We start from the raw sequence: 139,752 nt of genomic DNA on the forward strand, positions 1-139,752 counted from the left end.
TGAACCCGACATGCGGTTTTGTGCCTCTTGGAAGCCCCCAAGTGGCTGTGAAGGGGTCCCCCTCTTTCTTCTCCCCCGACCCCCTCCTCCTCTTCTTCTTTTTCTTCCTCTCCCTCTCCCTCCTCCCGGCCCCTCTCTCTCCTTCTCCCTTTCTTTCGCTCCCTTTCCCTCCCCACTCTCTCCGGAAGAGGAGTGGACATGCGCTCAGGTTTGGAAACTGAAAAGTGAAGATGAATTCAGTTAGCGGACTGGGAACCGCTGGATCCCAGCAGACTGGTGGGAAAGTGAAATCCCCGTCCGGCCCAGACTCCTCCCGGAGCCACCGGCCAGGTGATGTCACCGGTTGCTGGGCGTGGCCTGAAGAAGGGGACTATGTCAAGGAGACCTGGCTATAAGCAAAAAGTTTGGGTCCCGGCCCTCTACCCCAAATCTGTGCAGGTGGATAATTACTTCTGCCACAGGCAGGAGGCTTGGCCTTGGAAATGGTAAAACCCAGGACCAGATACAGATGTTGTGGAAAAGAACAACATGAAAAACATTTTTAAAAGTTTTCATTTTAGAAATTAAAAAAATTCAATAGAATTAGAGGATCGTGGTTAGAGAACCTCTCCTAGAATGTAGAGGAAATAGAAAAGATAAGACATTAGAGAATTTTGGGGGGTCGGGGGTGGGGGAGAGTGGCTCAGATGATGGAATGCTTGCCACCGTGTGTGTGTGTGTGTGTGTGTGTGTGTGTGTGTGTGTGTTTGTGCATATGTGTGGTCAATCTCCAGTACAGGGGAAGTTGGAGGGGTGAGGGAGGAGAGTTAGGAGGGAAAAAGTCCGAAGGAGGAGAATTTAGAGGAACATTCCAGGCAGAGAAGAGGAATGAAGGAATAAAGATTTTTTTTCAGCAAGAGGAAGTCCTAAACACACTCAAGCTGAGCCTTGAGAGTGTAGCTCCGTGACAGAGAGCCATAGCGAAGCACGAGGTCCCTGCTTCTATTCTCAGCGTGGAAAAGAAGGGGAGAAGAAGAAGAGAAAAAGCTCTAGGCCCGAAGGACATGAGTCTCCATCATGACAAGTATTCGAAGGGCTACACAAGCAGCCCACACCAAGTCCCACATTGCCACGGTCCAGCCCCCCCCCGCCCCCCGCCAGAGAGCAGAGAAGATTCCACAAGATTCCAGGAAAAGAAGGGAGAAAAAGCCACCATTTACAAAGGAACAAGCATTAAACTGGCATCTTTAAGACCCTGCTCTATAAACAACAATATAGTCAGAATGGAGGAGTGTGCGTGCGTGTGTGTGTGTGTGTGTGTGTGTGTGTGTGCGAGAGAGAGAGAGAGAGAGAGAGAGAAACAGGAGGGGAAGGATAAACAGCAAAAGAGTGCAAAGCTAATAGATCATGCCAAGAAATGGGGAAACAGGAAGCTGCAGAGTAAGCACATTTTAAAGGTGTGTGAGCTCGCTTGTGGATGGAGGAATGTGAGCGTGTGCAGGGATGCGCGGTGTGGTGTGCACATGTGTGCAAGCGTGCTTGTGTTGGACCTTGCGTGTCGGTGGAGGTGTGGGATGCGTCTGTGATCACGGATCCTGTGTGAGAGGGCAGGTGGATGTAACCGTGTCCACACGGCGCGTGGGGGGCGTGGTTTGGTTTGGTTTCTGGGGCGGGTGGATCTGACGTGTGTGTGCGGCAGTGCTCCGGTGTGATTGCAGGTGCAGGCCTGCGTGAGGGCAGGGAGGCGCGGGCCCCCAGGTCCCCAGGCCCTGTTCGGGTTGGTTCTGACACCGTGGCTTAGGGAGAGGCAAGACGCTTTGTCTGCCTGTCACCGCCTCCGCCTCCGGAGCAGTGACAAGAAAATGTGCTTGTTTACACCCAAATACTAAAAACCACCATTGCCCCAGTGTGTGGGGGTGTGGGGGCATCCAGAGGGGAGAACCCTCAGGGAGGAAGTCAGGGTGTGACCCCTGGGGGGCTGGAGGGACCCCAGGGCCGGAGACCCCAGACCCCGGAGACCCCAGACCCCCCGAGACCCCAGACCCCGGAGACCCTAGACCCCGGAGACCCCAGACCCCGGAGACCCCAGACCCCGGAGACCCCAGACCCCGGAGACCCCAGACCCTGGAGACACCAGACCCCGGAGACCCCAGACCCCGGAGACACCAGACCCCGGAGACCCTAGACCCCGGAGACCCCAGACCCCGGAGACCCCAGGCCCCGGAGACCCCAGACCCCCCGAGACCCCAGACCCCGGAGACCCTAGACCCCGGAGACCCCAGACCCCGGAGACACCAGACCCCGGAGACCCCAGACCCCCGAGACCTCAGACCCCGGAGACCCCAGACCCCGGAGACCCCAGACCCCGGAGACCCCAGGCCCTTTCTTCTTCCACCCTTCGCTTGCCCATTAGCAGTCTTGGAATAACATTAATTTACCTAATGCGTGCACGCCATAAGTTACTTTTTTAAAATTATTATGATCAAAATATTACTTGGAATTGACGCCAGCTGCATGTGTTTCTGCCGGGGATCATAATTGCAGTTGTAAATTGGGGAACAGCTCAGCGCGCGGGCCTCCCCGAAGATCCACCCTGCGTGGTTCTGGAGGGGTGGATAAAAATAAACCCGAGCAGAGCGGAGCAGAAACTCGCAGGGCCCCGCTGAAGGGTAATTAGCCGACTGGGGGGGGGCCCTTGCAGCCAGCCGGGCTCCTGGGGAGGGGGCAGCTGGGAGGGGGGGCCGGGGAGAGGGTGGTGAAAGCAGGGGAGGAGGGTGCAGGAGAAACCCTTGCTTCACAGCTAAGGAGTTGCTGTAATGGGGTCAGGGAGATTGGGTGTAGACGGTGTTCGCAGGCGGCTGCAGGTCCAGGACTTGGGCTTTTTGCTTCCTTCCTGGTCTAGGCTCCGTCAGGCGGCGGGGGGTGCAGAGAGCAGGTGGTGGAGACCCTGCCCTGAGTCTGACCGCTAAGCCCCGGGCTGAGTCCGGTGGGCCGATAGAAGAGCGGGCTGGAGAGCAGTTAGCCGCACCTGCGTTGGTTGTAGGACAGGGCCGTGCCTGGTCCCAAGCTTGCTGCCCAGCCCTGCCATGCTGGTCACGGAGTGAGGCTAGCCGGTTCTTAGAGGGCATCTGCATGGTGCCAGGCAGCGCCTGCCAGTTAGAGGGTCTGTGGGACCGTCCGAGGGTATGCTCACGAAGTTGGCACACGGGGCACAGACTATCACTCCCACGTGCCCGGCCTGCTCACTACCTGTGTCTGGTGATGGTGCGGGGCACGTGATTCCTTGTTTGAAAGGACCTGGGGTCTGAACTCATGGCCCGGAGCTTGCTCGGTAGGCACTCTACTGCTGAGCCATGCCTCGAACTCTGCCACCTCTGGTGGTTGCTGTTTATTTTTTTACGACGCTCCTGCCCTGGTGCCGAGGACAGAACAAAAAGAGAGAGCTGGGCGCGGCGGCTCCCGTGTGTAATGCTAGTGAGTCAGGAGGCCGAGACCTGAGGATCATGGTTTGAAGCCAGCCCAGGCAGGAAAGCCCTTGAGACTCTAATCTCCAAGGAACCACCAAAACACCTGGAAGTGGAGCTGTGGCTCAAGTGATAGAACACCAGCCTTGTGCAAAAAACAAAAAAATAATAAAAATGCTCAGACAGTGCCCGGGCCCTGAGTTCAAGGGGTGGGGGGAGTGGGGAGAGAAGCCTGGCTGGACGAGGTCAGGGCTGGCCAGTGGGTGCCTGGTCCCGAGTGGACGGTGACATGGACAGACACTGAGCCTTCGGAGCCCCCTCGGAGCCTCAGCTGAGTCCAAGGCCCGCATGGAGGGTGCGGAACAGCTGTGAGGAGCCCGCTTTGCGCAGAGTCTCCTGCACTGCCATCCGTGCCCAAGGCTCTGGGTGGCTTTGGGTGCTGCGGCAGCGTGCGAAGCTGATGGACAGAGGCTTCCCTGTGGAGAGAGGCCAGGAGAGGAGCCCAGCCCTGTGTTCCCTGACCCTGTGCTCCCATCGCTGTGCTCCCCAACCCTGTGATCCTCAGCCCTGTGCTCCCCAGCCCTGTGCTCCCCAGCCCTGTGATCCTCAGCTCTATGCTCCCCAGCCCTGTGATCCTCAGCTCTATGCTCCCCAGCCCTGTGATCCTCAGCTCTATGCTCCCCAGCCCTGTGATCCTCAGCCCTGTGATCCCCAGCCCTGTGCTCCCCAACCCTGTGATCCTAAGCCCTGTGCTCCCCAGCTCTGTGCTCCTCAGCCCTGTGCTCCCCAGCCCTGTGCTCCCCAGCCCTGTGCTCCTCAGCCCTGTGCTCCCCAGCCCTGTGCTCCTCAGCCCTGTGCTCCCCGCACCTGTGTTCCAAGCTCTGTGATCCTCAGCCCTGTGCTCCCCAGCCCTGTGCTCCCCAGCCCTGTGCTCCCCAGACCTGTGATCCTCAGCCCTGTGAACCTCAGCCCTGTTATCCTCAGCCCTGTGCTCCCCAGCCCTGTGCTCCCCAGCCCTGTGCTCCCCAGCCCTGTGATCCCCAGCCCTGTGCTCCCCAGCCCTGTGATCCCCAGCCCTGTGCTCCCCAACCCTGTGCTCCCCAGCAATGTGCTCCTCAGCCCTGTGCTCCCAGCCTGTGCTCCAGCCGAAGCAGCCACCAGGCTCCCCGCTCCTGTCTCCTAGTCCCTCAGGGTGACACCCTAATGACTATAATCAGGCGTGGGCTGACAGACCAGGGGAGCACAGCCAGTGGAGAGCGGTTCCTCAGCCACCCTGCCCCCTGGGGGGACAGTGGCTGTCACGGCTGCCCGGTGCTCCATGGGCCTGGATGGCTGTAGAGGACCAGAGTACGCAGGAGGCCTGTCCCCCTCCCCCGCGCCCTGCTCCCTGGGCCTCCTACTTGCCAGCCCTGCTCTAATTATAAATGGCTTGACAACGTTTGGCCAGGGCCTGTAATTAAAAATAAAATGGAAGGCATTCCGCATTGTCTTCTCACATGCCTTTAATTGGTGGAGTTCATCTTAACGGGGCCTGGCTGGTGGGTGGAGGATGGGGTTCCGGAGCCGGGTTCTTGCTGGCGTCCCCAGGACGGCCTCCCCGGCCCAGGACCCCCCCAGACCGCGGCGGTGCCTATGCGTCTCCCCAGTGCGGGCGCCCAAAACGCCCCCGCACCTCGCGGGGTGCGAGGGTCACGCGCAGCAGCACCTCTGACCCCCAGAGAGCACCCCTTCCCCTCGCTCAGTCAGAGCTCTTGGACCGGAGCTTCGCCTCACCCCCGTCTCCATCTCCCCGGCCCTGCCCCCACGGCTCGACCAGGGGCCGAGGCCTGCACCCCGGCGGCTCCCCAGCACGGGGCGACGCCAGCTGGGTTTCGGAATGGAGTTTTTCACTCGCGGCAGCCACAGATACAAGGAGCCAAGGGACTGATCTGCAAGAGCGGAGCTTAAGGGAGAAACAGTTTAGCTTTAAATTCCGAGAAGGCTTAGTTTAAACTCAAGGACTGATGGCTGCATCTTTAAAACTTAACCCTGGGGTGCCTAGGGGCAGGGACGTCTAAGCGTTCATTGGATTAACCTTTCCTCTGATGTGTAAAAATCTTTCCCTCCTCCTCCTCCTCCTCCTCCTCCTCCTCCTCCTCCTCCTCCTCCTCCTCCTCCTCCTCCTCCTCCTCCTCCTCTTCTCTTCTTTTCCTCGTGTAATGCTTCTAATACATGATTTTTCTTGTGTGTGTGCTAGTACTGGGACTTGAACTCAGAGCCAGGGCATTCTCACTGAGCCTTTTTTGCTCAAGCCCAGTGCTCTACCACTTGAGCAACAGCTCCACTTCTGGCTTTTTGGTGGTTAATGAGTGATAAGAACCTCCCAGGCTTTCCTGACTAGGCTGGCTTTGAACTGTGATCCTCAGATCTCAGCCTCCTGGGAATTCAATGAGTCACTGTGCGTGAGGCTTGCGATGCGTGGGGCACCGTGCCATGGATGTGCCATCTCCCACTTAACACTCCCATCTTGGGGCTGGGGATATAGCCTAGTGGCACGAGTGCCTGCCTCGGATACACGAGGCCCTAGGTTCGATTCCCCAGCACCACATATACAGAAAACGGCCAGAAGTGGCGCTGTGGCTCAAGTGGCAGAGTGCTAGCCTTGAGCGGGAAGAAGCCAGGGACAGTGCTCAGTCCCTGAGTCCAAGGCCCAGGACTGGCCAAAAAAAAAAAAAAAAAAAAAAACACTCCCATCTACCTCATCGAGGTGGTATTGATTATCCCGCGTGGCAGATGAGCTCATAGCAAATTGCCTAATCCTCTCCAGCTAGAACAAGGCCTCTGTGTTTGAATCCGTGCCTTTGCCTGTTTCCATTGCTCCTCCTCAGCCCAAGTTCTGGCTGATGCTCTGTTCTCCGCCAGGAAGATGGCTGACACCCTGTCTGGTTGGGGGAACTCAGTCCCCTGTTGTGAGGACTGCACGGCAGGCTAACCACTTTTCTTCCCTGCCACCACTACACCTGGGCACCAGGCTTCACCTTTGCCCTCTGTGTACAAAGTGCCACCATGATTCTCCGTGCACACTGCTTTCTCTCATTGTTTCTCATCACCGCAGTTAGATTGCCCTTCAATCGAGCGAACTCTGGGCATGGAGGAGGGATCCGTGGTTGACTTAACCAATGGCATACGGTTTACGGTGCAGCAGGACCTGAGGGGCGTTGCCTTCTGGCACAGCAAGGCCCTCCTTCCTGGGGAGCCAAAGGAAGAGGCAGAGCTCCACTTCTGTTTTCATTGTTGGAATGTTAAGACAGGACCTTGGTATGCAGCCTAGGCTGGTCTCCAACGCAAGATCTTCCTGCTTAGTTTCCTGAGTGCTGGGATTACAGGCATGCACCCCACAATGGCTTCACTTTGACATTTTGTTCCCTGTTTTTGCCACACACACAACTCCCGCACTGCCCACCAAATCTGGGAACTTTTGACATCATGTAGAGACAATAACAAGACCAATGAAGACTGTATGGATCTTCTTCTTCTTCTTCCTCCTCTTCTTCTTCTTCTTCTTCTTCTTCTTCTTCTTCTTCTTCTTCTTCTTCTTCTTCTTCTTCTTCTCCCTCCTCCTCCTCCTCCTCCTCCTCCTCTTCCTCTTCCTTCTCTTTTTATTCTTCCTCCTCCTCCTCCCTCCTCCCCATCCCTTCCCCCCTCTTCCATCCCTGGGGCTTGAACTCTGGACCTGGCCTCTGTCCCTGAGCTTCTTTTGCTCAAGGCTAACACTCTACCACATGAGTCACAGCGCCACTTCCTTGTTTTTCTGAATAGTTTATTGGAGAAAACAGTCTCAAAGACTTTTCCGTCCAGGCTGGCTTTGAACTGTGATCCTCAGATCTCAGCTTCTTGAGTAGCTAGGATTACAGGCGTGAGCCACTGGCACCTGGCCTTTTTTTTTTTTTTTTAAACAAAACCAAGCTGGTCTCGCTGTCTCCCCCCTTTCCCCTCTTGACCCCCACACAGTCCCCTGGCTGTAGTCATGTTCTAGTACCTGTGAGTCTATGTGTATGTGTGCACGTTTGTCTGAAGTCCGGGCTGAGTTTCCCAGTGGGGCAGCTGGGCTCCGCGCTGGCCCGTCCGCTCCGTGCTGGCCCGTCTGCTCCGCGGGCTTCGCTTTCTCTCCGGTCCGCGAGTCTCCTCCAGTTGCCTGCCTTCCCCCTGTGCTCTAGGGTGCTTGGCAGGTGCAATTCTGGCAGGACCTGAAGCTTGTCCATGGTGGGAAAGAATTGGCAAGGAAAGGGCTGAGTAGCTGAGGGGGGGGGTGGTGGAGTTGCCTCTTCCTGGGGGACTGTGCAATGCCCCCTCTTTTCAGGGCTAAGGAGACTTTACAAGGTCCACCCACGGCTTTGTGGGGGGGCCTGCCTTCCTTCCTGGCTCACGCCTGCCCACGACTGGCAATTCCATGGCAGAGGCCCCTCTTGTGAGGACACTGATGCAGTCTTCTCCTCTCCCATCTAGACAAAGGGGATAGTCCACAGGGCTGCCAATGTGAGCTTGGGGTGCGGTGGCAGGTGGAAGCCCCCCATCCCCGCCCCAGTCGGGAGGTAGGGTGGTGGAGGAGCCTTTGAAGAGCGTGATCCAAGAGAGAGCGGAGGGGGGTGGGGGTGGGGCGCTGGAAGAGGGGACAGTTCCTGTGGGTCCTGGACACGGGCTGGCATTCACCAACCCGTTCATTCTGCGGGGAAGCGGGCCAGAATGGCTGCTGGGTGCCCAGTGGCGCGCACTCTGTGGCTCTGTGTGAGTGTGTGTGTGTGTGTGTGTGTGTGTGTGTGTGTGCGCATGCGTGTGTGTGGCGTTGAGGATGGGGCCCAGGGTCCTTCATGTGCCAGGTAAGTGTTTTCCCATTAAACTACGTTCTCGTCTACGGCCATACCACCCTGAACGTGCCCCATCTCATCTGATCCCGGAAACTGCATCCTCAGCTCCTTACGTCGCTCACAGGCGTCTTAACTGTGGGAGCCTCCTGCCTCTGCCTCGCTGTGGGCTGGGACTACAGGTGTGTAGCACCACACCCAGGGCCCCCTGGTGCATTGCTATTGATCTAGAGAATTTGAACCAGCTGTTTTGGGGTGGGGGGACAGACAGGAGTCCTCTGCTCCTGAGGCACCCAGGTCTCCAAGTTAGTTCTACCTCAGTCCTTGTGGGGTTTGGCTGCCCCTCCACCCAATCCTACTGGTTCCTTTCTGGAAGCATCCGCGATTGTTACAGTTGCACAACTCTGTTAAAACAAAACAAACAAAGACCTCTCTCCCTGGGCTCCTCTTATCTTCCAGATCATATCTTATCTTTCTCCCCTTTGCATATTTTGAGAGAACTATCTCTGGTCTCCAGCTCATCGATTTGGCAAGCTGATGGTGGAATTTGCTTCCAGGTGGTTTTTCTCTCTCGAGTCATCAAATCACTCCCCATTTCCAAACCCGATGCTCATTCTCAGGAGGTTTCTGATGTCAAAAGACAAAGTAAAACAATGTAGTTTAAAGGATCTTAGTGGAGCCTGGCCCATAATCCTAGCTACTCAGGAGGCTGAGATCTGAAGATTCTGGTTTCCAGCCAAGGGCAGGAAAGTTTGTGAGGCTCTTGTCTCTAGTTAACCACCAAAAAGCCAGAAGACGCTGTGTGGTTCAACTGGTAGAGCATCAACCATGAGCAAAAAGGCTAAGGGACAGCGCCTAGGCCCTGAGTTCAAGCCCCAGTATAGGACAAATTAAATGATTAAACAGATCCTATTGTTTTTTTCCCTCTCTCCCTCCCTCTCCTCTTCGCTCCTCTCCTCTCCTCTTCCTCCTCTCACCCCCTCCCCTCCCTCCCTCTGTCCTTCCTTCCTTCTTTCCCCCCTTTCTTTTCTGCGGGACCGGGGATTGAACTTGCCCTCTTGAGCCGCTTGAGCCACACGCCCAGCCCTCTGCCCTTGTTAATTGGTTTATTTTTGATGGTAGAGCCGGGCATCACTTCCTTCTATAGAATAAGTGTTCTGATGCTTTGAGCAAAGGTGATGAATTTTGAAGACAGGGACCAACCTGAAGAAAGCAGGAGCAAAACAAGAAAAGGGAACTGCCATGTCGAAGTTCCTCGTCCTACAGGTTGAGGACAGAGAGAGACTGACAGCTGGAAAATACCTGGTTGGTAAACAGGTTGTTTCAGGTTACCTTTTCCTGTGTAATGACTGTGCCAGAGGGAATTTATTACCATGCCAATTGAAACCTGTCTGGGAAATTTGGCTGTTATCTCTGTAATCCTGATTTCTCCCAAAGTGAGATAAACAGCTTAGCGTCAGCTTGGTGACGTGGAACTGTGTAGCGTGAGTGACTCCATTGGGACTCGCGGCCTGATGGGCTGGGATCTGGCGCAGAGGATTAGTCCCAAACAATGGCCCGAAGAACCCTGGACAGCATGGCCACCCGTGGAGAGACACCCGCCCGCCCGCCCGCCCGCCCGCCCGCCCGCTGGATGCCCGGGGCCTCCCCCTCGGGTGACCCTCCCATGGCTGGGGGTGCTCCTGGGTTGTGTGCTCGGTCCTCCCCTGCTCTGCCCCGTGGCTCGGAGTGAGCTCCTCCTCCCTGCGATGGGGAGGCCTTTCCAGTGCGGGCTTGTCTCCGAAAGCGGCCCGGGTGCCCCCGCGGCCCTTCCCGCCCCCCACGGGGGAACCCCAACGCCGTCTACGGGTCCTCCTGGCCTTCCTGCCGTGCCATCTCAGCCAGCATCCCCTCCACTGCCCAGCGGAAACCCCACTGGTTCTTGGCTCCTCCGCCGGCTTCCCACCGTCCTTCTGTTTGGCTTGTGCAATCGCTCCTAACTTTCCCCTCCTAATTAGCTTTCCGCACCTGCCCCGGCGCCATTTCCTGTGGCCCCCGCCCTCGGGGTGGAGGCCGGACGGGTCACGACCTGCGCTGGGCCTTCCTGTCTCTGGGTCTAGTGGGCTCACTGCCCCTCAGCACCTCCGGGACTCTGGGCGAACCTCTAACCCCTCCAAGCCTCAGTGTCCCCTGAAGGCCACCGAGAGTCAAGTATGTCCCTAGCTGCTCATGTGTCCAGCTGGTGGCAGGAGTGTCTGGCCCGTGGGCTGTGTGAGGCCTGTGGTTATTTGATACGTGAGGGACGCGAGGGGCAGAGACGTCCGCTTCCCACCGGCTGCGGGGTGGGGGGGCTGGGGGGGCTTTGCCTCGATCCGTCATTGTGTAGGGCCTGTGAGTGAGTTACACACATCCAAAGGGCCCTTTGCAGAAGCAAGGGCTGCGAAAAAGGCCCAGCATGGCTCCCAGCAGGAAGAGGGGGAAGGGAAAGCGGAGGGGGACGGGGTGGGGAGGGGTGGGGGGAGGGGGGAGGGAGGGACAGACCATAGCATTCCATTTGTATGGGTAGAAAGACACAAAAATCTCACGGAAGGGAGGGGACGACCACCTATAAAATTGGCCCCGGCTTATTTCCTCAACCCTTCCCCTGACAGCCAGTCCCGTCATGGGGACATGGCTACTGGCCACGCTGTCCAAGCGGGGTCCTGAATGTCCCCCGGGCCTACGTGTTGAAGGCTGGGTCCCCATGGGTGCTGCTGAGCAGAGGTGGTGCACTTGGGAAGGAGGGGCCTGTGGGGGGCCGGCCAGGCCTCGGGGGCGTGGCCTGCCAGGGGTCAGGGGACCCCGGCCCTCCGCCATTTGTTTCCTGGCTGTGTGGAAGTGAGCAACCTCCTGTGCCACACGCTCCCCCGTGAGTTGCTGCCTCCCCGCAGGCCCCAGCGCAAAGGCCCCGGTTGCTGCTGGGGTTGTTAATGCTGCTGGGCTCAGAAAACAAGACTCCAAAGTATGGCACTAGGACGCGCTGGACACTTTGAACTAAATAAAGCAAACTCAGAGCCAAAGGAACGTGTGAAAGTACGAGCCCAAATAAATCCCTTCTCTTATTAACGCGATCATTTCAGGATATATATATCACGCTCACAGACAGATAGCATGCTGACCCTATTGGGAAATGTCTATTAAAAAAAAACAACCACCGTTCTTTTCCATAAGTATCACTTTTAATGATGCTGCTCTTCCCCCTCGGTGGTTCTAGAGCACCTGTTGTCTGTCTCCACACGTATCTGTCACCAGCTACTGATCTTTGATTGCTGTTTTTTTCTATTTCAGTGTAAGGAACCTGGTTGGATTTCACCTGCGTTTTACTCTAATAGAATTGTTAGTTTTGAGTTCCATCCTGTATTCTGTTTTCTTGCTTTCCGTGTTCCCGGAAGCTCTTGGAGTCAGGAGGGAATCAAACGGCCGCTTCTCTTTGGTGCCTTGTGTCTTATGCCCGGCAGTGGCTTCCAGGATGTCTGCGGCAGCTCTGGGTGTTAGTTCTGCTGAGCTCTGAAAGCACTATTCCCAAGTGTGCTACTTTAATGTAAGGAATATTTTGAGAAAAGTTTTAAAGCAACTTTAAGCCAGAGGCTTAGCTACTGAGAAGGTTAAGATCAAAGAATAGAAGTTTAAAACCAGGCTGGGCAAGAAAGTCCATGAGACTCTTCTTTCCAACTAACCATCAAAAAGCTAAAACTGGAGCTGTGGCTCAAGTGGTAGAGCACCAGCCTTGAGTGAAAAAGCAAAGGAACAGTGCCTGGGCTCAGAGTTCAAGCCCCATTACTGGCACAATAAAACAAAACAAAACAAAATAACAACAATAACAACAACAAAAGAAAACACAAAAATTCCCTCTGGTGAGTGAAATAGTTTCTACAAACTGCAACTGAACCAGGAAATCTCTAATCCTGAATGTACATGACTCCATTTGGAACCTAAATAAAGGACTTTGTATTCATCTGTGACACTTACTTACTTACTTTTGGCTTGTGCAAGTATTTTATTTGTTTATTTGTTTTGTTTTGTTTTGCCAGTCCTGGGGCTTGAACTCAGGGCCTGAGCACTGCCCCTGGCTTCTTTTTGCTCAAGGCTAACACTCTACCACTTGAGCCACAGCACCACTTCTGGCTTTTTCTATATATGTGGTGCTGAGGAATCGAACCCAGGGCTTCATGTATACGAGGCGAGCATTTTACCACTAGGCCACATTCCCAGCCTTGTGCAAGTATTTTAGACTGAGAATTTAATGACGCAGAATGTTCCTAACTACTCCCTTCTCTTTCACCCATACAATTTCAGTTAGGACAATTTCTACATTCAAGGAAGTAATAAGGAATCTGGGAGGGGCCAGGCCAAGGAGAAAGCTTGGCACCATGGTGCTAGCGACCTCCCATGGAGGGACAAGCCTTCTGCCACCTTTCTGTACAGCGGAGCTCAGATTTCTCTGCTTTGACCCCATCTGAGATCAGGACCTGGTTGGTCATCGTGCCGCGGACCCATCCTCCCTTAGGAAAAAGGAAGTGACGTGAGAAGGGGTGGGCGGGCCTCCTGGCGATCTGTCTTCTGTAGGACATGATGCATTCCCTAGCTGCTCTGAAGGTGACCTGTTCTAACTCCCCACTCAACACTGCCTACCTGGGCAGGCCTGGGCTCCTCCCTGCATTCTCTGGTCCCTCCGTGGCGTAGGAGAAAGGAGCTGGGAAGATCTGAGAACGGAAGGGCACGGTGCAGCCTCACGAGGCGAGACCCAGGGGTCTCCAGGAACCCTCTCCGCCAGTGATGTAGGAACCTGCTTGGGAGACACCCTGTGCCAGGCCTGGGGCTCCGGGCGTCTCTAGCTATGGTTCTGGGCTAGCTGAGGATAGAGAGGATAGACCTAGAAACTTTATAGCCCCTCACAGTAAGCAGAGCCCCCCAGTGGGAGCCCCTAGCCTCCTGGGCCTCCTGGGCCTCCTGGGCCTTGAAGGTGGGCAGAGGGACTTGGTCAGACGGGGGCGTCCCAAGCTCTGAGGCCAGGAGGCTGCGGTCTGGCCCTTAGGGGATCTGTCCACAGGCCTCACGCCCCTGGTCCGTTTTGAGGCCAGAGGGAAGGGGGGAGCGCCCTGGAGGGCTGGGAGATGGGGTGTCTGGGGGCTCCTTCCCAGGCTGGCTCCCACGCACCGGTGGGGGGGGGGGGTGCCGCAGGGTGTGATGGGAAGAGCATGCTCCTCACATGGGCCTAGGTGCCCGGGAGGCCGGGAGGAGGAGGATGGAGAGTTGGGCAGCCAGCCGGCGGGCGTGGCAGATGCCCAGGCGCCATGAGCCTCAGTCTACACCCACCCGTCCCTGACCACAGGTCGGGCCTGGGGGAGAGGGGGAGGAAGACGGGCCCTCTCTCCTGAGATGACAGTGGGGTAGCAATGTCTCGGGCTCTGAGGTGACCTTCTCTTGTCTCCCCCTAGCTCCAAGCCCAGCAGGGAGCAGCTCAGGTGCTGGCCACTCCACCCCTACTTGAAGCAACTGTTAGCCTAGGGAGGCTCCCTTTGGCGGGCGGGGTGTGGAAGCTCGGTGTCTTCCCCGGCCTTGCCAGCAGGCGGCGCTCTGCCTCCCGGCCGCTGTCTTCCGGGGCTGACAGCTTCTTAGAGAGGCAGCCGTCCTCTGCCCGGCTCTACCCTCCACATTGCCGGGCCAGGCAGCGTGGGAGTCATGCCTGGCCGCGTCCGCTGGCTCTGGGCACACCCCACAGCCCACTGCCGGGCCCGGGTGAGCCCTGGCCTTCCACGAGGTTGGGTGAGACTCCGGCCACTCCTCTCCCAAGCCCCTTTCCGAGGGGAGCCTGGGCTCCCCGTCTCTGCCATGTCTGGAGAAGAACAAAAGCCACCTGAGATGGTGGTGAAGGCCACCCCCACGAAGGGAAGGAAAGTAGCTCAGGCCTGCACAGACCCCATCTGTGTCGGGGGGGGGGTGTCACCCCACCTGCTCCCCTCTGGCAGTAAGAGGCTGCCCTGGGCTAGAATTCAGGAGGCTGGAACTTTTCTTGTTTCCTTTCTTTTGAGGGTGGTGGTGCTGGGACTCGAACTCAAAGCCTGAGCCCGGTTCCTCAAGCTCGTCACTCAAGGTTAGTACCCGGCCACTTGAGCCACAGCCCCTCTTCCGGCGTTCTGCTGGTTAGGTGGAGATAGGCGTCTCACCAACTTTCCCGCCCTTGGCCGGCGTTGAGTTCTGAGTCTCAGCTCTCAGCCTCCCGGGCGGCTAGGATAACGGGCGAGTGTCGCCAGCACCCAGCTCGGCCACGTTCCTTCATTCCACGGGCCTGCATTCAAAGGCCAGGCATGGCGGGGGGGCGGGGGGGGGGGCTTCTGTCTGCCCCGTCTGGCATGGGCTGCCTTCCACTCTGCCTCTCTTGACCAGTGTGTGCGTGGGGCAGGGGGCACTGTACGGAGCCCCGGGAGGCAGAGAAGGCTGAGTGGGTGCTGGGCTGGGTGCCCGGGGCCGCAGGCCAGGCCGGCCGCGGGCGGTGTTGCCAGGGTGCTTTGCCTCAGACTCCATGCACGAGCCCGTGAACGACGCGTGCAGAGCGATCCCGTTACGGGGTGCCGCGGGGAGGGTCAGCTTCCATCCGAGGCCTCGGGGCAGGGCCTAGCCCTCCTGAGCCTTGGCCTCCCGCTTGGCGGTCCACGCTCCCAACCGCGGCGCAGGCCAGACCCGAGCCGAGCCCCACTGGTGTCTCAGTCCTGTGGCCCCCTCCCCCACCCCAGGGCCCAAAGTTCTGTCTCCTTAGTTCAACATTATACTGTGTGTGGGGCGGTCTGCTTCCTAGGGAGGATTCTGAGGCAGCTAACCGGTCATTGTACAAACGAGCAAACAAGGGCCGGGAATGCGGCCTAGTGGTAAGGTGCTCGCCTCGTTTACATGAAGCCCTGGGTTCGATTCCCCAGCACCACATATATGGAAAACGGCCAGAAGCGGCGCTGTGGCTCAAGTGACAGAGTGCTAGCCTTGAGCAAGAAGAAGCCAGGGACAGTGCTCAGGCCCTGAGTCCACGCCCCAGGACTGGCAACGAAAACGAAAACAAAAACAAACAAACGAGCAAACAGGCTCTGAGAGGGATGGGGACAGACTCGAGTCACGTGACCTCTGAAGTCCCCTGCGGCTCGGTGCCCGGGGTCGTTCCATAACCTTAGACGTTGGTCCCTCACCCCGCGGGCATGCTGCCGTGGGGCTGGGCTGGAAGGAAGAGGAGGGCTGGAGGCTGGGGAGACCCGCTGGGGATGGCCTTGAAGTGGCCACTGAGGCCTACGAAGCTTCCAGAATGAGCTCACGGGGGGGCCTGGAGCCAGGAAGGAGTGTCAGGTCCCTTTTGCTTTAGGCACACGGGACACACCCCCGCGCATGCCAAAGGACTTGTGCAAAGCAGCCGTTCACTGAGCAGCTACTATAAGACAGGCAGAGCGCCAGGCCTGTGACCTGTGACCTCGCGTTCAACGCGCTCAGCGGCCCTGGAAATGGCTCTGTTTAAAAAACAGAAGTTCAGCCACCTGCCAGTGTCACTCAGCCTGGAAGGGGCGGGCGGAGTCAGCTTCCCAGCTGCTCCCTCCCCCCAGCAGCCTCCCCCCTGCCCAGCGCTGAGGCCCTGGCTGAGCATGTGGGTCCTGTCGTCCGTCTGTCCCCGGTGGTGCTGGGATCTGGGATGCAGGACCCTGGCTGTCGTGCAGGACCCTGGCTGTCTTCGGGGAGAGTTACAATCTGGCCGGGGTGCTCATCAGAGCCCGGTGCGTTTGATGGGGGAGCCCCGCTTTGATCTCCTTTTGATGTTCTGGCTGTGGGAGATGGCGCGGGGTGGGGGGATGAAAGGGCAGGGAGCCAGGGGGGAAGAGAAGGGGGGGCGGGACCGGCCCGGAGAGGGAAAACAGATGTGTGAAGAGGGGGAGCCAAGGCAGCTGCGTTGGTGGGAACTGGGGGTGGGGGAGGCGGGAGGGAGGCCTGAGCCCAGCGAGGGGTCGTGGGGAGACAGGCCTGGAATACCAGGTGGTGGCGGGGTCCGGCTCGGGGTGATGGCGTCGGAAGGCCTCGGGGATGGGCGAGGGGGCGACACGGGTCCCCCGTGGGCCTCCCCGGGTGGATGGACCCCCCCCCCGCCCCGGTGAGGGAGCCGGCTCCTCCGCGCGCTCCTGCACCTGTTCCTGCCCGACACGGACTTGGGGATCCCTGGCGCAGGACTGGCTGCCCCAGGGATGGGAAGGGGCCCCTGCCCACAGGACTAATTCCCGGCCCGGCAGCGCCCCCCCCACTGCCTTGGCCCTCCCCTCCGTGTCCTCAGCCCGGCCCAGCCCCCTCCCCCCACGGCCAGCACAGCCCCTGGCTCTGCGGAGGGTGGGAGGCTTCGCATGGGAATGAGGGGGGCAGTGGGACCCCTTCCTCTCCTGGATTTCTGCCAGGAGCCCCCAGCGTTATACCTGCCCTAGCTCCGTGTACTTCGGGGGGCTGGGAGGGGGTCCACAGGAGGATTTATTGGATTCACGCTTTTTGTCCTGGCCCCCCCCCCCCCGGCCCAACCCTGAGCTCCGTGCCTGCCCGCCCCCTGCTGTTGGCCTCTTGGAGCCAGACCTCACAAGAAGCTGCCCCCCACCCCCGTGTCCACACGCCCCTCTGTGGTGAGATGTGGGGTTCAGAGTCCTCGCTGTGTGTGGGTCTCCGGCGCAGGCTGGGTTTCTGGAAGAGGGAACACGGTGCAGGGGCTTCCAGAAAAGGCGGCTCCAGGGTCACCCCGGGGGAGCTCAGCTGCGGGGCTGAGGAGAACCCCTGGCACTCCAGGGGCGCCCCTCTCCTGTCCTGCCGCTGTCCCGCCCACCTGTGCGCACCCCAACCAGCTCAAGGCCGGGGTCCCCGGCAGGTGTCGCCGGCTCAGGCTCACGTCGGGGTTCCGTTCCGAGGCCTCCCGGTATCTTCCGGAGCCCCGCGTGCTCGGCCCCCCGCAGAGCCCGTGGATGTAGAGGCTCGCGGGGCGGGGAGCACCGTGAGGCCAGGCCCCCCACCCCCCGTGCCGGGGGACCCCAGCGAGGGCCCATCTGAGGGGACGCCCAACGAGGGCGGGTTGGATTTGCCTATTCAGCCGGGCCACGGCAGGTCCAGGGGACACGGCCTGGACCCTGGGGGCCCACGGGAAGAAGACGAGGCGGGGTGCAGGGGAGCCATGGCGGACGGGAGGGCGGCTGGGGCAGGAAGGTGCCCTGGAGATGGCCGGGGCCCAGCCTCCTCGCTTCACAGGCGGGGAAACGGACGTGTGGGGAGAAAGGGAACGGGGGGGGGGGGCTCGAGCGAGGCAACAGCAGTCGGTGGCAGGAACGGAACTGAGTCCCAGGTGCCTGGGCTTCTGGTGTGTGTCCTGACCCCGTCCCCCTGCTCTGCTGGGCTGCAGCCGTCTGCATCTGCCATCTCACTGCATCTGGACATGCCCGCCCAGGCCCGGGGGGGGGGGAGGGCTGGAGGAGGGGGGCACTGTGGTCCAGAGCAGGGAGGGCGGGTGGGAGGCCCATGCTAGGGGTCGCTGGACTGGATGGTGGCGTATTCTACAGTGTCTCCGGAGCCCGGCAGGATGGTCTGCGGCCCGGGCATGAGCTCCAGGGCTGACGCGTCCAGCTCTGCGTAGTAGAGGTCAGCGTCCTTCCGGCCGGAAGCCTAGGAATGGGGCGAAGGAAGGGGTGGCAGGACGGGGAGCCACGGTGGGGAGGGAGGGAGGTCCCCCGGGGCCGGGGATTGGGATGAGGTGGGAGGATGGGTGCGGAGGGTAAGGGAGAAGGAGAATCAGAAAAACAACTCATCAGTGATGACAGAGAAAGCAGAGCTTTGGGGACGGCCGTCCTAGCCACTCAGGAGGCTGCTCGGGGCCTGAGGATCGCAGTTCGAAGCCAGCCCAGGCAGGAAAGGCTGCGAGACTCTGATGTCCTACGAACGACTCGGAAAATGTCCGAAGTGGCGCCGCGGCTCAAGCGGTAGAGTGCCAGCCTTGAGCCAAAGAGGCTCAAGGTCAGCCGCGCCCAGGCCCAGAGTTCAAGTCCCCCCGGACTTAAAAAAGAAAATGTGCCAGGTGTATCTGAATGTGCCACGGCATACCTGTGTTCTGCTAGGCATCTCTCCCGCCTTGGTGGGGGGGGTGGCTGGTGGGCAGAGGCCTGGCGGGCCCCACTTCTGGCCCCCCTGCGCTTGTTCTGAGAGTAAGGCCCGTCCTCTCTCTGCACTGAGGGAGGGGCGGAGGGAGGGAGGGCTGTGCTAGGTCCCGAGTCGCCCGATGTGTTGGTTGCACCGTGGAATGAGGAATGAGGGGGGCCGGGTGAGGAATCAGAGGTGCTGGCTTCGCTTTGTCGCCGGGCACTTGCTGTGACTTGTCAGGCGGATTGTTCAGCCCATCCGAGCCTCATTTTTCATGTGTAATGTGGGGAAATGAAATGTATGAGCGGTTTATCACCATCGGGAGAGCGCAGGCCTCTGGTCCCCGCCGGGGCTAGTCGTGGCACTACGTGATGTGAGCTCCCGGTGCGATTTGGAAATGAGAATAAGCTAGAAGGCAGAGGCCCTCTCAGCCAAGGCACGTGTGTGTGTGTGTGTGTGTGTGTGTGTGTGTGTGTGTGTGTGAGACAGTACTGGGGTTTGAACTCAGGGCTTTGTGTTCTGGTCTGGCTCTTTTTCCACTCAAAGCTAATGTTCTACCCCAGTTCCACTTCTGTTTTTGTTTTTGTGGTTTATTGGAGATAGAGTCTCATGGACTTTCCTGCCTTGGGCTGGCTTTGAACCAGGATCTTCAGATCTCAGCCTCCTGAGTAGTTGGGATTACAGGTGTGAGCCACTGACACTCAGCTAGCGCTTCTGATGACTGTACCATGCCTAGGGCAAGCACTTTTCTCTCTCATGGCCTCAGTTTCTCCTCCAGCAAAATGTCAGGAGGGCTTGGCGGCCAGAGGCCCTTCCAGCTCTGCCTCTTCCTCCTCTCAGCTCCAGGGCTCAGTGCCAGTGTTTATGCAGCCAGCCAGATGCCCTGTCCACAGAGCAGGGCTGAGGAGGGCAGGGGGCCTGGGGGAGACATGGGCTTTCTGCTAGAGTGGACCCCCTAAGCTGGCCCTAGCTGGTACAGGCTTGTGGCTAGACTGTCAGCAGACAAGGCTAAGTGTCCCGATTTCACTTGTCCTCCGTCCACCCCGGGGCACACCCATCGGTGGACAAGGTCAGGGACTTGTGGCAGGGCTAAGATTAGCCCAATGAACTCCTGACTGCTCACCCTGAAGTCACATCCTCACACCCTTCATCGCCTCGGGGCTTCCGGGCCAGCCTGGGGCCGGGGGCCGGGGGCGCCTTTCCTCCACCAGGAAGGAACCCAGGGACTGAAAGGAGCGGAAGGGGCTGGGCTGAAAGGAGATTGGGGGTCCCCACCCGTGGCCTGGAGATGGTTGGGGGGGTGGGAAAGAGGGGGGAGTGGGAGGCAAGCGGGGTGGGGTGTGAGCGGAAGCTACGGAGAGTCTCAGCCCCCCACCCCCGAGGCCGCCTGGTCCTGCGCCATCTCCAGGCTGCCGGGCGGGCAGTGCTGGCCCCCGGTGACATCTGGAATGGCGGCGGTGACCGAGAGTGGACACGGGCGCCATGGCCCATGCATACCCCGGCGAAGGAGGCAGGACAGAGCAGAATCCCCTCTCCTGACCCATCATGGAGAGGGGGTCTGGAGGGGGTGCTCCGGTGGACAGATGGGTGGCCAGGTGTGTCCCGGGACAGAGGTGTGCGAGTCCTTCCCACCCAGGGCCGTCGCTCCGGGGCAGCCGTGGCTCGGATGACCTAGTGAAGTCTGGGCAATGGGGGGGGGGGCATCTCGGGTGAGGAGAGGGGTTCCCCGCAGCTCATGCCCAGGCTCTAAGGACGGGGGGCTGCACGGTGAGCCCGGGGACACGGCCACCGGCCTTCGCAACACCGCTCTCAGAGACGAGCAGACCGCAGGGCCCACGACGCCCGCTGGCAGAGACACGGGGCGGAGAAGAGCGATGAGAGGTGAGCGGAGACCGGGGTCTGCCCCGCTGCCTCCGCGGGGGGCGGGGGGCGAGGGGGGAGGGGGGCGCTCCGTGGACAGCGAGGCAGGCTGGCTGTGGGGAGACCCCGAGCTCTGAGAACCATCAGCAATGAAGGCCCCGCGGGCCAACCAGCACCTTCTGCAGCTTCCATCTGCTGCACACGGGCCGTGAGAGGAGGAGGGGTCGTAAGAGCCCCAGACGGCCCTAGGCACCGGGCTTGCTGTGCCAAGGACCCCGAAATGGAGGTGGGGGTGAGCGGGTGGCGATCGCCGTGGAGCTGCCCCTCCCCCTCCCCTAATAAGAGCCCCCCCCCCCCCCCCGTGCTGGAGGGCATGGCTGTGGCCTTCCCCCCCGAGGGCAGCAGACACCCCGCCTCTGTTCTGGCTGCAGGCTGATCATTGACTGGGGCTCAAGGCCCCCCACGGTCTAGCTGGGGGCTTGCTGAAGGAGGAGACACGGAATGAGCCGGCAGGTGCCGTGAGCACACTGGAGTTGGATTTTGTCATTTCCTCTTTCTTTTCCTTGGTGACACTCGGTGTTTGAACGCAGAGCCTTACGCTTGCTAGTCCGGTGCTCTGCCACTTGAGCCGTGCCGCCAGCCCTGCTTTGTGCCGGTTATTTATTTATTTTTTTTGGCCAGTCCTGGGCCTTGGACTCAGGGCCTGAGCACTGTCCCTGGCTTCTTCCCGCTCAAGGCTAGCACTCTGCCACTTGAGCCACAGCGCCACTTCTGGCCGTTTTCTGTATATGTGGTGCTGGGGAATCGAACCTAGGGCCTCGTGTATCCGAGGCAGGCACTCTTGCCACTAGGCTATATCCCCAGCCCTGCTTTGTGCCGGTTATTTTGGGAATGGAGTCCGGCAGACTTTTCACCCTGCGTTGGCCTCACACCACGATCCTCCGCACCTCAGCCTCCAGAGTAGCGTACGGTGGTCAGGGGTGGGGTGGGGGCTGAGTTAACACCAGAGCTTCCGAACTCATCCCTCCAAAGGCTGTTGGGTCAGGCAGCCCTTCTGCTTCCAGCCTGGGCTCACAAAGCTGAGAGGATAGCGAGCCTCTCTCCTTAGAGGAAGGGCCATGTCTCCGTTCCCTCCACTCCGGCATCTTCTGAAGTTCTCTCTGGGGTCTAGCCTCGATCCTCTCCGCGGTGCGGATCCGCACATCCTCCTGGGAGCCCTGCAGCCTCCGCGGGCGCGGAGGGAGCGCGTGCGGGGTGGGCCTGGTTCACACAGAAGGTCTGAACCAACCCGGGCGGGCTGAGGCGCCTGCAGCTTGCAAGCCCGGGTCCTCCTCAGCCCGCGGAGCTCTGCCCGGGCCCAGGGGCAAGCGCTCTGCCTCCCTCGCTCCCGACTCGTGGCGGGGAATTGATGGCCGTATCAATAATGCCACTTGTATACAAGCTGCGCCGACAGCGGACCCGAGTACCGGGGATAAATCCTTGGCTGGCCCAGTAATTGCTCTGTAAGCCAAAAGGAATTACACTTGTCTCGATAGCCACAGTGGGGCCTCCCCGGGGCGCGGGGGACCTGCACGCCCCACCCGCTGCCCGGCCCTTCCTAGAAGCCTCTATCCATCCCCACGTCCTTGGCACGGGCCCTCTGGCTCGAGTAGGCCTCGGCCCCTCCTGCCCACAGGTGGGGGGAGGGGGTGGAGGCGGCGCCCTGTGCTGTTTGTCCCCAGAGGCTTTCGGACACACGAGCTGCTCCAGGGCTTCCCTGAGCCCCGCCGGAGCCGAGCTGGGGAGGGCTGGCTGGTTTGGGATCCCGGCTGGGGGCTGGGGGCTGGGGTGTGGGTGTGGAAGGAGGGGATGGGAAGAGGAGTGGGCACAGGGGCCTGGGGGTGGGTGGGAGGTGACCTTGAGCCCGGGCTGCCCGGCCCCTCCTGTGTCCCCAGGGCGGGCCGAGCGTGCCGGGCCGTGGGAGCAGCGGGCAGACGGCAAGATGGAGCTGCCGTCGGTGGGGCTTAGGGCCGGCCGCAGCTGCCCCGCCGCATCACAGTGATTTTCACGCCGAGCCCGGGCCGGCTGCACCGAGGCTCCCACTGGGGGCTCCAGGACTTTCCAGATGGCTGGCCTCCGCCATCCTCTCCCTCGGTGCCTCAGCCCCCCCTCCCCCCCCCCCCCCCCGTGGCTGAGGGAGAGCATCATTTCGTCCACCCTGGAAGGGGCAGGGCTTTCTCTTTCCATCCTGAGCTGGCTGCGGGCTGGGGGACCTGTCATCCTAGCCACTCAGGAGGCTGAGCTCTGAGGATCGGGGTTTGAAGCCAGCCCGGGCAGGAAAGTCCATGAGCTTCTGCTCGCCAGTGAGTCACTTAGAAGCCAGGAGAGGAGGCGTGGCTCAAGTGGCGAAGCACCAGCTCTGAACGAAGAGAAAAGCCTCCCGAGCCTCAGTTCCCCTCCTCCTCCGGGGAGCAGCCGTAGGGCCCGTGGCGCGGAGTGCTGTGAGGCTGGCGTGTTTGGAAAGCGGCTGGTGGGGGGGGCCTGGCGCGCGGACGCGCTCTGCGCTGTCACTCTGATCCCTCCGTGGGAACCGGCAGGGCCACGCGGTGCGCACTAGGCCCCGCGGCGGCGAGGACGATGGCCCCGGTAGACCAGTTGCCGCCTTGGGGAGGGGCGCCGAGTCTCCCACCCCCTGCGGGCCCAGCCCCCTGCCCGGTGCGGCCAGCCCGCGGTCCTCTCCTCCCACCCCTGCACTGCACCAGGAGGCCGAGGCTGGGCTGGTCTTCTGGGCCCAGCACCCAGAGAAGGAACGCCACCTCCTTGGGCAGGATTTGGCATCCACAACGGGCCCTCGCTGGCGCTTTCAGCCGAGAGGGAGGATGGATGGGCGGAGGAGACAAAGGCCCGGCTCTCCCGCCGCTGCCAGGAGACAGGGTGTTATCTTTGGGCCCAGGCGCTCTGGCCTGGGACTTGGGGCTGGCACTGTGTGGGCAGCACCCCCGGCTCCCAAGGCTGCTGAAAGGGGCCAGGGGGTGGACGGAGGTGGCAGCCATTCAAGTGGCTCCTAGCTGAACAGCCGCCAGCCGAGCCAGGAAGAGGGGCCGGGGCCGGCTTTCGGTGGAGGTGGGCCCCTGGGTCCCCAAGGACCCTGGCTTCATCCCTTGGGTGAGCCTCCCACATCACCACCCCCGCCCCCCGCCCGCCCCCCCCACCCCCCCCCCGCCGGGGCTCCTCTTTTCTTCCTAGTCAGCATAGGAGCCAGCCTGAGGTCACTGTTCTCGGGGTTCAGCCATCCTTACCACGGGCTGGTAGGAAGGGGAGACCCCCAGGTCATAGTATGGAGGGTGCAGGGGCGGCGGCTGGAACTCGTCTTCCTGCTGCGAAGGCCTCGGGGACTCCGGGTGGAGGCTCTAGAAGGGCAGGAGAAGAACACGGCTCTCCACGCTGGCTCCGTGCCTCGGGCGGGGGCCCTGCACAATGGCACCTCTCTGGGAGGCCCCAGCGTGTACCCCGAGCCTGTAGCTTTGCAGCCTCTACCAGAAAACAGCCCAGAGCTAGACACGTCACGGGAGCTCATGAACGCTTCAAGAGCAGACCAACAAACAGACGGCCCCCCAAACAAACAACAACAGAGTGAGTGAACGAGCCAGGCACCGGTGGCTCAAGCTTGTAATCCTAGCTACTCTCTGAAGCCAGTTTGGGCAGGCCCTGAGTTCAAGCCCCAGTCCTGGCACCAAACCTAGATGAAACAAAACCGAAATGAATGGACGGTGGGGGAACAGGGCTCCCCCTGCCCCAGGGTCCTCGGTAGGGAGGGCGCAAGTGTGTCCGCTCCCACGGTGAAGGCCGGGGAAAGGCTGGGATCGGTGCCCACCGGGAGCGCTTCCTCTCTGGGGCTGGCTTCCATCGCGTCCCCCACCCCCAGCCCAGACATTGTGTTCCTGGCTGCCCCAGGCCCACCTGGGTGACCGCAGGTGCTGGTGGACTCTGCCAGCTGGGGACAGGCTCCGGCTTCTGGGAGGGCGACAGGTCTGTCCTGGAGGGAAAGAACGAGGCTGGCAGCCAGGGCTTGGAGAAGGGGGCCCGGGGTACAAACAGTGGGGAGGCAGAAATAAAGCCTCACCCATTCCAGTAAGTAAGATGTAGTGCACTATGGTAAAATGAAAATTGATGCAAACATCCATGATGAACAAAACAACATTTTAAGTAAAGACAGGATCAGTAACGGAGGCTTGCTGAGCCATATTGGAGCCCGAGGCAAAAGGGGGAAAAAAATCAGTCATTCTAATCCATTCTTTATTTAAAACGTGCTTTTGTTCATCTTGGAGTTTTCTTTCTTTTTTTCTTTTAGGAAAAAAATGTTCTCTCCTGCCTGTAAAATGGGGATCAAGGATTGAGATTTCGGGCCAGCTGGGCAGAAAAGTCAGAGAGATGCCATTCCCACAATTCCTAGCAAAAAGTGGAGCCGGAGGCATGGCTCGAGTTGCAGCCTGCCTACTCAACAAGTTGGAGGCCGTGAGTTCAAACCCCAATACCACCCTCACACACGCAAAACTGCAGGACCAGAAGTAGTGGCCCGTGACTGTCACCCCAGCAATTGGGGGGCCGAGGCAGAGGGTCACTTGAGCCCAGAGATTCAAGGCCAACTTGGGCAACACAGTGAGACCTTTCTCAGGGAATCAAATCAAATCAAATGTTACTCATAGACGTCATCTCTGCGCAGAGGCTATCTCCTGCATGGAAGAAGGTAAGACGGTGCCCGTCCATTAGGCCCTCTGGGCAGCACGTGGACCTCTGTAAATCCTGGATGAGAATTGTGCGTCTACTTCTTCCCACCGTGGAGGGTATCACACACCTCTGTGCCGTGGCACGGGCCCCTGGGGCAGCAGCTGGGCTGGCTAGGGCAACGCCCTGAGGTCTTCCCGCCCGGGGGGGGGGGTGGGGAGTGCCAGGGGCGTGGTGTGCGGGAGCCGAGAGGGTGGGCAGAGGCGCACTGGCCGGCCGCCACTCACCCGTCTGTGTCCATTCCTAGCTGGCTCTTCTGCCGCCGGTGACACAGGAAGAAGACAGCCAGCGCCGCGCCCAGGGTGATGAGGACGGCCGCGGAGCCCCCCACGAGCCTGGCCGCACTTCCTGGGCCCCCTCCGTGAAGAGGCTTTTCTGGAACAGAGGGAGGGGTGTGCGTGTGTGTGTGTGTGTGTGTGTGTGTGTGTGATGAGAAGAGTCAGCAGGGCAGGCTAACGGTGCTCCCCTTACACGAGTGGCACAAGGGGCTGGCTGTCCCGAGACGGGACGGAGCCTTGGTTCTCAGGGTCCTAACCACAGACCTCGCCCTGATCTGGGATCTGGGGCACGGAGCTGGGGCGTGAAGGTGGGCTGGGGGGGACCCAGGGCAAGCTGAAGGGGCTCAGAGACGGAGCCCCCTCCCTCTTTATCCCATTTCTGGCCCTGCAGGGGGGGAAAATCCCTATTGAGTTTAATTTCCTTCCCCTCCCCACCCAATTAAACAAGCAAATGTGCTAATTGGAGCTTTGCCCTCCCGGCTCTGCAGAGGATGAGGAGCAAGAGAAGAAAGGAGGCGCGAGGGGGGCGGGGAAAGGGGCACCCAGGTGAAGCCAGCCCCAGAAACCGCAGCTTAATGAGATGGACCCCGGGGGCCCCCCTGGCAGCTGGTCTATGCCGGAGCAAGCGCAACCTCTCCGGGCCTCAGAAAGCAAAGGGCCGCGGAGGTCAGCCAGGCTCCGCAGAGCTCGTCGTCAGTCTGGGCGAGGCCACCAGTCGGCGTGGTGGCCAAGGGCTCCTCCGGCTCTGGGCTGTCCGGGCTCGGCATGCGGCGCTCGGGAGGATGGGAAGCCCTCCGTGCCCCTCCCTCTGTGCGGCTCCGTTTCCCGGCTCTGATCTTTGCCATGCTCGGGGAGGCAAGGACGGAACGGGGAATCGCATCCACGTCCACCCCTCCCCGCCAGCGTGCGAGGTGTAATTAAGCGCGGAGAGGACCTGAATAGAGATGCTAAATGGTAGTTTGCAATAAACATCGTGCAGCCAATTTCCCTGAAGTGGATTGGCAAGCACCTGCGCGGCCCCTCCCCTGCATTTCAATAATCACAAAGGAAGGGGGATCCGGCAGGGCCCCCCCCCCCCCCCCCGTACGGCCTGTGTCCTTCCTTTAGCTGCCACAGCCACTGGACCTGAGACCAAGGCCGGGGGTGGGGGGAGGGGGAGGAATGGTGTCTTTTGGAAGGCAGCTCTGGGTGAGAATTAGGGGTTCCAGGGCTGGGCTGTGTGTGTGTGTGTGTGTGTGTGTGTGTGTGTGTATGTGTGTGTGTGTGCGTGCGCACGTGTGTGCCACAGACTCAGACTCCTCCTCAGACCCCTCTGTTCCAGCACCCAATCTTTGGTTCCCAGACTTCTTGGGCCAGGAAACTACCGCTTGGTTAAACACAAAACCGTGTCCCCTCGATCTCAACCCTGCTATCTTCCCTCCTGCGCGCCTCCTCGGTGCCTTCAGCCCTCTTGCTCTGCGCCGGGGCCTCCCTCCCTGCATGTACAGCACCGGAGGCACTGGGGCAGCCAGAGCTCCAGCGCCCGCCCTCGAGTGCGCATTGTGAGATTTCTTCAGCACCTACTACATCCCAACTCGCTCCCATGTCCAGGGCCGCTCCAGTCAGCCCGGACGCTTGCCGGGACGCCTGCACACAGTCAGCCGGGAGGCCGATGGCTTCCCTTCTGGCTCAGGTGATGTAGGCAGCGCTCTCTCCTGGGAGGGCCTCTCTTCCTCCCCCTCCGCCAGGTGAGCCAGCCGCCCCCTGTGACCGAACACGCTTCCCTTCCAGCCCCCCGCACTGCGATGGCTCTCCGTTGCCTGTGGACTGTGGGTGCCTGTGTCTGACCCACGGGACGCGGCCATCGTGGGCAGGAAGGGCGGCGGAGGGTGCTTGATGAACCTGGCCGCTGCACTATCACCTTCCACCAGGGGGCGCGCTCACCTGTCTCCCCAACGCAACCCAAGGACACATCCCCTTGCTGTGGGTGGCGCTGAGGGAGGCTGGCATCTCCCAGGGGCGGACTGGGTGGGGCAGCAGGGAAGTGGACCGTGCCCTCTCTGGCTCACCCAGTTCAGGTTTCAGCCCAGCTTGGCTGGCCCGCCCCACAGAGCCTGCAGGAGGGAGAAGCTGAATCAGAACCCAGAGCTGGGGTCTAGACCAGCTCTGCCAGGATTCCGTGCGCTCAGGGGTCACCCTCAGGGATTTGGGGTCCACGTATCCAGGGAGGGCCTTATGCCTTCCTTAGGTTGAAAACAAAAGTACAGGGCAGATTGGCTGGGTACTGGTGGCTCACGCCAGCCACTCAGGAGGCTGAGATGGGATGATTTGGGGTTGAAGCCAGCGCAGGCAGAAAAGTCTGCGAGACTCTTATCTCCAGTCAGCCAGCAAATAGCTGGAAGTACCGTGTGCAAGCCTACCTTTAGAACAAAAGCCAAGAGTCAGTGCTTAAGCCCTGAGTTCAAGCCCCAGTACTGTCGCGTGCACACATGCACACACACACACACACACACACACACACACACACACACGAGGAGGAAATGCAGGCCTCAAGTCTGTGGCATGCCAGGCTCTGTGCCAGGGGCCTGGGCAGCTGTGGGGCCGGGTTTGATCTTCATACCAGATCTGCAAAGTTAGATAATGTCACTCCTCAGGAAGGCGAAGTCGTTTGCTCAAGGTCACCCAGCTGGCGAGTGGCCCAGGGGCTGCTGGGACTCAGACATGTGTGGCTTTGCCTTCGAGGTTTCGCAGGTCCTGGACTCCCACTGGAGGCAGCCACCCTCAAATGGTCTCTCTGCAGAGATACTACAGGCCTGCCTACTCCCCCTGCCCCGAGTGGGGCCCCTGGTTGCTTTGTCTCCCAGCCTCCCCTCGACAGCTGCGAGGAGGGGCCCCAGCTGGAACCCTGGCCTGGAGCCCCCAGACACTCTCCGCTTACACCGTGACCAATCTGTTTCCCCGCTCCTAGTCCACAGCGTGCAGTGCGGGCCTGCTCACCTGCAGGCAGCTGGGCCTGGCCGGGCCGGAGCTGCAGCCTGGTGCTGGGGAGAGCCGGGGACAGGGCGTGGAGGAGGGGAGCAAGGAGCCTCCCGGAAGGTCTTCCTATGCCCTGGCTCATCGCCGAGCCAGCCTGTGCACGGGTATCACGGCCGTGTGTGGCTGTGTGTCTAACTCTGAGAAGGCTCAGCGGTCGAGAGCACTGCCGCAGCTAGCCTGGGGTTTAGGTGGCTTCGTTTGTAGCCGGGCTTGCGTTCAGGGCCTGGCTGCTGTCCTTTAGCGTAGTCACTCAAGGCTGGTGTTCTACCACTTGAACAACGGCTCCATTTTGTTTTTTGGTGGTTAGAGATAAGAGCCTCACAGATGTTTCTGCCCTGGCTGCCTGCCAATCTCGATCCTTCGATCTCAGCCTCCTGAGAAGCTCAGATCACAGGCCGGAGCCCCTGGTGCCCGGCTGACTGAATAGTTTTTGGCGGTGAGTTCTTGCTCCGTGGCTGATGCTGGTCTTGCAGCCAGGAGCGCCCGTGCGCTTCCTGCCGCGGCCTGCGCTCCAGGCCCGCCCCTCGGCTCAGGCTGGCCTTCCAAGTCTCTCCTCAGGCACATCGCTGGGCCCGATCTCCTCCCGCCGCTTCCCAGGGGAGTTCTGTCACCTGGAACAGCATGCCAACACACCGGGACACTCCCACCTCAGACCACGAGAGTGAATCTCCTCCCCCCCCCATAAATGGCAATCACACGTAGCTGTCACGTGACATTGAGATGAAGGTGAGGGGTGTTAGGGTTCTGCCCGAAGTCCGTGTTTATGGCTGTTCCTGTTTGGGCTTAGGAGGAGGGGTCAGGACGCTCCAATATGTGTGTGAGAGACAGAAAGCGATTCAGAGGTGCGCTCCTTGGGGAGGGTTGAGGACCAGCTCCCTTTCCACTTGGCTCATGATGTACTGTCTATCTGGAATGTTCTCCCCAGTGTCACCAGCCCCCCACCCCCAACCCCTGTGCCCTTCCCACCTTGAGTTGTCATTAGGAGGGAGGAGGAGGGGCTCTGCTTGGAGCCTCTCCTAGGTCAGGCCCAGCTGGAGGGCGTTAGCGGGATTTCACGCACATTCCTTGGGGAGGAGAGACTGTCTCCCTGCGGGGACCCTGCCCCGCAGCGACCTGTGGACAGGGATGAGCGAGGCCCGCGGGGGGGGGGGGGGGGGGGGGGAAAGGCTGAGCGGAAGCCATTTTGTGTCACATGCCCGTCCCTCCCCCTGCCAGGCACCCTGGTCTCTCTCCCCAGCTTTGGCTTGTGAGATGCAGGTGCAAGGCAGCGGGCACTGGGAACCCCAGACTGGGAAGGCTGCTAGTGGGGTCCCCAGGGGTTTCTTTGGCGTGGGTGACCGGATACTGGGGCTTGAACTGGCTAGGCTGGCACTCCACCACTTGAGCCATGCCACTGGCCTCATTTGCTTCAGCTACTTTTTTTTTTTCCCAAGTAGAATCTTGCTGTTTTGGAGGGAGGCAGAGCGCTGGACTATGGTCCGCCTGCCTGTCTCCTGGGTAGCTGGGATTGCAGACGCATGCCACCAGGCCCAGATTTCCTGTTGAGATGAATCTTACTGAGTGTTTGCCCATGTTGACCTTGAAGTAGAATCCTGGGACTCCTTTATCTCCTGAGTAGCTAGCTTGATAGGTGGGAGCCACCAGCGCCCCTCAGCTAAGCGGTGGCGTGGCGTGGTCCTCGCTTAGTGGGATCTTCTGGACCTGTGGCATGTCTTCCCAGTGTGGCTAGAATGCAAAGGATGGCTGAGACCAAGCAGAGACGGGAAGGGAGAGCCGTGGGAACCCTCCCACGCTGCCTGCGGGCGCCTGCCACAGCCCTACCCCTTTAGAAAACTGCATCTACAGCCCTAATTCTACCCCGGGGTAGGCACCCAACAGCAGCGAGTGGGATGGGCCCAGAGTTACATGCAAGAAGGTTTGCAGCAAGTTGCTTCATCATCATCCAAATTGGACGCAAGTCCTGTGTTCCTTGATGACAGCATGAATATATTGTGGCCTGTTCCCACCCCGGGACTGTGCTCAGCGGAGCGGGGTTGTACGTTACAAGTGTCAGGTTAAGGTAAAGGCACCAGACACTCAGGTACACGTGATATGCTTCCGTTTCTTCGAAATTCCAGAATGCAGGTGTTGCTAGTCGAGTTGGGGAGCGTTAGGGAGCCCCTGTGTTGATCTCGGGCGGGGCGGGGGAAATGCCACATTTGTATTCACACAGCCCTGGACTCTGAAGAAGTGTATACTTCACCACTGGTAAGGCATCGCTCAATTAAAAACATTAAAAAAAAACCCAACTCAAAGCACCAAATGACTAAAACCTTACCCGGAATCTTGATTAGTCAGACTCACGTTGGGGCTTGTACCCTTGCCTCCTGCTTTAAGGTATTTCTTTTAATTTTTTTTCCTGTGCTGGGGATCAAGCTCACAGTACCGTCCACGCCGGGCAAACGTTCTTCCGCGGGGCCACATCCAGCCCTGGGTCCTTGGGGCATTTCTGCCCGTGAAACTTTGGAGGAGGATGCGCTGGAAATGTTTGCCGTGGCGCACACAGGGCCTCCTGTTCCCGCCGCTGCGCCGGGCCCCTGTGCGCAGGGTGGTCCCGTGCGGGCCCCCAGCCAGGCCCCTGCCCCGAGGGACACACCCACCCCTCCATTCCTGTACCCCCCACCCGGCTGGTGGCTTGTTCAGGATACAGATCAGAAACACCTCCGAAGAGGGTGGTGGTCTCCGCACACGCGCATGGCACAGAGCCGAGGTCCTCCCTGGGACCTGGCAAGGGTCCTCGTCCCTGACAGCAGTTCCCGGCAGGCTCGCTTTCCCTGCCTAGGGCAGGTGATGCAGTAGTGAACATCGCCGTAAGAAATAATTCTCACCAAACTTGTCTGAGCACTCGGTCTGTTCCAGGCACTGTGTCGACTATTTGACAGGAAGATTATTTCCTTATAATCCTTATAGCAGCTGCCTGTGGTAGGTACCATTCTTATCTGCCTAATAACAAATGCTATCCAGGAGGCCTCTGCATTCATCCCAGCAAACTGTTCACATAGATTGAGAAATAAAGGTCTGGGAAGGCGAGCAATCTCTCCAAGGTCCACACAGCGGGTGAAGGGCAGGACAAGGGATTGAATCATTGTCATTCTGACCCGCCAGCCCTGTGTCTTTCCTTTCACTGTGTTTCCAATAAATGTTGGTGGCGAGCTGATGGTGGACTAGCTTCTGAGAGAACTGCAACGGGCTGACATGCTGACCCCAGTCATTGAGATAACATGCAGAAGACACATGAAGATCACCACACTGAGGGGAAAACGGTCCAAGTACAGAGTGATGTTGATCAGTTTAGAGCCAGCACACAAGAAAAGATTTAGAGGTTTACTTGCCTACCTAAACATCCATCCATCTATCCACCCACTCACCCATCTATACACCCATTCACCTACCTACCCACCCACCCACCCATCCATCCACCCACCCTCCCATCCATCCATCCATTCATTCATCCATCCACCCACCCACCCACCCATCCACCCACCCACCCATCCATCCATCCATTACCCATCCATTCAACCATCCATCCATCCATCCAACCATCCATCCATCCATTACCCATCCATCCATCCAACCATCCATCCATCCATCCCTCCATTCATCCATCCTTATCCAGGAATAAAACCACTAGGACTGAGTCCCACTGCTACCCCCCATAAAGTCTGAGGGTTGAGTAGGTAGGTAGCCAAAGTTAAGAGAGTTCATGCCAGAACTCTCGTCCCCTGCAGGTCAGACTAGTTTTAGAAGATAGTATTTTATCTTGACTCCTTTGGAATGAGAGGGAGAGAGGGAAATGGTAATTCCCCCCCACCCCCGCCTGTGAACACCTGGAATAGCTGGAACTTTCAAAAAATAGATTTTATTTTCTGCTTCACAGTGTGAGCGCATGGAAAGCTCGGTGCTTTCCCAGACTCGCTGTCCTCCCACACCGGCAGCCGTCTCCACCGGAGTGGTGCATGTGTTAGACTGCATGAACTCACCCAGGGGCATCATTAGCCCCTGCACTTCAGAGGGGACTGGGATTGTGTGAGGCTAGCTACAGCTCATGCACTCCGGAGATCAGGCTTTCCCAAGGGTGCCATGACTTGAACCCATCTTTTTCTGATTCCTAAGAGCAGGCTTCTTGGAAAAGTGGCTTGTTGCACAGTGACCATCTCCCAGTATCTGAAGATGTCCCAACAGGCGAGGCTGAGTTACTCTCTTTGGCCTCTCAGGGGAATTCTCTTGCCTGGGCTTTTAACTCAGAATCTCAGGTGAGGCAGATTTCCAGGGCCCCAGTGCACAGGAATGGCATGAAGCCCGGACACTTACCTCCTGAAGCTTACAGGGGAAGCTCTGTGATGATGGTGCCCAGAGCCTCAGATGGTGGCCGCACCCTGGTCCCCACCATCCAGGCTCCCAAGTCTTGGAGGTGCAGATGAAGATGAAGATGGGTAATGACCGATGATGGCAACAATAAAGACTATATTTGGCATTTCAGCCTTATGTGCATTCATCTGCTAAGTCACCTGAGTACCCACGGGGGGGGGGGCGGTACTCAGGACCCGCCTCTTCCTCATGACTGATACCTGGATGGCCCCAACTCCATGGTTTGGCATTAGCCGCTCATCTTTTAGAAGCTCCTGGGTAGCTCATTAGGAAGCCTCAGCCCCGGATGCTCTGCCCTACTTGCCTGGGTATGGGGCCTGTCGTTTCCAGTCCTCGGTGATCCTGGTTCTATTCTGGGTCAAGTTCTCTGAGCTCAGGGGAGGTTTGTGACATTCATTGCCAATGCCCTGTCCTTGGTTCTTGAGGCGAGCACAGCTATCCCTGTCTTTCCCTTCCCAGCCTGGAGCTCAGTGTGCACTTGGCAATGGAGCCAGAGGGACCAGCTTAGATGACACACCCAGGTACGGGGTGTGTGTGTGTGTGTGTGTGTGTGCGTGCACTGAGGGAGGGGTGACTGTCAGCAGTTACCTAGGACCTGTCTCCACCACCCACAACCCTTCCATTCCTCCAAACCCTCCCCAGGAAGTCTTCCCCGAGGAGCCCAGAGAGACTGGCCACGTCAGTGACTCTACCCGCCTGGCTTACCCTTGGGGAGGGGGGGTTGCTTGGAGGTGAACAGAAACGTGCCAAATCTAGCATCCCACCCTCCACCTCAGGCCCGGGGCTCCTCCCTCCCCCTGCTGCTCGGTCTTGCCCTTGAACATGTTGGGCACACGCTCCCTAAGGTGTGCTGTGGCAAATGCTAGTTTCTTCTAAAGACTGGTTCTGCATGAGCGGAGTGAGTGGGCTGGACTAATGGAAGGTGCTAAGTTCTCAGGTCTGCCTGGAGTCCTCTGAACTGTCTGGAGAACTCCTATTCATCCTTCAAGGCCCAGGTCTTGGAAGATGACCTCACAGCCTCCTGAACCGCGTTGGCCACTCCCGCCTCGTATTTCCACAGTGTTTGTCATGTGGCTCTGCACAGCCGTGGACGGGATGGCCCTTCCTGTACTCGAAGCTGGCATCACCCCGGGTCACCTAGTACCAGTGCCTGGCCCAGGGGCACCCCAAGCGTGACCTAGGCGAATGAGTGCAGGTGAAAGGAGCTCCAGGTCTCCGGGGATCCGAGAGCGGGGCCTCCAGTTGGGATGGGGCAGAGGCTGGACGTCACCACCCAGGCGGGGCCGCCTCGGGGCTAATCCAGCCTTGGCTCCTTGGCTACTGAGGGTGGGGGGGGCAAGGATTGGGGTTTGGGTAGAAGAAGGAGCGATCACCTAACTAGCAGGAAGTTCTTTCTATGCCAGACTCACAGAAAGGCAAGAGTGGCAGCCGGTGCTGGTGGCTCACGCCTGGCATCCTAGTTTCTCACGAGGCTGAGATCTGAGGATGGTGGTTTGAAGTCAGCCCCGGGCAGGAACGTCCATGAGATCCTGTCTCCAATAAACGACTCCGAAGAAGCCGGACGGACCAGGTGCTGTGGCGGAGCCCTGGCCTTGAGCACAAAGAGGCTCAGGGACAGTGCTCAGGCCCTGAGTTTAAGCCCCAGGATGGGAAGGAAAAGTGGTTCTGGTGGGGGGAGGGGCTGGGGCTGGCTTCTCTGGCACAGAGCTCCGCCCAGAGAGGCGGGGCTTGGCATTAATGGGCTCACCCTCCTTCAGCACAGCCGGAGAAAAGTCTTGGCTAATTTGCTGGAACGCTCTAGTTAAATGCCAATTAGGACGTTCTGTCCACTGCTTTCTTCCAATATATTAATAACGTAATTAAGCATTTATTGCCTGTGCAAATTAAAAATTAACTTAAACAGACAGCCTGCAAAACGAAGGAAGTGACCGCTCAAGCCACCTATGTGCATCTTTCACGTATCAGCATCTGAACGCAGCCCTGTCCTCGGCGGCCTTCCCGGTCCGTGGTGAGGGGCCCAGCCAGCTGCCAACAGCTGCCGGCTTCTCCTCAACGCTGGGCTCTGCAGCCCTCATCCTGGGGCAGAGGATGTGGCCTTGCCCACACAGGGGCAGGACTTTTTGCTAAACAGCTCCTGTGGCATCTGTCCCTCCCCCTCCCCAGGGGATCTATGGTGTGGGTTTCCCTGAAGAGATGCTACTGGCCCGAGGGCCCGGGATGGGGCCGTCCCCTAACCCCCTACCCCTCCCACCCAGGACCAATTTGTCCTGCATTCCAGCCCAGGAGATGGGAAGCAGATGGTGCTGGCATGGGGAGGGGGAGGGAAGCAAGGAGGTCTCCCTCTCCACCCCCCCAGAACCAGGGCTCTGGGGAGACATGGGGTGTGTGGCTTAGACTGGCAGGAGGTGGCAGGGTCATCAGAATGGACGCAAGGACCAGGCTCCTCCTTCCTCTCTCCTCAGGACTAACCGGCTGGCTTTCGGTGCCCAGGAGCCAGGGGAGGAAACGGGCAGAGCTTCAGGACACTTTGAGAGAGGTCACAGGGGAGCGGAGGAGGGCCAGGAAGCCAGACCCGGGGACATCTACAATAGTATGCAGCGCAATGAATTCCAGGAAGTGGAAACAAAGTGTTTTCTTATTTCCTGCTGCTGTTGTTGGTGAAGATGGCATGGTCTGGTTTGGCTTTGTGGTGGTTTTAACTTTCTTGTTTGTTTATTTATCTGTCTTTACGGAGCGGGGTAAGGGGGTGCACAGACATGGAGGAACAAAGGGTGGCCAGACGCAGCCGTGGTACTCAGTAGACACTGTGTTGAAAGGGAGCTTTACTACTTGTGGCAGGGGACGAGAGGGAAAAACCGGCAGCGAGTAAAGGAAGGGGTGATATTGCCCATAAAGGAATGTACTCTACCTGACATATAAAATAGTAACCCCTCTGTACAGTGCCTTAATTAAACAGAACACCTGGGCATAGAAACCTATGTGTCGTGGAGGGGCCTCTCCCTGGCGGTGCTCCTCAGCCTGCTTTGCTTGTTTTTGTTTCTGTGCCAGTACTAAGGTTTGAGCTAAAGGCATTCACGCTCTTGCTTGGCATTTTCTGCTCAAGGCTGGCTAGCCACCCCTCGAGCTACCCCTCCGCGTTGCCTTTCGCTGGCTACTTGGAGATAAGACGCTCATGGACTCTTCTGCGCAGGTTGACTTTGGACCACGATCCTCAGATCTCAGCCTCCTGAGTAGTTATAATGACAGGAGTTAGCCATTGGTGCCAGGCTCAGACCTCCTTTCGGGGGGCAGGGGGCTCCCTATGCCCCCCATGCCAGCCCAGTTTTCCAATTCTCGTGGGACATTGCTACAAGGGGGCAGCTGGGTGCTCTGGGGCTCTAATGCCCTGCCACGTAGCTGTCTGTGCCAATGTCTCCAGCTTGACCCTCATCCTGACCTCGGTGACAAGAGGCGACTGGGTTTGTTTTAAACATTTTATTTATAAAAAAGTACATTTTTATTTTCCTCAGTACATTTTTTCAACCCATCATTTTTTTTTCTTCTTTTATACAAGTAAAAGGGGAGGGCGTGGCAAACACCCCCTGGGTCAGAATCAGGAGAATCTGCTGGGCCTTCCCCGGGACCAAAGACAAAAATGGTGACATAGAAATCGAAGCCAAGGAAGCCAGTCACACTCGGTGATAGGGTGGCAGCTTCTCCTGGATTTTGTTTCCATTTATACAAAAAGAAAAGAAAAGAAAACCATTTTTTTTCTGGCCAACACGCCCGATCCTCACAGCAGGGGTCATAGACAGCAGCAGCGGGGCGGGAACCCTCCTCCCCTCGCCACCTCGGGTCCAGGGTGGACTTCGGCCCCCTGCCCTCAGCAGGAGGGAGTTTTTGTTGGCAGTCAGGCTTGGGGGTCTCCAGCTCAACCCCCGGAAGGCCTGGGAGCACCCCCTCCTCCCAGGAGAGGAGACCTCGGCCCTGTCTGCTGGGCTCAGGTGAGCCGCCCCCCCCCCCCGCCCCCCGCGACTCAAGTCCTGATTCTTCTGCCTCGATGGCAGGATCGTTATTGCACCAGTGACCGGGGCCCAAGGGGGCCCAGCCGGCAAGGGGCCCAGGGCCAGCCTGCCTCGGACCCGAGCACTAGGAAGCCATTGCTTCCCCTTCACGGCGCTCAGCAGGATGCACCTGTCTTCTGCCGCGTCTGCATGGCATGCCCGCCTGGCTGTGTGTGTGTGTGTGTGTGTGTGTGTGTGTGTGCACAAGTGCCTGCGGGAGGTGAGTGTGCCCATGTGTGCATGCGCTGAGCGTGGGTTCACCGATCCTGCGCTGCTGCTTTTCCCATCCTTCTGGCCAAAGGGGACACAGAGGGTTGTCGCACGCTAGAACAATATCGAGATCTGCGGGGAAACAGGGGGGGCCACACAAGGCAGGGGGGCGGCTGGGGAGGCCTCGGCACGGTGCCCACCGAGTTGGTTTGATGGCTCTCCAGCGGTGCGGAAGCTCGGCTCGTGCCGGGGGCGGGAAGCCGCAGCCGGTGCCGCTGTCCCGGGGACGCAGGGCACCCGAGACCCCGGGGTCCCTCGGCCCAAGTGCTGACCCGTGCCTCAGGCCCAAGGCAGCAGCTGCCCGGACCCCATCATTTGTGCTTTGCTTGTGGGGAGTATGGAGATGTTTGGTGGGGGACTCAGTGCTTTGGGGGGGCCCGGGGCCTCCTCAGTCTACCACAGAGGGGTGGGGAGGGGGTGGCAGTGTGCAGGGACACAGGAGAACAGGTCCTTTCCATCTGGGGTCCCCCAGGGTGGGGGCTGCCTCTACCAGGCAGACCTCTGGGCCCACCTCCTGGGGACAAGGAGACGAAGCAGAGGGACCGGGGTGGCATGGGGGGGGGAGTGAGATGATAGGGGAAGGGACCCTTGCCCGAGGGGACACTAATACTGCTGAGGAAATCAGCCCCGCTCTCCCGCTTCCCTCTGCCCCGTGGCTAACGAGCCGTGGATTTTCTCTCCCCATTCTGCCGCCTCCAGCACCTCCATGCCAGGAGGGGTGGGTGGGGGGGTGGCCCCAGGGCTGCATGGCTTCAGACTTCTGCTACATGGCTACTGGGCAGCCTGGGCTGGGCGAGGGCAGTGAGGGCCAACAGGGTGGCCCGGCTGGTGGGCCCAGGGGTGCCAGGGAAGAGATGGGACTTGTGGCTTGGGGGGCGAGGGGGCATTCCATAGCAGCCAGCACCGGGCAGGGGCAGCACCGGGCTGGGGGCTGGGCGGCTCCCTCAGGAAGCCTATGGCAGGGCGGACCGGTGCCCGTGGGGCACAGGGTGGTCGGCCTCCTCTCCCCCCGACACTCTCCCTGCCACAGTGCTTGGCACCCTGGGCTGAGCGGCCCGGGATGGGGGATGCGCAGGCCCCAGGGCCCGCCTGTCCAGCCCAGGGGATGGGCATGCCCAGTTAGAGTGTGGGGAGCCTGGCGGGGGGGGGGCAGACGGAGGAACTGAGGCACTTTGAGCTGGGGGACGGCGAGGGCTGGGAGAGGCCAGCACCCATGCGAGCCTGGGGAGGCCTGGCCCTGGGGGGCTGAGGGGAACCCGGAGTCCCACCGCGAGGAGAATCCGCACTCAGCGCAGGGCGTCTCCATCCCAGCGCGGGTGCCCGGGAGCTGAGCACGGGCGAGCAGCGGGTCTCCCGGCCGAGCCTGCCCGCGGGCCCCGGGCCTTCCTGTCCTCCCCAGTCCACCCCACTGTTCCCCAAGCTTCTCCCACGCACCTTCCTTCACCAAAACACGTCGCTTCCAACCCGTGGACGGAATTCCCTCCCGAGACCCCAGCCCTGCAGTTCCAAGAGAATTAAGTGTTGCTGGCGTTTGATAGGTCAGAGAGGAATCTGAGAAACTTCTACACTACAAGGGGAGGTGGGGGCCATCCTGAAATCCTAGAGTGGGGGGCAGCTGGAAGGCTCATCCTGGCTGTCCCTGGAAACTTCCTTCCTCATCTGCGGGAGGGTGGGCCTGGGCAGCGTCGGCCTGGGCAGGGAGCGCGAGCCCTGGGAGGTCGGGGCAGGCTGAGTGGCGTGTACATGTCTGCGTGGGCATGGGTGGGCAGCGGCGTTCAGGAAGGGGGAGGGCAGAGTCCCCCCGAGTCTCCCACGGTGTGAGGAGCAGACTTGGGGCAAAGGGGAGGGGGGCACATCAGAGCCGGATCCACTTGACTCTGTAGGCCAAGGAGGGAATTTTTAAAAAGTAAGACCACCTTCACCAAGCAAACCCACTGCCCGAGGCCCTAGGGGGGGCGGTGAACCAGCTTCCACCGAGGGGCTGGGGAGGCCGCCCCCCCCCTCCGCCGGCCTCTTGGGTGTGCTGAATGTCTAGACCAGGATCCCAACGCCCCGGCTGTGTCAGCTGATGGTGGGGTATTGGGGTCCTTCTCTCTGGAAAGAGGAGCAGCATCTCGGGGTGAGGGTGCGTGAGGCTCCTCCTCTGGGAGCCCCTTTCGCCCCCCGCCCCCCACGAAGAGAACACAAACAAATTTCCAGTGTTAGGGGGTGGGGGGAGGGCGGGCTCCCCACATCCCGGAGGGAGGCCCAGGTACACAAGACAAGAACTGGGGGGAGGGGGCTCCCTACACAGTGGGCAGCGGGTGGGGGTGTTAAAGGAAAGATACAGCAACACGAAAGCCACAGTGGAACACAACACCACAGGGAAGGGCCGGGAGAGGGAGGAAAGAAAAAGCAAAGCCAAGGCGGGTGTGCCCCGGGCTCCCTGGCTCCCCAGGAGCTGGGGGGCTGGCTTTGGAGTCTCTGTGGCGCTCCTGGGGGAGCGGGCAGGACGGGGGGTGTGGGCAGGGGGCGTGCGGGGTGGGGCGGGGGGCAGTGGGCACAGACAGAGGCCCCGCCAGAGGGGCTACACGTACCACTCCTTCTTAGAAATGAAAGACCCGTCGTTCTGAGAAACCATGTTCTCGGCCAAGTCCAGCTGCTCCGGGTCGTACTGGTAGCCCAGAGTCCGCTCCCCGTAGCCGTCCTGACGGGCCTCGGCTTCGTCCACCGTGAAGTAGGGCCGCTTGGCGTCCTCGTCGTACTTGGGGTGGGGGGCGCCCGCCTTGCGCTCCCCCCCGCCTCCGCCGCCCTCCTCCTCGTCCTCCTCCTCGTAGCTGCTCCCCCCCAGCGGGCCCGCCTTCTTCTCGTCGTCGGAGTCGTCCGGGTACTGCAGGTTCTGGGCCATGGGCGGGTGGTGCTGGGGGATGCCCGCCTTGCTGTAGCCGTTGCCGTACACGTGCTTCTTGGTGCTGTAGTCCCCCTTGAAGGTGTGCCGGCGCCGGCGCAGGGCCGCCACGATCCCGCCGACCACGATCAGCACCAAGAGGACGCTCCCCGCCACGCCCCCAATGATGGCCGTGGGCACCGGGCCCGCACGCAGCCCGTGCTCGGGGGGAGATTGGGTGTAGGGGAATTCTGGGTGAGGAAAAGAGATGGGAGGGACAGCGTCAGCGGGGGTGGTGGTGGTGGTGGGGGGTGGATAGGCAGGGGAAGGAAAGGCCGGGGTGTGGTCCAAGGTGAGGGAGGGGGGGTGGAACCCACCCCGCACAGCCACCCGCCTGCCCTCCGGGAGCCTGGCGGTGTGGCGGCTGGGAGCTGGAGTGGGGTAGACGAGGGGGAGCGGCCGCCGTCCCGCCTGTCCTTGGAGGGAGGCAGTGCAGCCCCACCCCACTGGCGGGGCGGAGGCACGCAGCCCCCCTCCCCCCACACCACTAGGCGCCACTCGCCGTCTCCACCGGGCGATGCGGGCCGGTTACTCATTTCTAGTTGATTCACGAGGAGATGAGGCGGACGGAGGTTAAATAACTTGCCCAAGGCCACCCCACCGGTGACGCAACGTTGATTCGGATAACGCCTGTGCGGTGTCACCCGTCCCCCTTTGCTGGACACCTGGAGGTCACTGGACCCCAACTCCACGGCCTTGAGCCTCAAAGCTCAGACAAGACTGGGAGATCCACGGCCGACTCCATCTGCTCCCCCAGGGCACAGGGAAAACGCATTCCTACGTATTGGCTCAGAAGATGCCAAATTCTGGCTGATGGTGAGTGCCAATCCACTGCGCGAGGTGCCAGAAACCAGGGCTGTGGCTCTCGGCTGTGGTCTGGGCCCGCAGGACAAGGTAGGGGCTTGGTGGTGCTGCCAGCCCGGCTAAGGCAGGAGACGCTCGGCGTGGCCGGTGGCACCCAGCAGGGCCGGGCACGAGGGGAGACCGAGTCTCCAAGGCCAGGCATGTGCGCGGGCCACAGGCCTGCACCGGCATGACGATCGTGCGTGTTTGGATGCGTGTACACCGAGGACAGAGACGAGAAGCATGTGGCGAAATGACTGGAAAGGAAGCAGCTGGGCACCAGTGGCTCATGCCTGTAATCCTAGCTACTCGAGGCGTCTGAGACTGTTCAAAGCCAGACTGGGCAGGAAAATCCAATTAGCCAGAAGTCGAGGAGTGGCTTACATGGTGCCTGAAGTGCCAGCCTTGGGTGAAAGAGCCAAGCAAGAGCACAAGGCCCTGAGTGCAAGCCTGCGTTCTCAGCATTAAAAAAAAGAAAGAAAAGGAAAAGAAAGGAAGAGACTGGGATGGAAGAGGCCAGTGGCTTTCGTGTCAGCAGGCCACAATATTGTTCACCCTGACCCTGACCCTTCCATTTGCTTCTAGAGCCTAGCAAGTGGGTGGGCCAAGCCAAGCCACCCTAGGCAGAGGCCAAGAGGTCCCAGGGAGAGACCCAGGGAGGTGGTTCCTGGCACTACCACAGGGTGGCATCGGAGACCGTGGCTGTGGCCTAGCGCGAGCCTGGAGGGCCATCCCCAGTTACTCTCCCTCCTCTCTCCTGCACAAGACCAAGGCCAAGGCCAGAGCCAAGGGACAGGGTCTGTCTGTCTTGGCCCATGTTGTCACCCCCGGGAGTCTGTGGCTGCCAGCTCACTCCCTGATTCACCCCACCAGAATCCCGTTCCTCCCAGGAGCCCAGCCCCTCCTCCGGGGGAGAGGGGGGAGCCCTGAATGAGCCGGTGAGCTGTGGGAAGGAGACGCTGCAAAGAGGAAAGACCTTTCCTGAGGCTCAAGCTGGAAGGAAGGGCTAAGGAAAACCCAGGGGCCCGGAGAAGGGGAGGCCATTTGCCCCCGATCATGCGGCCGAGCTGAGGCCACCAGAAACTCAGCCTCGCTAGAGATCCACAGGGAGCGTGCTTAGAGTCAGGGCAGCAAGCAGGGGCCGGGGAACCGGCAGCGAAGTGGCTGGGGGGTGCAGGGGAACGAAAACACTGTGGCGCAGACTTGGAGACGGGAAGCGGAGGCCAGCCAGACGGAGGGAGCGGCCTGCGCTCCTCACACTGTCCCTTGCCTGCCAGGAGTCCTCGGTCTCCCGGCCTCAGCTGGCTCCTTGGAATCTTTGCCCTTGGGCCGTCCGCTGTCTTTCCTAATGATAGACTGCTCTCAGGCTCAGGACTTCACTTTCAGGTAGATAGCTGTCACCTAACTCCAGAACTTTCTCTCCAAAGGCTCTGCAGGCTCAGTTTCCAAACTGTACAGAGGAAACTCGAAAAGAAACGGCTCAAGGGGCAGCAAAATCCCCGCGTCAAACCCTCTGAGCCAAACATGTTGGCTCAAAGCCTCAGCTTCTCGGGCCACGGGGTGGGGCGGCTCCCAGCTCTGGAGGAGCGTGAGGCCCGGCCCTCCTGCCCACGGGACATCACAGGGGTCGAGTGTTTAAGGTTAGACACTGGAGGAACCAGCTGCGAGCCTTCGCAGGGGCCGGTCTGTACTGTGGAGGCTCCTCGCGGGGACCCTGAGTTCCAACCAACACCGGCTCGAGCCTCTCCTCGCGGAGGCCGCCCCCAGCACTGCAGCGAACGAGCCCTCAGCTCCCAGCACCTCGGAGCCCCCCCACCACTCTGTTCCTTCTTCCGTTTTACCCTCAAGAGTATTACACAAACCCCGCAGGCCTGGGGGGTGGTCCTCTTTTGCTCACAGATGGACTCCGGAGTACCTACGGCGCTGGCGCCTGGCTGCAGCTCGAGAAGTGTCTTTTGAAGGAAGGAATACATGGCGCTGTGGCGAGGCTGTACCTTAGAGGTGAGCCCTGCCGTAGGGAGGACACTCAAATAAAATGGGGCGCCCTGGGGACCTCAGTTCACTGGTGGGGGTGGGGGTGGGGGACAGGGGTGGAGGGGTGGCGCATGCGCGGATAGCACGTGGCTTCTTCCCTGACCCAGGCCTTCTGCTCGACTTTTTTGTTCCTCGGGCCCGTGGAGGTTTGCTCTTCCCTAGGGAGCCAAAAGGAGCCTAGGTCAAAATAAAGGCGACTTTAGGGCCGGGCCTGTGTAGGAGGCAGAGGGAAGGCTAAGGTGGCCTTCCAGCCTGGAGAGAAAGGGGTAGGTGTGGGGACCTAATCCAGGTGGGGGCGGAAGGGGCTGTGTGCTGAGGAGCATCCCCCCCCCTGCCCCCCGCCGTCCCTCCAGCTGTCACATTCAGCCAGTAGCTCCTGTCTCTGTGCCAGGAGCGGAGCCCCGAGGGCCGCAGCTGGGCGGAGAGGGAAGAGCGGCAGCGGTGTCATTTGTGCGGGCTGGCAGGGGCCCAGCCAGCTCCCCCCCCACCCCTTTTACAAAAGGGGCAATTTCGCTCTGTTTCCGAAGGGTTGCAGTCTCCCCTCTGAGAGCTCGGGCTGGCTAGGCTGGACCGCAAAACTGGGCAAAAGGGGCTTTGCATCCCCCTGGGGCTCTGGTTCCCCGACGGGTGGGTGGGTTGGTGTGGGGAGGTTTGGGAAGCGTCTGTGGTCGAGTGAAGGATAGAGTTTACAGTCTGGCTCTAGGATCTGGGGCTTGGGGGTGAAGGAGATTTGTTTGGGCTTGCTTCCACACTCAGTGCCTGACACCTCCTCGGACAGGAAATGCTCTAGCATCTGTACAGCATCAGATCAGGCTGGGAAGCTGTGAGAACTACATCTCCCAGCATGCAGTGGGAAGGCCTGGGGTCACGCCCGGGGAAGCTGGGCCATCCTGCAGCTGTGTATTGTGTCTGACCGTCAGGTGGGGCCTTGCCAAGCTGCGGGAGGCCGCCATCCTCCCGGAAGCGTGGGCTTGCTGCCTCCTCAGACTCCCCGACACACTGCCATTTCCCAGCTAGGAGACAGGCACATTTGTCAATGGCTCAATAGTTGCACAGTCTGCACGAAGACACTGGCAAACCCACACTGGCTCACATTTACACACTCACAGAAGCACCTAGCCACACTCATGCCTGAGGGTGCACACCCACGCATCAGGCCTTGGAAAACAACCGTCCACGGCACTCCTGGTCTGCTAGGTAGAGCCCATTACCAGACATCCACATTGGAAATGAGGTTCGGATCGGTGCTCCGCCCCTTCCTCCCGGACCTGCTCTCAGGAGAGGGGCGGGAGGCTGCGTCCCTGCCAGGGAGGTCTGGCTACTCCCCTCCTAATATCCCAGGAGTAGATGCTACGCCATTTGGTGTCCCGAGTCTGGTCAAGGTTACGTTCTGAACCCTTCTCCAGCCTTGGCATTGGCTCCTGAGGAACACTATGGAGAAACTCTGTGTGTGTGTGTGTGTGTGTGTGTGTGTGAGAGAGAGAGAGAGAGAGAGAGAGAGAGAGAAAGCGCACTGAATCCTTGCTTGAACCTGCTCCTCAGCACAAGGTTCTTGGGAAGTGGCCTTTTCTGATGCCACCGATGCCACGGAAGTTCCCACCCAAACTCAGTCCTCTCCACCCCCACAGACACAGGGTGGGCTTTTGGTTTTACACTAGATGTGACAGCCCCTAACTGGTGTTCGGCACCACCACCGAGCCTCCGGAACACCCGGCACTCAGCTGAACCCATCCACGGGACAGGCTGCCTTGCCCCTCGCCGCCCGGAGCCCTCTGCGGTCCTCACCCGGGCGGCAGCCCCTCGCCTTCCACAGGCTCGACCCCCACGCCTGGCGCCCTGACCTCCATGGCTCCCACTTGTGCCTCTGTGTAGCCCTGTCCACGTGCACTTCCACACACGAGTGGCTCTGCCCGTGCCCCGCGGCTCGCGGTTCCTGCCCTGCCCCAGCTGTTCTTCATTTCCCTCTCCAGATGTGCCTAGGGCAAAGCTGTTACCTGAACGGAGGGCCAGAATGAAAAATTAAAACTGCCACTTATCCGTCTCTCTCAAGCATCGCCTCAGGACCAGTGGGGCTTAGAGCGCAGGGCCTGGCTGAGCCCCCCGGCCCCCCTGCTCCGGATAAGTCCCCTGCGGGACAAAGGGTGCTAAGGTTGGCTGCTACTCAGAAATTGCCCAGAAGCATGAGAATAAACAGTGCTGGAGAGGCCTAGATAGGATGGGCCAACAGTTCCCGAGCCGGGCAGTGATTCGGTGAGTGGCGTGCCTAATGGGGCTGTCAGCAGCAGAGTCTGGGGCGACCCTCTTCGGGCTAGAGCCCTCAGTGGCATCTGCCCACCTGCCCTCCAGACACAGCACTCGCGTGATGACCGGTGCAGGCAGGACAGCACGCTGCCACCCGGAGGTATGGGAGAGTAGCCTCCCAGCCCACAGGGCTCCTGCCCTCCTGGCTGTCACCCTGCCCCTCGGGCTTTTGGAGAGAGCAGGCGTGATTCTGATTCTTTAGCTTCTAGGACACGCACACTTCATAGCTTAGCAAGGCCTCTGGCTGGCCTCACGCAGGGGAAGACACTGCTGCTGGGCGTCTTGGCTTATCCTGATTTTCCAATGAGTAGTTTCTCCAGAGAGTCCAGGCTAGAAGGGGACACCCGGTAACACGGGTATTCCACCACCAAGGGAAGGCATCGCTGGCCATAAGAAGCTCGTGGTTCTAGTCATAAAAATGATGACATCCAAGTCATAGAGTAGGAAGCTAAGGCTCAGAGAAGTGGAGAACTTGCTCAGGGCTACACGGCCCAGAGCCTATCTAAGAACACACGCAGGCCAGGCTATGCTATCCCCCGCCCCCCCCCCCCCCCCCCCCCCCCCGTCCTGCAGCTCCCCACAGAAAGTGACCCTGTACTTCCTCGTCTGCCCCCAGGCCCTGGATCAGAGCTTAGCTCCAACCTGCTCCAGAACGAAGATATATGTGTGTGTGTGTGTGTGTGTGTGTGTGTGTGTGTGTGTGAGAGAGAGAGAGAAAGAGAGAGAGAGACTGCCCTTCCCCTCTGCCATGCTGAGGGGTCCCTGATCCCCCTGACCCCAGGAACCCGGGCACCACCGCCCAGGTTCCTAGAAGCTCGGAGTCCTCTGCACACATGACATTCCTTCCACTTTCTGTTCTAGAAGGTTCTTTCTGTCACTTTCTCACCCTGCAGCCAGCTCAAGAAGTGACACTCCTTGTGAAGTTTGATGGCAATGACTGCTCTGTGGCCTTGTTTTTGATGCTTCCCTTAATCACGATAATGACAGAGGTCATGATAATAATCACAGAGTCCTGGCCATTTATGGATAGACTGACCTGCGCTAGCTAGGTTGGTTACCTGACCCACATTGTGTATCATTCTGACACGAGCCTTTCCTGCCGGGCAGGCCACAGTATCCCCACTTTACGAGACCTTCCATGGGGCTTCCCCGCGGCACATGCTGGCAAAGATCGGGGGGAAACAGCAATTCAGCTGCATGCACACAAACACCACGGCTTTGGGCTGTATCCCTGCTCCAGTCTCCCTGCCCGAGGCGAGCCTCACCCCTGCAGCCCGAAGGGTTTCCTCAACGGCAGGTGTTGAACTTGACGATGAGCTCCGAGTGCAGACTGCCCCGCCAAGCTCGCAGGCCACAGGGAGAACAATCTGCTGGCAGATCCCTGGGCGAGTCTACCCGCCCCGCCCCCCCCCCCCCCCCCAACAGCAGCCCTGGGAACTCCCCTTGCTCCTCCTTCCTGGCCCACTCTGATGGGGTGGGGGGAGGTAGGGGACCCTCTAACTGTCCCATCCAGCCTTAAAGAAAGCAAAGCTAGACCAGTGGCCAGAGCTCCAGGGAGAACCAGAAAAGCAGGAAAAGAAGACACAAACTTCCCAGAATGACACAGCTTAAAGGTGTGTGTGTGTGGGGGGGGGGGGGGGATTCAGGTAGCAGAGAAGCCCCAGGGTAGGGTGGCCTGGGCGGGCGCAGCTTCCTACCTGTGATATTGACTTCCACCTGGCCCGAGCGGGTGCCGATGGGGTTGGTGGCCTCACAGATGTAAGTCCCGGCCAGACTGTAGTTGATGGGTCCCCTGAAGAAGAGGGTTCTGTTCTGGGCCTCCACACCCTTAGGGAGGGAGCCGTTCAGCCTGTGGGAATAGAGAGACAAGGCGCAAGGTTAGGAATCTTCCAGACCTCTGGGTCAGGGGCTTGCTTCCCAGCCTGCCAGCTCTTTTATTGAGTGGCTGTGGTAGGGTCAGTCACAGAAGGAGGGGAATAAAAAAAAAAATCAATAATAATGGCTTGCATTTGGCAGTTTTGTATTATTTAGAATCCTGGGTCACCATGCCACTAAAATGTATTCAATACAGGTGACTGCCAGTTCCGTTTAACAGGTAATACCTGAAGTTCAAGGCCAAGGAAACCCAGCTAGCGAGCAAGCAGCAGAATGAGACCTCTAATCAAGTCTCTGGACTCCCGGTGGAGTGCTCTTTCTACTGGTTGTTGGTCCTGGTTAACAACAGAGAGATGCCTTGATCCTGACCCCGGGCCTCCCCAAGCAGGATGGCTGTGGTAAGGGCCTGAGCATCTGCATTTTAAGAAGTTACTGGGGACAATGAGCTGGGAGCTATGTGCGCCGTGTCACTCGGCCTTGTGCTCTTGCTGGGCATGCCACACATTTTTTCCTGTGTGTGTGTTGGGGGGGGGGCTGCAGTTTGCAGAGTACAGGGAGCTTCCCCCCTCCCTCCTGAGTCCCAGTGCCATCAAGCTCTTGCTCGGTTAACCGCGCGGAGCTGGCCAGAAGCTGCGGCTCCCTTGTACCTTCAGAAGCGTGATTTCTTCCCAGAAGTGGAGGATAACAGGCAGGGCATGCCTGCTTCTTACAAGGGTGTAGACTTGCTCTGTACTGGGGTCCTCTTGGTTCCCCCCACCCCCGTCTGTGTGGATCTTCTAGATCTCTGTGGGAGGGGCCGGGTGCTCAGAGTGGGCTGGACGGGGGTCAAGATCATTGAGGTCCAGGCCCCAGACCATAAAGGCAGGAATGGGCTGAAGGGCGTGGGGTGGGCACTTCAGGAGCAGACACATTCTAGGCTCACGACTGCCACCACTCCGAGAGTCTGGAGAGAAGGAACAGGAAAGATCCGGGGAGCTCCAGAATGCCAGCTTCCCCGGGGACACCTCGATAAAAATAAATACTGGGGAGGGAGTGATGCTGAATCACCTGGCTGAACCACCTAAGGAAAAATGATGAAAGTTCTTTCTTAGTGACAGGGAGGGAAGCAAATTGAGAGGGGAGCCCCACTGGCAGGGCAGTTTGTCCTACTGACCCTGGCGCTCAAATAGAGGTGTGTGTGTGTGTGTGTGTGTGTGTGCGCACACGCGTGCCCAGTAGACATGAGGTCTCTTAAGGCACATGAGCACGCCCTTCTGCCTCCCTGCCTACGACCCCGGCCCCCTGTGAGCCGGCAGTGTGGTTCTCAAGCACTTACGTGGTCCAGTGGTACTCGGTGGCTGGGGGGTTAGCGTCAGCTTTGCAAGTGAGCTTCACATCTGTCCGCTGCAGGTACCAGTTGCCATCGAACCCCGCGATGGTCACCTCAGGCTCGTCTGTGGGGCAGAGGATTTTTGGAAGGAAGTGAGGTCAACAGAAAAAGGACTTGGGGTGAGGGAGCCCCAGGCAGGGAAGGAATGGATGGAAGAGAGACATGGGGACAGTTGGGAGAGAGAAGGGGAGGTGGTATTGCTGAACCTCAGAGCCAAAATGGCAAAGGGGAATGAGAGAGAGGAAAAGAGGCAGGTGTCAGTCCTGGGGCTTGAACTCAGAACCCCAGAAGAGGAGGGAGCTTGGAGGGGGGGTGGGGCAGGAAGGGGACGCCCGGCTCCCAGTCCCAGCTCACACTGCACGTTGAGAGTGAGGCTCTCCTTGAAGCGGTCCAGGTGGTAGTTGACAATGCAGGCCAGGGACTGCCGGTGGGCTTCCCGGCTGGGTACGAGGCGGTACCGGCTGATGACCGTCACTGTGCCATTGGGGTTCCGGATCTCCTGGTACTCGGCCTCACCCTTTAGCCGGGTTTCCCAGGACACCACGCTGGGAGGCTTCCCATTGGCTGAGGTGCAGGTGGCCACCAGGACCTTGTCATCCTGCCCCTTCCGGGCTCGAAGCACCGCCTGGGTGCCTTCGATCCAGTTGGTAGGTTTGGCTGTGGGGAATCGGAAAGCCGCGGTAGGTCAGGCCCGTGAAATGAGGTCCTCGCCACTCTGCCTCTACTTCCCTCAGCTCACCTGGGCCACCTGCCTCTCTGCTTCCCCAGAGCCCCTCCCAGAACGTTTGCACGTCTCATGCGTGTGCTCCCTGCTGTACTATCGAACTTCAGCCTTCTGGGAGTCTCCCTGAGCTCTACCACTTGTGTCACAGCTCCTCTTCCAGCTTATCTTATCAAGGTCAGTCTCACTGACTTTCTTGCTCCGGCTGGCTTTGAGTCATGATCCTCAGACCTCAGCTTCCTGAGTAGCTAGGATGACGGGCGTGAGCCACCAGTGCCGGCCTGGCTTGTGTCACGGTGTCTCAAGGTGAGGCTTCCTACCTAAATACGAACTCTATTTTGTTTTCTTTCCCACCCTCCTTCCTTCTCTTTCTTTCTTTTTAAAATGGAGGTGGGATGGGAACCAAGGCCTTACACGTGTTAACTAAGTGTGTTCCCCCTGAGCTATCTTGCTCTGTCTGATCCTCTATTCTGTCCAGAGTTTAGTCTAGCCCAGTCCCTAGTGAATCGTGGACAGTCTGGCTAGACGCCTAGGAGCTTGCCCAAGGAGGAGACGGGGCCACCGAGGCAGCACTGGAGGTGGTCAAGCTCCCAAGATCACAGGCATCTGGGCAGACGGGGAGGGAGGGACCCAGGCCGCTTACCCATCACGGTGAGATTGAGCTGGCTCTCCCGGTTGCCCGTCGGGAAGGTGGCAAACTCGCAGATGTAGACGCCCTCATCCTCCAGCTCCAGGCGGGAGAGGCGGATGGTGCCGTCGATGAAGGAGGGCCGCAGGAACGTCACCCGCTCACGGTAGGGGGGCAGCACGGAGACGCCCATGGCGGGGTTAAAGATGGCCACGTTCTGCTTGGAGCCGTTGGTGGCTTTCTGCCACGTGACCTGGGTGATCTTCACCGCTGGCAGGGGGTTGGCAAAGCTGCAATGCAGCACCACGTCGGTGCCGATGAAGCCGTACATGGAGTCGTTCACCTGAACCACCTGCGAGTGGGCGCCTGGCAGAGGGAAGGGCGGGGCGCGGTCAGGGCCCGCCTCGGTGCCCTGGCCCCTCGCTCCCCGTGACCGGGACAGCAGCCATCACTTTTTAAGTTCTTCTTATAAAAATAGCAATCACTTGTTATAAAAACACTCTGGTGGTACCGAAAAATATGGAGAAGAAAATTACGCCATCACATGATAATCTGTGGACTCCACCTTCCCTGTCCACATAAATGAGCAAAGTCAGAATTATACCATACAGATTACTCCTTTTCAATTTAGTCACGTATTACTATCTCTGCATGTTATCTACCTATCCACCTACCATCTGTCCATCCATCCATCTATCCACCTATGTATGTGAGTATGTGTCTGTCTGTCTATCTGCCTATCGTCTCTGCCGCTGTGGGAAAGGATCTTGTTATCTATGTAGCTTAGCCTGGCCTTGAACTTGTGAGCCTCCCGCCTCAGCCTCTTTAAGTGTTGGGATGATAGACATACATCACCACGCTTGCCACATCCTCATTTTGGGGACGTGTCAGACGCTCTGCCTGCAATTCGAGCCTTGACCCACGAGCTCTGAGCTGCTGTACCTCCCCCGCCTCAGTTCCCTCATCAGCTACCCGGGGCGGCTCATCCAGTCCTCTCCACCTCCAGGGGTTGCTAGGAGAAGCAAAGGCACAGGGGGGAGAAGTGTGCGTCACGCGGCAGGGAGCCGCGGGGGAGCACGAGGGCTCACAGTGACCCACATGACGGCCACTGCACGGTCCTCTCCCCTCCTGGCCGGGTCCTGCTCTCTCATGAGCCGGGTCAGCCCATTTTCTAGTGGCCAGGCAGAGGACGTGAATGCTACCCAAGGCTGGGGCTCTGATTACAAAGTAGTCAGGTTTAGACGCCCTAACTTGGCTTTTGGCGTCTATGGCGACTGCCTATTGTCCATACCTCTCCAGAAGCTGGGCTCGCCAACCACATCAGACCTGTCCTCAACACGGTTCATTTCTGTTTCCTTCCCTCCCTCCTTCCAATGACTCCAGAACTGTTTGCCGAGTGGCCATATGCCAGGATCTGTTATTGGTACTTGGGTCACACCGGTGAGTAATTCAGCCAGCCCAGCACACAGCCCATCCACGCAACCCTTGTAGACTTTTGTTCACACAGTTCCCTCCACTGAGAGGGTCCCTCTCCCTCTCCACCTGTGGGAGTCCACTGAACCCCCCACGGCGCAGGGCCCCCAGCCAGAGGCGATCAGCTCTCTGGAGTATAGCTCCTTCTGTCTCGGACTGCTGCCTACGTACCTTACGTATGGGCTCATGTATCTGCTCACGGATCTTACATATCCACAGTCCAGCCCAGCGTCTGGCACGCAGGACAGGATTCCAGGTTTCCTTTTCCCCACTACTAGTAAGTAGTTATCACTTGATAAACTACGATGGAAGCCCCGATGGTCGTGATTTGCAAGGAGGGAGCGATGGGTGGTGTGGAAAAAATGAGGAAGTCCCCTCCAGTCTCCTCTCTGATGACGTGATCCCATGCGGAATGTTTCCGCTGTGAGCACCCTTACTCACTCTTGGAATGGGCTGGCTCCTCTAGCCTGGCCCGGTCAGCCCCGGCCCGAGGCTCTGCTCCCCCTCTCCCGCCTGTGCTCACCTCGGAGCCCGTCAAGTCTCCACAAGGTGTGTGCTGGCCTCACGTGCGTGTACTCGTGTCCTTGCGACTTTACTTCACTTAGTTCATTGGGGGGCCACCAAAGTATCAATGAGGCAGACCGAGAGTTTGGGGAATGGGCCCTAGGGGAGTCTAAGATCTAAGGGGGGGAGGTGGCCTGAGCAAGATGGAGACTCAGGGAGCAGTGTGGGCCCCCTCTGAGGGCTTCCAAGCCCATGGTCACCATGCTTCATGGCTCCCCAGACTCCTCTCCAGAAGACAGGCGACTATGGAGTCCCCAGTGCTTAGTACACAGCAGGCACTCCAGAAATGCCTGCTCAGCCGGGTGTGGTGGTACGCACCTGTAATCCCAGGACTCTGAAGGCTAAGGCAGGATCTTATACTCTGCCCAAAAGGGCGAATGAGAAACCAGCAAGCTCAATGGAGCTTATTTGCTGCATGAAAAATACAACAGTGAAACATGCTAAAACTGAGAGCGACAGGGTGAGGTTGATTGGGATACATTGTATTCATGGGTGGAAATGTCATTGGACCCCCTCCCCAAATGTATGTCAATACTGAAGATATAAGAAAAAAAGCAAGCAAGCAAGCAAGCAAGGAAGAAAGAGGGAGGGAAAAGAAATGCTGATGAAGAAATCTGTCTTCGGTTCCACAGAGGCAGGCCAATACTGTACTCTTGAGTTTGAGTTTTGCCTATTCAGACCCATAGTGTGTGTGTGTGTGTGTGTGTGTGTGTGTGCGTGCGTGCACGCCAGCACTCGGGTTTAAACTCAGGGTCTAAGTGCTATTCTTTAGCTTCTTTTTTTGCTCAAGGCTGGCACTCTACCACTTGAGCCACAGCTCTAAGTTTGGCTTTTTGGTGGTTCATTGGGCATGAGAGTCTCCAGGCCTTTCCTGACTGGGCTGGCTGTGAACTGAGACCCTAAGATCTCAGCCTCCTGACTAACTAGGAGTACAGCTGTGAACTACTGGTCCCTGGCTCTGCACAGGGTTTATAGCCATCAGGGTGTCCCCATCCCTTCCACTGGCCGCTGGGCTGTCTAGTCCCTAACAGCTTTCAGGCAGAGGCATGGCAGTGTGTGTGTGTGTGTGTGTGTGTGTGTGTGTGTGTGTGTGTGCGCGCGCGCACGCGCTTGAGGGGCCGCAAAGGGACAAGTACCACCTACAGCCAGGGGGCTGGGCTCTTGCCTGCTTGTGCCTCTGGCTGGCCACTGGAGACCTTGCCAGTCACTTCCCCCTTTGGAATCCTCTCTCCATCTTTTGCCATGCCCTCTCCTGGCTCTAACGTCTGACAGCAGCCCAACCCAGGCCTCACCCCAGAGAAACAATCCCACAGAGAGGTCAGTGGGTCAGACAGGCCAGCACTCCTGCTGACTGGCTGGCTGGAGAGTGGCGAAGCTCCGGAGGATCCTCCCTACCCATCCCCATCCTCCGGCGGGATAAGTGGGTGCTCCCTGCCCCTCCCGCAGCTTCCACTCCCCAGGCCTGCTGGAGGCTGCCCAGTGGCTGCGATAATGTGAGCACAATTGGAGAACTTGCGCCACACAAAGCCAGGAACTGGAAAAGCCAGTTGGAGGGCTTGGGCCCCAGGTGAGAGTGGGGGATGGGGCTGGTGGGCCTGGGGAAGGACACCTCCCCCCCTCCCTCTCCACCATGCAGCATAGAGCTGGTGTGTGTGTGTGTGTGTGTGTGTGTGTGTGTGTGTGTGTGTGTGTGCGCAGGGCACAGGCCTGGACACACAGACTGCTGACAGTCACCCACAGCTTCCAGGGAGGCGACCTCACTGTTCAAGAGGGGAGGTCACGGGCAGTGCCTGTGTGGGCCGGGGTGGGGGGAGGCGGTCAGGCCTCCCAGCCGCGTGGACCTGTGGCTGGGCCTGGCGGCGGCCTCACCGTGCGTCCCTGCTTCTAGTGCCGCAGACGGCCAGGGCGGGGCCGGGAAGTGGCTCGCTCACTTTCGCTCTTGTCTGCCACAGGTCACTGTCAGCAGCTCCTGGAGCAGTGAAGGTGAGGAGAGCTTTGAACCTGGGAGGGCTGGAGGCGCCTCAAAGCCCTACTCTTCCCTATTTCTGCCAGGGAGTGCCCGGCCTGGTCAAGGGTTGCAGAATAGAGACAGCCTTCGGAGCTTTGAGAGGGCGCCCTCATTGGGGAGCCCTCCGAGGGGGACAGGGGTCACCCCCGAAAAGGGACAGGAGGGCAGGAATCCTGAGCCTTCCCTGCAAGGCTTCGGGGAAGGGACCAAGGCTAAGGGGTGATGCTCAGGATCGGGGGAGGGGTCCACAGAGTGCGCAGCCTTGGGCGGACTTGCCTGTCCCAATGCCAGGGCGAGCTCAAGCTGGAGCCGGAGGTGGCGGCTCCCACCCTCCCGGGAGCTCCAGCCCCTCCCTCAGGAGGCACTGGGAAGAGCCACCAAGTGAGTTAAGGTGCGCCTTCATCTCTCTATGGCTCGATGCGCCTTAAACTGCAGGTTTCCAAAACGGGGATTCTTACAGTCAACGCTATAAAACGATACGCCCAGGAAACTGCAGTAAGAATCAAATGGAGTACAAGCAGCACTCGGCACACAAATGCTTAATAAATGTTGCTACCATGACTACCACCATCATCACCACCATCATCACCACCACCACCACCATCCTCCTCTACGAAGTCAGTAGGCTTCCCTTTCTGAAGGTCACTCAACATCTACTGAGCACCGGCCCCACCGCGGGCATTGAACTGGGCCAAAGGAGGCCATTCCTCTTGTAGGACCCCCTTGTAGGTCTCATCCTCTCCTTCTCTGCTGACACATCTATCTCGATGGTATATAACCTGTATCGCTACCTCGTTATTTTCTGTTTCGGGACCATGTGGGGCTATGTCCTGCTGTCACAAGAGTTGGCAGGCCCCCGTGAGGGAGGCAGGAGCAGGCTGGTCCTTGGATTGCATCGAGTGCACTGGACCTCACCTTTGCGGATCCAGGGCTTGGGAGATACCTGCCCACCCTCTGTTCCCCAGGCAGTGGGCGCCACGCACAGAAAGCACCACACCCCCCGGGCCGTGGGAACGGGGACCACTCCCAGGGCAGCACGCTGGAGCTCAGTGGACCAGGCAGGTGGCCATCGCTTTCCAAGTCTAGCAGCCTCTGGCCCGGGGCTCTCCCACCCTGCCGCAAACCTGACTCTGGCTGAATCTAGTTCTCCAGAGGCCTCGATCTGGGTGATGTCTTCCTAGAATGTACTTTATGAGCCTCACTTAAACATCCCCTACAGAGAGATTCACACTCCCGTGACGGTGTGCACACAGCAGCTGCGGGCACCCTGCCTGCACTGGGCTTTGGGGAGCCCGGGTGAGAGCACCCGCAAGCGTTGGCTCTGTGTAGAACAAGGAGAGCAAGGAGGGGGGACGAATGGAGACACCCGCACAGCTCTTGTGTCCTGGGAATGGGGAAGGTCTTTCTCCTGAGCTCGAGCTCTCTCTATGTTCTCCCTGACAATTCCTAACGTGCTCAGGGTCCAGGACACAGGTTCCTGGGGCCTGGGCTTAGGTGCCTCAGTTTCTCCCATAGATGCTGGGCTGGGCAGTTTGGGTGACCCGGCTTTCCAGAAGTGCTGAACCAGCAGAGCAGGCGTCGGGCCTGCCCCCTGGGACGTCACGGACCTGCAAAAGCCCCAGCTCAGCAACAAAACACAAAGGCTCCTCAGTTGTGGTGGACAAACCTGCTCCCCAGGGCCCTGCCCTGCCCTGCCTGCCGTGGAGCTAATCTGCGGGAGGGAGAGCGGGTTCCCACAGAGGGTGGGGCACCCTCTGCTCCCCGCACCCCGGCTTCCAGCAGCTTCTCTTCTTGCCCGGTTACACCTCAGACCCCTTCCTGTAAGCCACACAGGCCGGGACTGGGCCCGAGTGAGGGGGTAGCTGCATGGGGGGGCCCGGGGGATGTGAGGGGGATTTGAGGGTCCCGAGACCTGCCTGAGGACCCCCCAGGTGGTGAGCACGAGTGGCAGCACATGACAGAAAGAGCAAGTCTGTGCGTGGGCGTACATGAGCGGGGGGGGGGCTGTGCTCCCCAAGGGCCTTGGTGGAGGCTTTCCAGGGATGCTCCCTGCCCCCTCCCCCAAATCTAGGAATTGACCGGAAGGATGTGACTTCTGGGGGAGAAACAGCTAAGTAGGAATGGGGGAATGGGGATGACTCACCCACCGCAAGGAAGAGGGTCGCCCTCCCCCCCCGCTGAGTGCAACCCCTCTCCCCAGCGCCAGCTCCCCAGGCTGGCCGGCTTCTCCCTCCCCAAAGCCCAACCTGGATCCACCCAGGAGAGACTGGCAAGGAAGAGATGAATGCGCTCAGGAGAGAACTGCCTCTCGGGGGTGGGGTGGGGGTCTCCTCTTGGAAGGCTTTGCCAGTCATGGTCACCTGCGCCTGATCAGGTTCTGCCTTGGAGAACCCACAAGGGCAGGGTGCTTGAAGCCCTTTGAACTTGTCCTGTCTCATTTCTATGCCCCAGGCATGGTTCCCCATTAGTTTAGGGGAGTCCTAGGCCATAGCCCATGCCTCCAGACTCCCCTCCACCCTCGGGACGGAGCCGGAGGAACGGGGCTCAGAGGGGCCAGCGGGAAGACAGAAGCAACGGCTGACCCAGTTCTTGTCCCAGTGCCCCGTCTGCCGTCCAGGGCTGGCGGCGGGAGTCCGGTGGGGGCCTTGGCTCGGAGCTGCAGTGGGCCTAGCATCCCGGCCGCCTGCCCTGGGCTGGTGGGAGGAGGGCTCTGGAGGGTTCTTCCTTGGGGACAGTCCTTCTGAGGTGGCTCCAGGACACCTGGAGCCTCTGAGCCCCCTCTGCACCCCCTTCAGTGGTGATAACATCCCATGATCCCACAGTCGGGGGCTAATTGCTAGTGTCCAAGCCCAGGCATCTCCACCCTCTCCAGGGTCACAGAAACTGCCCATGTTTTCCTCTTGGCTGATGCTCCCCCAACTCCCCACATCGAGCTGGTTAATGATGGGCTGTGCAGTTGGCGCCCGACGCCTTGGGCGGGGGAGCCCAGTGCGTGGGAGAAGAGGGGGTGCGGCAGCCTGGGAAAAGCCCCGAGAAGGAGTTGGATCCCAGGATCTTTGAGACAGGCCGGGCCGGCCCTGCTCTGCCAGCGGCACAGAGGCCCTGGGGTGGCGGCAGCCATGGGGGTGCTCGGGCAAGTCCCCATCTCTCCTTGAAACCTGGAAGGACAGGTTGGGGGACAGGGATGAATCAGGGGGGCTGGGTTTTGCTGTTTCCCACCGAAGAGCAAGTGGCAGAGGATGCCTGAATCCTGCAGGCCCATTACCCGTGGTCGGCTGTTTCCAGGGCCCCCGGCAGGCAGGGTGGCTGGCCCCTCGGGTCCCTCCTGGCCCTGTCCAGCTCCAGTTCTAACCCTCAAGGGGGCACCTCCGTCTATGCTACACCCCCAATCTTGCGCCACACCCACTTTTCCTCTGGGCAGGTGTGAGGAGGGAGGGATGCAGCTGAAGGTGGGGGGGGGGGGAGAGGCAGTTCTGGTCCCTACTGCTTTTGTCTGGATTTGAGTGGGACCTGCATCTTTTTCTATAAAATGGGGAGTGCTGAACTCGGGGACCCTGGAGGGCTGTCCTCGAGACTGGATTTGCCCAGCCCCCTCCCCATCCCAGCCCCCTCCCATTCCTGATCAACAGCAGCAGGAAGTGCGCATCCAGCGGCCCTTGCTTTTCTTTGTTCACAGGTGGGCCCTCCAGGAAGTCCTCCTGGATGAAACCCAGGTTCACCACTGAGCTCAGAGCTGGGGTTCGCGGGCTCTTCTCTAATTAAACACCCACTCCAGCCAGCTGGTAGTAGCCCCTTCATAGTTTTTGTTGACCCACACCTTCCTTGGTCCAATCTCCTGCTCTGGACCCCTTCTAACGGGTGCATCTGACTCCCTCACTGCCTCAGCACTCCTGGGAACCTTTCTCCCACATGCCCTGCCTCCCTCCTCCCTCCCCACGCTCTGCACCTGTGAGGCAGGCCGTCTTGTGCCAGTCTACAGCAGAACAACGCTAAGCCTCCAACCCTCTACCCCAGGACCCCAACCCTTGCTCGCTCAGCAGCCAGTGTCAATCTCTGTATTTCAAATCTTCCTGTGGCTTCCTGCAGTCCCCTACATCAAGCCCGAGGTCTTTCTGGGCTCTGGACTTTTATTTTGGATCTCTGAAGTTTCCAGCCACCTTCTCTCTCTTTCTCTCTCTCCCTCTCTCTCTCTCTCTCCTACCACACTGAGTGATTCTCAATTCCTTGTCATGCTCCTCCTTCTGCTAAAAATGTACGCCTGTGATTTTCATCCTTCTGGAATCATCTTAGAGCTGGATCTTGAGGAGATGGCATCCGGGAGCCCCCACACCGTGCCCCCCACCATGAGGTAGCACTCAGACATAGATCTGTCATAGGATTTCTGTCCAGGGCCTGACAAACAGGAACCACCAGGGTGCCCCTAGTGGTAGGTAAAGGCTGTGCATTCGTTGGAGGTCCGGGGGCAGAGAAGGCAAGTGCCGCCTCACACCTGCACCACCGAGGCAAAGGTCAGGGCTGAAGGCAGGAAGTGACACTGCTTACTTCCCTCCCGGCCCTTACTTCTTGATTCCTTTCCTGTCCCCTCCGCCCCAGTTCCCAGCATGGTCTCCCTTCTTTCCTCACACCAGACCACAGGGTGAAAAACTGTTTTCTCACGGAAGTCAGCTGCAGCCTTGAGACAGGGCTCCTGAGATGGGAGTCCCGTTGGTGTCCGCGTGTGTCCCCTGCCCCCCCACCCCCTCCCTGGGCAGCAGGCCTGCTCCTTCCTGCACTGCCCTGCCTCAGCCTCGCAGACGGGGAAGCCTTCCACTGGAAGGCCAAGATTCGGAAGGGCCCGGCAGGCTCTCCGGCGGCGGCCGATGCCAGGGTCTCCCAGCAGACGCTCAGCATGGGCTTTCCTCTGCAGAGGTGCGCTGACACTGACACGTTTCAGGGTGTGTAGGCAGCAGCCTTTGGGGGGGCTACTGAGGGGGTGGGAGAGGATGGTGGTGCTGGAAAGGGAGAGGGGGAATTCTCTGGGCTTCCCCGGGGGAGCCTGTGAAAAGCTCAGGGTTGAAGTGCACGTGGTTTCAGCCCTTCGGCACCCAGTGCGTGTCGCGCACAGCACCCTCAGGTCGGCCATACAGCACAGAGGACCCCAGCTCCGTGGACGCCCGGGCCGGCTGCTGGGAGGAAGGGGAGGAGGTCAGGTGGCTCAGGGCTTGACTGCAGGGAAGGTGCGTTCTACAGCAGTAAAAGTGTGCTACCACGTGGGAGGGGTTGAGGGGTTCAGCGCGGAGCGGGGCAGTGTGGTGGGGTGTATAGAGGAGCCCACGTGCGGTGACTTCAAATTGAGACAGACTTGGGTTTGTGTCTACTCTGTATTAGCCAGGCAATGGTAAGTTGCATTCATCACTTGGTGTGTGTGTGTGTGTGTGTGTTTTCTTTGTATAAGATGGGGATACAGGTGGAGGTGTGGCTCAAACAGTGCAGCACTATCTTGAGCAAAAAAAAAAACAAAACAACTAAGGAAGAGTGCAAGGTTCTGAGTTCAAGCCCCAGTGCTGGCACAAACATTACATAAAATGAAACACAATGCGAACAACGGCACTGCAGATGAAATCAAGTGATGCGTCTATGCTCTTAGCACAGTGCGCGGCACACAGGATGGACACCGAGGGTTGTGCGTGACAGTGTGGGGAAAGACCTGCCTAGGGCTCAGGTGAACTGGCTTCTATCGCGGCAACCACCCCACGTGACCCTGGGCAGGGTCCTGCTGGGCTAAGGCCACCGGCCCAGAGCACTGGGACCACCGACATGCTGGACCAGACAGTTCTGTCGTGCATGGCAAGATGTCTGGCCACACCCCTGGTTTCTCCCTACTAGATGTCAGGAGCACTGTCTCCACTGGTGACAAGCAAGAAAACATCTCCAGACACTGTCACATAATCCCCCAGGGAGTAAAATAACCAAGGATCCAGACTGCCGGCCCAGACAGAGGGGTGCTGAGCTCGAGCGGGGTGAGAATGAGGTGCGGAGCTGTGTCTGGAGGAGGCGCGTGGGGGCGGGCAGCATGTCCCTGGAGGAAGCGAGAGCACCAGCAGGGGCCCGGATGCGGGTGGGGAGACCTGAGTCAGGGAGGGCAGAGGCTGAATGGCGCCCCTGCTTCTTGGCAGAGACGCGGCCAGGTAGCATCTTCCGTCGGCGAGTAAACTGCTATCATTTCGGAAGGATTTTCACCTCATTTGGTTCCTGCTTAAGTGAAATCCACAACATGTGTTCTCTGCATTACTGGAGTGTTTGTGCTTAATTAGTGGCAAATTCTTTCATATTAAAGTCATTAAGTTTTGCCGTTCATTCGCTCTCCTCACCCTGGGCCTGGCTCTCCTTTGAATGGGGGCAGGTCTGACTAGAGGCACAGGTTGCTCCAGCCTGTCTGTTTTTCTCTCTCTCACACACATGCACACACATGCACACACACACACACACGCACACACAGGGCACCTGCTCGTAGTGGGCAGCCCTCCTCCTGCTCTTCCCTGCTCCTTTGGGCCTCCCTCAGAGGCAAGGCTTCAGGGACAGAGGGATGGTACAGACTGTGAGATGTAGGTTAGGCCCTCCTACAGAGGTGTGACCCCACAGAAGGCCGAGCTCACACAATTCCGGAAGGCAGCGGGATGGAAAGCTGAACGTGCAATACCGGGTCAGTGCCGAGGGAGTCTGGGCTGAGCGGTAGCAGATGGGCCTGGCTCTTGTCTCAGCCCCTCAGGAAGGACTCGGTCTTACCAGTCCCGAGGTCTGAAATGCTGTAGCCTCTGGGCAGTGCTTTGTATCCCAGCATCCTGAGGCCCCCAAACGCTTAGCTAGAGCACAGCCTCAGTGTCTGAAGCAAGTTCTTCCCTTCCATCTGTGGTCAAAGCCACTTTGGAAGGGCGCCTGCCCAGCGAGGCCCCGCCCTGGCCTTGGACCCAGGAACCAGCAGGCTGGCTGCTCCTCACACCTGCTGTCTCAACTTGGAAGAGCCTGCCATGAGCCCCACCCCTGGACCAGAGGCCCCACCAAAGTCTGTCATCCCCATCGTGTGTGTGTGTGTGTGTGTGTGTGTGTGTGTGCTCACACGTGTGCTTGAGCTGCCCCTAAACTTTTTCTCTTGCTTATGGCTACTACTTGAGCCCCAGCTTCACTTCTGGCTTTTTGTTAGTTAATGGGAGTGAAGAGTCTCAAGCACTTTCCTGCCCAGGCTGGCTTCAACCCGCAGTCCTTAGATCTCAGTCTCCTAAGTAGCTGGGATTACAGGTGTGAGGTCTGGAGCCTGGCCTGATGAACTTTTTAAACATTTAATTTAGGGTTGGTTTTGTTGTTGTTGTTTTGTCAGTCCTGGGGCTTGAACTCAGGCCTGCACGGTATCTCTGAGCCTCTTTGTTGTGCTCAAGGCTTGCGTTCTACCACTTGAGCCACAGCACCACTTCTGGCTTGCGTGAGTTTATTGGAGGTACGAACATTCCTGTCTGGGCTGGCTTTGACTTGCTATCCACAGATCTCAGCCTCCTGAGTAGCTGGGATTACAGGTGTGAGCCGCTGGTGCCTGGCTTGGTGGACTTTTAATGCCCAGGGTCTGGTGGTAGGCAAGAAGATATTGGAAACAGGACTGACACGGTGTTGTGTTGTCACCCCTCCCCTTTGTGGGTGCAGCAGTGGGGCTGGAGGTGGGCCAGGGGCCAGGCACCCGGGGCCCTAGCAGATCAGGGCCCAGGACTGCTGGGGTAGCGAGGAGGCAAGACCCCTACCCCATGAGCTTTTGACTGACAGGAGCCCCCAAGGCCCACAGTGGGCCCAGGTTCATGTCTGGTGGCATCTGGGTGGGGCCCTGGAGGGATGAGAACTAGGCCACAGGATGGAGGAGCTGGGAACTCGGGGACCAGCATTTAATGGTTCTTCTGTCATGCCAGAACCCACCTAACCTCATGCCCCTCAACCTGCTTTCTGACCTAGCTCTTGCCCTGGCTCAGCTGAGACTTAAGGAGCATGAAGATTCTAGGCAACAACTGCTGCTGGGTTCCCCCAAACTCTGAGAATACTAGCCTTAGGGGTCATAGCCAACGTCAGGCCCCCACCCCAAGGTCAACCCCCTTAGCATCCTCCCCAGCCACCACACGAACCCCCACAGTAGTCCCAGCCCAGCTCAATGTCGGTGCCAGCCGAGAGCACCACAAAACCAAGGGCATGACCCCAAAGCCAGGTGCTAACCACTTCCTGGCTTTAACCACGGAATGCGGCAAACCCGAACACGGTCACACCTCAGGGATGGCCTGGCCCCTCTTGCCTTTAGATAGGAGTCGCTCTGACTGGCTCTGACCGGCTCACGCCCGTCTCAGCCTCCCGAGCAGCCGGGACCACAGATACACACCACTGCACTGGCCCAACTCGGGGGGGCTCCCGGGACACTCCTGACTCAGTTTCACTTCCACATGACAACCGCCCCTCGAGATGGCAGGGAGAAGGTGCGATCGTTGAAGGATTCTGATAGGGTGTTTGGGGGAGAGGGGGGGCTGTGCTGGAGGCCCTCCCACTCTGATTGGGGTATCCTGCTGCCTGTACTCAGCAGGCCGGTAGCATGCCAGGTCCTGACAGCTCTCCCAGGCTACTCCTTTCCTCATCACCCAACATAGTGAAGGGTGGCGGTGGCGGGGGTGGGGGTGGAGAACAGAAGTTCTCTCTTTGTCCTGGTCAGCTTGAGCTGAGCTTCCCTTTACCCAGCTTTTAAAAGGGGCCCTAGGAAGCTAGGTAGGCACTGGCCACTCATTCCTGTGATCCTAGCTACTCAGGAGACTGAGATCTGAAGATTTCAGCTCAAAGTCAGCCTGGGCAGGAAAGTCCATGAGACTCTTGCCTCTACAATGGACCAGCAAAAAGCCCTAGCAGAGTTATAGCTCAAGTGGTGGAGCACTAGCCTTTAGCAAAAAAAGGCTAAGGAGCAGCACCCAAGGCCCTGAGTTCAAGCCCTACACTAGCATATGCACACGCGCGCGCGCGCACACACACACACACACACACACATGAAGAAGAAGAAGAGGAGGAGGAGGAGGAGGAGGAGGAGGAGGAGGGAGGAGGAGGAGAAAGAAGAGGGCCCTACACATCCACCTCACTCAGCTGGGTGAGGTCACTTGTACAGAATGACCTCCCCAGTCTGGGGCAGTCTTGTGGGAGACTCGCTGGGCCTCCTCCCCTCCCAGGACTCGGCTGTCATCATCGGCCCCTCCTCCCCTCCCAATCATCACCCTCCACTTGGCAAAATGCTGAGGGGAGCACATCTCTGATGCCCGCCACAGCCTGCCTCCTCCCTGCCCCGCCAGGCAGGGGTGCGCAGGGTGACAGGACCCAGAGGTGTGCCACGTGTGTGTGTGTGTGGGGGAACCTGAGCCCCTCCCCACTTCTGCTCGCCCTCGGCTCCCGTTTCCTGTGGTGTCAGAGTTTCAAGTGTGGGGGTCTCTCCCACCCTCCTCCCACGCCCACCGTCCCTCTGCCCGACACCAATCTATCAGAAGCCTCGCCCGGTCCCGCTTCCAGCTCAGACTTGTCGAGGTTTCTGGAGTCACTGGTAGGGGCCGGCGTGCCGGGGCCTGCTCCTCATCCTGCCTTGCAGGGGGAGCCAACACGTAGGCACGGGGCATGGCGCCCAGCGGCGGGGATGGCGCTGGGCCTTGGAGCCACCTGCTTCCTCCCTCTCCCTTCTCCTTGGGGTGGCGTGTGGGTGTGCACCTCACATCCTCCAGCTCTGGGAAGAGCCTGGCCTGCTCCTCCCACGGCTCCTACAGGGGCCCCAACCCCTCAGCAGCAGCAGCAGCAAAGGCACTGGTGAGCAAGTACAAGACGGTGACAGTCGCTGCCCAGCCCCGCTCGGAGACGCAAGGACGCGTGGGTACCGCGCTGGGGGCTAAACGTTTACATGTGCTAATTCACGAAATTCCTTTTGTTTTAGTTTTAACTTGCGTCCCATGTTTGAGACTTAGCCTACTGTATTTATCTAAGGATAGATTTCACGGTGACATCTCTTAGGCATGTATACAATGTGCCTAATCTCCATCTCACCCTCTCTATTCTCTCCCTCTGTCCCGAAACAATTTCAACAGGTTTCCTTGTTCTGTTTTCATATTTGTGAATTATCTATTTTGACTGCATTCGTGCTCGTGTGCCTTTGTTGTTAGCCCGGTCCCTTCCTGCTGGTACCCCTGACAACCCCAACAGAGCCATTCCCTTAATCCTTACAACTCCAGGAGCCAGGAATCAACGGACTGCCCTCGTCTAGGAGAGAAGGTGCTGGGCACAGCGGGGACACAGGAGCCTTGCCTAGTGTGCACGAGCTCCTGGGTGGCGTCCCCAGCACTGGAATTCACAGAGGGCAAGTAACCCACCCAGGGCCCACAGTCTGAGGCCCGTTCTGATCTGGACGGTGTCTCCAGTGGCCACGCCTTCCCTACCACACCTGCTCCCCTGTGGCTGGCACTCTAAGGCCAGGGTGGTGGCGAAGGTGTCCACACAGAACCCTTACCCGTCACCACCTAAGTTTGATGAGAACTCTGAAGGTGGGGTAGACACCGAGCCCGCTGCCTTAGCCTTGATCTAGGGAGAGGCTGGGCCTCCGCCACCCTTTCCCTCCCTGGTCAGGGTTAAGCGCCAGCCCCACCACAAAGGGCCATTACACCTATGAACTTGGATTTCCCCCGGCGCCCTGACTTCTGCTCTGTCATTCTGGCTGTGGTCTTTGTTTTTCTGGCCCTGCACAACTCAGCCTGGGAATGGCAAGGTGTGGGCCATGAGGGGGAGAGGGAAGGGGGAGGCTGGGCTCGGCTGGGAACTGCGCAGGGCTAATGACAAGGGGAGCACCTGAGCCTCCACTGGTATCGGGAAATTACACGGATAATCTCATTTAATCTTCATAAACATCGCTGAGGTTCCTTCCACCCCAGGCCCAGAGTGGGAAAGGACTGCCAAGTGCTGCCCTTTCCTAAGGCCAGGATGTGCGGGTATTTCCCCCCGCCTTCCCTTTGGTGCTGGTCCTATGGCTTGAACTCGGCGTCTGGGCTCTCTGTCCCTTTGCTTTTCTGCTCAAGGCTAGTGTACCACACTACTTCTAGCACTTTTGGTAGTTAACTGGAGGTCAGAGACTCATGGGCTTTCCTTCCTGTGCTGGCTTTGAACCTCCATCCTCAGATCTCAGGCCTCCTGAGTAGCTAGGGTGACAGGTGTGGGCCATGGGTGTTCAGCAGTGCTAGTATGTGTTGCTTCCTTCCAGCCCATTCCTCCCACTTACCATGCCATACATCCCCACCAGCCTTTCCTACTCTGAATTGTGAGTCCCAAAGCCATGGGAGCAAACATGAGGTACTTCTCAAAAATCCCCTATTCCCTGAGAGCAGACTAGGAGGCTCGGCTGAGTCCCCCCATCCCCACCCGCCAAGGTGAAAGGGGCCTATCTGCTCTCCCGCTGACGCCGCCGCCGCCATCACCACCACCACCACCTCCACCACCACCAAACACTGAAGGCTGGTCAGTTCCACCTCCGGGCCTTCTCATCGGAGGCAGCTGGAATAGCATGCCAAATTAGCTTAATGAGTGTGGGCCCCAGCTTTAATTGGGGCCCTCTGCAGTGCCGACTCCTGCTTTCATTTTTAATGCTGGGAAAGAGTGGTTTCCCCCCCTCCTGTCCCCCTCTCCTTCTCCCATGCATTTTCACCCTGGCTAATGGCTCTTTACTCAGAAAGGCCCCTACCACTTCTAATTGGATTTAATTGCTGGGGTAATTAATGATTCGATTGGCAAACTAAAATGTTGTGGGTGAATTTTGTGTATAAATAGATAGGGAAGTCAAAGGAACAGAGAACTCAGGCTGACCCCAAATAAGGTCTGGGGGCAGGGGGAGGGCAGGATGGAAGGAACCAGGTTGAGGACCCTTCAGTTGGCAGACCGAAACCAAACTGGGGACCAGTTGGTGCTGACTCCTCATTAATAGGTGAAGAAAAAGGTACACAACTCTGTTAAGGTGGCAAGGCAGTTGGTGGAAGATGGGAAGCAGGAGCTGACAGAGTCACCCTGGAAGAAGAGAGGTGAAAAGGTGTGACTTGGCCTGCCAAGGGCTCCACCATGTGTGGACAGCTGCGAGAGCACCTGGGGAAGAGTTATCAGCCAGACACAAGCCGTAGAGATGTACCGTGGTTGTTTCTCTTGTTGTGGTTACAAAGGCCCTGCCTCTGGGTCACGAGATAAGCACCCAGCTCATGGAAACAGGAGGCTGCCAGGTGCAAGAAAGAAAGAGCAGTGGGCGTGAGGCTGGAAGGTCACCCCTGTTAGCTGTGCATGTGGCCCCTCTTGGCCTCCTGCTCTTGGCCCGGATGTCTCTTGGGGCCCCTGACCTCCTGGATCTTCCCTGCTTGATTCACGCTGACCTGTAGACCTGCAGCAGCAAGGTGGGGGCTGGGGAGGCTGGCACAGGCAAGACCTTCTGGAACTCTAAGATGACTTGCAGGTTTCTATTATTCTGGGAAGGGGAAGATGGAAAAGGAATAGCAGATGAGGGGGTGGGGCAAAGCTGGTTACCTTCGTGTGTGTGTGTGTGTGTGTGTGTGTGTGAGCACATGTGTGTGCATCAAAGCCTAATGGCTGTGATGTTAATGGAATTTCATTTTATCCTCACAAAAACTTTGTAAGAAGACAAGTGCGATAGTCATGTTGGGAAACGGAGGCCCCGGCTGGTGAAAGTGATTTTGTTCAAGCCATATCGACAAGAGAACCCAAGTCTCCATTGCCTTGAGGCAAAGAAAGCTAACTGACTTAGCAGGCCTTCAATCTGCCCCTGCCCAATTCCCAGCTTCCCCTCGGGGTCCTCCATCCCCTACACTCAGGACCCACAGAGCCGCTTGCTCTATCCCGGGGCTACCCTGTACTGGGAAGGTGTTAGATGTGGTCTGCTGGATGAACTGTGCACCAGTCAAATCCAAGAGAACAGACTCAGGGATGTGGGTCCTTGCCGACTTCTCAGGTCACTGAGAGCTTTCCATCAAGACTTCTTAGAAGCTGACTGATCAAAGGAGGACCAGGCTTCCTAGTGAAGGCCATGATCATTGGTAAAAAGGAAGGATTTTAAGAGCAAGGCTGAAAGGCTGCAGGGGTACAGGGGGAGGTATACTCAATCCCTGCCTCCTCATTCTTGTGTAAGAGGAAGCACCTTTCCTAACCTTTGCGATCCAAGCTGGGTCTCCAGGGCTCTGCCCTCCCCTCTCTCCCTATAGTCCTGGAACAATCAAGGAAAGAAGGTGCTGCCCATTTTGAAGATGATAAAATTGAGACCCAGGAGATGTCTTGACTTGTTTGCATTGATACAATAAATTGAAACGTCAAGGGGGTGCAGGGAGATCTCTGGACCTTTCTACATCCCCAAAGCAACGAGGAAGTGGGAACAAGCAGAACCAGCCTTCCGTGAGTGAAGGCTTCTGGGTAAATGTCTCTGGAGAGCTGGCTAGCAATCTATGCAACACTGCTTAAAGACCCAAGGTAGCCCTGATGGAGGTGAAGATGGGCTCCCCATTCCTGGCCCCCCATCACCTCTGGGCCACAGCAGCCCCAGGCAGTGCAACCAGGAGGTGCTCAGGAGTTCAGCCCCGCCTGTCCCCTTAGGGTGGGGGTGGGAGGCTTGGAGAAGCAGGTCAAAGCCAGTCCTCCTGCTGCCCCACCCCCAGTGAGAGCAGCACAGGTGAGCCTGTAGGACCAGAACCAGGCGCCCTGTCCTGACACGTCTGGGAGCCACAGCTTGAGTGGGAAGGGAGGCAGTGAGTCAGGACTGGAGGAGGGGTGCAGGGGAAGACAGGGAGAGGAACAGGAGATCGGTCCTCCCCAGTAGAGAGGACAGGGAGACCAGGGCCAGCAAGACGCAGGGCAGGGTGAATTTCCCAAGGGGGTCTGTGGGTCCAGGCTCCGATTGGGGAGCAGTGCTATGGAGGCTGGCGAGGGCCAGTGAGGAGTTCTGGAGCCTCCTGCAGTGGGAGGAACTGGCCAGATAACAGCGAGATAGCTGCACCCTGTATAACTCACACCACACCACAATCTGTAAGAGATCTGGGGGGCAGGGTGGGGGCAGCACCCCCCAGGCCTGCCAGTCCTGGTGTTGCCCACCGCGCGGGGCAGAGCTGGCCCTGGGAGAGGCAGTGGCCAGGCCACTCAGGGGAGGCCTCTCACCCACAACGGTGGTGGGGGTGGGGTGGGGTGGTTGGGGTGAGGCTTAGGGCGGGGAGACGCTTTGAACCCCAGAAAGACTGGTGGGAACTGGTTCTTGACTCATGGCAGAGAACAGGAGGTGGGGAATGTCAAGGGCTTGTGCTTTATTATTATTTTTTTTCCTTTTATGACATGTGAACTCAAGCAATTAAAAATATGCATTTTACTTGACACCATCTGCCTTGCTGGGTCCCTTCATCTCTGCTGTAACCCCGGTCCCATCGGAATGGTTGGTGGTTCCTAACAAGTTCTCATCTTCAGAGAGTATAAGATAAATGGAGCATGCTCCTACCTACAAGGCTCGGCCCCCTACCACCTTAGAGGCTCCAGCAGTGCAGAAAGTAAGTACGGATGGACACGGGCAGCAGTAAGCTGCTCTGTGTCCACCGATACGTGTGAACACCTTCTCCACTTGCCTTTGGGGAATCTGATCTTCGCTGTCCTCGTTCGGAGCTTTATATTTCTATTTCCCGCGGGAGGAAACGGAGGCCCAGTGGCTGAGGAGACTTGTCAAGCCGCTTAGCTAAAGCATGGTAGAGCCTGGCTACTCGGGAGGCTGAGATCTGGGCATCGTGGCTTGATGAAGGCCATTCTGGGCAGGAAAAGTCTGTGCGACACTTGTCTCCAATGCACCACCAAAAAGCCGGAAGTGCAGCCGTGGCTCAAGTGGTCCAGCATTAGCCTCGAAAGAAAGCTAAGGGACAGCTGGAAGCCCCTGTGAAGTCCCAGTACCCAAATACATACACATTAAAAAAAAACAACAAAAACAGACAGTGGTGGAACTTGAACTCAAGTTCAGGTTCTTGCTTGCTCCCTCAGACTGGCACTGCTGGCGTGTTTCTGACTTTCCCAGGAAGGCAGCCCAGTGTTCACCTCCCTGCCTCACACAGCAAAGCCGTGAGGCTTGGGTGATTGGGTCTCCCCTGCCCCTCTCCAGGGACCGAGAGGGGAAAGAGCAGATGGGCCTTGGAGCGGAGCAGCTCTCCAGTCTGCTGTCCAGACAGTGGCTGGCGTCCACACCTGCCCGGGCCCCGCCCCGCCTGGCCCTGCCCGGTACCCAGGTACAGTCGTCATGGTCCTAAGAGGACTGGGGCAAGGAAGTCCATGGAACAGTGACACCCCCACTGGCCTGGTGGCAGCTGATGTCCAGCCAGAGGCGTGGCCTGGCCACAACTTTCCTCTGCCTCAGTTTGACCCCACACATCTCTACCCAGGAAGATCCAGATCTTCTTTCACTGTCTCATAGTAGGGATTCTACTATTTCCCCTGGAAAATGACTGAAATTTCCATACACCCTTCACCAGTGAGGAAGTTCTGGATGATGTCTGTCCTTAAGTCCTCTTGCTGCGATAGAAGCACAGTGTCCTGTGGTCCGCTTGAGACTTGCTGGGTTAGGTATCAGAGCTGGGGATTAGGCTGTTCCTCCTTGTTAAGGGAGGAGTGGGGGTGGGGAGGGAGCCCGGCTGCCAGGCAGAACAGGGCTTGGCTCTTCCACTCACTGGCAAACTACCTTCGTACATTGAGCTTTGGCTTTCTCATCTGTAAAATGGACTTGGATGTTCCATTTCAAAATCAGCTCTACGGACTCAAATGCGGTATGGCCACAGTCAGCTAGCTGTCTGGTGGACTGACTGCTCAGGAAGTGGAGGCTGGTGTACTACCATTATAGGGTCAAGAGCTGAGCGACAGCTGAGACCATCCTTCAGGGCCTGGTAGGGGCTTTTCCCACACCAATTGGACTCCAAGCTTCTCCCATCTGTCCGGGTTTTCTAAGCTGCCCCTGGGCTGGCCTGAAGCTCTGAGCTCTACAGCGGGTCTCAGCCCTGTCACTGGCTTTCCTCCAGAGCAGTCCCTTTGCTCTGGCCTATTGTGTTGTTCTGGTCCTAAGGTAGAAGTGAGTGTGCTGAGGACCCAGGCAAGTCCCCAGGGCCCTGGGGCATCCTCTGTGAGGGGAAATGGAGGTCGCCCAATGTCTCTGCTCGCCAGGCACCTGGGTGAGTGACCTCCCAGGGGGTGTGGCCAGAAGGAGGGTGGTGGTGGTGGTGGTGGTGGTGGTGGTGTTGTTGCTGTGATGTGGTGCGAGGGGCTCTTCCGTCTCCTTTGCAAGCTCCCGGGATTCCAGAACATTCCACTGTCCTCAGGGGAACTCTGGGACGCTCCCATGCCTGCCTGCTGATGCCAGCCATGCCGGCTCCTCCCTCACCCGCGTCCTTCTCACCCCGCAGGTTGGCCACACCTGGCTGAGGTGCCCAGCCCTGAGTCCCGGGGACCCGAGGCCTCCATCCCACCGGCCCGCCCCACTCCTGCACTGGGGCACCTCCACCGCACAGGTGTGGCTGGCTACGCACCCGGGCCTGGCTGGAGTCACGGGATGGCCGGGAGGGCCCCATTCCAGCATCCCCGGGTGCTCCCTCATCACCCATAAACGTCGAGGGAAAGTGGCAGGAGCCCAGGGCAGGGCCTTGTGAAAGACTCGCAGTGGATCCACCGGGCACCGGCGCCAGCCTGCGGGTGTCACATTCTGGCTCGTGACGTCCTTATCGCCATGTGTCAAAGCAGGTGCCGCAAGACAGCCAGGGATGCGGGAGGCTCAACAGCAAACCACTCGGGAATTGCCAAAGTCAAAGTGAGCCGCGCGGCCAGGATGTGAGTCAGGCTCTGCTGGACTCCCAGCGCTGGGAAGAGGGGGCTGAGCCCTGCGCCCGCAAGGTTGAGGACGGGGATTGGGAGCACGTGTCCCAGGGGAGTGGGGAAACTGACCCTGCAGTCACTGAAGGATGGGGGAGCTGGGCTGTGATCTCATCGCTGCGCTCTGACCTTGTAGTCTGACTCCTTGGGCAGAGCCTCGCTTCCCCCAGAAGTACCTGTTCTGGGCTCTGCAGGTCACTGCTGTGACAGATTCATTTTCTTATGGTGTCATTTATCATCCACTGTCAGTTCGTGACAGACCTGGCCGGGGAGGCAAGGGACCCAGATTATCATCCTGGTGCTGCCAAGAGCCAGTGGGCTGTGTGGCTCACTCTTTCCAGGCCTGTTTCCTCATCTGAGCCACAGGAGGCTGCCCCCCTCACCTCCCTAGGCTTGGCCAGTCTGTGAGTCTATTCTGCACCTGCCCCCAGCAAGGCCTCCTGCTCTGAGGCCTGGGAGAGGGCTCCCTGGGATCCCAGGCAGGCCCCTGGGGGCTGTTGGCTGGGAATTCTGTAACCCACAGGGCGGCGATTGCCAGGTGTGGCCGGTGTAACTTCTGCAGTAGCCGAGTGTCACCCCGAATGACACTGCAGGCCAGGCCCCGTTCTGGGATGTGGTGAATGGAGGAGAAGATCAGCTCCGGGAAACAAACCAAGAGGAAGCTGAGCTCCGTTGGTCCCTGGGATGATTCCCGGGCTGAGACCTCGCACTCACACCCAGGAAGTGAGGCCGCTGTTAGTAAGGGAGACTCCCCGCGGTGAGTCAGGCCCCGGAGTGGCTTTGCAGGGCTCCGGTCCTGCCCTGTCAGCCATTCTAGCTGTGGCCAGCCGCACTAAAGCCCTTCGCCATGGCCAAGCCCAGCGACCCTGTGAGGAAAGCAGGGTGCCTAGGGCTCTCCAGCATTTCACATCATTCTGCCTCTCAGAGTAACACCAGGCCCTGACTGCCCTGAGCGGGACCTGTCAGACACGGCCTCCGTAGTTCTAAATGAAGTAGCTGCTTCACGGACGAGGAGACTCAGGCTGGCAGGCAAAGGAGTGGAGACTCAGTCAATGGGGTTTTCTAGGACTCAGCGACCAAGCCAGATGGACAAGACCCCTAGACGAGGATTTGACGATGTCCCTTTGAATGGTACCTGTGCTCTGAATCCCCCTTTGGACGGTACCTGGGGCAGGTGCTAGGGGGAGAGGCCAGGGATGCGGCCTCCTAGCTCAAACCTGGCCTCTCACGACCTCTTTTCCTCTCTCCTGCTCTGGGGGCATCTGGAGAGGAGATAGATCTTGGGGAGATGTTAATGAATTCTGACAAATTAATAAAGAAAGCTTAATTTAGTCTCCGTATCTAATTTCCTTCCCTGTGTTTTATTTTCCTGCCCAACAAGCTGCTGCTGGGAACACGGAGGGGAAAAGTAGTGGGGTGTGTGGGGGGGGGAGGGGTGTCAGTCTGAGATAGCCCCAATCCACCTGCCTCTCCTGACTGGCTCCTGGCCCCAGCCCCCCACCCCCACCCCCGAACAGCCACCCCCACCCAGCCAACCCAAGACATTAAGCTGTCAAACTGCTCCCAATTATCTCCCTCTATGCCCGCAGGCTCCAGGGGCGACAGTTGTAGCAAGCTGGCGTTGACTCATTCTGTCACCGGCCTGCCCTGCTTTGGGAGAATGTGATTTCATAAAGTCCAATGGCAGGGCTGGGGCACAGAGGGTCTTAGGAAGAGGGTGGTACCAGTCTGGGGGTGGCTCTTAGTCTGCTCTTCTCCTGGGACAGTGTCTTCGACCCGTGTCACATAACCTCACATCTCAACACTCCAAGGGTTACCCTGGACCCCCTTTTCCTCCATTCACCGCTCCAGCACTCTGAGCAGCAGTGGCATTAACCTTCTCCGCCAGGGCTTCCACCTCCCTCGGCTGCCTGTTTTAATAGCGTATGGTCACGACGGTGGGGAAGCCCTTCCTGCTGTTTAATCTCAATCCTTTCTGCTGCAGAGGACATGCGTTTACCCAAGCGTTTTGACACAGAGCCCGGGTGTGGGCCGGGCACCACCAGATGCCACCCAGCCAGTCAAAGGCCAGAACAGAGCGAGTCTTCCCCTTTGCTTTTGCTTGGGCAGCCCTGGCCCTGCGCCTGTCCCCATCCCTCCATCCTTCTTAAGAGGCACTTGCTGGAGATCCCCATTCTCCCTTGTTGTGGAACACAAAGCCCTCCGGCTTCAGGCTTCTGGGTTCAAATCCTGGCTCTCCCACTGGCTAACCAGGGGACAGTGACTTCATCCTCTCAGTATCTGTTCTCTCATTTACAAAATCAGAGGGAAGCCAGGCATCTTTGGCTCACACCTGTGGTCACAGCAATGGGGGAAGCTGAGCTCTGAGGATTGTGGTTGAAAGCCAGTCTCAGCAGGAAAGACGGCGAGACTGTTATCATCATCAGCCACCAAAAAGCCAGAAGTGGAGCTGTGGCTCAAGTGGTAGAGTGCCAGTGTGGATTGAGCCAAAAAGGCTAAGGACACTGTCCAATTCCGAGTTCCAGCTCCATTATCAACACCAAAATAAAATGAAATCTTAAAAAGCAGGGGGAGCCAGGCATGGTGATGTATGTGTACAGTTCCAACTCTTGGGAGGCTGAAGCAGACTGGATTATCTAGTGAGCTCAAGGCTGTCCTGGGCTACATAGTGAGACACTGTCTTTCACATACACTCACACATGTATGCATGCATGCACATGTATATACAACACAGATGCAAGGAGGGAGATCAGTCATTCTCTCATTGGTTGTATTATGGGGTAATGGCACCGAGCTCTATAAGAACGGAAGAGCCTTGGTACCTGGCAATGGGCAGGGCCTGCACATGGGGATGAGAGACAAATAACTGACTGATGCATGGCATGACCAGGAGGCCAAGGTGGCCTCGGCGCTTGCCCAGCCCCAGTGGGAAGGGGCGGAGGACCTGACCACACACACAACCACGTCCCATATGTGGGAGGCTCGGTAGTCAGGAAGAGTCTACACGCAGACACCAAAGGGATGGTGAAACGCATCTGAGGAAGAGGCAGGGTGGCATCTCCAGAGCTTGGCTCTGAGAAGTTACAGCCCTACACTTACTTGTACCAGGGCTGACTCGGAGGCATTGGACTTGGTGGTGGTGGTGGTAATGGCCGCCATACTCACTAGATCTGCGCTGCACATGCAAGGACCCAAAGAGACTTCCTAAGAGTTACAAGCTCAATCTTCTTGCAGTACAGATGGGGAAATTGAGGCCAGTGAAGGTCTAGGGGTGGGCTGACCCTCATGCCAGGGATCAGCGGCTAGTCAGCCTAGACAGTCCAGGGCTTGGGGGAAGTAGGAGTGGCCAGGAGTGAGGAGAAGCCCTGCATTCAACAATGGCCTGGAGGGAGGCAGGATATGCAAAGGCATAAAGCTGCCAGTTCCCCTTTTCTTAAAGATTGCAAGTGGGAGAAACAAAGCCCTCGGCAGCCCCCTCCCCCAGGGCCTGGAGCCAGGCCCCCACAAGCCTCCCAGTCACTTTCCCTCCTGCTTTGTTTTCCAGATGCAGAGATCAAATAACTTCTCACTTTCTCTCTCCTGACTACAGAACCCCAGCACCAGCAGAGCAGGCCCCCAGACTTGGAGACCATCCATTGTCTTTGTAGGGGCAGAGGTCTGTGTGTCACTTTCCGGGGGATCTGGATCCCCTTGTGGGAAAGGCTGACTTGAGCCTAGGGCTTACCTCTTCCTCCTCCCTCCAGCTGCAGCAGGACAGCCCTCCCTAGGCTCTCAGAACTCCTGGGAGCCAGGAGGGAGGAGGCCCAAGCAAGCCCACGCGGTAGCTCCTCTGTACACCTGCCTCCAGGGTAGGACGTGTGTTTCCCACCGTGCCCAAAGCTCACGAGAGGGCTTGAAAGTCACAACATGAACTGTTGTCCATGGCGTAAAAGATGGGACACAGGTCTTGGAAGTCCTTCCATTCACAGATCCCACCCCCTGCTTTTTCCACGGAGTAAACCTGAGTCCACAGCACGCCTGCGGACAAATGTGGCTCAGCCCTTCTGGGCATCTGCACCTCCATCTCACTTCACCCACACAAGAACCTCTGAAGTTGTCCCTCAAATAGTCAGTAGTCATAGAGGAAGAATAGGGTCAGAGGGCTGGCCAAAGAATCCCCATATCCACCCCTGCACTTCAGTTCTTCCCCATGGGGCTGGGTGGGGAAGGAAGGAACAGGGTTAGGATCCATCATTTAGGTGCACAGGAAAAGTCCATCCAGCCTCCCGTGACCATGATGGATTGGGGGGGGGGGGGTTGGGGGTTCCCTGAGCTGCTGGGCTCCTGCTCATCCAACTAGTCCCTGCTCACCCTCATGGCTCTACTTCGGGATATTTTAGGCACCGGCTCTCACCTGCTCTGACGCTGCTCACAGAAGTGACAACTGGTCTGTGGTATTTTCTATTTCATTGGAAGCTCAATCTAACAAGGGCCTCAGACATGAAAACAAATAATTACTGCATGCTAAGTGCTGGGTTTTGTTTGTTTGTTCTTCTGAAAGTATGAACCAAAAGCGATGGGAATTGGGGAGGAGGGGTGGTTTTCTCTGTGGGCCAGGGAGGTATTACAGCAGAGGTGAGATTTTCTTAGCTGAGTCTTGCAGGATGCAGGCGTCCTTGGTGGGGGGGGGGGGGCTGAGAAGGAGACAGAGGAGGAGAAGGTGTCTTTGATAGTATGGGTGGAGCTGGAGCACAGTATCTGGGGGCAGAGAGGAGAATGGAAAGGTGAACAGAGGGAAGGCAGGAGCCTGTCCTAGGTAGACAAGGGTCTTGTGGGTAACAGCGATGACATCAGGCGCCTGCTTCCACTTAATCAGTATGCCCAGAATAGGTAGATCTACAGACACAGAACGTGGACTGGGGTCACCGGGGTGGCGGCGGCTCCGAAGGTGATGCCAGCCACCTGGTGTGGTGTTGGCACAGCACAGAACTCCCTGAACATTACTACAAGCCTCTGACTTAAAGCTTCAGAGGGGTGAATTTCATGGCACATGCATCGAATCTCAGTTCAAAAAGGAAGCGGGCGAGAAGGGTGCGTAGTAGGCGCCACCGGATCTCTGCAAAGCGGCACAGGAGGGGTGCTCGGATCAGCCAGCCATGAAGCCTGCATCTACCTCCCCCCTCCCCCTCCCTGCCCAGCACGGATTCCTGCAGGGGGTGGGCACTGGAGAGGACTTGGGACCCCACTGATGGGACAACCAGAACCAAAGTGACAGACAGGTCATCTGGCAAGCCACACCATTTCCTTTTGAAGACAGGCAGGTCCCCTGATAATCTAGCAGGCAAGGAGAAGCTCTGTCACAGATGAGGAAATTAGGGCAGCAAAATAACACCACCACGCAAAGAGAGCAGGAAAACCTCCCCTCTCATCCCAGTGTGCAGGCTGCCTGATCTCGCGGAGTCCAGGGTCACTGGGCTTCAAGCTGCCAGTGTCCTGGGTCCTTTGCTGGTGCCTTGGAAGGGGAGGGGCTTGGGGGAAACTTGAACTGCTAAAGGTGGCCATTCCTGCGGGGTCTTGGTGGCTGAATGGGGCTGTGAGGGACCTCTCCCTTTCCCCGGAAGGCCCCAGAAGGTCGTGCTCCTAAGCCCCTGTCTCTGTGGGCCCTGGGGGTCCTGGAGGAGGCCACGTTGATATACTGACTTGCAACTTTCCAAGAAGGGGTGGGGTGGGAGACAGAGAGATGCCAGAGTAGGAAGCAATCAGTGGAGGTAGGAACAAGCCAGGTAGGGAAGTGCAGGAACACTGCAGGCTTCCTCCAGCCCCAGGCCACCCCCCCCAGCCCCCGTCCCTTCCAGGGGCGGGGCGAGAAGCCTCAGCTGGAGCCCCAGCCTACAGAGTGGAAAGTACTTATGAATGGAAGTGGAGAGAGGAAGGGAGGGGGAGCCACGTGTGTGGGAAGTCAAGAAGGAGCCTGGGAAAGAGCAGGGCAGGTGGCAGAGGGGGCTGAGATGGGTGGCAGGGGGAAGGGGGGAGGGGGGAGACGGGACTCCTCTAGGCAGGGAGCAGGTTTATTCACCCAGGATGTGGGGTGAGGGCAGGGCACAGAGGAGAGGTGGAGGTGGATGGTCTGAAGAGGAAGACCTAGCAGTTTTTTTTTTTCCCAGCATCCCTCAGGCTACTTCTCTCACCACAAACCTCAGTCTCAAGCCACTTGGTTGCCATGGAAACAGGACGGAATAGAACAGATGGCCTCCACTAGCCAAATTCCAATTAAACAGGGCAGAGATGGATAGGGAAAGGAGGGGGTGATCTGACTAGGCCATGGAGGGTCCCCCCCCAACATCCGGCCCCTCAACCCAGCCTGCAACACCCTTGGCTACCCCAGAATGGAAGATCACCCAGGAAGGGGGCTCACTGCCGCGCACATTCCTACACTTGCTACTTCAATTCTCAAAGATGGGGGGTGTGGAGGTTGAGGAAATGTTGGCTTGGGGGGGGTGTGCAGCATTGGGGGGGTATCTATGTTTAGATGTGCAGAGCCTGGAAATAGAGACACACACATGCCCCGTCACACGTGTGTGTAAGAGCCCTGCTGTTTGTACACACACATCTACATGCACAGAAGCACAGACCAGTGCAGAAAGGTTAAGCAAAGTCATTACGCAGAAACGCACTTGTAACACAGTACAAAGAAAATGCTTGGGAAACTAAAATGAGCAATTTGTCCTCATTTATTTAATTAACATGTAGTAAGACTCCATCAAGTGTCTGCAAGTAGGACTTACAAACACACCTCTGCACTGAATATAGTCCCTGGCCTCAAGAACACAGGATAAATAAAGTCATAACACGAACATAGCTCTGGTGGGATGATGTACAAAGATCCGTAACAGAGGGAAGAGGAAGAAATGATGGATTTGGGGAACGGGATGAAGAGAACGAAGGGCATGTCTCAGAGGAGGGAAGAACTCACGGGGCCTTGAAGGATGAGTAGGGGTTTGCCAGACAGTACAGTGACACCAGGCCCAGCAGGAAGAAGGGCGTAGAGGGCAGAAAGGTCACCTCTTGCAGGAGGGCTCAGTTCATCTGAGTGGAGTCTGGATTGCAGAGCAATTCCGGAGCGAAGAGCTCGAGACGAATTCTGGCATGGCTGCATAATCTCTGATGCAAACACTCCCCATATAGCAACATGCCATCACTTACCTCCGCAGTGAAGCCACAGAGCCACACACAACTTCACACGCACGACCACAGAGCATCCTCAAACTCAGCAAACGCTCGGCAAATGGAGCAAAGATGATTTTGTTTGCTGTGAACTAAATGAGGTGGGCAAGGAGGTGTGAGGGAAAACAGAGCCACTCCATCCTGGCTTCCGGGAGAGACAGGGCGCCAAGAACCAAAAAGAAAGAGGGGCCTGGGTGAGGGAAACCTCGATTCCTGGGGCTGAGAAGCTGGCCGATGATGCCTGTCCCCCTCATCGACATCGACGAGGTGCCCGCTGTGTCTACGCACGGAGCTGGGGCCGGCAGAGGTTGTCAGGTCACCGCCAAGGTGCTCAGTCCAGTGCTGGCTGCGGGCCGGGGCAGATGGGAGAGCACCTGCTCCCCTTGCTTCAGTCCCAGCCGCTTCCGCTTCCTTCCCTGCTCTCCTGACCACAAAAGCAGCTCTAGATAACTATTCTGGAGACCGCAGGATGCGATGGCTCCTAGGGTCCCAAGCCGGACGTGAGACAGGGAAGAGCCCAGGATATACGCCTCCCCCCCACACCCACCAACACCTGCTCTCAGCTGCTCCAGACACACAGGGGAGTGAAGCCTAGAACCCCATCTCCAGACATTTCTCACTTGGGACCCACCACGCCATGTACAGGTCCAAACACTACCAAGTGGCTCACCGATAACGCCCGAGGGGCTAGGAAGCACGACCCCCAGGTGACTCCTGGACACAGTGCGACCCACAGAAAAGATTCTCAGCCAAGCCAATGGGGGCAGGGGCTGCATGCAGCCCACAGGGCACCTGGAGCCCCGCTCTGGGTGGCCTGGTGGGGGGGGGCTGTCTTTCTAGCAGGAACTACCAGGGGCATCCAAACAGCCCATGGGGAGGGCAGGGAGAGCAGGTCACTAATCTCTCTGGAGATTAAACTCAGAGCTGGCAGTGGAGGCCAGAAACCATTGAGGGGGTGGAGTGGGGGAGGGGCAGAGGGCGGCTCTGGCCTGGGAGGTGTCAGCCTAAAGCAGAGGGGTGCTTCCTCCCTCACCCCCCCCTCCTGTCCTGAACTAGTCTAGAAAGACTTCCTGGTCTGGGGGCAGGGGACTGAAATTGGGTGACCAAACCAGCTGATGATTTATTAACTAAAATTACTAATGATTAACTAGCCAGACTCCAGGACTTTGGGGCCTGATTTTGGTTTTCTGCATCCCCAGGGCTGTGCCAGGCCTTCCTCCAGCCACCTCAGGACCTGCTCTTATCGCCCGTGCCCCGGCACTGGCTGCTATTAAACAATCCCTACTCCTGGGGCTGAGCTGGTGGGGGGGGGGGGCTGGGAGGGGCCATGCCTCTTCATTTTTTGTCTCTCCTGGCATCTCACCTCGCTGCTAAGCCTGGGCCTGGGCCAAGCAAAGGGGAGGGAGGTACTGTTAGGTGGGGTCCTGGGGACAGCCCTCAATTCCCTGAGGCAGGGGTCAGATCCTGGGGAGGTGGTAAGGCAAGCTCCAATGGGACACCCTGGCTTTGAGGAAAAGAGAAGCTGGGTCAGGGCGGATCCCGAGCCACCTCCTCACCTGCTGCTCAGGAGGCTTCTGGATTCCCCGGGATAAAGAAAAGCTCTGACTTCCAGGGGGTGGGAAGACCCCCTTGGCCACAGGAAGCCAGGAAGCTGGTGGCGATGAGGCCCCCCCAGGGAGGACCCCTTCCAGAGGGGCATCAGAGCCCACCTGGGGGTCTTCCTGGAACTGCCTTCAGGGTGTGAGCCCCGTGTTTTTGACAGTGCAGCATTTGCCTCCATATCCTAATGCCAAAGAATGGGGTGCCCCACCCACACATATTGGGGCCGGTCCCGCCAGGCATGGCACCCAGCTGCCTTACCAGCCGGCGACACAAGAGGCTGTTGGGAGATCACCACATTTACAGCACTCCTGTGACACCCCTCCTCCCGTGGAGTCACCGAATCCATTCCAAAGTGGTCTGCAATTAGTCCCTGTGAGGGGACAGACAGCTAGGGCCCAGCCCAGGCCAGGCCAGGCCACCTCCAGGGTGACTGATGCAGACAGAGGCGTCCACCCCACAGCTTGGCCATCTCCTGCCCTTCCCTGCCCCCACTCCACCGTACCCCGACCCTCTGCAACATGCTGGCTCCTGTCCCCTCTCTCCCCCATCACCAACTTAATTCCTTAGCTCCCACTGGCAATAAGCAGATCTTCCACTACAATTTACTGTTAATCCAAATGAAAACAGAGGTGGGGAGGGGTGAGGGGTGAAGGTGGAAGGTACGGGCCGGCCGTAGACTCTGCCTCCTCTTAGACACTGGACAGCTGTGGCTGGCATGGCAGTGGGGGGGGGGGGGACCCAGGCCCAAACCCTCAGCTGCTCAGGTCTCTTCTGGAGCACAGGGTTCAAGTTTGGGGACCACTCTAGGGAACTGGACAAGTTTGAACTGTTCCAAGGAGAGCAACCAGATGGCAAGGCAGGCGAGTGACCCTGGGTGACAGAGCTTCCGGGAGAGGAGAACCTGTGGCCCAGGTGGTGACCCGGCGCTGGAGGACGCGGCAAGAGGAGTCGTGCTCCATGTCATTCTAAGGGGCAGAAAGGGCACGGGTGGGCAGAGCTCAGGGACGGGGGTCTGTGGGCTCAGTGCAAGAGGGTGTTGGGGGCTGTCAGTGCGGAGGGTTTCCAGGGGAGGCGAGCTCACTGTGACCAACATTCAGGATGGAGCTGGGGCACTGGCCATGTGGCAGAGATGTGGCCAAGAGGCCTCAGGGCACGAATGGGGCATTTCACGCTTTGATTTCCTTCCCCAAGCCGACCCAGCACTCGGCCTTCCCTGTACAGCCCGGAGGTACCTTCAGCTATGGGCCCTGCAGGGAACCGGGGGGCTTATCCTGGAGGGTGCAAAACAACACAGTGCCTGCCTAACCCGGCTGCCGCTCAGGTCCACACAGAGGGAGGACAGGAGGGTGACTGCTTTTGCCAGCATGGCCACCGGGCCACCTAGCTTTGTCTGTAGTGCCCAGGCAGCCTCCGTGCTGAGGGCACACCTGCCCGAAGGAGCTGGTCCTTCGGGCGTCACCCGCTGTGCATGAGGTCAGAGGTCAGATGCCACCCAGGGCTGGCTGGGACATTACGCTGGCTGCTCTGGTCTCCTCAGTGCCCACCTCCGAGCCTGGCACACGGTGCTCACAGAATGCAGCCTCCCACACTGACCACCGCGCCCAGGGGGGCCCAGGCTGCTGGGAGACTTCTCCTTTCTTTCCTAAGCTTGGCCCTGGGCGAGCTGGGGCTAAGGGGGGCCTCTCCACTGCCCACCAGGCAGTTATCTGCGGTATAAGCCCCTGGCCCTGGGGCCTTCCACCACTTCCAGGGAAGGGAGTTGAAGCTCAGAGAAGACGAGACACCAATGCACAGGCCAACATGGGTCACTCACAAAACGCCGAGACCATTTGGCCCCCAAAGAGCCAGCGGCTTCGGCGAATTGCAAGAAGAAAAATAGTCAGATCCGTTGTTGGCGATCCTATATTCAAAGCAATTATCAAACTGACCTCCACCCGGTTAACTGGCAGCTGGGGGCAGCGCAGGCAGGGACTTGGAAATCAGCATCTTTGGTCATTTCCCCCGCTTCAACTCAGTCAGTACCCAGGCTCTGCTCCGTACCAGGAGCTGGGTGACACCTTCAGCCCTGTAAGATGGCGACCACTCACACAGGAGCACAGGTGCACGCACACACAGCATGTGACCCCATGTGCGCACACATCACACACGGCCGTAAACCTCCCCCTTCCACACAGAGGACATAAACACACTTGTAAAGAAACACATAAACCACACAGATTATCTCTGTCGTGCCAGCAGTGCACACAGGGTGGCAGGGGTGGGGGATGGGATGAGGGGGGTTGCAGAGGATAATCAGGAACATTTCCTGCCTGAGAAGGGTACCTGCCATCGGGGGCGGGGGGGGGGGGCGGCATGGAGACCCTTCCCAGCTATCCTTGCTGCAGCAGCCCTGGGCGAGGGGTGAGGTGGGCTCTATGGACTGTGGCTGCCTCCCTTTCAGTACTCAACCAGACTCATTATCTGCCTCAGGGGAGGGGGAGGGGCCGGCAAGGGTGCTGTCGCCTAAGTTCCCCCGGAGGCCCATCCATCAAGTCAGCAGAGATAATCAGAGTGCTCAGCTGGCCTGGGACCCTGCTGACGCTCTGGGTACCATAAACACGGGGAATAAATCTGGGGAGGGGCTGGGTAGGAAGGGTCTGGGTAGCGAGGCTGAACACCCTGCCCGGGAAGGGAGAGGGGGCCCCATCCATCATTCTGAGAGACGCAGCAATCTAGGCCAACGAGATGGAGATCGTTCCAGGGTGGGGGAGGTGGGCAACAGTAATAAAATCACCCTGTGCGGCAGGCACGGCGGCTCTGCTCCTATCTTATTTATTTACACTCGGGGAGATGCATGTGCCTGTCTTTGCTCCAACGGAGACCCGGGGGCTGCTGCAGAACGTGTGTGGCAGGCACTCCACAGCCCCCAACGCGACCCGGGGAGGGCGACTTGGCCTCAGAGCAGTGCCACCTCTGAAGGCCCTGGGCCGGAGCGTCCTTTGTGTTGGCTGAGCCATCCCTGGGTTTGCGGAAACTCTGGCAGGCCCCAAGCCCACACTCCTCCTAGGGCTTCCAAATACTTAGTGGGTGCAGGGCAGACCCCAGCCCCAGGAACCTAGGGCATGGCTTGGCTGGCGTCTGGGCCGTGGGGCTGCGAGGTAATTCAAGCTAACGGAGCATGGATAATCAGGAACAGCAGAAGGTCCACGAGGAATTTCTCCTTGGCATTGAAACTGATCAGATGACTCTTCTGCAGCCCGTTACCTTCCTAATTAAGGAGGGAGTCTATGAGGCTTGAGCCCCCAGGGTGACGGGCTGGGTCAGGGGTGCCAGGAGGAGCTTTGGCTTCGGGTGTCTGATGTCAATGCTTAGTCTTTAGCCACCGTACTTGGAAAGGGCTCTGTTTTTCCTGTTCCTGAGGTCTCTGCTGGGACATTTCTTCACCCCGCCATGGGGCTGTGAGGGCCTGGGCCAGGGTGTCAACCCCAGCTCCTGTCCCTAGCCTGCCTGGGGCACAGGAAGCAGCCAGGCCTTTCATCCCGAGAGATCAAAGCTACCCATGCCGGTGAACACCCTGAATGTTCCCCTCACCTCACTCCCAGGGAGGAGCCCCTTCTCTTGCTATCTTTTGGGAGAAGGCAAGAGAGACAAAAACCTTCCAGAAGCTTGAGATGGGCTACCGCAGAGGATCAGCTTGCTAAACACTGGGTACACCCAGGATCTGGGGCCAGCCTGGGAACCTGCTATGGGCTGGGGGCAGTGCCAGGCATGTTCCCTGGCAACGGCCACTGTGCCCGCCTCTGGGGTCTCGGGGAGGTGGGGGGAGGCCCTACAGTGCCCCAGCCAAGACACATGGACTCAGGGGCGAGGGAGCAATCACATCCCGACATTCCACCCCGGCACAGCCACACGAGGCAACTGGACTTCTAACACTTCCAAGAAAGCCGGAGAGACTCGAATGGCAATGCCACCAAGACCCTGGGAAGACGTAGCCTTCCCAACTGCCCAGGTACTCCCAGGGTGTCCCCGGTGCACAGCTGCTCCAGGGCCTCACAGATGCAGGCGTGAAGTAACAAGGGGCCACGGGAAGCACGGTTCTGCATGCAGGGTCTGCCAGTGGTCCAGGTTGGCAAGCGGCCTCTTCCGGCACCCACCTGCCTCTGAAGAGGGAGGCTTAGCATGCGTTCAGCCTGACTTTCCAGACCTGAGTCCTGGCTCTGCCACTTATGATGGAATCAAAGGCCCCACCCCAGTAATTCTGGACAAGACACTCCATTTTAGGGAGGACACTGGGCCAGGAAGCCCTTGCCAAGGCTACCTCTGCTGGTACGTTCTGCTCTTTAGTGGGTAAGATGCTTTGGAGGCCCCACGTCCCCACCCCCACCTCTTTGATGGGAAGACAGGCCAAGATTCAAGCCAAGGCCACCACTAGGCCTCCAGATCCATCTTTGCTGCAGCTGCACGCGGGGTAGGTGCCGTCCCTGTCCCCAAAAGCCCTCTTCCATGGAATAGTGGTGTTGGGAGTTTCGTAGCTAGCATCTCAGAGAAGGCAGTCTTGGAACAGCCCCCAAAGGAGCTGTGTCCCCTGTGCTGGAGGCTAGGGGAGGAACTGACATTTGGGTGGGTGGAGGGACCCCATGTTTCCAGCTGGAGAGAAGCATGTGTTCCAGGACTTTGGAGGAAAAGGCTCCATTTGAGCCCATAGGGCTGAACTCAGTCTCTGGAATGGGCCCCGGGCCAAGGGCCAGTTGTGCTGCTGGAGCCACTCCTGCAGCCTGTCCCAAAGGAGCCACAAGCCAGTGAAACTAATGTCCTCTAATGAGATTCGGGCCAAAGTGGTCGGGAGGGTTTTATTGTCTGTGGCATGGTAATGAGACTCCTCATAAACTGGAAACGACACTGGGACCTACACAGACAAAGGGGGTGCTGCAGTCTGGGAGAGGGACCTGATGCTATTGGCCAAACTCCATCCCTCTGTCCCCCGCCCCCTCCCCCCCCTTGATCCAGTCTGTGACACTTTCTGAGCACCTCCTCTGTATCCCAAGCCAGGCCCACACCCTGTCCTGTGCCAGCCTGTGTCCTGGGGCTCCATGCACATACCTTGGGGCCCTGCCCAGGTCTCAGCCTACATCCCCAGGAAGGGATATGCCAGGGCCTGCACAACACCTGGCCCCTGCACCTCAGTCATCCTGTCCTGGCACTCTCTGTGCCAACCTGAGATCTGTGGACAGCTCCAGGTGACATACTCCCTCAGCTCAGCCCCCACTGCCCGAGGATGCCCGGCTTCACTGGGCAGGGAGACGGGAGCTAACAGTCACCCCATAGGTGCACTCTTGGCTCGTCTGGCTCAACCTCTGGCTGGTCCTAGCTCATCACTTCCTCTTCTTGATCTACTGGATCTGCAGTCAAGAATGTATCACAGTGGCATGAGATGGGCAGCCAGTTACCAAACCTAAATCACATTTCCCTCATCTGTGAAATAGAAACAATAGCAAGCCATTCCAAGGGAAGAGCAGTGAGATGAGGAGTTGCAAGTCTGGCGGTAAAGTCCCATAGACATTGTGACTTGTTACAATGTTGCAGAAAGTTTCAAGCTATAACCGCAGACAAGAAAGACTGGGCCAGCCCTGGTTCTCTATCTACCTAAAGGGCACCATGTTACCTGGGTGGCAGGCTCCTGGACAAAGGCCCTGTGGCCCACCCTCCCCTTGAAAGTGGAAGTTTGAAGGAAGGCTGGGAGGAGACCCAGGCCCTCCTTGCCAGCCTCAGGCTGTTGCCAGTGAATACTCCAGATGGGGAATGGTGCCCCAGCTGGGTTGCAGCCAGGGAGTGAGGCGGGCGCGAGGGGAGCCCTGGGCCGAGCGCGCGCTGCAGAACAAAGGCCGCCCAGCACCTGCTGCCTGTGTTGTACTTGACCACTGCAGGGCAGGCCTGGCAGGTGCTGTGGTGAGCCGGGCCACCTGAGTCCCTAGACTGGCCCCTGCTGGTCCCCGGTGGCTGTGCCACCCTTTCCAAGTGGACGCAGGGACTCACTCCCCGGACAGTGCCAGGGTGGAGACGAGAGAAGCGAGGCTGGCAGTGAGCAGGCAGCTGAGTGGATCTTTCTCAAGAGAACATAAAGGTGTCGTTGGCTAATGAGCAGACTTGGGAAGGGTGGGCCAGTTCTGAGGAAAGGAATGGGGCTGGAAGCTGCCTTTCTTTACGAAGCATTTAAAAGATGCCTGGCAATGTGCTAAGCACGTCTCATTCATTCTTCTCAACCCCATTCAAAGCTTCTTTGGAAGTCTGCATTAACGGAAGCCCTCTGTACAGATTGGAAAACCGAGGTCCTTAAAAGCACTCCTCTAGCCATCAGTGCAACTGGGATCCCAACAAGGTCCGGCAGGCCTCACTCTGCGGTGATCCCGGGCTGCCAGGCTGCACAGAGAATACTGGGCTAGCTGCTTTACTTCCCTCCCTAGGAGACCACGAATGGCACCGCGCCCATTCCCCCCCCCCCCCCCAGGAATATACACTTGTTTCTTCCACCCATCCCCACTGCCCTGAAGATCTTACAATCCACCATCAGAAAGCCTTTCTACACTGCAAGGTTCAGAGAGAATTCCTGATGTCTTTTCTTCCTATCTCTTCCTTTACCCGCTCCAAACAATAAAGGGAATGCAGAACCAAAAGGGTTAACTGGAATAAGGGTGTTATCTCCCCTCAGGGCATTCCCTCTGCAAGGTGATCCCAGCTCAGATCTTAGGTTACCTCCTGCCCAGCCAGAGCATCTGCTGCAGGCTCTGCAGACCTGGCCTCTATGGAGGGGTGAGGGCAGCCTGAGGGGACCAGTTCCCAGCTGGCTTTGGGCGCAGAGTGCTGGGCACCTGGGTCTTCTGTCACCCTCCTCCTGGCTCCTTATTTCGACTTCCTTTGCTAGCAAGTGGGCTGCCACCTTCTGTCCAAGCCCAGGATGCTTTCAGACAAGTGCATGTTGTCAAACCCGGGCACCCTGATGGCTCTGCAGGGCTTCCCAGGGAAGGCCACTGCTGCCAGCTGCAGCAAGCCCAGAGTACACTTCCTGTGACTTCTTTTCCCAAGGAGCCATGCAGGAAGCAAAGATGCCAAAGTAGGAGCTGCAAACCAGTTCTCCCTCAGCCCTTCCCAGGCATTTAGGGATCCTGACAGTCAGTGAGGCAGGCCCGGCCTCAGCTCCCAAGTTCCAGCATTGCTGTGTGGGCCTGAAGAAGGATGACAAAAGAAGACAGTCTCTCCAGGTGTTGTCAAGGACTCAGGAACCTCCCTGTAAGACTGCAGAGGCCCAGCTGAAAACCAAGAGCAGAGGAGAAAACGGAAGCAGCAGCCAGGCTTACTGCCCCCCACCCCCACTCCCCAGAACCTAGACCTGGCAGCTTGTCTTGGAAGGAGCAAGCCAAGGGCAAATCCTGGGTCTCCTCTCAAAGTCACCCTCCCTGGCACTCTGACATAGGCCAGGCATTATCAAGGCTCAAAACCAGCAGCAGTCAGTCATGTGTGAACAGTCACTCGATGTTATATATTGGCCCCAGACGGTCGTGGCCCACAGAGGAACAGGCACGCCTCCTAATCCTACCCTACAGATCATCACTTGCAGCAGCGTGCTGTAGATCACCCGCAAAAACACACAAAGCCCCGCTCCCGAGTGTGCATTTGCTCACAGCAGATCAGAGGTGAGGCTGTCAGGTATGGGAGAGGCGAGTGCCTGGACCGGCAAACATCCATTCTAACCTGGCACGCCGGCTGACGTTCAAAGGTAAAAACAGAAAACATCCCACCAGGTGAACACGCAGACACCTTTCCCTGTGCCCTGTTCTCAGGCAGGAGGCATTGAGCTTACCAGGTTAACCAGGAAAGATACAATCAGAAACACTGAAGACACATTCACACCTCCCTTGGGTATTTTCTATTTGTGCTGAACAATGCACATTAGTCAGCTTCTAAACAATGGCGGCACCATAGATTACAGTGAGTGGAGCCCACCCTCTGTCCCTCCAGCCTGGCCCGCTGGTTCATCTGTCAGTGCAGGAGTCTAGCCAGCGCCACCCTGCTGGCAGCACATATCAGGCCTTGCCCAGGTCAGGCAGCCCAGGGAGCAGGCAAGGTGGGCTCATGGCACAAGCCGAGTGCTGGAGGAACGGGTAACACTCCTGGTCTTGGGGACTGCCTGTCTCCCATGCTCCGGACGTTCTAGGCCAGGCAGTCAGGGCTGCTGGGTGCAGGCCCTGTCGTGTGTCTGCTTCCCTCCCCTTCAGACTTCACTGGGAGGCCGACACTCTCCACAGTGCTGCAGGCGAGGAGACAGCCCGTGTGTACTCAGTGTACTCAGATTCCAGGCCCCAGCCCAGGCTCAACGCACTGCCCCGCAATCCCTAGCACACCACGGTGTCCTTGTGAGAGATGAAAAGAACCCACCAGCCAGCAGACCTCCATGAGCTGAGCACGGGCTGTGGAGAAGGCTAGGCTGAGGCTCTGGGCTGGCAGGTCTTTGCATGGCATACATGACACCTAGGGTGTGTGTGTGTGTGTGTGTGTGTGTGTGTGTGTGTGTGTGTGTGTGTTTGTTCCCTTACCAGACAAGGTGTGGGGAAGCCAATTAGGGAGGGTGTGGTGTGGGTGGGACACCTGCTCCTTGGGAAGGTTCTCGTCTCCTCCTCCATGGGCTGCTTGGCTCTCTTTGGGCAGTACTGATCCTCAAGAAAATGCCCGGGAAGGAGCCACATCTGTAATCTCAGGAAACAAAGAGAGTCTCCCGGCCTTCCCTCCCTGACTGTATGATGTCTGTGGCATCGGAATATACTTCTGTGCTCACTTCAGTAGCCAGATCAGAGTGTTCTAAAGTCAGGGGTCATGATACACATGGTGGGGGAGTCTCCTCCTTCCCCCAACCCCTGGACTCCCCCTGCCTCAGCTCAAGAGAACCCAGAAAAGAGCAGTAGACTGGCAATTCCCCCGAGAGAAGCAAGAACCAGCAGGAGATGGGAGTGAGGTGGAGAGTGGAGCTGGGCTGGCAACTTCCAGACCGCTCCGGCCTTCTTCATGGGATTGAATGCAGCCATTTCTACTTGTTCCCTTCCTAGAGGACCACAGTGAAAGCATGCAGAGGCACACAGACACCAGCTGGGTCCCGGAGCTCCAGGAAGCCCAGCCTCTGTGGCTGCTGCTCACCAGTGGCGATCAACGGGAGAGCACTCACTAAGAACTGCCTCAGCTCTAGCTCTGTTCTGGGCATCCCACTGCTCCTTTGGATGTGGGGGGAAGGGAGCAACCCACCTGGAGTCAGGTGAGCCTCACCTCCCTGCCCCCACCTGAGTGGGTGGAGCTTAGCAGGCCTCCAGCCCCTACAGACAGAATCCATCCCCTTTCCATAGAAAGCTGGAGGAAGAGAGTGACAAATGGAGAGAATGAGGCGAGCTTCTATCCCCAAGCTCTCCAATCCTTCACCCATCCCAGGATTAGGTTAACCCCTAGTGTGCTAGAAACCGCCGGGGCTCCAGGCAGGCTCTCCTTTCTCTGGATTCCGGATGTGGACATACACCCTTAAAGGGCGCTCAGAAGCCCCAAACTCCAGGCAAGTCCTGGAATCTGAGCTTAATCTCCGGCTGTCTGATGTGAGACCAAGCCCGTGCCCCTGTGGGGTGGGCAGTGAGACCTGGACGCCTTAGAACTTCTCCCTTGGGACACCCAGGAAGGCAGCAGCACCCCAGGCAGCGGGGGTGGGGGGCACCACACACCTGCTTTCCTGGCATCTACCCTTGTGGGAGATTTTCGAGGCGCCTGGCAGGCAGGTAGAAGGGGCACTGGAGCGAAGGAGGCCAGGCTCCTGCTTTCCAAGGTGGCACCTGGGGCCACACTGGACAGCCAGGCTGGCCCCTGGCTGACAAACTTCCTGACCGGTTTTGGGCATCAGAGCCCGATGGGGATCTACCTAATATTCTTGTCCCAGAAGCAACTGGTCTCTGAATTCCACCCCTCCCCCCACTCTGACACCCCAAGCCGAGGGCCATGTGCTCCATCCAAGGTCCCCTCTTCTTTTCCTAAAATCCCTCTCTGCTGGGGCCGGAGATCATCTCAGGTTTCTTCCTCGCAGGCCCTTCCTCCCCCATGGGCCCACATCGGGTGTCCCGCTGGGAGCCCAGCTGCTTCCCCAGGGACACAAAGGGTTAAATCCAGGCGAGGGGACTCGGTCGGATTTGCCTCCTAAACGCATTTTCCAGTTCATTCCCCAGTACAATATGCCTGGGCCGGTCCCAGCCTCCACCCCCACCCCACCCGTCAGAAGGGGCCACCGTGGGCCACCCCGGGGTCGGGCCGGGCTTAACCCCTCGACTGCCGGCAGCCGGTACCTCGAGGAAACGACACGCGGGGCACCCTCGGGAAAGTGGGTCACGCAGCCACCTGGCTGGCTCGAAGCCTGCAGCGCCTCCTCCGGGGAGAGCCCCCGCGTAGGAAGCGGAGTTCCAAGGCGGAGGAGCCGCCCAGGGCCGGGAGGGAGGCTGCGCCCCCCGAGGCTGCCTCGGTTTCCCCCTCCGGAAAGAAACCGCAGATGAGCGAGGAGCGGCGGTGCCGCAGGAGCGAGCTCTGCGAGCCGTCGCGGGGCGAGGCGGCCGGGGTGGGGTGGGGGGGGGGACCGTCAGGCACGGGGTCGACGGGAGGAACGCAGCCCCCCCCTCCCCTGCAGCCCTTCCCCACCGCAAGCCAGAGCCCCGCGGCCCCGAGACGGACGCCCTCCCCCTGGGGCGGCTGTCTCACACCCCGAGACGGCGATCACGGTGATTATTTGTGCATTTATGTAACATTCAGTGTTTCCAAACTGCTTCTCGGGCTGAGAACTGGTTATTAAATAAATAGAGCTCGATTGCATATTACTACGATCGTGCGGAGCGGAGCGGGGAAAGTGCCCGCGAGCGCCCGGGGACGCGCGGCGACGGCTCCCCCCCCCTCCGTGCGGGGCGGGCGGCTCGGGTCTCAGCCTCGCCCGCGCCACCTCCGACCCCCACCTCCCCCCTCCCCGCAACCCAAGCCGCGACCCAACTTTTCGGGCTCCCTCCGCTCCCCGCGCCCCGCGCCCCAGCCCAGCCCAGGCGGGGAGACCCAGGCGAGCCGGCTTACCTGGGAGGAAGAAGGCGGCCAAGCCCAGGGCGAGTCCCCACCAGCGTCCAGCGGCGCCCGCGAGCCCCATCCGAGCCATCGGGGTCCGGGGGTCCGGCGAGAGGGGCGGCGGGGAGGGCGCTCCCCGCGCTCCGGAGACCGGCCGGGGGGACGAGGACGGAGCGCCGGCGGCCGGCGGGCGCTGGGAGGACCCGGGTCCGCCGTGGCCGGCGGCCGGGGTGCGGTGCGGAGCGGTGCGGTGGGTGGGGCGGGTGCGGCCGGCGCGGCGGCGGCGGCGGTCGGGTTCCGGGCCGCCTCGGGCTCGGATCCTCGGAGATGCCCGCCGCAAGTTGCTCGAGTCGAGCCCCTCGGCTCCTCCCGGCGCCGGTCCCCGCCCTCTCCTTCCACGCAGAGCGGGGCTGGGGACAGGGACCCACCCCCCCCCGGGCTGCCCCGCGGCGCGGGCTCCGGGCTCCGGGCCCCGGCGCGGTCACACCCGCCCGCTCCGCCCCAACTCGCCGGCGTCCATGGCCGGCCGCGCTCCGAGGGTGGCGGGCGGGACGAGCCCGGGCGGCGCGGAGGGGCTCGGGGCCCAGGCGGCGCCGCGCGGCTCGGCGGCCGGTCGCCCGCGCTGCCCGGACCGCGCGGCCCGGCACGAGGAGAGCAAGGCGGGCGCGCCGCGCGCCGCCGCCGCCGCCGCTCGGCCCGGGGCCGGCGATCCGCGCCGCTGTGGAGCTGCCGGGGGCCGAGGCGAGCCGCACTCGCCGCCGCGCTCGCCGCACTCGCCGCCCGCCGCGCTCTGCCGTCTCTTTCTCTCACTCGCCGCGCTCCGGCCCCTCAGCCGCGCTCCGTGATGTCAGCTCGGGGGAGGGGTTAGCGTTAACCCCTCCAGGCGCCGGCGCGCCCGGCCCGGCCCGGCCCGGCCCCTGCGCCGCCCGGCCTCCGCCCGCGCGCCCGCGCCGCCCGCGCCGCCCGCGCCGCCCGGCCCCCGGCGGAGGCGCACGCGGGCGAGGCCGCGGGGTCCCGCGCGGGCGCCCCCGCTCCGGAGATGCCCCTCGGGGTCCCCTGTGGGCCGGGGAGCGGGCCGCGGGGCGGGCTGCCCGGCTCGGCGGCTGACAAAGGGAGGCAGTGACCCCTAGCGGCCGGCGGCGGGGAGCCGCGGCGCGGCGGGGTGGAGTTAAGATGGGGCGCGGGGCGGCCGCCGAGCCGGAGCCGGAGCCGGAGCCGGAGCCGGGGCCGGGGCCGGGCGGGGAGCGTCCGGGCCAGCCCGGTCCGCGCCGCGCGCGCTCCCGCAGCCCTCGCCCGCCGCCCCGGGCCCATTGCGCGGATGGGGCCGCGGAGGCCCGGGGCGGCGGGACCGAGGCGGGCCGGGGACTAGAACCCCGCCGCCGCAGCCCCTCGCCCCGCACCGGGCGCAGGCCGCTCGGCGCCCGGCCCACCGGAAGCTGCCGAGGAGCCGGTGGAGCGCGTTAGCGGGGCCGAGCGGGGCGTGCGGGTTACTGGCGGGGTTTCCGTGGCCGTCCCCGCCGCCTCCCGGGGCTCCTTCCCCCAAGCGCCCGGCCTTCTCCAAAGAGCGCGAAACCCAGCTGGGCGCCCTTCCCCGGCCGCGCGGTCCGGGCGGCTGGCGGGGTTCCCGCGAAAGCGGCCGCCCGGGCCGGGTCCCGCGGGCGCCGACTCCCTGCCCCCCCCCACCCCTCCCCGCTCGCCACCCCCCACATCCGGGTGGCGGCCGGCCCAGGCGACTGCGCCCCCCACCCCGCCCCCGGCCCTCGGCGGCCCGAAGCCCGCCCGCTCCCCTCCCCGGACCTCCGCCCGCACCCCTGCCCCGGGAAGGCAGTCCGACGTGGTCTCCCGCCAGACCCGGCCAGACAAGGCCGCCTCTGCCCTTTGTGCCCAGCCCTGAACGCGGCCGTGCAGCTCCCGAAAACATGATCAGCCCGAGAACGGGAAGGGCAGAGGGAGGGGGCCCGGGAGGGCAGAGTGCAGGAGTAGGGGGGCCCTCCGGGAGGGCAGAGGGGGGTCCTGGGAGGGCAGAAGGACAGGGGGAGGGGGCCTGGGAGGACAGAGTACAGGAATAGGGAGGCCTGGGAGGGCAGAGAGGGAGGGGGCCTGGGAGGGCAGAGAGGGAGGGGGCCTGGGAGGGCAGAGGGGCAGGGGCAGGGGGCCTGGGAGGGCAGATGGGCAGGGGGAGCGGCAGGGGGAGTGGGCCTGGGAGGGTAGAGGGGCTAGAGGAGGGGGCCTGGGAGGGCACAGGGGTGGGAGGCTGGGAGGGCACAGGGGCAGGAGTAAGGGGGCCTGGGAGGGCGGCACTTGCGGGTGGGCCTGGCATCTTGGGAAGTAGTCACATCCAGCCTCACGTGAACACTCACCCACTCACACGGTTTTCTATTTCACACTTGTAACCACCGCTGACTTTGTACCAAAACACGGTGCCCAATCTGTGGGTACACAGACAGCATCACCGCGCAGCCCTTGCCCTGTGGGAGCTCTCTCCGGTACAGGGAGACAAACATAGAAACAGGTGTGACGTGGAAGCATCCACTGGGCAGGGGGTGTGGGGTGGGCATGGGTTTGGTGGGTTGCAGGAAGGTACCCAGTTTAGCCTGGGCTGAGCTGGACGCAGGAAAGGCTTGTGGGAACAGAACATGGGCTGAGTGCGTCATCTATGAGACAAATGTGGGAGGGGTAGGCCCCCAGGAGACTGGATTGGGGATACGCACTTGCGGGTGAGCAATGGAGGAGGGGGTGGATGAGTGGCAGGGGGTGGGTTGGGGACTCACAAATGGTTCGTCCTGAGTGGAGGCTTGGAGCAAAAGGCAAGCCTGCAGCAAGTCCATGAATCATTCCAGGGAGCTGCTGGGGTAGAGGTGGGTAAGCCAGGGACTGCCTTGTCAAATGTAGTTTTGGCAACCATGAATCTCAGGTATTTTAAGGGCCAGGGCTGAATGGCCTCGGACTGTGCTTGGCACATGGTAGGAGCTGAATGGAGGGGTTGGAGGGAGCGATTGTAGCTGGGATCATGCCTACCACTTCTCTGTTTGTGTTCTCCCATTTTCTCCACCCCTGGGTGAGGAGGATCATAGATCGGCTACCGTGAAACAGTCTTTGTAGGGAAGGCATGGCTGGAGGGGGGCATGGCGGCCTGGGGGTGGGCTAGGTGGAGAAGATGAAGACCCGCATGTGAGATTGTGTGGACGTGCGCTTATTTTCTTTAACCCCGTGGGAATACAGCTGGCCATTGATGCTCCTTGAAGGATGGATCGGCTTTGGAGCAAGGGAAACAGGAGGGAGAATTCCAGGTGGAAGGGCCAACTTGTGCAAGGAAAGGTGTGTGGAGGTGGGCGAGGTTCTGCCTTCATGGGAAGAGCAGGTGGTCTGGTTTGTTTCGCATTTTGGAAATGTGTGGGAGAGAGAGACAGGTAGGTGCAGCCCGTTTGTGAACCATCTGGAAGGTTTCCTTCCATTGTGGGAAGAAAAACCGGACCAAGCGTCAAGAGGGCAATCTCTAATCCTTACTTTTTTTTTTTTTGGCCAGTCCTGGGCCTTGGACTCAGGGCCTGAGCTTCTCCCTGGCTTCTTCCCGCTCAAGGCTAGCACTCTGCCACTTGAGCCACAGCGCCGCTTCTGGCCCTTTTCTGTATATGTGGTGCTGGGGAATCGAACCTAGGGCCTCGTGTATCCGAGGCAGGCACTCTTGCCACTAGGCTATATCCCCAGCCCTCTAATCCTTACTTTTAAGATAGAAGCCCAGATGCAGTTTGGGTCTTCTTTCTTTCTTCTCCTTTTTTTGGGGGTGGGGGTGGGGGTAGGGGGCAGTCATGGGGCTTGAACTCTGGGCTTGGGCGCTGTCCCTGAGCTCTTCAGCTCCAGGCTAGTGCTCTACCACTTGAGCTGCAGCACCATTTCTGGTTTTCTAGTAGTTAATTGGAGAAAGAGTCTCATTGATTTTCCTGCCAGGGCTGGCCTGAACCTTGATCCTCAGATCTCAGCCTCTCCAATAGGTAGGATTAAGGGTGTGAGCCACCAGTACCCAGCTCTTTCTTCTTTGACTGCTCTAACTCCCCCCCTCCCTCCCTCCCTCCCTCCCGTCTTCCTTCCTTCCTTCCTTCCTTCCTTCCTTCCTTCCTTCCTTCCTTTCTTTTTTCTTTCCTATGGTCTTCTGACTCTAAAGCAAGCTGTGCTGGCTTTACCTCCCATCTGTATCTTGCATCGAAGAGCATTGCTGAAGGCCCAAGCTCTTGTCACCTGCCTCTTTGCAGTACCCTCCGGCAGTAATAGCCAGAGCACACTGAGAGGAGAGGCAGGCTGTATGTACGGATCAAGCATGTGGGGCCTTGGAGCTAGGTTGCCTGGGACTGAATTCTGAAACACCTGCTCTGGCCCACAGTAGCTATGTTGTCCTTGGAAAAGTGGCTTAACTATTATGTGCGTAGGTTTCTCATCTGTAAAAGGGAGTGGAATAATAATGCCTACTTCATGGAGTTGTTGGGAGGATTAAGTGACTTAAGCATTTTAAATACTTGGGATAATACCTGGTGTATAGGGAAAATTGTTTCAGTGTTAGTCATCATTGTGACTGGAATCTGTCTTTCCACATCCAGTATGATTTCTCTCCTTCCAATAGGGTGTGTGTGTGTGTGTGTGTAGATAAGGTTTCCCTATGTAGCCCATGCTAACCTTGAACTTTTAGTCCTCCTGCCTCAGGCTCCTGAGTGCTGGAATTACAGGTATGAACCATACCATGCCTAACTTCAAACTTTTTATTGTGAAATGACTGAGGATTTCAAAAAGAGTTGCCAAGTAGGTACAATTTCCATGCGCACTTCCTCTGGACTTCCTCAAATGATATCTTATGCCAATAAATATAGTGCATTTATCAAAACTAAGAAATTCGTATTAGTACTATACACATAATTTCTTTGGGTTGCCGCTATTGCGTGGTTTCCTGTAGACTCATGCCTCCCTGCTCCTGGACTTTGAGGAAGAACCACTGACTGGGCTTTCCTGAAGTTCCAGCCATCAAACCTGCCTACTCTATACCCAAGCTGTTCCATCAAGATTCAATACTCGTCCCCTGCTTTTTGTTCAGCTGCTTCATCTCTAGGGTTCAGTTAGCATGAGTCACTTCCTCCCAGTGAAACAGGCTTCTCTGCATCCTCTGGTGACTTCTTTCATATTCTTGTCACCATTTCAGTAACCTTGTGATGCTTGATCAACTCCCTGCTAGGCTCTTATCTCTTGAAGGATGGGCCGTGTTCGGTGATGGGTTTGTTTTGTCTTATACACTCCACACCTAATGGATATATGTTGGTTGACTCACTTATATCCTGTGCTACCTACGGCCAATCACATTCCTTCTCTGGGCCTCAGTTTTCTCATCTGTATTGTAAACTTCATGGGCTCACTGGTTTGCAAATGATGTTTTGAGAGACCTAAAATTTCCTGGGCTCCTTACCCTTTGCTTCACTAGGAGTTTGCGTTTAAAGAATATGTTGCTTATATTCACTGTAACATTAGACTTCTGAGGCTTCTTCTTAATGGATTTTGAAGGTTCTGATCTTTAAAGGATCCGGATAGATTATTGCATTATATATTATGTATTGTATATAGTTGCATGATTTTTATAGCCCCGTGGCTTCTTCTTCCTTTGCAGGCAATGGTGAGCCATTGAAGGTTTCTCCACACAGGGTGCTTATTGGGAACTGTTGGAGCTGTGTTTTCAGGAGATGAGTCTGGCAACAACGTGGGTCGGGTGGACAGATGATGATTGATTGGTCAGTGAAGGAGGAGGGGAGCAGAGAGAGTGGGTTGTCATGGAAGCCAAGAGCAGGGGATTTAACAGGGGAGGAAGAAGAGGAGGGGGCAAAGGAGAAGAGGGTGGGGAAAGGAGAGGGGTGGAGGAAGAGGAGAAGGAGGAAGACAATGTTGTCAACTGTGTGTGATGCTGTGGGACACAGTTGGAACTCCGAAGGGGGCTTTGCGAACAGTCGCAAAGACACCAGTGAGCCTCTGACGGGATGAGGTTGACAGCCACGCAGGGGCAGAGCTCAGGTCAAACGAGAGGAGGAGCAAATGGGAACAGAGGTGTAGGGGGTCTTGGAAGTTTGATGGTGATGGAGGAGGGAGTGGATCAGAAGCTTGGAGAGAGTTATGGAGACAGGCAAGGGGCTTATTGTCTCCCTTTGGAAGGGGGATGAAATGCATCTTGGAAGCGCATAGACAGCGTTTTGTAGATGCATAGTGGACGGAGAAGGAAGGGTTGGAGAAGTGCAGGAAGTGAAAGAGGCTGTAATGTTGGAGAGAGCCCTGGAGAGGGATGGGAGGTAGGATGGGGGGGGGGGGCAGCCTTGGGAGAAGAAAAGGCATTCTCTGAACCTGCCCTGCGGGGAGAGTGAGGAGAGCACAGAGGAGGAAGTTTGGGGGGTGGAAAGCGGGGAAATGAATAGCAAGGCCACTGCTGGGGAGTGGGAGATGAAGTTACCTGCAGAGAGAGGTTGGGAGGTGACTTCAGATTTCACAAGTGGGCAGGCAAGAAGATTGGAGGGGAGGTGAGATTGGGGATCTGCCAGTACCTGCAGGGGATGGAAGCCCGCACAGAGGCTGGCATGCCTTCACTGGGAGAGTCAGCACTGCAGGTATCTCTTGGGGTGTAGACATCAACTCGGTGTGAAAACCAGATAGGGGTCCCAGCTGACAGTGGAATGAATTCCCAGGCGCTTTCTGACTGAGGCCACAGGCTCATTCATCAGCCTTGCTCTCCCTGGGACTCTTGTCCTTGTAACCTCCTGGCTTTTATGTTTGATGACTGTAGAAGTGACAGTCCACTCAAAGAACAGGTGGTGGGTTCACCTTCTCACCCCCCCCCCCGCCGATGTAGGTGCAGTGGGGAAGGCAGGGAGGGGTCAACCCAACAAAGATGGCCCTGAGGATTGGGCCCTCCCTAGGAACCTCTCCCTAAGGCTTTCCCTCAGCTTCCACTGGCTCTTTCAGACAGGCAGCTGTTGGACTTGGAAGAGACCCAAAGTCAACAGCATAATGACTTCCCCTCCCAGACATCTCCCAGGCCCCTTGGTATCATCCAGCCATTGGCTAATGAAGCTCACTTTGCTGTGGAGGGAACTCTGTGAGGAAGTCCCCAAGACTCTCCAACCTCCTGAAATCTGTTAGCAGGAAAAGATGCTGGAATAGTACGCTGACCAGGAGTGTCACCTCCTGAGTCCCCAACCCTCACTTTGAGGAGGTCCTTCCAGGCTGAGGGCAAAAGCGGAGGAGGAAGTGTGGCCAACATTCTAGCCAACCTCAGAGACATCCCACCTGCCTAGGTACCATTTCCCCTAACCTGACAGGCCCCCCTCACCCCAGCCAGTGCTCCTGGGGGTGGGTGGAGAGCCAGAGCCCCTGATTACTGTAATCATCACTGTGGTAGCTGTGGTGATTATGATGGTGCCTCTGTATCCCACAGTGCTTAGCAACATTTAATTGCTGTTATTCCTACAGAGATCACTGCAGAAACTCCCTATTGCCATGGCTGCCATTGCTCTGGGGGATAGATCAGCTGAGCATGGCTGCAGCCCACTCCCAGGTCCAACGATCTCATGTGCCAAAGGGGAGCCAAGATGGCTTAACAGGCAGCCAGCCTCTCTCTGCGGGCTGCGGTATCCCGGGGCTTACCATGCCGGCTGGGGGCTGGCATCCCATCTTGATGCCCATTCAAGAGCAGGGTCTGATCCGAAGGAATGGCCGTGTCCAAATCCCAGCGAATTGTGCAAGCATTCCTGCCTTGGGCGGGAGTGCTTAAACCTCTCCAGCGCTGAGAAGAGTGTTTCTGAAGGGCCCAAATGGATGGGGAGGTGGGATCATGAGCTTGGGAGGGCTCCCGCCTAGAGCATGCTCAGTGGAGGAGGATGGAAGGGAAGAGGACTTTGAGAAAGGAAGACGTGCCTCTCTCCACTTCCTAGAGGGACCCCTATGCGTTGGGGTGGGGGCAGTGACCATTCTCATCCCCACCCAGGGGGTCGGGCTTATTGCCAGCCGTCAGATGTCAAGAAGTGGAATCTGTCCTAAGGGGAGAGCACAAGTCCGGCCAAGAAGGCAACTGTGGCCGCTGGGCCTGGGTGTGGGGAGATGAGGCGGAGGCCTGAGAGCCGTGCAGCCTTCTGGGGAGGACCTCAGAAAAGCTGGGGCCCTGTGCTCTGGAACCCACCCCTCTGCCCAGGGACATGCTGGCAGGGCAAGCTGCCGACGCCAGCCAGGGTGCTGCGTTGGGAATCCTCACTGGCTGAAGGAGGGGTGCTTTGTAGGTGCACTCTGGGGCCTGTGCTCCCTGAGACAGGACTAATGAGGGGTGGCAGTGACCGGATCCTCAGTGAAGAGGTCCCCATCAGGCTTCTATCTATCGTGTGAAGAGCAAGAGCAGAGGACAATGAAATTCTCTCTCTCTCTCTCTCTCTCTCTCTCTCTCTCTCTCTCTCTCTCTCCTCTCTCTCTGGCACACAGAGCATGACACTTCAGCCCCAATAGGCCCCCATAAAGAGGAAAAGGAGAAATGAAAATAATTTGTGAGTGAAGATTCTTTTTTTTTTAAATTTTATTTAAAAATTTACTTTAATATAATTATAAAGTTACTTTAATAATACATTTAGTTTTTTTCCCCCATATTATGTAAAGTGCTTTTCCTGCAGAAATGAGCTTCTGAATTATATTTGATTTAGGTTAATATTAATGCCATGTACTCCTTGAAGCACATGCTTGGGAGAAGAGGTGCTCTGGGAGGGTGGCAGGCGGCTGTGGAGGGGGTGGGGGGTGTGTGACAGCCAAAGGGTAGGCAAGGTCAGTGCAGGTAATTGGATTTTGAAGAGCTGGGGACCACGTGTCACTCACTGGCTGAGTAGGGGGAGGAGTCAGGAGTACAGGGCGGAGTCCTGGATCTGCCATTTGCTAGCTGTAAAATCTGGGGTAAGGAGGGTGATCTCCCATTGTGGTTTAGCTGGGAAGGATATGGGAGGGCTACTCAGGACAAGGTGGGCCCCTTCTTTTTTTTTTTTTTTTTTTGGCCAGTCCTGGGGCTTGGACTCAGGGCCTGAGCACTGTCCCTGGCTTTTTCTTGCTCAAGGCTAGCACTCTACCACTTGAGCCACAGCGCCACTTCTGGCCTTTTCTATATATGTGGTGCTGGGGAATCGAACCTAGGGCCTCATGTATACGAGGCAAGCACTCTAGCCACTAGGCCATATCCCCAGCCCCGGTGGGCCCCTTCTTAATGAGATACTTGACGTCTCTGAGCCGTGGTCACCTCACTTGTGGAATGGTGTTGATGAATCCCGGGACTTTTGTATAAACACTGTATGATTCTCTCCAGCCTTGACAGATGAGAGACCAAGCTGTGTGCTGGTGGTTCACACATATAACCCTAGCTACTTAGGAGGCTGAGCCCTGAGAATTGCAACCCCAAGCCAGCTTGGTCAGGAAAGCTTCTGAGGCTCTTTATCCCCATTTAGTCACCAAAAAGCTGGAACTAGAGCTGTAGCTCAAGTGGCAGAGTGTCAGCCTTGAGTGAAAAAGCTAAGGGACAGTACCCAGACCCTGAGTTCAAGCCCTAGGACTGGTACAGGAATTACCAAAGAGCCAAGAGACCACCAGCCTGTCTAGATTAACACCATGATTGATGTATGGGAACTTAGACTTTAAGTTCAAGAAATAATTATGACTGTTGGGGAACTAGCCCGTTGGCTATAAACCACCTATGATCAAGTTCTGCACTGGGCATGGGGTAAAGCCATAGCTAACTGCCCCCCCCCCCTTTCTGGAACCCCAGAAGTAGGCGGGGATTGATAAGGAAGTGGGGCCAGAGGGGATCTAGGAGCCCATAGGAGCTGCCAGGTGCGCAGTCCAGCAGGTGGGGAAGGGTCTGGAAGCATTTTCTGCAGGGGTGCCCGGCGCCCGAAGGCCCTTGGGCCTCACCCATCTGCCGAGCTCCCCTGCAGCAACTGACCAGGTACATCAGTCTGTACACCCGCGGGGCCAGGGCCCTGCTGCCTGGCACAGACTGTGGCTCCACAGAGTGGAACGGCGTCGCTCCGAGCACACGGCTGTCACCGCGGCGTGCGTGCCCGTGTGGGCTTGGTGGCTGCCTGCCAGAGGCGGTCAGGGCAGCCCGGGCAGCCGGAACCTCATGAGCAGCTTTACTAATGGGCCCAGGTCGAGGAAGGTGGGTGTGCACCCGTAGGCGTGTGTCTGTGTGTACGCTTGCACACATGCATGAATATTTAGACTCCACACCTCCACTGAAACCCAGCCCAGCGCACAGGGACATGCCCTGTACCTGTGTCAGATGAGTCCAGCCTCAGACCTGCACGCCGTGGCCAGCCCACGCTCCCCTCACGGCCCTACCGGCGGGTCCTGGGGGAGGCCGTGCTCTTCGGGGAGCACAGGAGCGTGTGTTCAGAGTGTTTAGCCGGAGGCCTGGCACGTAGGAGTGTTTCATTTTAATATCATTACATAGGATCACGTGAAGACACGAATGTGGGCACTGCAACCCTCCTAAAAGTCACATGTCCGAGTGCCCTCAGAAGCAGATGCGCGTACAAGAACCCACAATTCCACAGCGCGGGCACATATATCCTAGTGTACACAAACAAGCTCACGCGCAGCCTCGTGGGTTTGCTATGGTGTCCTCTCCCACGTGTGCCTACACGATCACTACCACAATAACCACCGTAGCAAAACCCAGTTGACTGATGGCTTTATGTGTGTTCAAGGCTCTTCAAGGCTGGGATTTCCTGGGGTCCCCAAGGCAGGCAGCCCTTGGGCCAGGTGAGTGGAGCAGGGGTTTCTCCCCCCAGGCTTCTGGCTGAAGAACTAGAAGCAGGAGGTGAAGGCTGCTCTTGCAAAGGTGGATGGAAGCCCAGAACTGTCTTGGTGGTGAGCTTCCCCTGTCCCTGGATGTGGATTTGATGACCTCCAGCTCTGTCTGTGGAAAGCCAGTCAGGGCCGGACCCGGATAGGGTCTTGATTCCTAGTCAAAACATTTCCTGAGTCAGCCCTGGCTGAGAAGTGGGATTTGGAGGTTGATAAAGAGAATGCGCCATCATTAGAAATCCCATAAAGTCTCATTTACAACTCCCTGTCAGATGAAAGGAGCAATTGGATGTGTTAGAGGGAAAGGCAAATGCCCATTTCCCTTAGGACACCTGGCCTCAGACAGCTGATGGGGGGGGGGGAGGTGGTTGGAAGGGCCTACGGGAGGTGTCTGCCCCCTCTGGGCTCCACTTTACTGTGTACTTCTGGTTCCCTCTCTCCAGGCTAGTCTGTGTGTCCTTAAGGCTCTGTTTCCAGAGGATGAGAGGAGAAAAGGATAAAGAAGAAGGAGGGTTTCCCTCTCCCTCAGAGTCCCTCTCTTCTGGAGGAACATCCCTTTCCTGCCCAGTCCTGAGCCTGTAGCACGGGGTAATGGCAATGCCTTGTTTCATTCCTACCTGGGTTGAACTAAGAAAGCTACAACATTCCTCCCCCCCCCCCCCATTCTTGCCTGCCATTTCTTCAAAGGCCAGATTTACATCCTTAAAAGGCAACCTTCCCTCCCAGGCTGATCTCTAGCAGAGAGGTGGCCTGCTGGTTAGGGGGCTGTGACATCCCTCCCAGTACAGGCCTTGGTTTCTGCATCTCCGGAATGGGGATGGTGAGCGCAGGCAAGAGGAAGTGTGCGCAGCCCAGGCTGGTTCCTGGCACGCCGCTGGGCCCCATGCTGCCAGGGCTGGAAGGTGTTCTAGCAATAGGTGCGGTGCCCAGCTACCTGGGTGTGCCGGCTCTGGCTGGGAAGGAGGGAGTGGAGCGGGAGGGGCAGGGAGGGGACATCTGTTTGACACTCTTGTCAGCATCCGTTACCTGGTGTGTATTTTCCCAGGAGCTGATTACATTACAGCATGTGTTGATAAACATTTGGAGTCGGAGCACAGAGGAAACTGAGCAGAATGTTAAGCGGGAGGTGGTTTGGTCAGGAGATGCTGAGAAAGGGCTGGCTGGGGGTGAGTGGAGAGAGGTGACAGGCCTCTTCCTCTAGAGGCTTCCAGAAGCTAAGGCCCTAAGGCCTGCCTGGCCTCTTTCTCTTTCTGACCCCTCTCCTCCCCTACTGCTCACACCCCAGCAGACCTGCACACAGAGATGGCTTGCACGGCAGAAGAGGGGTGTGATTTGGAGTCCAGACAGTTGTGCTGACTGCCACACATGGGCTCTTGACGCTCTGGTCCAGTCCCTTAACTTCTCCGAGCCTCAGTCTCCCTTTCTGTAAAGTGGGCCCAATTTCCACTCAACAGAGTGGAGTAAACCTGAGAAGACTTCACCCTGCCAGGCACCCAGAATTCAGCACTTAGTAGCTATAAGCCTTTTTCCTCTCGGTGCTCACTTCTCCTACAAAAGATGGCCACCCTAGCTATGCTGGTGGCTGCCATTTCTCATTTTTTCTTTGAACTGAGAGATGAGCCATGACTGTTGGGGAACTTGAAGCCACAGTGAGGGGAAGAGCAGGTGGCCTCGAGTGAGTGGTAGCATTTGTCTGTGGGCTTTGTGCCCTTATCTGCCTGGCGATGTTTTGTCCTGCTCCCCCTAGGGGGGCCAGAGGCTGCGGCGGCTTGCCATAAGGGAATGTCTAGCACCTGGCACGGGCCTATCGGTTGGTCTGGAGAGGAAGGTCAGGATACCCCCTGTCTGCATCTTGCACTGTCTCGTTTGGGTTCAGACTACCAGCTAAGCTTCTCCCTAAGCTTTAGGCACCAGTGACCTTGAGGGGCTCATCTCCAGTCTCTCTAAGGTTGTGGCATTTAGACCTTCAAGAGGAGCAAGTCCAACTGTCTGTCCTTCCGTCCAGCTGTCTGGTGCAATGGAAATGGGCAAACGAACCCACTCCACGGGGTTGTGAGTGGGCACTTGCCGCCCCAGCTGGCTTTTCAGGTGCACCGGGCACCTCCCGGGCTGCTGGGACAGCGCCACCTAGTGGGCCCAGGCCTGGGCATTGCAAGTCCCAGCCTATTTCTGCTGGACTGTGCCCCAGGGCCCAGCCTGCCCCGGTGGGCCGGTGTTCTCCGCATCCGGGACATGCAGAGATCTCGAGGGTGGCACCTTCCTCTTGGGCTCAGGGGAGGGTGCCTTGGGCCGGTGCAGCCGTGTGCAGCAGCGGCCCCTTCCCATCCCCCACGTTGTTGCATGTGCCTGCCTGCCTGCCACAAAGGGGCCATTGATTGGGATGAGCAGACTGGCTGTGGTAGAGAAGCTGAGGGCGCGTGCGCGTGCACACACACACATGCTCACACACATACGCACACACACACCCCTCTTGCAGCACCCTTTGCTCTAAGGGTGGGGGTAGGGGTGCGGAGGGAGAGCACGCAGCCTCACTCCAAGCTCAGGCTCGGCCCGCTTATTGGGACCTCGGGCTTCTTGGCCGCAAGTGTCTTTGGATGAACCCTCCGCAGTGGCCCCGATCCCCATCCCCTCCCATAGGTGGTCCCCCCTCCCGGCAAAGGGATCCTGTGGCACTTAGGCCCCCCCTTTTAATACCAGGCAAAGCTGATACCACAGGCAGCTGCTGCAAAGACAAACAATAGACAGCAATGCGTCGCAGCTGCTCTGGCTCCCCAGCCTCGGCCTCTCCAGGGACACTCCACGCAGGCGTGTGAGACGGGGCTGGAGAGGCCCCGGCGCGGACCGCTTTAGGCAGCAAGGAGCCTCTGGATGGCTCTTTTCCTACTTGTAAAGCTAGGAGGCTGCCCGCTCCTCAAAGTGGCACTGTGCTTGAACCAGTGGGCTTCCAATCCTTCTGCAGACCCTTGCTTGGTTCCTCTGTGACAGGGGAGCCCCAATTTCTAACAGCATGAACATTCTGGGCACACTGACCATTAGGGGTTCGCAGTGCCCAGTTTCTTCCAGTCTGCCTGCATCAGAGGTACGAGCAAAAGCTGGGCTGCTGGTCCTATTTCTGCTCATTTCCCTCTTCCTTCCTCGGAGCTGTATCTGGGCAGCCTGGAGGGGTGGCTGGCGGTTGGGACTGGGGAAAAGGAACTGGGAGAGTCCAGGGACAGGCTCATGGCCATCATCCTTGCCTCTCCTGCTGATCCTGCTAGCCATCTGGCCTCCCGTGTGTACACAGGGCTTGCTAGAGCCAGGGGAGAGCCCGGGTGGGGATGCTGCATACTGGGTTTATGAGACTTTCTTCCTGCTCCCCAAAGTCTGTGCAGAGAGTGTCTCCCCGTTTGTGAGCAAGGCTGTACCCACATGGGTTCCTGGGGCTTCGGCTCACAGCCACAGGGTCTCAGGGTCGGGAGGGACTTTACGACATGCTCATCTGGAGTGTGCTTGGTCGCCCCTGGTGCCGGGGAGCTCGCGTCCGCCCAGACAGCCTGGTCTGGCTGCACGCCGGCTCGCTGCACTGGAACGGTGCCATCTCCCCTCCTCCTCTGCGGCGAGGGAGAGCCGAGCCCAGGTGGCAGAGGGGTTGCCCTGACGTCGCTGCAGCGAGCGCTCACGGAGGACCTTGTGCCTGCTGGGTGCTGCGCGAGTGTCCTCCACGCACGCTCACTCTCGTAGGTGGTGTCAAACTCTTAAGGGGAAACTGAAATAGAGAGAGGTGAAGGCACTTGTCTGAAGTCGCACAGCCAGGAAGCGGCAGCGTTTCAGCTCAGAACTACAAAACAAGCTGTTGACTCACACCTGTCCTTCTAGCTGTTTGGGAGGCTAAGGATGGGAGGACCATAGTTCCAGGCCAGCCTAGGACTCCATTCCAAAAAAAATGTCTATAAGGAGCGCTGTGGCTCAAGTGGTAGAGAGCTAGCCTTGAGCTGAAGAGCTCGGGGACAGGGCCCAGGCCCAGAGTTCAAGCCCTAGGACTGACAACACAACAACAACAAATCCATAAGACTCCTTCTCAGCAGGAAGAAGCTGGGTGTGTGGTACAACACACCTGTTCTTCCATCTACAAGCCTAGAAGCAGTGGATCTTAGTCAGGTCACATGCCCCACGGAAGACAGCAAGACCCTAGCTCAAAAAGGGGCCGAGGTGTGTGGCTGTGCGGTAGATCACCTGCAGACCAAGTGCAAAGCCCTGAGTTCAAACTCCAGTGTTGCAAACACACACACACACACTCACTCACACACAAAATCAGGAAGTGTCGCTCTGCCTGAGTTTAAGCAGTACATTACCCAATGGGGTGAGGGCAACCATGTGCATTCATTTGTATATGTTTCTTTACTGCCAATTCTAGGAAGCAGAGCTCAGTGGTATTACAGGCAACTAGAAATAGCTCCTCCTCCTCCTCCTCCTCCTCCTCCTCCTCCTCCTCCTCCTCCTCCTCCTCCTCTTCTGCATTGCTGAGAATTGAACCTGGGGCCTTGTACACACTAGGTAAGCATTCTAGCACTGCACCAGCCTGGCCTTGCTTCTTCCTCCCCTTCCTTCATTCCCCACCACACTACTGTCCACACCTTCATCTGGATTGAAGGCCCCCTTCTCCATGTGGATGCTCTTTGGACTTCTCTGGAAGCGGGGAGCAGGCAGGCTGAGGCAGGCATTCAGGGACACACACACAGTGAGGCCATAGATGTGGTTACTCAATGTGAAACAAATAGGGAAGTTCTGTATTTATGTTCCACATGAGCCCTGGGTTAGGTGGTACATGGTTCAGGGAGTTTTATGTTCAATTTTATGTCTAGACAGAGTTTGGGATGAGCTTATCACTTCTCGTCTAATTAGCGCAAGAAGGCTCTCACAGGCCCTGCTCTAGGGAGCTCTCTTGCTGTCTTGGCTTTACCATCTGTCCCCAAGAGTAAGACTTGGGGTAGAGTGGGCCCAAAGAATGAGCACTCAATTAGGAGTCTGCCTATCTTTGACCTTGGTTCTAACTCCAGCTTGCCACATGGCCTTGAATAAATTACCCTACTCTTCTGGGCCTTCACTTCCTCATTTGTAAAACAAGATAAGACCAATCCTCACAGGACCCTTCGGCAGACGAATCCCCTGAAGTCTGTCAGAGATTGCTGTGGGCAGGTGCGCAGGTTGTGTACTGTACAGATAGATACCTGGTCAAAAGGTAGACGGAAGGTGAAAGGCAGCTTTCTGATCTATCTTCTCGCAGGGCCATGTGCCCAGGTGAGGCCTGCCTGGGCCAAGGGAAAGAGCCACTGTTTCTGGTTGGTGCAGAGGTGCCTGAGGTCTGGAGGTGCCTCCCAAGTCCTCTTGTGGGTTGGCTTCCTGTGGTCAGAGTGGGAGTCGGGGCGGTGCTAAGGGGGTTCACTGGGAAGGGACCCATGGGCTAGGGCTGAAGCGAGGAGCTGGGAGCTAGAGGAGCAGGCCGGCTGGAACGCCTCAGCTTGGGGCTGAACCTCAGAGGAGAGGGAGGTGGGAGAGAGGCCGGCGGAGCGGAGCTGAGCTGACAGAGGCACCGCATGGGCTGAGATTGGGTGTCTCCGGGAATAGTGGTTTTTCCATCACCAGCCCGGCTCTCTCCTGCTCTAGGCAGCCCAGACAGCGAGCCTGGCTGGCATGGTGCCTTCCCTGAACCTCCTTTTGGAGGTTTGAGGTTCTCCAGGGCCCCTCGGGGGCCCCTCCTCCTCAGAGGCCTTCCCTTCCTCAACATCTGGAACTGGGAGCCCAGAGGCCTGCCCTGCAGTGACCCGGTGGGCCTGGGTCCCGGCCCGAGGGACCTCGCCACCACTCGGGGCTCCTGGGCAGGGCTATGATGGAAGCGGTCCCAGGCCTTTGTGGCTGGGACGATTTGTGGTCACTGGACCCAGCCTGACCTGAGCCAAAGGCCCACACAGGTGACACAGACGTGAGTACCATTTGCTCTTGAGAATGAAATCTTCTGGGCACCGATGTCTGTGTCACACCCCTCCCCACTCCCTCTCAATCTCCAGGAGGACATGGGGGTCCCTGAGAGGGAAGAAGGGGGCAGAAGGTCTCTGAAAAAGAGGAAGGGAGGCAGGTAGACTGGGGTCTTGGGGAGCAGGTCAGTGACCGAACACGAAGACCACGCACAAGAGGGGTGCCGAGGAGAGCTTATTTGGACCCACTGTTCATCATGCAGACTGTAGCTCTGTTTCCTCTCCCTTGCTGCCCTGGCCTCTGGCACCCAGAAAATCAGAAGGAGAAGCAGCTCTACCCATCTGCACCGTCCTCAGAGTAATTCCCACACTATCTGCTCACAAGAGAAAAGTGCTCCACCACCCCCTCCCCCCGCAAGCTCCTGTGTCTCACCCCCAAGTCTTTCCTCGGTGGTTCTGCATAGCACAGCGGGCACCGAGCTGGAGTGTCAAATCACTCTCCCGGCCCAGCCTTCCTGGCCACTGGGTCTCCTTGGCAGGCCTATTGTGTCAGGTGGGATGGGTTCAATTAAACTCCCTGCTGTGAACTCTGCGGGGACAACGATGGGAATGTCATCGTGCCTGTGCCAGACAGCCCCACCCCTCCCTCCTGGGTGCCCACTGCTCCTGTTCTTTAAAAGTAGGGGGGTTTGATCATCTGTCTTACACGCACAGGGTGGCTGTGCCCGGTGACATTTTGTTTCTGGCCTTACAGTCAGTCTCCTTTTCTCCCTGCAGTGAGATATATAGTGTCGAAGTGGCTTAGTCCACCCTGGTGTCCTTCACCCTGTCCTGGAACAATGATAATAACCAGCAGCCAACACTGACTGAGCTCTTAGTGTGTACCAGACAACTCCTCAGAGTGCGCATGCACAGGTATTAGTTTCCTGTTGCTGTAACAAATGATCCCAAACTTAGTGGCTCAGCCTAAGACAAGTTCACTCTTACTGTTCTTATGAGGGCTAGATGTCTGACCTCAGCTTCCCCCGGGGTAAAAAAATCAAGGTACAGGCAGGGCAGTACTGCTTCCAGGAGGCTCTGGGGTGGGTGTTTTCCCTACCATTTCCCAGCTCTGAAAGGCCACTCCCTTTCTGGGTTCCTGGCATATCCTCCAGGGTCAAAGCCAGTGCTTTGCCTCTCTGCTGCTGTTTCTGCTGCTGCTTCTCTCTCCCTCTACCCCAGACAGCACGGGTTAAGGACCTTGATTTGACCGCTTAAATCATGCGGATGGCTTCTGCATCTTGAGGGCTATTGTCATGGTTTGGATTTCAAATGCTCCCCAAAGGCCACGTGTTGAAAGGCTTAGGAGCTCACCCATGATGCTCCTGGGATGTGGTGAAATCATTAGGAGGTGGAGCCTAGTGGAAGGGAGTTAGGGCATTGGGACTTTGGCCCCTCCCCCTGTGTCTTCTGCTTCCTGGCTTCGGTAAGGTGAGCTGATCTCTGCCCCAGACTCCCCATCCTGATGTTCTGCCTCGCCACAGGGGAGCCTAGCGGCCAGTGACTGAAGCTTCTGAAGCCTGAGCGATTCTTGCCTTCCTTAAAGCTCAGTACCTCAAGTACTTTGTCACAGCAACAGAAACCTGACAAACACAGCCGTACTAAGCTGTGTCTGCCAAGTCCCTTTGGCTGTGCACGGATGCAGATTTCCAGGACCCAAGAATGAGTGTATGATATCTTCGAAGTCCATTATTCAAGTATACAGTGTGTACTTGAACTTTTTCATTCAAAGGATGCATTAAAAAGTCGACGGGAGAGGCACAGAGAAGCCAATTCACCTGCCCAAGGTTACTGTGACCCTAGCTCTCTACTGAGGATGCTCATGGAGGCAGCCTTACCCTGCAGTTGTGCCTTAGTTGCTGTGGCAAAAGTAGAAATGGAAGGTGAGAGACAGAGGGTGTCCGGGTTTCATACAGTTCAAGGCCAAGTCCCTCTAGCTCAGTCAAGCAGCAAGGTGGGCGTGCATTTATTGAGCATCTACTGTGTGCAGGCTCTGGGACGGGCCCTGGGGGAGGGTGGCAGAGCCCCACCCTGACTGCAGGCACTAAGCTCATTCCCATCCTGATTCCGTGACCCGGGTGGGGTCTCCTGCAAAGGTGAAACGGAAGGGAGGATTTGAGTCCCAGCCAGGGCTCCCTCCCAGGCTCAGGTCGAGGAGGGAACTGGGTGTTGTGTTCCCTGAATGGCTCTGTCGCCAGAGCTGGGAGCAGCTCGGAACCCGAGGGGCTGGCTCCCCAGGCCAAGTAGACTTCCCCATCCATCATGACCGGGAATAGGTCTTGGCGGGCCTGGGACCTGCAAATCATGGAAATTAAGACCAATTAGAGGGGGAAGCAGCAGCCCCTGGAGGAGCTTCGGGGCACAGAGGCAGCTCAGAAGCTTTATGGCTGCTCTCTCCCATTTTGTGGTCCAGCTGGGAGGCGGGAAAATGCCAGCTCAGCACAATGCTGCGTGAAGATGCCGTGTAACGTGTGAGGTGTGTGTGTGGGGGGGCATCACCTCAACAGGACCGGCAGCCCCTCCCCACCTGCTGCCTGTCCCGCTGCCCACCCCTGGGGATGGCCGACGCCAGCCGGGTCTGCAGGATCCTCCTGTCGCTCCGCGCTGGCTCTGTCCTCCGTACGGAGCTCTGGGGATGGAGTCTGCGTACCTGGCGGATGGAGGGAGACCAGCTCAGTCACCTGGACGATGGTGGCTTGCTCCTGCTGTTTCTACTTCCATCCTCCCCTGTGTCCTTCAGCTGGAAGGATCTTTATCCAGCTCAGGACAACCCTGGAACAAACCCTTCCCCTTGTGTTTTATCCTTAGGGAAAAGGCAGCCAAGCGTTCAGGAGGTGTGTCAGTCAGAAGAGTTCAGAGCCAGTGGATCCCTCCCTCCCTCCCTCCCTCCCTCCCTCCCTCCCTTCCTTCTTGTGGCAATGAGGTTTAAACTCACTGCTTTGTGCTTGCTAGGCAAGCATCCTATTACTTAAGTTGTGTCCCTAGCCATTTTATTTTTGTTTTGGTGTTTTTTTCCTTGTAGTTATTTTAGTTTATTTATTTTTTGGCCAGTCTTAGGTCTTGAACTCGGGCCTGAGCATGGTCTCTGAGCTTCTTTTGCTCAAGGCTAACACTCTACCACTTGAGCCACAGCGCCACTTCTGGCCTTTTCTGTTTACGTGGTACTGAGGAATCAAACCCAGGGCCTCATGCATGCTAGGCAAGCACATACATTGCCACATTGCCAGCCCCATCCTGTAGCTATTTTTTAAGGTAGAGTTTCATGTTGTTTTGCTTAACTCTAGCCATGGATGGCAAGCCCCCTATGTAGCTGGGATGATAGATGTTCCCTACTATGCCTGGCTTATTGGCTGGGCTGGCCCTGAACTGGCATTCTCTTGATCATTACTAGCACAGAACACCAAATCCAGCCACCACCCCATGGTTTTCTGATGGCAGCAACAGGATGGTGCCAGAGGCTAAAGACAACCACCAAATGAATTCTTCACTGTCTCAAACTCCTCTGCTGGTTTCCTTCTTGCTCCTCACACTTTCCCTGTCTTGTAATGAGGGGGACAGAGCTAGTCTTGGGCCATAAGATGACCCCCTTCTCCCGCTGTGGGCGATGCACCCCCTTGACTCATAGGAATGGGACCAGGCAAAGACGGGCAGGGCTGAGGAAGCCACTGCCCTTGCCTCACCAGCATGGGGACCTGGAGGGAGCGGGCAGGGCTGATGTGCTTGGCGACAGTCAGGTGGAGAGGTCGTGTGTATCCGGCTGGCTCTGTCCAGGGCATCCAGCTGTTGCTTAGCAGCCTGGACCCTCTCCTCCCTCCGAGCTGCCGAGCATCTCCTGGCTCTGCCGGGTGGGACCGTCCGCATGGAGACTCCCTGAGGAGCCTTCCCGCGCCTCCAGATGAGAGGAGGCCAATGGCTCCTGTTCGCAGGTTCTTCTGGGGATTGCATATGCAGTGTATGGAGTGGTCCGTGTCACTTAGAAAGCGCTCTATGAGTACTAGATATGAGAAGAATTACTATTTCCTATTTTACTTAGAAGACCTCCTCTCTTAGAAGTCCTTAGCTGTAGCCGACACAGGCCTATTGTCCGTCATCTACAGAGAACTCAAGAAACGAACCCCCTCCATACCCAGTAAACCAATTATTAAATGAGCAAAGGAGCTAAAGAGAGACTTCACAGGAGAAGAAATAAAAATGGCAAAGAAACATAGGAGGAAATGTTCAACTTCCCTGGCAGTAAAGGAAATGCAAATAAAAACAACGCTGAGATACCACCTCACTCCAGTTAGAATGGCCTATACTCTGAACTCAGGCAACAACAAATGCTGGAGGGGGTGCGGGGAAAGAGAAACCCTTCTCCACTGTTGGTGGGAGTGCAAACTAGTACAACCACTTTGGAGAACAGTATGGAGGTTCCTCAAAAAGCTCAATATAGACCTACCCTATGACCCAGCTATACCACTCCTAGGCATCTATCCTGAACAACAGGATCCAGGATACCACAAAGACACCTGCACATTCATGTTTATTGCTGCACAATTCACAATAGCTAAAATATGGAAACAACCCAGAGGCCCCACTACCGATGAATGGATCCAAAAAGTGTGGTACCTGGACATAATGGAATACTACATAGCGATTAGAAATGATAATGGCATTCACAGGGAAATGGTCAGATCTTGAACAAATAATGTTGAGTGAGACAAGCCTAGAACACAGAGAACAAAGGTGCATGATCTCCTTGATATATGATTGTTGGGGGTGGGGGAAGATGAGTAGAGATCATATCTGTAAAATTACAAACTTCTTTTCAAGTGGTATTTCCGCATGTTTGGGTCAGCGACTTCACATTATATATTTAAAATCAAACAATTACTAAATAAACATAAAAAGGTCTAGGATAGACCTATCAGAGGATCACAATAGCTCAACAGCTATGTACATCTGATTTTATAAGATGAGGCTAAGCAAAATAAACTCCAAGAGAAGGAAACAGGAGGATTCTATTGTTGTTGGTATGTTTAATGTACTAGGTGAATTTCCTTTGGCGTACCCCCTGTGGTCACTATATATGATTTTGGTACACTGGATATTGTATATATGCCTATCTGAACTAGGGAAGGGAAAGAAAAATGAGGGAGGGTGTAGCAATGATAAGAAATGTACTCACGGGCTGGGGATATGGCCTAGTGGCAATGAGGCCCTGGGTTCAATTCCCCAGCACCACATATATAGAAAATGGCCAGAAGGGGCGCTGTGGCTCAAGTGGCAGAGTGCTAGCCTTGAGCAAAAAGAAGCCAGGGACAGTGCTCAGGCCCTGAGTCCAAGGCCCAGGACTGGCCAAAAAAAAAAAAAAGAAAGAAAGAAATGTACTCACTACCTTATTATGTAACTATACCCCCTCTGTACATCACCTTGCCAATAAAATTTAATTAAAAAAAAAAAAGAAGTCCTTAGCTGTGTGCATGTGATAAACACAAGAGCCTTTGGTGTCCCGGCCTCCGTCCTTTTCCTGGGACTCCTGCTCAGGAGAGAGGCAAGTCTCAGCACAGTCTTGCCGTCCTTAGCCCTGCTGGCCCCGTGGGTGATGATGACGGAGGTGAGACAGGCCAGGAGCCAGTGTTCTTCTACGTGTGGGTGCGGGTGGGGCTAGGGGACCCAGTTCTGGGCAAGGCATTGACCTGGGCTAAGTACCAGTGCAAGTCTGGGCCAGAGCAGAATTGCTTCAGGGCACCTGAGGAGAGCTTTGCTCTAATCCCATGGACTCTATCTCTGGCCCCTACCCCAACTGTACCCCCAGTCACCCTGTGTCACCTCCAAGCCAAAAGAAGGCCAGCCTTCAAAGAGTATCACTGCCACGGTCCTCTGGCCCTGGCTGAAGACAGAAGGCTGAAGGCCGACAGTGGGCGGGGGGAGAGGGGGTACAGGGGTCAAGGCCTGGTCTCCGCGACATTGTTCACGGGAGACCCACCTCTAAGAGTCAAGGGGCTCCAGGGACAGCAGGGGAGGGAGGGGCGGATGAACACCCTGGGTGCCCGTCCCCCAGAGTGTGAGAGCACGACTGGGGGGGAGGGGCCTGTCCTGTGGGCACACACACCCACACACACGTGCATACATGCTCCGGCATGCTCTGTCCTCTGTCACTGCCTGCTGCCACAGACAGGAACAGGCCTGCGCCTGGCCCACTCTGACAGGCGTCACTCACGGGCGCTCACTGTGGCTCTCCCCACCCCAGTCCCACCCACGAGCAGCGTGTGTGTGTGTGTGTGTGTGTGTGTGTCCTGCCTCAGCCTGCATGATTCCCCACTGATGGTACCTCTCATATTTACACAAATAAATGCAAAATCCAATAATCTCCCTCTCCCTCCCCCCCCCCTCACCAGGCCCCAGACTGTCCCTCTGCGTCTCAGTTGCTTGTCTGCCGGTCTTTCTTTCTCTCCAATCCATGCACAGCCCTGGTTCCGGTGAACCCCATTCATCTTTAAAGGCCCAGGCTATGTCTCTTCCTACCACCTTTGTCCCACTTTCTTAGGGGCTCTGATTGTTGGGGGGACTCTGCCAGGCCTGCCCGCCAACCTCCGAGTCCCTGTGCCAGCAGGGGTCCCCTCTGCAGCCAGGCCAGAGAGGGGGATGTGCCCCTCTTGGAAGGGGCACCCTGGAGCATCTGGCCGGGAAACGGCTACGTGGGTGGGGACCGCACGGCTGGAAGGGATTTGTCTGCAGAATTTTTGTCGACTTGCCATGATGTTCCATTCATTTCAGCTGATGTCATTCTGGTCCTCGGGAGTGGCTTTGACCTCCGTGGAGAGGAGAGCCCAGCCCTGAGCCGGGAGTCAGGAGACCCCGACGTGAGCTCTGGAGGAAGCCCGGTTCCCTTCCCACATACACGAGGGGGCTGGAACCGTGAGGGGAGGCTTGTGTACTTAGTGTCTGAGTGTATCTGACCACAACAGTCAGGGGATCGGTGTGACATGTTGGGCACGCAGATGTCATCCATGCCAAGGTGTACATCCCCACGCGTGTCTGCATAGGGCACAGCGACTCCATGTTCAGTGCAGCTGGACCTCAGACCTCTGGATCTGAGCAAGGAAAATGGTGTGTGTGTGTGTGTGTGTGTGTGTGTGTGTGTGAGAGAGAGAGAGAGAGAGAGAGTTCATACCACTTCGTGGTGCATCTCTGGTTGGAATGTGCCATCTCCACTCCTCCCCTGAGATTAAAGACCAGGCCCTGAGCCTGTCCTTGCTGTTCCGTCCCCTGGCTGGGCACAGGCAAGTCAGGAAGTCCTACACAGTGTGCAGAGGGCTCTGGGACATCCATGATGGAAGGGACAGCCCCAACTTCTCCTTTAGCCGATAGGCTTCTGGACACCGCTTGCTTCGAGCATGGGCAATACAGGCCAGGTCGCTCTTATCTGGACGCCAGGCGAACGAAGCCCACACGGCTCCTGTGACGGGGCGTGTCGGCCGTGCTCAGTGGCCCTCCGTGGCCACTCCTCCTGCTCTGGGGGAGCAAGCATCCTGCGAACACAGCCAGTTCAGCTTGCACCACTTATCCAGTGCACCAGTTCACCTCTGGTGCGGTCCCTGGGACCAGAAGCAGCAACGTTAGACACTTCAATTAAAAATGCAGATTCTTGGCCAGGTGTAGGGGTTCATGTTTGCAGTTCCAGCCATATGGGAGGCAGAGGATCACAGTTAGGAAGGAAGGCAGGCAGGCAGGCAGGCAGGCAGGCAGGAAGGAAGGAAGGAAGGAAGGAAGGAAGGAAGGAAGGAAGGAAGGAAGGACAGACATTCCTTTTGAATCACAGTTCCGGGGTGGCCCCAAGGTGACCTGTGATTCACAGTGTAGTTTGGGAACCACAGGCCTGGGGTCCCCTGTGTACTCCACAAATGAGGACTCAATCTTCCCCCAGGTCATAGAACTCAGTGGGGGATGAAGACTCAGGGGACCTCCGACCATCAAACCATGTGACAAATCTGGGGAGGCTTCTAGGAAGAGGCAGACACAACTTGGGGAACCAGAGGCGTGTTTGAGCATAGGCCATGAGGACTGATTGGCGGGAAGGCAAAGATCCAAGGGGCCCCAGTGGGATGGAGGCTGGGAGGACTTGGGGGTGGGACAGGAGAGGAGCTCCGGCCCTCAGCCCCCCCCAGGCCTGCTGCCAGTCCCCAGAAGCCCCAGGACTTCTCCTGCAGAGTTGGGGAGAGTTTAAGCATCTCAGGATAATTAGCTTGCTGCCTGCTGCGCAGGAGGGGGGAGGGAGAGGGAGCCTGGCAGCTTTGAAAGGCCGGGCTGCTCCCTGGCAAAGCCGGCCTGCAGAGGTTTCAAAGGCAACTTCTGAGCGGCCTGCACGTTTCATGTTCATTACACCCTTGCTTCCCAGGCTCCAAAGACAAACAGTGGGATTTAAGGGTTTTCTTCCCTTTTTAGAGACGATTCGTTCTGAGCTGAGCTTTCAGGCAGGGAGGAGGCGCCGCGCTGAGCATCTGGTTCCTGTCAATCCCCCGTCTATGCGGGATCCAGCCCCAGCTCCTCTGCACTCCTCCGGAGCACGCAGGTGCCAGCTGGCACGGGGTGGGGGCCGAGTGATGCCCCCGGGCACTGTGGGGGTCTTTACCTCAGAGAGGAAAGGGCTCCCAGTTTTTATATGTCTTCCTCTCCCCAGCGTGTAGGAGATCAGTAAGTGCTGACTGACTGAATGAGTCACCCGAAGGATGAATGAACGTGCTGATGTCGCCTGCGTGTCCAGATCCTAGTCCTGTGGCTCCCAGCCCCGGTTCGTATTTCAGGGAACTACATTTCCCAGAATCCCTCACCTTCGGGCTGCTGCATAAGTCCAACCAATGGGAGGCACTGGAGGGAGGTGAAAGGAGGGAGAATCCAGCTTGGGGTCCAGCCATACCTCTGCAGCATCTGCCTCTTCTCTTTGGCTCCTGATGGATGCCCCCCCGCCCCCCCCCCGTATGGCCTAGCTCTCTGGGGAGGGTACCACGGGGGTGGAGGTGGGGGCGGCCCAGCTCCCATCTGGTGGCCTTGGCATTCAGTCACTTAGAACAACACCTCCCCCGCCAGTCCTAGGAAAGGGACAGCTTCCTGCTGTTTGCTACCTCTGGTCTGCCCCTCTCTTCTCTCCTGGCACAAACTCAGTCCCTCACTTAAATCCCTCTACTTACAAGGCCTTGAGTGGCTTCAGTTTTCTCAGTGGACTTGGTGGAGAGATTGAGCACAGGACACGACCCCTTCAGAAACAGGACTGAGTGAGAGGAGAGGCCCAGCCAGGGTGGGCTTGATCTGCCAAGGACCTGGAGTTCCTCCAGCCACCCTGGATGGACACCTTCTTACTGGTATGCACCTCTTGCCTGTAATCCATGTCCAGACCAAGATGTTGCCTTCCTGCCCCAGTGTTGTTTGTTCCCTCTGAGTTTGGATCTGTTTGCTTCTTACACCTAAGGCATGGCCCATTTCACACCCATTAGCTAGAACCTGCTAGTATTCGAGCTAAATGGTAAGTACTGATGAGGGCCTGGAGAAATCAGAACCCTTGTGCACTGTTGGTTAAATGACACAGCTATTGTAGAAAACGGTAAGGCAGAACCTCAAAAAGAATTAAACCCAGAGCTCCTATATGATTCAACAATTCCACTTCTGAGTATCTCTCCCAAAGGGCCTAAAACAGAGGCAGAGTGAGATATTGTACACCCATGTCTGTACCACAAGTGTCTGTCATCAGATAAATGGACATGAAAAATGTGGTATGTGCATGCCAAAGAATAACGTTACTCCTTGAAAAGAAAGGGAATTCTAGCTGGGTACTGGTGGCTCACACCTGTAACCCTAGCAACTCAGGAGGCTGAGACCTGCAGATCACAGTTCAAAGCCAGCCTGGGGCAGGCTAGTCTATGAGATTCTTATCTCCAGTTAGCCATCAAAAAGCAGGAAAAGGAGCTGTGGTTCGAGTGGTAGAGCACCAGCCTTGAGCTAAAATGTTTAAGAAGAGAGAAAGGCCTGGAGTTCAAGCCCCAGTAGCAGTGCGCACACCCACACCCCCCCACCCCCCCCCCACACACCGAAAAAATAGAAAAGGAATTCTGACACAGGCAGAATGAATCTTCGGATTCATTCATGGATGTATCTTAGGACATTATGCAGAGTAAAATAGTCCTGACGCCAAAGACAAATACTGGGATTCTATTTATATAAAGGCTTTCAGTTGTCAAAATCATAGACTGAAAGCAGATGGTGGTTGCCAGGAGCTGGGTGAAGGAGAAGTGGGGAATTACTGTTTAATGGGTGCAGAATTTCAGTTTTGCAACAAGGAAAGTGTTTTGGAGATGGTGGTGATGATGGTTGTATAGCATTATGTGTTTACTACCACTAAACTGCATGTTTGATAATGGCTAAGATGGTAAGTTTCATATTATGGGTATTTTTGTGGTATAGTGTATGGACTAAACATTTTAAAGCCCCGAAGTCTAAGGGGTAGCACAAAGGCACAGCAAGGTGCAAAGAGCAGAAAAGTATGCACTGCCTGCCACGCTCGGGCCTTTTAGTGTCCCCTGTGAAAGCTCACAATGACACGGCTGGGCAGATCATCCATCCTCATTCTGCAGGAGAGGGAGGCTCCGAGGGCTTCCGTGACCTCTTTCCTCGCTTACAAATGGCCGTGTTTGCCAAGTCCTGTCCATTTCCTCCCCGGCTTCTGCATCTGCCTGCTGACCTGCCTTGTCCTCAATATTCCTGCTCATTTGAAACGCCGCACCCTCCTTCCATTTCCTAGCCTGCCTGCTCCTCCATGCTCCCCTTCTTCCAGTCCATTTTGGCAGGAGCCTTTTGTCTAGGGCATAGCAGTTACAGAGCTTTCCAAGATGGCCGATGTTTAGGAAACAAGGTGGGCTCTTCCTGGTAGGGTTGGCAAAGCCTTGGCTCGTCAAGTGGAGGTCGCACGGGCACTTAGGCTGTGAGTTTACTCTGGGGAGATTTAAGTTCGTGCACAGAGGAATTTGAGCAGAGCCTGGCCTACAGGACCTGCTCTGGGAATCTCAACCGCTGGTCTAGGTCTTCCGGCAGGTTCCCAGCGAGAGCCCATCGGGCCCGGCTCCCCCCAGCCAGCCCACGACTGGAGTCCCATCTTTTCCTCTTGCTAAGAAGCTGTGGGTAACCGGGGCTTAATTAAGCATGCTTGACTGGGGTGTGATTAGCAACTGCGGGGTGAGTAAGCAAGGTGGGAAGGGTGAGGTGACAAGGGGGGTGGGGAGAGAATGAAGTAGAAGGCTGCTGGTGCCCAGGGCTGCCCTTCATGCCCACTTTTTCACCTGGGTGGGGAGAGGGGGAGCACTCCCTTTGACTGAGAACCTTCTTTCCTAGCACTGGTAGTGGTGGTCCTGTGTCTGCAGCTCTCCCTTCCTTCCTTCCTTCCTTCCTTCCTTCCTTCCTTCCTTCCTTCCTTCCTCAGCATCGGAGCTGATGGGGATAGAGCCGGGGACAAATGCACACAGGCCACCACTCTCCTTTCCTGTACAAGACAAGCACACAGAGGTTAAAATGCCCTGTGAGTTACCACCACGGGGCACACAGCAGACCCCAGGCAAACTCCGCTCTCCTGCCTGGCCCAGCTTCCCAGCATGCCCTGGAGTGATAGTATTTCCATAGCCGTCTTCTCCTCCCCCAGTGTAGGTGGCCAGAGGGCTCAGCCTTGAGACCTTTCACCTCTGGGTCTCAGTGTCAGCTTGAAGCATAGCAGGTGTAAAATATTGGTTGGTGGTTGGTTGGATGAACCTCAGTTGGGGAGACAACTGCTTGGTCCCCTGGAACGGAACAGAGGTTGACAAACGCTAGCCTGTGGCCATATTCCATTGTTTCATGAGCCTCAAGCCAAGAGTGATTTCTACAATGAAAGCAAGCGTTTAACAGGCACATAAAAATACAGCAAGACTTTGGTTTTCGCAATATTAGGATTTGAACTCAGGGCTTTGAGCTTGCTAGACAGGATACTCTGACACTTGAGCCACAACCCCAGTCCTTACTGTTTTCGTAAGTTGTGGAGTAAGATATTATGCTTATGCTTGGATCCCCCTGGGTTGGGATTCTCCTATTTATATTTCCTGCATCACCACACCCAGCTTCTTTTGGTTGGGAGGGATTCTTGAGAACACTTTCTGGGGTTGGCTTGGAACCGCTGTCCTCCCTTTCTTTGCCTTCTGGGTAGCTAGGATTAAAGGCATGAGCGACTTTACCTGGCTACAATGCGTTATTTTGATATACATATTTATTGTGAGTTTTTATGGGTTTAACAGGTTGTGTTGCTCTTGAAAATCAGAGTAGAAATATGCTATAGACTAAGCTTTCACCAGCAGAACTGAAACTGTTTGCTTTCTGGCCTTTTGCAGAAAACAAATTTTGTTCACCCCTATTCTAGAAGCCTACCTGCACTTCAGGCCCCTCTTCTGTGAAACGTGAGCCTCACTTCTGTATTCCATGGCTCTTGTCTAGGACCTCGTCCTCCATTGCCAGCATCCTTTGGTGCTCAGGGGATGCTGTCTGATAATGTGGGCATGTGGTCCCCCTGGACTCCCCAGGGGTCATCAGGACAGGCAGCATCCAGCCCCTGCTCCTCTCTGGAGGCCCTGCCCCTTCCCAGCCCAGAGCCTCCCCTCAGACAGATGCTGCAGTTGCGGGGGCGGGGGGAGGGGGGGTTGGAAGGCAAGGAGGACTCAGAGCCTGGCTCTAGTCACACAGCGAGGTACGAGTAATTTAACTTTCTGAGCCTCTGTGAACTCACCTGAAAAATGGAGGTGATAATCTATCACTGACTTCCTTGGCTCCCAGTAAGCATTAAAGGAGGTAATTAAACGGGAGGGGCCTTGCAAATTCCACATGGCTGTCCACAAGCTAAGAACTCTTGTTCTATTACCAGGGGCTATTATGCTTCGCTACTTAGTTCCGCTTGATACAATTTAACACTTGAGGTGGTTCCCCCGGGAGCATGGCTGGGTTCTTGAACATCAAAGGCACAGGGTTAGCAGTACAGGGTTGTTTGTGGCTTTGGGGAACCTCTCTGCAGAGCCCCTGCCTGTTCTTTCTGTGGTAGGGGCTGAGAAAGACCCGCAGAGCACTAGGAAGGGGGACTCCTAGAGTCCTGATCCCCTAAAATTCCATGGGGACACTGGGCAAAGCCCCACCACCGTTCCCTGAGAGGAAGTGTGTGGTTTTACCATCCAGCCCCAGTGATTTTGCTGCCACGGGATCTAGTCCTGACCGGTCTTCGTTTAGCATTTACTTTTCAATGAACTCTATCTTCCACAAGAATCTTAGCTGTGAAAGGTGCTGCCCTCTTTGGACTCGGCTTTATGGCAGAAGATGCGGATACCCAGGGAGGTTTCGTGACTTACCCAGCTCCTGCGGCCTCTCCTGACGGTGACATGAGCAGGGCTCAGGCCTCCCTTGCTGCCCTTGACCTTCAGGATCCCGGGGTAGAGAGGGCTGGGGGAGGCACGAGCCAGGGGCACCAGGCAGATGTCAGACTGGGTTACGGTGACACGGAATATTTGGGCTGCCAGGAGCTCTGGGTGTCACACTGCATTACGTGGCACCCGGGGCCCGCTGCCTCCAGCCATGACCTGCAGCTGCCGGGCCCTCCGCCCCCGCCCAGTGCGGCTCTCCAGCATTGCCGACTGGAGGGGCGCCCTGCGGCCGGCACTTCCTAGACGGAATGGTCCACCCAGGGAGGACTTGATCCTCCATCAGCCCCAGGTGACCCCCAGCGGCCTGGCTTTGATTTCACGGTCGCAGGTAGCCCAGAGGTTTCGGAGCCCCCTGCGTCTGCTGGTGGACTCCGATCCCAGGCGCTGTCCAGCAGAAGTCTGACCACACTGAGACGGAGACGGGGCGGCAGGCCTGGCTTCCCCGGGGAGCCCTTGCGCATGTGCGCGCGTGCGTGCGTGCGCGTGTGCCTGCGTGCGCGTGCATGTGCGCGCGCGCATGTGATGGTGGAGGCAGTCTCTGTTGGCAGTCCTTCCCACCACGGTGGCCACCCTCTGCTGTTTCCCCCCGTCTCCCCCTCTGTGTGCAGCCTTAAGAGGGGTTGGCGGGGTGGGCGATGGGGGGATGGCAGATGTTGACGGCTGGGGAAGGGAGAGGCTGGGGGTGGGCGGGGACGTGGCTTGGCTTGCGGAGTGGGAGGAGAAGGTCAGAGCTGGGCCTGGAGTATAGGGGTTGGCTGTACCCTGCCCTCTCCACGAACCCCAACTCCCACCGCTGTCACAAGACCCGTCTTCCCAAGAAGCGCCCTTGATGTCTCCAGCTTGATCCCCGCCGTGCAGCCCAGGCCTCTCGTGCCCCTCACCCCCAGGGTGACCCCTGAGCTTGGGGGCACGGCACCTGCGGGCCATCCTGACTCCCACAGCCATCCCGGCTCTTGGTGGCAGCTTCTCCCATCACCTCCCAGAGGCTGGTGCCCTCCCTGGCCAGGACGTGCAGCCCTGGACGTACAGTGCGGATGTGTGCTGAGCCCCTGGCTGGGCTTACAGTCCTCCGCTTCCCCTCTCTACCCAGACACACAACCGGGCACCGCGGCGTCTTCAGTGAATGGCTCTCTGCGATGTTTTGGTGGCTTGTGGATGTTTCTCCCCCACTCTACATGGGCACCCTCGGCGGCAGTGCACTTGGAATGTGTTGGGAGTTAGTTCACGGATGCTTGGAAAATGCTCGAACAAACCAACTCATTAATGAGTTGGGGTGCTGCAGGAATTCCCCCCTGCCCCTGTTCCTTTCTTCAAGCTCCCATTGACATCTCTGTCCTTGAGGGATGAAGGAGACAGGCTTTGGAGCCTACCTACCATCCAGGATGCTCATGGGGATGCTTGAAAACCAGATACGGGGCTCCCAGGAAAAGGTGAAGTCTCTAAAGGGCGGTTACCCCCGCCTCCCACCCCCGGACATCACTGCCCCAGTTGCCGGCATTCAGAGCTGAAGCCAGCCTTACATCTCGGCTCCTCACAGTGCAGCTCACAGGCCCCAACCCCGGGAACTGCACTCGCTGCGACATCATCAGCCTCGGCCAGCTCCAAACTAGGTCAGGGCCAGCACTGAGCGCCCAGCACGCGGGCCCTGGGGCTGCGGCTTCTGGTGGGGAGAGCCAGTGTAGGGGAGAGGTGAGAGCAGGGAGAGGGAGGAGTCTGACACTGAGGCCAAGGCCAAGGCCAAGGCAGGTTGTACTGCTCTAAGCTGCGTTTGTTCACTGCTTTTCACACTCAACAGTCCTTCACCTTATCGCTAGCTTCGAACTCACTATGGAGCACTCTCCAGCTCGAGCCTTGCCCTCAGCCCATTCTTTGCTCTTTTGTAGGACAATAAGCTGCATAGGGTTTTCAAGCTTTCCTGGAGTATGGTTTGCCCTACCCAGCTTCATTCCTCCTTCTTCTTCAGCTCCCTGGAAGGTGAGGGACAGAGGGAGGTCTCGGGCTCCTCCCTGGGGAAAGGCCTACCTGGCAGCGGCCCCTACCCCGCTCGGGGGCCCTGGCACAGAAGCCTCGTTGGCCTTTCCAGTGAGAAGGAGGAGGTGGACAGAGGGGCTGCGGGGTTTGGAATTGTGCCGTAGGTTTCCTTCACCTCTGGAGCTCCTCCCTGCTCTCCCTCAACCTGAGTAAGGCAAGGAAGGAGGGGGACTGAAAGGGACTGGGGAGGCCCTTGAACGAGGGAGAGGGAGCTCGAGCTCTCCCTCATGCCTAGGCGTGGTGCTGGCACTCCAGAGCCCCAGCTGGTGCCCTCCTCCTGCCCTCTGGTGTCACACTGGATGTGCTTTCTGCTGCAGTAAGGCAGAAGTGGCAGGCAGAGGCAGCAAGGGCTGGTGCCCCATGGGGCAGGCAGCGGGGCTGGGCAGAGAGGGGGACACGGGCGGGGGGAGGGCAGAGGATGGGTGTGGGGACTGGGCGCCAAGGTGCCGGCTCTCAGGGTAGGAGGGAGGCAGCACCCCCCCCCCCCCGGCATGTGGCCCAGTGCGCAGCATGGCTGTCAATTGGCCTGGAAGCGGATAGAGTCATTTGCCTGCTGTTCCCACATTGCCCGGGACACATGGAAGGGCATTCGTCCCCTAGGGTGGTCTCTGCCATCCCGTGTTGGCACTGGGCTGGGCAGATGTCATTGTCTTTGTGTGGGGACAGGCTGTCCCCCTGGGTTGAGTGTCTGCTTGCCTTTGTGGTCTGGCCTCAGTGATGGGGGGCAGGGGGGCGGGTCCTGGTCACCCCCCCCCCCAGGCCAGAGTAGGCAGACCCTGGTGCTGGCTGCCAGAGAGGGCCATGAGCGAAATCCTGTCAGGAGTTGTCATTTGTGTGGCGCTCTGTGTGGCTGGAGCTTTTCTATGACGGAATCACAAATAACCACACATAAATGCAGTCACTGAAAACAGCACGCGTTTATCACCCCACAGTGTCTGCGGCTTCGGAGGTCACACAGGGCCCCCCCCCAAGCTGCCACGGAGACCCTGGCTGGCCTGGGGGCCTGTCTGGAGCAGCCAAGGCCCTCTTCCCACCTCACTCAGTCACCGGCAGGATCCAGCACTTGGTGGTCATAGGACGGAGGTCTCCTCCTGCTGGCTTCCATCCCGTCTCTCATGCAGTCCCTTGTTTCTCTTTTGTCCCTAAAAGATGCTTTAGGGACCATTCCCTGTTTGACTCAGCCCTGCCCAAGATAATCTTCCTTTTAGTGAACTAAAGTCAAAAGATCTGAGTCTTTCATTGCTTTTCCCCATCCTGTCCCCGAGTCGCGCCCACCCTGCAGGGAAGGTGGGTGTCACACAGGCAGACACAGGGGGGCAAGGATACTGGGGGGGCTGCCTCAGAATTTGCTGTCACAATATTTAACTCCATTCATGGAGAGACGCAGGGGATTAGGGAGGGGGAGAGAGGTATTTGCACCATTTAATGGGGAGAGGGGTGGTGGTGCTTAATCCTTATTATCAGAACAAAAGAGTTGTAAAGAGCTCCTCTTTCCCCACCCTGCTTGTAATGAAAACAGTTGATAATTCCGCATTTTTATTATAAACAGTGACTGTTGCATGGATAGGAACCAAAAAGAGCATTTGCTGTCTGTGCTCATTTCTTGCAGGGAATTAATTGGTGAGAATCAGCTCAACCCAGGCCCATTGCTGTTGACCATCTGCGTGGATACGTCAACAGCTTATAGGACCCCAGGACCACAGACTGAGCCATCAGGGCTTGGGGACATACAATGTGACCCAGGCACCGCGCGCGCACACACACACCACGGCACATCTGATGCCCAGAGACCGGCTGTGGGCTGTGCATGGCCGCACGGCTAGCTGGTAGCCAGGCTGAACTGGACGCCAGCCAATGCCCACTCATGGAACCAGCAGGTCTCTGGAGAGGATATGTAGGCCACAGATGTGACCTTGACTTCTCCCACGTGTTCTCTGTGACATCAGTTTGCCTCACTGCTCAGACCCTCTACAGGGATTGGCTTCAACAGAATGCTTCATGTGCAACATATTAGTCAGCAGTTGCCTCCCCTGTCCTGCTTGGCCCTCGGTTGAAGGCAGAGGGGGTGCCGCCTGGGCACAGATGGGGTGGCAGCAGGAGAAGGGGGCCCTGCAATCTGCACAATGGCTATATTGGTGTGCATGAGTGTGTGTACACATGTGAGTGTGTCTGAGATTCAGTCCTGCCTGCGCCTGCTCCTGCCCTCTGACCCTGCCACCTCCCCCCCCCCCCGCCCCCTTCCCCCTAGCCACCTTTCTCATGTCCCAGATGCTGATTCACAAGATGCAGGTTGCCGGAGAAGGTGACGAATAGCAGCAGCCGTGGTCGCTCCTCCTCACCCAGCCTCCCTGACCTTGTTCTGTTCCTCCTCACCTGGCTTTCTTCTCCTGGCCCCATGGCCCCACGAGGAAAATAAATCGTATTCGTGGCTGGGGAAGGGGGGCACTCAGTTCTGTGCGGTAGCTGCTATACCAGGCCCCACGCCAAGCTCTTTGATTTGTTCTAATTTAACGGTGCACATGGAGAGGTGCTTCCAGGCCTGGTAGGACCTGGGGGCCAGGGAGGGGATGCTGTGCTCTTCCACGTCACCACGGAGGAGACTGCCAGGCGCACACATGGGCTGTCCTTTGCTTCTGTGATTGGTTACTTAGTGAAGGGGTGAGAGGGTGGCAGACTCGACCAACGTCCCACAGAACTGGCCTCTCCGGCTTCTTCTAGTGGGTGGCTCTCGCGTCCGCCTTCCAGTCTCCTTCCACCCGTTCATTCTCCCTTAGCAGTAGAGTTGCCCAGGGCTTCGGCTTTTTTAGAGGAAAAAAGCCTCTACAGAGGAAGATTTTAGCCATGAAGATGGCCAGTCCCGATGTGTTCCTCGGAGCCACTTCACCCAGCTCTGCGGTCATGATGACATGAATGGACAGGGCCAAGTGTGTGACAGAGCCTCTGTCACAATGCCCGGTGCCCTTAGCTCCTCCGTGTCTGTGTTTGTGTCCGTGTGGGGGTGCAGTGGGGTGGGGATAGCTGGATGTACATGGTCACAGTGTTAATATGCATTTAGAGTTCAAGTCCAACTCCTGATTGGTGGACTATGACAGCGGCTCTTCTACTCCTCTTATATTGGGGGAATAATCGGGGGGCCATGTAAATGAATGACGGAGTCCAAAGCAAAAGGATCCAGGAGTACCTTTTCTGTCTCTGATAGCTCCTCTTCTGGGGCAGGCTGGGAGGCTTAGAGAGAAGGCTGGGCGCAGTTCTCATTTCCCTGTCCTTCAGTGCGTTTGGCAGAGGGAGAAATTAGATCAGAGGAGACGCCTGGGTCTGGCAGTCCTGACAGCGCAGGCCTCAGCCTGGCGTGGTTGTCTACAGTGTGTGACTGGATTGGAGTGAGATGATCCGTCTCCTTCCTGCTGTGAAGGCAGGCCGAGCAGTGACTTCAGCACCTTGGACAGGGCCGCAGCAGTGCTGGGGAAGGCAGGGAGGTCTTCATGCCCTTTTGGTGTCCCCACCAGGCCACGTGAATGCAAGCTCAGAGCTTCTAGGAAAGCCAGGTGTGGGCCACACCTGAGTGGATGGGAATTTCAGAATGGGACTCAAACGTAGCTGCCTAGGAATTGTCAGAAATAGGAAGGGGCCTGGAGTTGGGTTGGTTCTTGATGGAGGACCCATGGGGTCTGGCTTGCCCGGGACCGCAGTGGCTGGGACAAGTGTGGGGAGGTGAGCGCACTCTGCTCTCATCTTCTGCCTCTTGGCTTCCTCGCTGTGACCTCCTTGAGGACAGGAATAGGAGTTCGTGTTCACTGCGGGGCTCCAACATCTAACAGAGTGCCCGGCATGTGGTTGGTGGCCAGTGATGAGTTATCGGCTGAGTGCCCAGGATGCAGGCTACAAAGGATGAAGCCAACCCCCTGGACCTCTTGGTGTTTGCTGAGATTTTGTGTTTTCTGTATGTGTGTCTCAGTTCCGTGCTGGGAGGTCATCATGCTATGGCTTGGATCCAGAAGTTCGTGCCCTGAAGGCTGGGTCCCAATGCTGCCATGTTCAGACTCGTGCCCTTGGGGGAAGTGATTGGATCATGAGGGATTTGATCTCATTCCATGGATGAATCCATAGATATCTTCGTAATGGAATGGACTGGTGTGGTGGTGAGGGATAGGGATGTAGCTCAGTGGTAGAGACCTTGCCTAGCATGCACAAGGCCCTGAGTTCAATCCCTAGCACCACAGAAGAGGAAATAAAAGAAAAAGAGAGATGGTAGAAATTGCAGGAACCAGAGTCTACTTGGTGGAAGTAGGTTATGGTGTGTGTGTGTGTGTGCCCAGTGTAGCTCATCCCTGCTTCCCTCCTCACCCTTCTCTCTGCCTTTGTTTTCTTCTACCACATATTCATCACCATAATGTTCTGTCTCACCATGGACACAGAAACAATAGAGCCAGGTGACCATGGATTGAGGCACCGGAAGCCATGAGTCAGAATAAATCTTTCCTCCCTTTGAATTGGTTTCTTTCGGGTATTTTGTCACAGCAGCACAAGGCCAACCAACACACCAGTTTTCTTTAAAAAAAAGTTATTTAACCCAGTGTATGAAGTATTTCCATTCTTCTCCCGAGTCCCTGGAGTCTTTAACATTTGTAGCACCTCTCTATTTCCAGGTAGGATGGGCTATATCTGCAGCGGTGCTGAGAGCATGCCAGCAGAGTGTATGCATCAGCAAGTACCACTCCAGGTCACTTCGCTGGGTGTCACCAGATTGCAAGGCCCCCTGAGGCATAATCAGACTCATGCTACATCTCTCCTGCTATTCACCTTGCAGCCATCTGACGGGAGTGGCCCTCACTGCTTCTGTCACCTTCTGTAAGGGGGGGGGGGGTCATTCACTTCTTCTTCCTCTCTATAGCACCAGAAGGCTGCAACCTGCTATCTCAGCTTTCCCACAAATAGAAGGTGCCATATTCCCTTTTGCATAACAGATCTCAGCCTATATGGCCTGTGCTCTGCTTTGCATCACCCTTCCCTCTTCCAGAACTCACCCAGATGGCCTAGAATGTTGGGAAGCTCTCATTCTAATGAAAACCCTTCCCCCATGACGAAATGGATGGCTGGGGTGGTACTGAGCATGCCAAGGCAGATGTATTCTTGCAGCTGGCAATTTTGCATGGGCAAGACGTCGAGCAGAACTTTAGGAGGTCCTTTCTCACTTTGCGATGCAGATTCCTTAATTCTTGATTCTATCAAGTGCCCAGAGGGGTGGTAGACAGCAGGAGGGTCTGAAGACATCATCTCTGGCATCAGAAGACAGTCAGTTTGGGAAGAGAAAAACATCACACGCAGGAAGTTTCTAGAAAAATGAAGCATTAGCATAAACATCCTAGGACACTGAGAAGGGGGTCCTGGAGATGGGAGAGAAGGGGTGGAGTGAGCAGGCCCCATGCCCCCTCATTGGAGCTAGGTTCTGCCTCTGCAGACACTCCTGGATGCCAGGGGCTTCTGTCTAGGGTCTGGTTTGCTTCGTGTACTGCCTGGAGTCTCCACTCAGAGGTTCTCTGCAGGCCGGAGACTCTCTGGTCTTCTAGTTCCTACGAGAGTGGTGGCCAAGCACAGAGGTTAGGGGCTCCCGATCTCCGGGGCTGGAGTCCTGACTGTACATCTCACAGCGGGAGGGCCTTGAACAAGGTGCTTAAGTGCTCTGAACCTTAGCACTCCTCTCTAGCCTCCTCCTCTGCACCCCAAGGTGTGCTAGTGCCTCCCTCACAGGGCTGTCATGAGCATGGAGGGCGTTCAGAGCTGTGCCGGGGACTTGGAGGAATTCTGGGGACTCTGCAGCTCCTGACTTTGCACATGCCTCCCCCTCAGCTCTGACCAGTCTCCCGGGCGGCTGCCTCTGTGGTCCTGGGAGACCCACGACTGCACACATAGCTTCAGGAGCAGACCTGGGCCCTTTTCACTGGCCATGAATCCGCTATGCCTGCAGCCCAGCCCTGGCTACTCATGTCTAGATGCTTGTGGCTGCACCCACATCGTTTGTGAACGACATCATGAATCTGCCTCCCACGTGCCGCTGGGACACAGGTTCTGTCCCATCCTGCGCTTGTGCGCTGAAACTCTGACATGCATCTTCTCCTCCACCTGCTCCTGTGGGAGATGAACCACTGCCCTACCTGCCCAGGTGTTTAGGGGTGTCTGGGTCTTTGTATTGGTCTGGCCAGGGACCTCTGTGCCCTCCATGGCCTCTGGCGTGGAGAGGGCTCCGGGAAGGAGTGACAGAGGCACACCAGGCTCCTGTGCCTTGTCTTTGGTTTTTCCTCTGCCTTTGCCGAGTGGCTTTCCTGTCCCTCGTGGCTCTTGTGTTCAAGTCTTTACGGTCAACACCCAGGTGGCCATGACTAGCTCCTCCGTGGCTGTCAGGAGGTGAGTGTGGCTAGATCTCACAGGCGGAGGCTGGGGCCCTCCAGCCCACTCAGCCCAGCCATCTGGGGTGCTCTGCGTGCGACTCCACCTTCAGCAGGTTGTGGGGCCTGCAGGTGTCAGAGAGTGATTTACCCCCCGCCCGCCTTCTGCGGTGTTAAGAAAACACTAGATGCACCCCTGCCCGTCACCCAGTGATGGGCATGCCTGCCGTATGCCAGCCTTGCCAGGGCCTGTGGCGGCTCCCCAGCCTTCCAGACGGAAAGACAAGGCGCCGGTGGGGGAGCCAGACAGGCATTCTCTTCTGGCAGGAAGGAAGTGGGGCCTTGGCAGAGGCCCTTCCAGCTGCCAAGCATCTGCAGGACCAGCCAGACACGGAACCCACTTGACCAGGGCGTGGGGCTAGGAAGACGCTGACTTGACACAGTCGGGACGGAGTTGGGAGTCAGGAATGACGCCTCCTCACGCAGGGCACGCAGTTGCTCCCCCGTGTGGGTACCCCACTGCTCAGGCCCAGAGCTGCCCCGCCGCGGCTGTGGAAAGTTTCTCGAGTAAGTGTCAAGGCAGCATGTCTCCCGGCTGGCCCCTGGGCTGAGGTGGTCAGCACACCTTTATAATCAGCTGCTCCGTGAGGTCACGGGCTCAGCTGCGTGGAGCCGGGCTCTGGCACCATCCTAGGCCATCCTGTCCTCTGCAGCCTTGGAACGGGCCATGGAGGACAGACCCTCACACAGGCCCAAGCCCTGCCCCGATCAGCAGTGCTCTGCTCCCGGCCGGAGCTTCCCCCGAAGTATCCATCACTCCGGGCTCATCCTGCTGCTGGCTCAGACGTGTCAAGCGCTCTTCTCTGCCTTGTCATTTGCAGATGAAGCCACGGCCACCAGGGCGGGAAGTGACTCGCCTGTGGGTCGGAAGCTGCCATGGAGTGGCAGAAATGGATCAAACCCCAGGTCTCCTGGGCCTCTCTGCAGTAGGCTGGCCCCAGTCCTGGGCAGCCTCGTACACTTCCTATCGTAGGAAGGGTCCGGTGCTGCAAGGGATTCTCCAGGCAGCAGTGCCCCCTGCCCCAGGACAGCAGGGAGGGCAGCCACTGGCTGGGGTGGCGCTCCAGCCCTGACGGTGCCAGGACAAGGGCCTGAGATGCCTCATGCAACCTGGGTGAGGGCCCATGGCATCCTGCGTGAGGGCCCGTGGCATTCTGGGTAAGGGCCCATGGCATCCTGGGTAAGGGCCCGTGGCATCCTGGGTAAGGGCCCGTGGCACTCTGGGTAAGGACCTGTGGGCTTCATGGACCAGCACACCCTTGGGGAAGGCTTTTCCCCTTTTTCCTGCCAGACCCGAGGGACACAAACTCCGCTGCTCCAGCTGCTGCCCTGCCGGGGGCTTCACTCCACCACCTCTGATTGCAGTGTGTGTTGTTCATTCCATTTTTAACAGCCTTGCTGGGTCCAGGCTGCCTGAGCCGATCCAGAGGCGGGCCCAGCTCCTGATTGCAGTGCTAAAAATACCAGCCGCGAGCTTCTGCTGGGAGCAGGGGCTTGGCCTCCCTTTCGCCCAGCCCCCTGGCTTTTGCTGGCTTCCTTCAGAATAGGTTGTAGGGATGCGGGAGAGGGCTCTGGAGGATGGGGTGGGGAGCTCCTATCACCACCCCCCCATGCCTTTTACAAGGCCGAAAGCAGAATGCTGTCTCCCTATTTGAAGGTCCAGGAGGCCTTTATGGATATTGGGGTTTGTGCCCAGTGCTGGTGGCTCACGCCTGTACTCCTAGCTACTCAGGAGGCTGAGATCTGAGCATTGCAGTTAGTTCAATACTAGCCCAGGCAGAAAAGTCCATGAGACTCTTATTTCCAATTAACCAGCAATAAGCCAGAAGTGGAGGTGTGGCTCAAGCGGTAGAACCCGAGTCAAGCAAGAACACCAGTCCCTAAGTCCAAATCCAGTATCAGGGCGTGCGCGTGCACACACACACACACACACACACACACACACACTGAACACTGGGATTCCTAGGAGTGTCACGGTGCTCGGGGATTACAGGCGAGTGGTTCTCGGGATCTTTGCTGTGGAGGGAAAGCAAGGCCTTCCCAGGCCTCTGGATCCCCTTCTTCCTGCTTCCTGTTGGTGGGCAAACCCTGCAGGCACCCCCTCTTCTTATCTCCCACTGCCTGCTCTCTTCCGGTCCCTCTGCCCCTGCTTGTCTAGCCTGAGTGTTCCTCTGGTGGCTAGCAGCTTCCATTTGTCCCCAACGCCCATCTCTGCCACTCACGGTGACCGGGATAGCTTCCTAAAGCTCACCTGCTGTCAGCTACTCCTTCACTCCTAGGCCTAATTTCTGGCCCAACACCCAAGAGCTTCCACGGCCTGCCTTTGGCTGATCTTGCAAGTCTGACTGCCACTCCAGGTGCCCCCTATCACTGGCCACTGGGGCTGTTCCAGGGTCATGCTCCCAGGCTTTCCTTGTGGTGACCGGCCTGTGGGAGAGGACGGCGACCGTTTCTACCAGATTGCAGGGTGACATGTCCGTGACGCTCGCAGCCCCTTTGCTGGAGGGGGGAGGCTGTGGACTAGGAAAGGAAAACACAATCCGCTAAGTGGCGGGGCCAGGTCGTTGCCTTGTAAAGCAGTCCACTGGGGTCTTTTGGTCTTAAAAAATCCATGTTGGGGGCACTTTGGGGCAGGATAAACAGAAGAACTTCCACCCTGACTTTGCTGAGGAGTTTCGGGTCTGTATCACGCACATGTTGCGGCTTCAGCCCTGAACCCCCATCTGAGGGACAAACACCCAGAAACCACCCTCACTAGATGAACGGAGCTCACGGCAAGAGGGGTGAGGCGGGTTCTTACCGGATGAGGCTCCCCCGGCCCCCGCTGTGGGGTGACTCAGGGGTCAGCTGCCTATTTGGCCCAGGCAAGCTGCTTGAGAACTAGAAGAATGATTTCCACTGATATGAAATGTGACCCCCAGCCTCGTGCCTGCCTGCCCCCCCAACACTTGATTCCTGCAGCTGTCAAGTCATCCCTGCCTTGTGGATATTGGGGAAACCAAGGCCCAGAGAAGGGAAGCGGATTTTCTGAGTTACTGACTGCTAGGTCAGTAACTCCTAGGTCCCCAGGACACGCTCTGCCCCCTCCTTCTCCCAGAATGCCCTTCTCTCCTACCAGGCCGGGTGCATTCTTCCTTCCGTGAGATACCGACCACCACTGCCTGTGAGTCCTTTAGTAGGGGTCTCCATTTCCCGTCACTGCTGTGTACTGTGCTTTTGGGGGTGGGGGCTGAGCTGGTTTTGAGTCTGCACTGGCATACAGAAAGAGCTCAGGAGAGCGTGTGTGAGGTGAACTAATGAACCATTGGAAATCTCTCCCACGGGCATGGTTGCTAGGTAGGGTTGGCCATGCAGTGTCACCCAGTGGGTGGACACCATGTTCCTCCTGTCCACCCACGGCTGCCCCTGCATGGCCCGCCTGGGGGGTGGGGAGGAACGGCTGTCCTTCCTGCCAGGCTGCTGTCTCTCCTGCTGGAGGGGGGGGTGGGCAGCGCGGGGGGGTGGCTATCCTCCCTGGGGTCTGAACTTTCCTTTCTCCTGAAGTCATGCTTCAGTGTCAGGAAGGGAGAAGGACAGGGATTCAGACAGGGAACAAGAATCCAGCAGCGCAAGCGTGAAGTCAGTGCTGCGTGTGCTTCTTCTCCAGATCTCCTGGGAACGTGGGCTCAATGGTGACACTCACCCAACAGTCCTCCTGGGCAGGGCTGCAAGTGGGGGGGGGATACTGAGGCCCCTCTGTGTCAGCCAGCAACTCCAGGTCTTAGGCAGGGAGGGTCTGGCTGCCCAGAACACAACCTCTGTCAAGCTGAGGGAACTGGCATTTCCTAAGGATGCAGAAACACCCAGAAGCCCCAGCCCCAGGGGCCTCCAGGGGCCTCCAGGGGCCTCCAGGGGCCTCCAGGGTCCCAGTGGACGCCCTGCCTGTTTCTGCCCTCTGAGGTGCATGGGGTCTCCTGGGTGCTCTGGGCTCTGTTTTCCTGCCTTGCTCTGCAGAGCAGCTTCCTTTGCTGGCTCATCAATACACGCTCCGAAAATAGCTGCTCTCCTCCAGCCCTGATGGCTTGACCTCCGCTCCAGGCCCGGGCGCAGATGGGGCCTTCGACTCTGGTCCTGAGTTCCAAGCTGAGAGAGAGAGAGAGAGAGAGAGAGAGAGAGAGAGAGAGAGAGAGAGAGAGAGAGAGAGAGAGAGAGAGAGGCAGTGAATTGTCTCCTGCTGGGCCAAGTGCCCTGGGTGCCAGTAGGCTTGGAGCCTGGCCTCCGCTCCAGGTTTCTTGTTCCATGATGGGGGGGCTTGCTTCACAGAGTCAGGCCACGTGAGGAACTTTCCAGAGCCTGGAGTGCTGGGGCTGGGCAGCCTCCGCCGGCCTCGGACAGATGAGCAGATCCTTCACTCAAGAGGCCTCCCCAGCCTACAATCTGCCTGTGCAACCCCCCCCCAGGGGGCGGGGGGTGCTTCCTGCTGAGCCTGGGAGTTCTCCCCGGCTATTGCCATGCCCCCAACATGTGTTTCCTTGGCTCTGAGGGAGCTCGGCGCCACCTCTGCTCATGGGTTTCCAGCGCGCGTCTCCCACGCTAGCGAAAGGTCGAGAAGCCGCTGGATTGCCCTGGCCGGCATCTCCGGGGGGGGGGGGGTGGCCCTTGTTCTCTCCCCCCCTTCCTGCTTCCCTTTCCCTGAGTCTGGGGTGGGGTTGCTGCAGACACTGAGTACCCAGCACAGCACCTAACACGGTACTGGGCACACAGAGCCGTGGGCCGTGGTACCCGTCCCCGCAGCAGGCACTGGGGCTCCGTCCACAACCCGGGAAGGGGGTCTCGGGGCTCAGCCACTTTCATTGAGGCTTCTGAACTATGTCCTGAGCAGCTCTTGTGTGCCCAGTACCGTGTTGGGTGCTGGGCCGGGTACTCAGGAGATGGAAAGGCAAGCCTTCTGCACCTAGGGCCTGTGGCTGAGTGAGGAGGAGGAACAATGCACATGAAGCTGTACATCCACCATGGGAAGCACGCCGAGGGAGAAAGGGTGGGCATTGAGAAGGCATATGAATATCACACACTCACACACACACACACACACACACACACACGAGGACTGAGAAACACCACCCAAATGAATGGTAAGGAGGAGACCTAAAGAACACAAGAGCTGGGGGGAAAGCATCCCAGGAAGAGAAGTCAGCACATGCAAAGGTCCTGTGGTCAAAAGAGGCTGGTTACTTGGAAAGAATAGTAAGAAAGAATATACAGTAAGCTAAGGAAAAGCGAGAAAAGATGAGGCTGAAAGGAAAGGAGTGGCAAGAGCTGCAGAGCCTGGATGTTCAGGTTAAAGGGACTCAACGTTCACCCTAGGGCCACAGACGCTAGCAATTTTAGTCCAAAGTGTTTATCCCAAAGAAATAAAAACATGCAAAAGCCAGACTTGTAGCCAATGTTCATCACACCTTTATTTATACTCAAACTGGAAACAACCCAATACCCCCAAGTAGTAGACAATACATTGCTGAATACCCAAAAGGGAATACCACAGAGCAGTGGAAAAACATGGTGGAGCACTGATGTGGACTGTAGGGTCCAGCGGTGACATAGATGACGTCCGAAATGCGAGGCTGGGAGCAGGCAGCTGGCTACAGGAGCAGGGACCCCACAGCCCACTCGTGTGGAATTCTAGAAGAAGCACGGGCTGGCTGGCTGGGGCACAAGAGAACCTCCTGAGGTTATGAACGATCCTGGCTCTGCGGGCGTGTACATTAACGGTCAGCACACTCACCGCGAGTGCCATGCGTTTCAGGTAAGCTGTGTGTGGGTCGAGTTGATGCGGTGGTGGTGGTGGTGCGGTGGGGCGTACACTCAGGATTGGAGTTGCTGTCCCTTCGTCCTCTCACTTGGAGGCCAGTGCTCTATCCTGTGAGCCACGGCTCCTCTTTGGGGTCTTGGTGGCTCGTTGGTGATCAGAGTCTCACAGACTTCTCCTGTTCAGGCTGACTTTGAACCTCAGTCCTCAGACCTCAGCCTCCTGAGCAGTGAGGACTCCAGGCGTGAGCCAGAAGGACGTGTTCTGTCCTCACGGGAAGATAGCCTTTCTCATCCACGTAAAGAGACTTCACCATCGGTGCAAACAAAACAAGACCCGAATGGGCTGCAGTTGGATTTGTGTTTTTTGTTTACGCCAAACGCCCTGGCCTCTGCGTGGCGACAGATTGCAGAGAATGGGTGCGAAAGCGGATGGGGCGCGCCCGGGCAGGGTGGGGCGTCAGTGATGCCATGGAGGGCGAGGAAGGAGGAAAGCTCACCCCCTTGGCCCCTGGGGGAGACCGTGGGGCAGAGGGGCGCAGGTGTGAGGAGGGGCGCAGCTGGAACAGCCAAGCCCTGCCTTTGCACCCATGTGAGCCAGGCCAGCTCGGGGCCCTCGGGTGCCCCTCCCTCCAGCCACCCCCTCCCCCAACCCCAGTGTCAAGTTCACGTTCAGCGCCTCTCCAGCCCACGCTCACCTCAGGCTGGGAAGCGAGGCGCTTTTGCGGTTTGGGGGGGGCGGGGGGATCCGCCTCCTGACGGGCGGCCGTGGATGCTGGTGGGAGGAAGGAAGGGCGGTGTTGTGCGCCCTAAACACCGTGCCGACGAGCCGCGTTTCACCCTCATTCACTTTCATTCACACCCCGACATTAGCAGAAGGTGTGGCCGGAAAGGGCGATTCGTTTCTCCCCAGACCCATGCACTGGAGCCGTGTGCAACTCCAGCCTCATCCATCTTGCCTGGCCACCTCTCCTGGACCACCCCGGAACCCAAACCCACCCCACTCCAGTAGATCTCTGCTGACCCGCCATCCTGTGCCCCCCAGTGCAGGGGCGCAGTGCTGAGGGCACGGAGCGCAGCCCCGCCCCGCCAGGGCCCCCGCTCTGTCAGCCCATCCTGCAGCCCTGCACCTGGTCCCCAGGAGCCAGGCTCGCTCCCAGCCCTCCTGGGAGGCTGTGGTAATTGGCTCAATTAATCAGCTCAATTAGCACCTTCTGGGTGAGCGCATCAGCTCAAAGCTTTCCCAGCCTCTGCCGAGCAGGCTCGGCCACATTTGAAGCGGTGTGCCAGGCTCAGTGCTAGGTACAAGGCCAGGAGCAGAAGGAGGAAATGAGGGGGGTCTCTGTCCTGGACAGGTGGGCCACTGGGTTGGCCAGTGAGAGAGCCCCTTGGACCGGCCTTCCCGGGGTTTGCCCCTCACCCCTGCCTGTCACTGTCCCTGCCACGTCCTGCCCTGCACCTCTATCTACTGGAGAGAGCGGCTCCCCGCACTGTGGTTTGGGATTTTTGGCCTTAAGAGCCATGGAAAACAAATACATGTCGCAATCAACCAACCCGTTTGTGGTAATTTGTTGCGGCCAAGGAACAAGTACAATCAACTTTGTTCCAAATAAATAAATAAGTAGTCTCAATTCTAAAACACAGCTCGACAATCACCGGTGTGGCACCGACGGAGATGCAGCGGAGTGGTGTGGTCGCTGCAGGCGGGACGGAGGCCGTGGCCGTGGCCGGAGCAGCATCTGCCTCACGCCGGGCCCCCCACAGGCTGAAGAGGTGGGCCGTAGCCAGGCCCCCCTACCATACTCTCAGTAGCCCCTCCGGGGGTGGGTTTGGGCCATTGCTCATGGCCCCTAAGCCAAGCGTGCGCAGACACACCTGAGATCCCAGCACTAAGGCTAAGGCAGGAGAATCAAGAGTTCTAGGCCAGGCTGGGCTACACTAAAAGGATCCCAAATGGTGCACTGGTTGTTCACGCCTATAGTTCCAGCTCGTCAGGAGGCTGAGACCTGAGGATCATGTTTCCAAGCCAGCCTGGGCAGGAAAGTCCATGAGACTCTGATAAGAGTCCAATTAACCACCAAAAAGACGAAAGTAGAGCTATGGCTCAAGTGGTAGAACATCAGGCTTGAGCAGAAGAGCTAAGGGACAGCACCCAGGCCCCCAGGACGTAAAGGCTTGGATCTGGTGGCCCTAGGGTGCAGTGCCCCATCCCCATCGGGCCAGGTGCACCTGGGCACAATGACCGCTGCTTGGTGAGCCCTCCTCTGCCTCTCAGCATGATGGAGGCCCTGATCCTGCCTGCCGCCCCTTCCCAGGCCTCTGCTTTACCATCTAAGAGGCCCAGGTGACCTCTCAGCGCCCTTCCCTCCACCCCGAGCCCCTTGCTCAGTGCAGGTGCACAACCAGAAAGAGGAGGTGGCCTGCCCCTCCAGTGCCCTCTATCCAGAGACCGGCCCAGGACCCCAGACAACTGTGAGAGTGTGATCCAGTCTTGCCACCTGGGCAGAGGGGGCAGGGGGCCCCTGCCGTGAGGACTTGTGGGAGACTCAAGCCAGGTCCAGGGGTGCCCGTGCTGGGCGGGGGGGGGGGAGCAGATGTGCCCCTTCTCTGCACACTGGCACTTCCTGGGCTTCGGGGGCCTCCCGGGTGTCGGGTCAGCGGGAGGAAGAGGGCCGGGAGCCCTGCTCGCCTGCTCGCCGGCTGCTTGCTTGCTTGCTTTCTATCGGGGCTTGGCGGGACCAGGTCGTTCTCATCTCCCGCGTTCCCAGGGCTGCAGCTCCGGTGCCTGTGGGATGTTTACCGCCCTCGCGCGCTCTCGCGCTCTCGGTTGTCAAGGTGGCCAGGCAGAGCTCAGGGCCACAGTGGGGAGCAGGCGGGGAGGTGCGCGGGAAGACTCATTTCCTGACGACTGACGGGAGAGCGATACCATCTCCCCCTCTGTTCCCGGGGAGCCTGCGTGCGGTGGGGGCCCGGCGGGAGCCGAGCCATCCGCACCTTGCTGTCCTGGGCAGATAAACTCATCACTCTGTCACTGGGGGTGGGGGTGGGGGGGCTGTGGAGAGGGAGGGAATGGGAGGGCTGCGGAGGGGGAGGGGAGAGGAGGCATCCTTCCGGTCCTGTGGCTGGCCACTGTCAGGGAGGCAGCCTCACCGGGAGCTCTCCTCTCCTCTCTTCACCTCTCAAAGTCCAGGCGAGGTGGCCTGGTGCGGGGATGGGTGGCGGGTGACTGGGTGCAGGTGCCAAGGCCCTGAGGAATCTCTGCAGACAGGGCCAAAGAGGCAGAGAGTTGCGGGGCCCCGTGGGCCCGTTTGGTGCTTGTGGATCCTCAGCTGAGGATCCAGAACGCTCCTTGGAGCACGAAGGGCACAAGGTGACGATTCTGAGCCTCTCCATTGGTCAACTCCAAAACGAACTCCCAGGGTGGACAGGACAGGGGCGTTCAGCTCCTCTCTGCCCCGAGGTTCGCGGGGGTGAAAGCCTGCCACGGTGTGAACACCGGGGAACACTTGCCCGTCTGTGGTCTTGACTGAGTGTCACAGCCATACGGGGAGCGGCTTCCTGTCTTGCAGGCCGGCCAGGCACAAGGATCCAGGGCCCTGTCCCCCGTCTTACAGTAGGCATCTGTGGGGAGTCAGATCCCGGCTGATGCCCACGCTTGTGCCCTGCAGAGTCCCACAGCCTGCCGAGACACCAGGGGCTCCGTGAGGCCCGAAGGTGGCATGTAAGGACAGGAGGCAGGTGCTCTCCATATGTGTGTGTCTAAGTGTGCAAGCACTCATAGGAGTCCACAGCTGTGTCTGCACATGTGTTGTATGGACTAAGTTCACTTTGGAAGAGACGTGTCCTGATTTGATCCCACAGCCATGTGTGGGCAGCGGGAGGAGGGGAGGCGCCCCGGGGCCTTGAGGGAATTGAAGAGGATCGTACCCCCCCGCCACCCCCCCCCCCCCCGCCAAAGCCAGGACACACAAGTGTCCGTGTGTGGTTACAACCAGCCTACCACTTGTTTCAGGCTGGAGTGCCTTGTTTGTGCAATTGGGATCCCTTCCTCTTCCTCGGTCGTGTGTGTGCATGTGTGTGTGTGTGTGTGTGTGCATGTGCGTGTGTGTGGTATGACACTCATGGGGAGAAAGCACCCACAATGTCCAGAGTGGTGGATGTAATGGTTGGTAGCATCTTTCTTCTCTCTGCATCCCTTTCTCTGGCGCAGATTCCATGTTGGGGAGGGCTTTGCTTGGCCACCCGCCCCCCCAGATGTGGTTCAGCCTAGTCCTGAGCAATTAAATCACATATCCTTGTTCACCAAGTGGTGGGAGGGGGTCACAAAGCCACTGGATGGGCCCAGTCCCCCTGCCCTCCTGCAGACAGCCCGCGCTCAGACTGCAGGAGGAGACCTTGCAGCTGACCTAAATTCCACACGCTCCAGGCGGGAAGGAGGCTTGCTCCCCCGAAGGCTGGGAAGAAAGGCCATGTCTGAGTGTGGGTCTCTGCACCCTCCTACCAGGGCACTGCCTTGCTCTGGGGCACGGCTGGGCTGGTGCCCAGCTCAGTGGGTGGCA

At 58.1% G+C, this 139,752-nt stretch overlaps 1 protein-coding gene across 1 annotated transcript; it reads right to left on the reverse strand.

The window, feature by feature from the left end:
* Positions 1 to 37,495: 37,495 nt before the first annotated feature.
* Positions 37,496 to 91,184, reverse strand: Nectin1 (nectin cell adhesion molecule 1). Its single transcript, XM_048343999.1, has 6 exons — positions 90,653 to 91,184; positions 49,777 to 50,127; positions 48,767 to 49,069; positions 48,359 to 48,476; positions 46,866 to 47,017; positions 37,496 to 40,181 (listed from the first exon to the last, which is right to left on the reverse strand). The coding sequence occupies exons 1-6, from the start codon at positions 90,729 to 90,731 to the stop codon at positions 39,631 to 39,633; spliced, it is 1,554 nt and encodes a 517-aa protein (XP_048199956.1). The 5' UTR covers positions 90,732 to 91,184; the 3' UTR covers positions 37,496 to 39,630.
* Positions 91,185 to 139,752: the final 48,568 nt, after the last annotated feature.

Source organism: Perognathus longimembris, chromosome 3 (genome assembly GCF_023159225.1).
Source record: "Perognathus longimembris pacificus isolate PPM17 chromosome 3, ASM2315922v1, whole genome shotgun sequence".
NCBI classification, from domain to species: domain Eukaryota; kingdom Metazoa; phylum Chordata; class Mammalia; order Rodentia; family Heteromyidae; genus Perognathus; species Perognathus longimembris.

Coding starts and splice junctions, on each gene's coding strand:
- Nectin1 (XM_048343999.1), bottom strand. CDS start 90,731: ATGGCTCGGATGGGGCTCGCGGGCGCCGCTGGACGCTGGTGGGGACTC. Junction 47,018..48,358: donor ACCGAGTACCACTGGACCAC/GTAAGTGCTTGA, acceptor CTATTCCCACAG/GCTGAACGGCTCCCTCCCTA. Junction 40,182..46,865: donor GGTGGAAGTCAATATCACAG/GTAGGAAGCTGC, acceptor TTCCTCACCCAG/AATTCCCCTACACCCAATCT.